Source organism: Podarcis pityusensis (genome assembly GCF_964106645.2).
Source record: "Podarcis pityusensis genome assembly, chromosome: 12".
NCBI classification, from domain to species: domain Eukaryota; kingdom Metazoa; phylum Chordata; class Lepidosauria; order Squamata; family Lacertidae; genus Podarcis; species Podarcis pityusensis.
In genome coordinates, this window is record NC_138037.1 from 26,462,413 (window position 1) to 26,584,308 (window position 121,896).

General features: G+C 41.1%; 5 protein-coding genes across 20 annotated transcripts; 4 read left to right on the plus strand and 1 right to left on the minus strand.

The window, feature by feature from the left end:
- The first annotated feature begins 7,830 nt into the window (after positions 1 to 7,830).
- Positions 7,831 to 25,146, plus strand: STEAP1 (STEAP family member 1). Of its 8 annotated transcripts, none has more exons than XM_080975207.1 (6): positions 13,829 to 14,179; positions 16,800 to 17,012; positions 17,250 to 17,356; positions 19,312 to 19,818; positions 21,383 to 21,547; positions 23,253 to 25,146. In XM_080975207.1, the coding sequence occupies exons 3-6, from the start codon at positions 17,294 to 17,296 to the stop codon at positions 23,508 to 23,510; spliced, it is 993 nt and encodes a 330-aa protein (XP_080831333.1). In that variant the 5' UTR covers positions 13,829 to 14,179; positions 16,800 to 17,012; positions 17,250 to 17,293; the 3' UTR covers positions 23,511 to 25,146. The 8 variants fall into 8 exon arrangements, with proteins under 8 accessions (XP_080831336.1, XP_080831338.1, XP_080831333.1 ...); XM_080975208.1 differs by having other exon boundaries at positions 16,868 to 17,012; XM_080975210.1 differs by lacking the exons at positions 13,829 to 14,179; positions 16,800 to 17,012 and adding an exon at positions 7,831 to 7,852.
- Positions 25,147 to 30,053: 4,907 nt separating this feature from the next.
- On the plus strand, positions 30,054 to 55,081 carry STEAP2 (STEAP2 metalloreductase). 5 transcript variants are annotated; one of them, XM_080975199.1, is made up of 8 exons: positions 30,064 to 30,166; positions 30,210 to 30,830; positions 39,280 to 39,343; positions 41,661 to 41,733; positions 42,598 to 43,121; positions 44,066 to 44,593; positions 45,576 to 45,740; positions 48,911 to 55,081. In XM_080975199.1, the coding sequence occupies exons 5-8, from the start codon at positions 42,630 to 42,632 to the stop codon at positions 49,193 to 49,195; spliced, it is 1,470 nt and encodes a 489-aa protein (XP_080831325.1). In that variant the 5' UTR covers positions 30,064 to 30,166; positions 30,210 to 30,830; positions 39,280 to 39,343; positions 41,661 to 41,733; positions 42,598 to 42,629; the 3' UTR covers positions 49,196 to 55,081. The 5 variants fall into 5 exon arrangements, with proteins under 5 accessions (XP_080831324.1, XP_080831325.1, XP_080831327.1 ...); XM_080975198.1 differs by having other exon boundaries at positions 30,054 to 30,830; XM_080975197.1 differs by lacking the exons at positions 30,064 to 30,166; positions 30,210 to 30,830 and adding an exon at positions 31,084 to 31,384.
- A 1,397-nt stretch (positions 55,082 to 56,478) lies between these two features.
- On the plus strand, positions 56,479 to 112,344 carry LOC308460123 (cilia- and flagella-associated protein 69-like). Its single transcript, XM_080976110.1, has 33 exons — positions 56,479 to 57,170; positions 60,205 to 60,267; positions 60,709 to 60,771; positions 62,285 to 62,394; positions 64,096 to 64,172; positions 65,119 to 65,217; positions 67,084 to 67,233; positions 67,343 to 67,520; positions 68,449 to 68,572; positions 69,273 to 69,321; positions 69,412 to 69,533; positions 70,048 to 70,264; positions 71,671 to 71,835; positions 72,520 to 72,632; positions 73,202 to 73,320; positions 74,364 to 74,445; positions 76,713 to 76,905; positions 79,946 to 80,083; positions 80,453 to 80,529; positions 80,830 to 81,027; positions 81,351 to 81,437; positions 81,945 to 82,049; positions 83,259 to 83,432; positions 97,429 to 97,761; positions 98,939 to 99,132; positions 99,218 to 99,309; positions 100,177 to 100,321; positions 105,454 to 105,527; positions 106,057 to 106,109; positions 108,555 to 108,662; positions 109,405 to 109,482; positions 111,113 to 111,236; positions 111,859 to 112,344. Exons 1-33 carry the CDS (start codon positions 57,033 to 57,035, stop codon positions 112,059 to 112,061), a joined length of 4,245 nt encoding a protein of 1,414 aa, XP_080832236.1. The 5' UTR covers positions 56,479 to 57,032; the 3' UTR covers positions 112,062 to 112,344.
- FAM237B (family with sequence similarity 237 member B) lies at positions 85,897 to 94,146 on the minus strand. Of its 4 annotated transcripts, none has more exons than XM_080975218.1 (4): positions 93,309 to 94,146; positions 87,982 to 88,378; positions 87,468 to 87,537; positions 85,897 to 87,056 (listed from the first exon to the last, which is right to left on the minus strand). In XM_080975218.1, the coding sequence occupies exons 2-4, from the start codon at positions 88,361 to 88,363 to the stop codon at positions 87,035 to 87,037; spliced, it is 474 nt and encodes a 157-aa protein (XP_080831344.1). In that variant the 5' UTR covers positions 88,364 to 88,378; positions 93,309 to 94,146; the 3' UTR covers positions 85,897 to 87,034. The 4 variants fall into 4 exon arrangements, with proteins under 4 accessions (XP_080831344.1, XP_080831346.1, XP_080831345.1 ...); XM_080975220.1 differs by lacking the exon at positions 93,309 to 94,146 and adding an exon at positions 92,710 to 92,752; XM_080975219.1 differs by lacking the exon at positions 93,309 to 94,146 and adding an exon at positions 91,913 to 92,215.
- Positions 112,345 to 113,802: 1,458 nt separating the features above from the next.
- Positions 113,803 to 121,507, plus strand: CLDN12 (claudin 12). 2 transcript variants are annotated; one of them, XR_013978264.1, is made up of 4 exons: positions 113,803 to 113,968; positions 116,023 to 116,089; positions 117,352 to 118,168; positions 120,477 to 121,507. XR_013978264.1 is itself a non-coding variant. In XM_080975216.1 (3 exons), the coding sequence occupies exon 3, from the start codon at positions 117,373 to 117,375 to the stop codon at positions 118,108 to 118,110; it is 738 nt and encodes a 245-aa protein (XP_080831342.1). In that variant the 5' UTR covers positions 113,804 to 113,968; positions 116,023 to 116,089; positions 117,352 to 117,372; the 3' UTR covers positions 118,111 to 121,507. The 2 variants fall into 2 exon arrangements, 1 of the variants encoding a protein (XP_080831342.1); XM_080975216.1 differs by having other exon boundaries at positions 113,804 to 113,968; positions 117,352 to 121,507.
- The last annotated feature ends 389 nt before the right edge of the window (positions 121,508 to 121,896 follow it).

Below are 121,896 nucleotides of genomic sequence, written 5' to 3' on the forward strand. Positions count from 1 at the left end.
TATGAATTTATACACTGCCCTTCCTCACGAAAGGAGCCCAGTAAAGCTAACAAATACAACGTAATAGGAATAGAATTCAGTAATAACAGAAAAGCTGGCTTTAAAAACATACAGAACAAGCAGAATAAAACAGCAGTAAGGACAAAGGACAAATTCTACGCTCCACAGGAGTGGCGAAAGGAGGAAGTTTTCACAATGAGCTACAAAGTATCCAGTGTGGAGGGCAACTGAATGGATATTGGGAGGACGTTCCATAGTCTAGACCAGGCACCCCCAAACTCGGCCCTCCAGATGTTTTAGTCCTGTTAGCTAGGGATGATGGGAGTTGTAGCCCCAAAACATCTGGAGGGCCGAGTTTGGGGGTGCCTGGTGTAGGAGCGGCCACTGAGAATGCCCTGTCACCTGTCAGCACCTGACTAGTCAAAGCCACTGATGGCATCAGCCAGGGAAGGCATCCCTGGCTGATCTTAATACTGTAGTCAGGTAGGGTAATACGTATTGGATAACGTTATGTTTTCATAGCATTGAGATGGGGACACCCAGTGGCTAGTCATTATCACAACAGAGGGCTGCATAAATACCATATATTTAAAGAACATGTCTTCCAAAGAATCCTGGGAACTGTGGTTTAAGGGTACTGGGAACTGTAGCTCTGAGAGGTGTAAACTACAGTTCCCAGAACTCTTTGGGTAAGATATATGCTTCAAACGTCTGGTATATACTTTGGCCTCTCGCACCACCAACACAAATAAGTTATATATTTATGGGATGCTGAAACTCCACTCACCTACTATGTAAAATAATTAAAGCTTACTATCTCTCCCCCAAGGAACGCGGGTGGCGCTGTGGGTTAAACCACAGAGCCTAGGACTTGCCGATCAGAAAGTCGGCAGTTCGAATCCCCGCAACGAGGTGAGCTCCCATTGCTCGGTTCCTGCTCCTGCCAACCTAGGAGTTCGAAAGCACGTCAAAGTGCAAGTAGATAAATAGGTACCGCCCGGGTGGGAAGGTAAATGGCGTTTCCATGTGTCGCTCTGGTTTGCCAGAAGCGGCTTAGTCATCCTGGCCACATGAACCGGAAGCTGTACGCCGGTTCCCTCGGCCAATAAAGCGAGATGAGCGCCGCAACCCCAGAGTCGGTCACAACTGGACCTAATGATCAGGAGTGCCTTTACCCTTTACCTTTTATCTCTCCCCCATCTTCCCCCCACCTCTCTCCCCATATCTCTATCCCCCAACCCTATGCTGCCTACAACAGTAATATCTCACGCTGAATACAGCTGACCTGTATGAAGGAATCTGTGATTTAAAAACAGAGACGCTGGTGCTGTATGTACTTTTGTTATCCAAGAAAATATTTTAATAATGAAGCATGTATGCAGCCATATTTGATTCCATGTAAATTACCAGGTACAAACCGTTCAACTATCTGGCCATATCGATGGAATAAAACATCTCCCCGTGCTTTGTTGTGTTCTTCATGATAGAACTATGAAGCAGTGAGAAGGTATAACGAAATGCAGGTTTAATACTGGGGGCAAATTCCTAAAGAGGAATATATTTTCATGGTGGAGGGACTTCCCTAAGGGAAGCCTTGGTTCAAAACATATTCCAGCTCCTGTTGGTTTGACTTTCACCCCAATTCAGGAGTTTAGGCCTCGCAACATCAGCAGACCTTCTGCATTCTGCTCTGTCTGCATCTCATCTGTTCAGATTCAAATAAGCTTGTAGCAATAACAAGAAACAGCAGCTCCTTCCAGCACTGGCTGCACCCTTTTCTGCTGCCAAAGAACTGGGCATCCCACATTAGAAACTCTGATTTAGCCCAGGGATAACCATTCCTAAATAAGGCTGCTAGCAATTTACTGTGTACGCTTCTGTGCCTTTAACGTGCTTGATGCACAAATTTGGCAAGTGAAGTTTTTTCCAATTATGTCCCCTGATTATTGGTTATGTGTCAGGCGCTGCAGATATTTATTTATTGCATTTGTTGTCTACCTTTCCTCCATGGAGTTCAAGGGGGCATATGTGGGTTCTCTTCCTCCCTGTTTCATCCTCACAACAACCCGGTCAGGTAGGTTCAGCTGAGAGACAGTGACTGGCCCAAGGTCACCCAGCAACTGAGTTTCATGACTGAGCAGGGATTTGAATCTGGTCTCCCAGGCACTAGAGTCCAGTATTCTAACCCCTACACCGCACCGGCTCTCCTAGCAATATATCCCACTTTAATATAAAATAAAGGAGGGAAGCTACCCGGAGGTGGCTCAGTTGGTTAGAGTGTGGTGCTGGTGATGCCAAGGTCATGGGTTCGATCTCTGTATGGGCCAGCTGCATAGTCCTGCATCACAGGGGGTTGGACTAGATGATCCTCTGCTTCCCTCCCAACTCTACAATTCTACGATTCTAAGCAATCCTACTGAAAAGAGCTGGTTAATGGGAGGGACACATTGCCCTGAAACGGAGCGAGAAACCCATTTACAGTATAATTCCACTGTAATATTGGTGAAGCGGTTCACCTGAGGCAAAGGAATTCATGCTACAATGGCTTTCATTTGCAGGAAGCTTTGCATTCCGTACTTTCACTTTTTCTTTTGGTTCCTTTTAATGACACCCAAGGCTCTCTTGCTGGTTAATTGGCTATGATTGCATAAACATTCTCTTACCTACAAACCCTCATTCCAGAATAATGAGTTAGTTAGAAAACACAGATCCTTTCATCTTCTTTCTATAGTATCCTACTTGGCAACATGTTTTTGAATATACTACATCTTTGATTGGAATAAGCATGGCATTTTTGATGGGGGGTCAATGGATATGTGCCTGCATACACAGTACAGAGAGAGTGACCATATAGAAAAGGTTACATTCCGTTATGCATGTGCAAATCCCACAGCCTAGGCAGATAGATATGGGTTTTCTGTGTCTCTTGACTGCCACCTACTGGTTAATTTCTGGGGGAAAGAATTCACACTACGGACCAATGCAAAAGTGCAATAAGATACAGCAGCAGCTTTGCAGAACTGGACTTCCACAAAGTGGATGTTTTTTAAAAGTGCAAAAGAAAGAGAACATTCAAGAAAATTATTCTGCTTTCCTTTGTTTTAAATGTTCCATTGGTTAAAAAGGGTTGCATCTGAGGTTCCTAATAAATAATAACGAAATACCTAATGCTTTGAAATCTTTTTGAAATCCATTACCTTTAATATAGGCAGTATGGATATTTTCCAGCTATTTTTTAAAAAATGTGTATCATAAATAAACATGTGGAAGGAGATCCCAACTAAAAAAGCAAGGAAGTACATAGGAGGGACTCTAATTTTACAATTGTGAGTCTTTCAGCATGGAAATGTTTTATAATATCATAGAATCATACAGTTGTAAGGGATCACAAGAGTCATCTAGTCCAGCCCCCTGCAATACAGGAATATTTTGCCCAACATGGGGCTAAACCCGCAACTGAGATTAAGAGTTTCATACTCTACCGACTGAGCTATCCCAGCAGATGCCTTTACAGGGTCCCCCACTCTCTCAACAGGAGGAAGTTCCAAAATCAACCTTTACATTAAGTTGAGTGCAAAGCTCCTGGTCAAACTTACTCTGCGATGAAGTGGGAGGGGAGATCCAGACTAGGACCATAGCATGGGGCAGCATGTGCTTTAAAGCAGCTTTCCAGCTCTTCATTCCCCAATGCATCTCAATCACTCCCTTCTGTTGAGATCATAGCTAAGTGGGCCACAGGTCTGTCATGCTCAGCTAGCCTGCTGCCCTTGGGTCCACTGAAGGGCACTATCCCATTGCCAGCATTGAAATAAGATGCCACTGCCAGTCCAGTTAAGCTGCTGTAAATGCAATGAGAGGAGGTGCCATCTTGTCATTTGCTTTAGGCAGCAAAATGTCTTGGGCCCCTGGGCCAGCCCTGCTTCTCACCAAGCAGAAAAGGACAGTGCACTGAGGGCAGAAGGGTAGTAGAGCTGACAGAAAGAAAAGCATCCTGCTTCACAACAAAGAATAAGGCTGTATCAACACTATCAGGAATCTGACAGAAAAATTCTTCATTGCTAAGCCAACATAGACATCTGCTGGCCTGACATGTAAATTTTTAATAAATGCACTATTGCGAAATAATTTTAAGATATCATAAATAGATGTTAGATAGATAGATATTCTTCGTTTGCTTCACACAATAGTTCAGAAGGGGAGAAAAGAGAGACTGTCGGATGACTTAACTATGAGATATTTCATTACAGTAACTGTTGCTACTGAATTGCAGTGATTTTTGAACATTGTGGTGACAGCTTTGAAGCTGGTAGAGTCTCTATGAAAAAAAGCTTGACCATAAGAAACTGATAGCTGTTTGTCCACTGTAGGGCTTCTTCAGGTCATTCAGTCACATGACAAAAACATAATATAGGAAGAATTTATACCTGTGTTTGGAGAAGTTGGAAGGGGGAGGTAATTCCACACAGCAGAAAATGGACAATTGACCAAGCTCAGAAATAAAACTGATCCCAAAGCACGGAAATGTTCCTGCAAAATGCTAATCTACAGATTTCCTTGACACAACAACTTACTGAAATGCAGCCTAGGAGCCTGCAATCAAGAGCAAAAGAGCCATTATGGAAGGCTATCATTTAGGTCAGGCATGTCCAAAGTCCAGCCTGGAGGCCACTTGCTGCCCCTGGGCTGGTTTCAAATGACAATTTTGAAAAAGCCATCTCTTGCGGCCCCCGAGCACCTGCCCACCAAAGCCATTTCCTTTTCAATGCTTCTAGGCTTATAGAGTGGCACACAGATTACGGACACAGGGACCGGGGTGGTACAAGTGGGAGCAGTTCTTGAGGTATTGGGTCCTGAACCACATAAGACTTTAAAAGTAAAAAACCAGCACTTTGAATTGAACCCAGAAGCCAGCTGGTAGTCTGTGCAGTCATGCCAGAATTTGTGCTAGAATTGTAGAGTTGGAAGGGACTGCAAGAGTTATTTTGTCCAATCCCCTGCAATGCAGGGACCTTTCAGCCAACATGGGGCTCAAACCCACGATCCTGAGATTAGGAGTCTCATACTCTACTGTCTGAGCTATCTCTCTGACCTGCTCTGTGTTATATGTTTGGACCGTGTTGCCCCAGTAAGCAATCTGGCCACTGAATTCTGCACCTTCTGCAGTTTCCAAATCATCTTCAGAGGCAGCCCCGTGTATAAGACATTGCAGTAATCCAACCTAGAGGTTAGCAGAATGCAAACAGCCTGGCCCTGAGTGGTAGATGTGGCATTCTAATGAAAAATAAAAGGAAATCTGGCATGCATGAAGTCTGTTCATCCATGGCTAAAAGCTAACCTAGAGAGAGAAATATTAGAAATGAAAATTAAGATTATTATTATTATTAAATGCCAAGTGAGATGATTTTAGAGGCTGCAGGGTCTTAGCTTTCTGTTTATTTTATCTGTTTCCATTTTGCTGTTCTTCTCTGGCAAATCACCTAATCATATGGTGTCAGTTCTATCCCTGCTTTGCATTTCTGGAACTTTACAAGTAGGAGGAATAATAAATAGCAAATACGGAATAATCAGCTTCAGACATGCTATTCTAGACAATCATTTGTTCAACAGATCATGAAAATTCCTAGGAGCTTCAAACGTTTTTGCAAAACAATGTTTTCCTAAACAATGAATAATATACCAATTTCCTTGCTCCTAGAAACAAACAGCAAATTAAGTGGTTGGGTTGTTTTAGCATTTAGCCTGTTTTGGTTACTATAATTGTTTCCTTGCAGAAGAATTACAAGTGATTAAAATGTCAGCCACTACGTGCAAGTAATAATGTCATTACTAGTCATCCATAATAAATGTTATCACTGTAAGCATTATGTAGTCCAATGAAATATATAATAGAACTAATCTGAAGGCAGATGACTCGGAAGCATATACTTCATCAAGCCAACCAAAATTACCACACTGTTCTATAATGCTTTTATTTAATCTTACAATTTGATATTTTTTTTAAAAAAAATTAAAGATGCCTGAGTGTGGTAAAAAGAGAGTTGTGGAGAATTTGCACATTTTCCACACAGAAGCCACAACCTCTCACATGCCCTTGATTTGATCCTGGAATGTCCCGCTTTTCTTTAGGGTGTCCCTCTTTTCATCAAAGAAATGTTGGAGGGTATGAAGTTATGCAATCCCTACGCCAAGGAGATAAGTAACTATACATCCTTAGAAGACATCTGAAGGCAGCCCTGTTAATGTTTATTTTTTTAAATACATTGCAAGCCACCCAGAGTGGCTAGGGCAACCCAGTCAGATGGGAGGGGTATAAATGTTGTTGCTGCTGCTGCTGCTGCTGCTGATGTTGCTGCTGGATAAGGTGTCCCTATTTTCATCGGAGTAATGTTGTAGGGTATGGTGTCCACTGGGACAGAGCTGCAACGCAAGCCTCATGGTAGCTGCAAAGCTTAGAAGGGTGAGGTGGTAGGGGAGGTCAGGGATGTACGGGTCCACCAGCAAAGTCAAGCCAGCATTCCCTGTGGCACATCTGTGCAGTCCTGACCACCCCACTGCCTGACTCCTACCCCCCTCCCTTCTGATAAGCAGGAGTGGCTCCACCACTGGAAGTCTAGCATTGCTGCTCTGCCCTGTAAGTGAGCGGAGAGGACTGAAAGGGAATACAGTGGTACCTCGGGTTACAAACACCTCGGGTTACAAACACTTCAGGTTACAGACTCCACTAACCCGGAAGTAGTACCTCGGGTTAAGAACTTTACCTTCGGATGAGAACAGAAATCGCATGGCGGCAGCGGGAGGCCCCATTAGCTAAAGTGGTACCTCAGGTTAAGAACAGTTTCAGGTTAAGAACGGACCTCCAGAAGTTCATAACCAGAGGTACCACTGTATATATTTGGCAATCTTCTTAGTCTGTTCTCGTAAGCCTCTGGCACATGAAGAAGGCCACTGGGAAAATCAGGCCATGGAAATGCCATCTGTGGAAAGCCAACCATGTGAATGCTGCATGCTAAGCAACTCAGACTGGCTCTTGGCGGTGGCACCAGATGGGAAAATTGCATTTGCAACTAAAGGTCCAGTTAGGCCATCTACATGCTGTCCAGCTTAAAACACAGCTAAGTCCTTCTTTTTCTCAAATCCAACAGAAGCTGGTTTGGTAGGAAACCCATCGAAACATAGTATGTCATAAGAAACAACAGGATAAAAAATATTTTAAGTATTGAAATGGAATTAGGAAATTGATGTGACATTGAGCAGCAAACAAGGGAGGAAAGAGAAACATCAACGTTGTGGGGTGGGAAGTCAACTTTTAAATTTGTATTAAATTTGAATTAATTTGATGTTAATTTATTAGAATTTTTGAAAAGCAATAAAAATTAATTAGAAAAGAAATAAACAGCAGGATAAACATGGGTTGTGGGTGGCTAATCGTGTGTGTACACCGCTTCCCTAACCAGCAGGGGGCATATACTAGATGCAGAGTAAACAGGAGTGTGTACACCATGGGTAGGCAAACTAAGGCCCAAGGGCTGGATCCAGCCCAATCACCTTCTAAATCCAGCCTGCGGGCAGTCCAGGAATCAGTGTGTTTTTACATGATTAGAAAGTGTCCTTTTATTTAAAATGCATCTCTGGGTTATTTGTGGGGCCTGCCTGGTGTTTTTACATGAGTAGAATTTGTGCTTTTATTTAAAATGCATATCTGGGTTATTTATGAGGCATAGGAATTTGTTCATATTTTTTTTCAAAATATAGTCCGGCCCCACACAAGGTCTGAGGGACAGCGGACCGGCCCCCTGCTGAAAAAGTTCGCTGACCCCTGGTGTACACAGCCTTAGTCCATTACGATACTGAGGTAGCTTGTTTTACATTTTTGACTTGTTTATTTATATTATCTTCCGGTAATTTTAAAAAGATTTGTTGAAGTTTTCCCCCCTTTTCATACTATATACAAGCCGTATGCGATCCCTTTGATTTCTCTGTGCTTTAATATATAAGACACTTCTCCATCAGCATTCAAAAGTCATGAAAATATTGCAGCTTGCAGCATCGGCAGATAAGATGTGACAGCTAGGATATACAGGGAGAAACATGTTATTAACCCCTCTTCCTGCCCCATCCCCATTTACAGCAAAAGTGGAATAACAAGGCTGTAAATCAGTGCTGAGCAAAACAAAGGAAAGGGAAAGGAAATAAACATAAATCAAAATAAATACAGACCCACATACATCTATAATATATATTCTAGACCCCACAGTATCAGTTTTAAACATCTGAGATAAAGATGGAAGATGTATGGGAGAGAGGGAAGCACTTCAGATTTGACAGGGCCATTAATTTGTTTGTAGCTATAGGAAGCCCTTGTAACAAAAATCCACACCCACCCACTCTGAAAAACTCCATATTTCTGCCCAAATAATTCTCCATCCCTAAGTTTCTGTATTAGCCCTCACACAGACAGAATGATGTGTTTCTTATCACACAGAGTGTCTCAGAGGGAAGAAAGAAGCCTCTTACACCTTTTAAAGTCCTAAAACCTCCTGCCAAAAATAAAAGTGATGTTTACAACTTCTCTGACAAGGAACCAAAGGTTTTTAAGTGTTATTCATCTCATCTTCCTCCATACACCCTTTTAGTGCTTTTGTTTAGAGAACTCTTCACCGTCTATCTCAATTTAAAGAATGAGGTACGATGCTATTTTTTTCTAGAAAAAGAGGTGCCAGAACTCACCATGAACGCCTTCCTTGTTCTCTTATAACCTGAGAGGTGCCGGTACTCAGTTCTAGGGATTTCCGGCTTTAAAAAAGCCCTGGGTACACATTGCTTCGAATCCACATTGTAAAGTCCCATGTTGATGCACCTATAGATTGTAAAATGAGCTGCATGGACATGACAGGGTAAAGTCTAGGTGGCAGTGTCTGGTTAGTAGACTTTGGGAATATACTTTCCTGCTCACAAGAGCCCATAATTTCAAGCGTCCTCAGCTTCAAAGCTAGGCAGAACCTAAGAGGGTGGTAGCGGCCGGTATTACAGAGGCCTGGCTCCCCTAAGCGCCTGGCCTGGCCATTACATCCTTCCAGATGCTTTCAAATTTGCCAGCAGTTTTTCCCTTCTGTGCAAAGATGGTTTGCCTGCGCATCATTCCACTCTGAGCATTTCTTCATCCGGGTGACTGAATTCAGTAAGGCGTACTCCCCAGGTAAGCTTGCACAGGGATTTCAGTTTTGTTGCCTTTTAATTGTTTTATCAGAATAATCTGTCTACTACACAGTGGATGGAGTGGTGAGTTGACCCAATATACACCTGAGGCAGAGGTCACCAACACGGTGCCTTTGGGGCGCCACAAAAGATCTCAGGAAATGTCCCCTCAAAAATCCACAAGAGCCCGTTCTTCCTGATCACTTCCTGTTTGCACTGGCTCAGCCTCTTCCACATTGAACACACATCCTTAAACATGCCCACATTTCATTGGTTTGGACACCAACCCTTCCTTCTGAATAGAGGCATAAACGACTGCTCTCTGTGAATGCAGTGGTGGCTGATTTGGGTGCCTTCTTTCCATTTATGATGTGGGGGTGGGGTGGAGCACACCAGCACCCTTTTGTGTTCCAGTCGCCTTTTTCAATCCTTGTAGTTGTGGCGGTCATTTTGTGCTGTGCCACACCCCACAGCCGCCTTTTTGTGACTGGAGACCATTGCAGTTTGCCACTGGTTTAAAATAGATTGGCGACCCTGAGGACAAACTGACATGTGATCCAAAACACAAGAGAGGGCAACTCCTTTTAAGGTGCCTTTTGGCACCTTAAAGATTAATGGCTTTACTTCACTCACAGGTTTGTGGGTTAGAGCCTCTTCTCTCTCTCTGAATTCAGTTGCTTCAGCAAATATGATTCCCTGGCCAGTCTTCATTTTTCTTGTATTGAGGTGGAGATGTATTTTATTCATATTTTGAACTGCCCTTTGACTAAGCTCCACCAACAGACAAACAAATATCAACTCACTATATTTATCTACACGCAACTAGAAAGTCTCAAATTCTTTTAAGTCTTCAAACACAAAAGAACAACAACAAACAACAATACTTGATCAAGCAAGATAGGCATTAATTTTGTTGTGGAAAATTTTGTCACCCTGGCTCCCTGCAAGGATGACTAGTAGATAAATAACCCAATCTGCTTATTTTTATTTTTCAAAGTAATGCTAAGTCAGCAGGTCGTGGCACAGATGGTAGGAAGAGCAGACCTGTGGAAGGGCGGAGTCATCTGTCTCCACAGAATTACCCATTCTTTCCAACTTCCACAACAGGCCTAGTGAACAGGAAGCCTGGGATAGTTCAGCTGATAGAGCATGAGACTCTTAATCCCCTGGTTGTGGGCTTGAGCCCCACATTGGGCAAAAGATTCCTGCATTGCATAGGGTTAGACTAGATGACCCTCGTGGTCCCTTCCAACTCTACAATTCTATGATTCGTTGCTCCACAATGTCCCATTGCTGCTGTGGGCATCACCCTCCCTTTGGCCATGCCTTTATTGTATTGGTTTTTCTTTTCCCCAACCCCCCCCCCCGAAAGTCCACATGGGGCTGAAAAGAGTTCTGATTCTATAGTATTCTAGCTCACTATTTGGGTCCACAAGACTCAAATCTTCATTGTTGTTTCCTGGAGGTTTTGCCTCTTTTCAGAGTTGGTGTTTGTTTTTATTTTCATTCTGCAAACCTCACAAGTAAGTAGGTATTTCCCTTGTGTTTATTTGTTGGCGTCATTCTCCAAGAAGCTAGTGGTGGAATACATGGCTCTCCCTCTCTCATTTAATCCCAACAACAACCCTGTAAGGTAGGGTATGTTGAGGCAGTGGCTGGCCCAAAGTCAGCCAGTGAGCTTCACAGCCCAGTGACGATTTGAAGCCTAGTCTCCCAGGTCTAACTACTACACCACACTGGATCTTGTTCCCCAGAGGCCCTGCTTTGCTGGCCCCATTTATCAGCATCTGGGGTCACACATACCCCATATGTATATATGTGTGTGTGTGTGTGTGTGTGTGTGGTGTGAACGCTCCCCGTGCTCCTCCTGTGGCTGGAAAAGGGTTAGTTCAACCTCCGGTTTGCTAGTAAAACTAAATTACTGTGTCATGAAATGACACATGTCTAAAAAGCATGTCACCATGAAAAGTTTGGTATACGTGGTTTCCCACAGAATCCTAGGAATTGTAGTTTACCCCTCACTAAACTACAATTCCCAGCAGCCTTAAACTACAGTTCCCAAGATACTGTGGGAGTAAACCATACTGTGTTGTGTGCTGGTAATCCACTCACTGTTTTTTTTTGTTTTTTTTAAAATGATATTTATTGAAAAAAAAATTAGAATTACAAAAGAAAACAAAGTAGAAAAAGAGAAAGAAAAAACAAACCACATCAAACAATACAAATTAATAAAAATCAAAATCAAAAAATATACCACAAACATTTAAAAACAAATCCAATATTCTCAAATCCTTAACTGTCATTACCTTCTTTCTTTGACCTCCTCCTCCTCCCTTTTTTTGTATCCTAGTTGTTAATTGTCGCAGCAAATCCTTTCCATATTTCATAATATTCTGTCATTACATTACCTTAATCTATTTTAATCTTATCTTACTATAAAAAAACCTTAAAACTTAAATCTTATTTTTACCAATTTCTCATAACCATAATATTCTTACATAATTCTTTAAATATTTTTGCTAAAGCCAAATAATTTCATTCCAACATTTTTCTAACATTCATCAATTTTATAAAAGAATCCTAATGAAAAAAATAAAAAAAAAATCCAATCTTCATCCAGCGTCTCTTCCTCCTGGTCCCGGGTTTTGTCAGTCCTCTCTATCCCATCAGTCTAGCGCATTAACCTGGTAATCTTATATCCGAGGCCCTTAAGTCCCTTCCATGTCCCTTCCGCGGCTCTTCTTCATATTTATAGCTGTATTTTCCTTTGTCTCCTGCTCCTTTCACTCGTGGGAACTCCAGCTTAACAATGTCTTTGACCCTTCTCGACAAATCAGCCCCTTTTCCATAGTCCACACTAAACTCCATGTGGTATTTAAGAACATGTTTCAAAGTCCCTCCAAATTTAAGAGCCCCCACTACCCCAAACATCTCACGGCCCATTACCAGACTTGAAAAGTCCAAACATCCCTGCGTAGGGGGGTCTATCCAAACCCCCATTTCCAAACCAAGCCAAACTTTATCTTTCCAAATCTGGCTTTTTCCAAGTTCATTTGTCAAATCCAAGAACTCATGTTCCTGCTGGGCCGCAGCTCCCTCCATCTCTGGCGCCCGAGGTTCAGCAACATCCTCTTCCCTCATCTGTTCTGTCAGGGCACACTCCTGATTTGATTCCTGGGTGGGCTCCATATAATTTCCCACTGCCTGTTCAAAATTTCTGATCGCATCAGTCATCAAGTCCGTCTTCTCATGTAGCTGTTCCAGTAGGGCACTTGTTTTACAGAGAGCACACAGCAGAGCTTCTGAATACATTGTCCTGCAAGGTCAGAAGTCTATTCCCACGATCGTAATCTGTAGCAGCTGCAAGCTCCCCGATTCAGAATTGGTTACAGTTTCACAGGCTCCCTCTAGGGGGAAAACTTCTATTTGTTCTTTTCTTTTAAAGACAGATCTAACAACAAAGTTTCCTTTTCGGATATTTTGTCAATATTTGTTCCTTTAAATGCGAAAGGGAGCAATGGAATCACTATGTTTCTCTTCTTTTAGCTATCTGTCAAAAACGTTTGTCTCTGGTCAATGAGCTTCAAAAAAGTCAGTCCTGACACCCCGCTCCAGGATCAAGACGGTGGAAAGTTACTTTGCTTTACACTCACTTCTGCAGGTTTAAACAGTCCGAAAAAAATCCCCCCTCTTCTCCTGCTTCCGAAGGGGGTTCAACAATTTTAAATGGTGAAAGTTAATCCTTTACAAGCGATTTTCTGAACTCTAGTTTGCCATGTCTTTGCTTTAATCTATCTACAAAGAAACGGAAGGCTGACTTCCTGTTTAGACCTTCCCGTTTCAGTACCAAATTGAAATAAACTTTTAAGTCCAATTTTCCTTTCTGCTTGCAATTCCTTATTTAGAGTCCAATTGTCCGAAATTTAAGTACTCACGGTGATTGTTTTAAAAGCCAAATTGTCCCAGGAAAAAGGCAGCGCTCTCCGGCAACAGCTGTGTGGCTTCGCTCCACGGAAGAAGCAGTTGACTCTCAGCACCGCGCCACTTCCCCCTCTTCACTTCGGAGCCCGTTAGTGGGTTCCTTTGCGGGTTGGGAGGGCGCTAAAGGTGCCCGCCGAGTCCCATGGTCACAGGCTTCATCCGCCTGTGATTTTTGAAAGGGTCCCCGCTTCGCCGTAGCGGAAAAGACCGGTTTCCTGTGGAGCTGGTCCCTCCAGATCAGAGGGAATCCGCCATTACTGATGGCGCCACCCCGGAAGTCCCACTCACTGGTGATCCTATATGCTGACTAGTCTAGGAAAGTGTAGGCTACAAACATGTGTCCACATTGTGAAGCTGGAAGGGACCACATATATCACCTAGTGTTCTAGTCCAACCCCCTGTAATGCAGGCTTTTTTTTGCCCGAGGTGGGGCTTGAAAACTACGACCCTGCGATTAGTACAGACTTCTTGCGCCTACGTGCAGCACGCCGCGCGACAGCAGCAGCGCGATCCTATGAGTAACTACCTAGAAATAAACCCATTCTGCTGCATGGGACTCACTCCCAGCAAAATGAGCAAATGCGACTGCAGCCTAAAGTCTGTTCATACTATTTCACAGTAGGACGGGGGGCGGGTTGCAAGTGCTTGGAGTCGTGTGCCGGGGCGCGGCTTACGGACACTTGGCAGCCAAATGCAGACGGTGAGGGCGCCGACATCTTTACGCCAAGCGCAACAGTTTACAAGAGTGATTCGCCCCCCCCCCCACCCCTTTAAGCAAACAACACAACTTTGGCCGGCGACTCCCTGCAAGATCCGCCGGCTCCTGAGGCGAAGGAAAGGCGGAGCCGACCAGGCAGGGAGAGATGCCGAAGGCGGGGCTGCCAAGGGCGGGGTAGGCGGCTGCATGTCGAGCGGGCTCCGCAGAGGAGCCGCTAGTCTGGGTCTCTCCGCGTGCTAGTTCGGGATCGCGTCGCCCCGGGCCCCGAGACGGAGAAAAGTTGTTGTAAGTAGCGCCGAGAAGTCCCCGAGCTTTCGGAACAACCCCTCCTTCTCCGGGGGAGGGCGGGATGTCAGTGGGAGGCGGGCCGGCTAGCCAAATATTTGCGGAGCCCGGGAAGGCGCCGTGAGATTCCGAGCCCCTCTCTCCGGACAGCGAGCTCCGCTTTCCAAGCACGGCCGGCTCTCGCCTCCTCCAGCAGCCTTCCCTTCTTTTCCGCTCGTTTCCCCGCCACCCCGCGGTGCAAACGAGATTCCATTAATGCCTTAATAAATAAACGAAACCGTGACGGCAACAAGGGGCGATAGGTGGGCAGTGACGGGCTTCTTCTGTACGTCATAAGGTACAGCATATCCTCGAAAGGGGGTTGGGGGAGAGGTGTTTGCTTTTGTACACGTCTACGAGAAGCACGCGCCTCCTGGCCAAAACTTTATTGGGCTTTGCAGGGCAGGCTTTAAATCAGGCTTCTACAGGGTTTGCCAAGAAAGCAAAAGTAATTGTGCTCAACGGGACCTGCCACGAAACGTCATAGTTCGGAGTGAGTGAGTGAATGAATGAATGACTCTTTATTTGCGTCAGCTATCGGCAATAGCAATAAAACAACAATACGATATACAAAGAATAGAAATAAAAAGTCAATTATATAAAATACATTTTAGAGTTTTGAATCAATAGTCAAATAGTGGATCTTATTCTGATTGCCCCAGCTAAAAACCTTGGTGGTTTGGAGTGCTTTTGATCAGGGTGCCAGCCAACTAGCTATATACCCTTTTCGAGGACACTCCATTCCAGCCCATCTTTGTCATGATTTCTGCTCCAAGCTCCCAACAGACGCTCAGATGTTCTCTAGCCACTGAACACAAAAAATCCTCAACAACTGTTTTGGTTACCCCCACTTCTTAAAAGTACCCCCATTTATTGCAACCCTTGGGGTGTCTTGAAGTCTACCACGGTGTACCTCCATTTTGTGCTTGGATGTGTCTTTCCGACTACATAAGAATCAGTGCTTGGAGCTTGCTATGAGCACATAGAAGAGAAGAAGAGTTTGGATTTGATATCCCACTTTATCACTACCCGAAGGAGTCTCAAAGCGGCTAACATTTTCCTTTCCCTTCCTCCCCCACAACAAACACTCTGGGGCTGAGAGACTTCAGAGAAGTGTGACTAGCCCAAGGTCACCCAGCAGCTGCATGTGGAGGAGTGGAGACACGAACCCAGTTCCCCAGATTATGAGTCTACTGCTCTTAACCACTACACCACACTGGCTCTCCACATAGATATTTATGTTACAACATCACTCTTGGCATATGAGCAAAGCCAGGCTTATTGCTAGACAAGTCTTGGTGGTTGCCTAGAGCAGTCCTTTTGCTGCATCAGCAGGAGGAGAGGAAGGAATAGCTTCTACTGTTGAGGAATAGTAGAGAGGAAGGAAACAGCCAAGGGGCGAGAGGAGATACAGTTAAAGGCAGCATGAGAAAAAGCATATTGGAAAATAGTATGTCTGCTGCTTGTTGAATAGTGGGGATGGACAGACCTCCTTTGGCAGGGCATTCCCGTGTCTTGTGGCACCATTGCCCCAAAGGCCTTGTGTAATATGCTCACCTGCAGTACTTCAAATAACCATGGTACATAGAGCAGGGCACCTATAGACAGTCTGGACTTTTGGACAGACTTGTACAGGTAGATGCAGTTCTTAAGATACTCTGGTCCTGGGCCATAAGGCAGGGGCAGAGGATCCTCCCCCCCCCCACCTGGCAGGAGCCATGTTTACTTGTGGGCAGACAGGTGGTGGGAAAGGTTAGAGGGGAAAGTAGGCATGGCCAAAGGCAAATGTGGGCAGGGCAGATGATATACCATAGCTTGAAAAAGGTAAGAATCTCATTTGGGAAAGTCAGAGGTTTCTAGCCCTGTACATGTTCACTTCCTGATCAAGGGTGCTGGGACAGAGGCGGAGCTAGCTGCTCCGGCACCCGCACCCAGAGGGCGGCGCCCACGCAGCGAGCGTCCCTGGTGGGGGCGGCACTGCAATGTCAACCCCCCTCAGGGATGACAACCCGGGGGTGCACCCCCCTTCCTCTGCCACTGTCCAGGGGCTGTGTAAAACAACTGTGACACCAAGGAAGTGTGCTTTAACCTCACTGCAGATTCTTGTTTTGGTCATTTTCTATAGTGAACAGAGTTTCTTTAATTGCTTTACTCAACAGCCTTAAACAGCTACCAAGAGAGTTTTTGAAACTGAATTTATCCCTAGCAACATTTTTTTGCCTGTTAACATCTGCGTAGAGTGAGGCAAGATCATGATGTCGACACTTCTGTAAAGTGTCTGGTACACCAGTCTGAAGATACCGCTTGCTTAAGCTGTCTGGGTTTGTTTTACAAAACATAGACCCTGGCATCATGCCTCTTGGTCTTTTATGATAGCTGTAATCTGGGATACACAGAAATCTGTCTCTCTCCCCCCCCCCCTTTTTTTTTTAATCATGCCCATGTGAGGAAGATAGGCCAAGACTAACAGATACCTTCGAGTGGAGATTCTATTTCATTCCTTTGTTTCTCTTGTCACCTTGGTAAAGTCTGCTCCCTTCAAGTACAATAGAAGCAAGAAATATTTTCTTTTATTTTCAAGCCTTTATTCTCTCTTCTGGAGTTGTGGGAAAATAAGAGGATTCCATCAGCTCATGCTCATTTGTTTAGCCCTGCCATATGTGATTCATGCAGAAAATTAAACCCAAGTAGAACAATAAGAAGTAGATTGAAGATGTTAAGAACCCTACAGCTTTTGGAGCCGCAGTTTGGGTGTTTGTGAAGGGGGCTGTTTATGAAACAGCTTAAAGATCATGTGGGTCATTGTTGGGTCTCAAAAATACTTGTGTAGAATTCAGATCATTTCACTTATAAAACCTGTGTACTTTTAATTCTCAGATTTGTGTGACAAGACAAAATCTATAAAAGTCCCCAGGTTCATCAAGGCTAACTCAAGACAGTGCATTTGATTGCTTATGTGTATTTCTAAAGTACCAACTGCATATGCATAGCATGATACAAATAAATGGACCATGTGAAAATTGTCTTGCAGAGATCCTCTTGCCTTAGGGCACAGGACAGTCATTGGTCAAGAACATGGAACAGAATGAAGATCAGAAAATGAATCCTGAAAGAACTTGGGAGAATTTCAACAATTTGGTAATCTTTATTGTGTGTGTGTTTATTTACCGTATTTTTCGCCCTATAGGACACACTTTTCCCCCTCCAAAAATGAAGGGGAAATGTGTGTGTGTCCTATGGGGCGAATGCAGGCTTTCGCTGAAGCCTGGAGAGCGAGAGGCGTCGGTGCGCACCGACCCCTCTCGCTCTCCAGGCTTCAGGAAGCTATCCGCAAGCCTTGCGCGCCCGGCGGGAGGTCCCACCGGGCGCGCAAGGCTTGCAGGCAGCAGCCTGCAGCCCGAAGCACGGGGCGAGCTGCGGAGCCCGCCCCGTGCTTCGGCCCCCCCAAAAAACTAGGTGCGTCCCATGGGGCGGTACGTCCTATGGGGCGAAAAATACGGTATGTTACACATGCTAGGTTGGCCTTAGGCAAGGGGACATAATGACCCACTTAATCCTTCTGGTGCTCTGGCCTGCCAGATTCAAAGAGCTTTTACTCCCCAGGCTCTTTATCTGCAGCCTCCCCAGAAAATAAAGTCTATGGGAAAGTATTTCAGGCCCTTGCAAATAGTGCAACTTTATTTACAGACCATAAGCAGTGTAGGGTTATCAGGACAACCACAGCAAAACAAAATGAGACATGGAGACAAATGGTACCTTTTTAAAATGGGAGCATAACAGCGCAATCCAATTCATGCCTACTCAAAAGTAAATCCTATGGAATTTAAAGGGTTACGATTGCAGCCTCAATCTGTAAACAATTAAAATTGCTAAAATTAAAATTGCTAAAAATACAGAAATTTCAACTCAAAACATGTGACATTTAATAATTGCGATCTAGTTTTGATGACTACAGCAAGGAACTTGGCTATATCTTCTGTTACCTTAGAGTTGGAATCTGACCTTACTTGTCATTCATCTGAATTTCCCAAGTGTAGGGAAAGTGCTAGGAAAATGAAATGGGGACATATAGTCATATAAGCTTCAAGAGAACAGCTTTAGCAAGGACAAACACTTAGGTGCCAAGGCAGCCCAGTAAATTGCCCTTCCTAATGCTGAGTAGTTGGTAATGTGTAAACAACATTTCACATGACTCTAAACTGTAATAGAATTGTCACAAGTTCTACTCTCAACATTTATATATATCTAGAGAGAGAGAGATCTTCTTGTCCCTCGGTGTGTGTATGCCACACTTTGCAACTGAATTTCCCACTTGGTGTACCTCATGAACTGTGCTCTAGCAACAGAGGTTTATGCCATAATCAAATTTGCTAGCCTTTAGGGTGCCCCAAGGCTCTCTCCTTTGTTTTTGCTACGGCAAACTAACATGGCTGCTGCTTTGAAAATTGGTAATGGAAAGAACTATCTCTATCATCATGTAAAAGAGCGAATTTGAGCAGGCACAGCTTTTTCTCATGATTTCAGTTATACCTTGACGGAAGCAGCACCTGCTGTGAAATACATCCCGGTATGGAAGCCCTGCCTGTATAGATACAGCAACCCTACTCCTCTCTTTTTGCTGATATGTCCACCTCCAAACCACAGATCAAGGGATCTGCAATGGTCCAGGAGATGAAAACGACATTACTGTGCCTTTTTGTATTTCACACAAGAATAAATGTGTTGTAAAGACTAGAGATTACATTCCGTTCCCATTTACATGTTTTGAATTGCATTTCCTTCCCACCTCTTCACAAAGGGTTGATGAAGAAATGTAATCTGTGGAGGTGGCTCCCTTCTGGGAATAAACCTTGGTGCCTAAAAATCATCAGTGAAAATCATGGCTCTGCAATGGAACCAGCCTTAAGTTGCTTCAGTTCATTATTGATATTTTAGTTACATTTTGCATCCTAAAACCTCGTGCACAATTAGAACAGTTTCAGATAAGAGTATATATGAGTCCACAAAGGTCAGCAATGCAAGGAATCTACCAATACGGATAAAGTACTCTTAAATACCTCTTAGGTTTATGTATCGTATCTTCTCCTTTTCAGGTGATGGATTTACAAGTGGTTGGCACACCAGATGCTCTCCCCCATGTTCATAAAAGAATCTGTATTGATGAGTTTGACTGTCCTCCCAGTAAGCACTGCGAACACGACCTTTTCCCTAAATGGCATTTGCCGGTGAAGACAGCATTGGTACTGTCCTTGCTAACCTTTATCTACACTTTCCTAAGGGACGTCATCCATCCCCTTGTAACTAATCAAGGAAACACATTTTATAAAATCCCAATCCTGGTCATAAACAAAGTCTTACCAGTGGTTTCAATTACCCTGCTGGCTCTGGTTTATTTACCAGGAGTACTGGCTGCAGGTTTCCAGTTCCACTATGGAACCAAGTATAGACGTTTTCCACAATGGTTGGACAGATGGATGCTATCAAGGAAACAGTTTGGACTTCTTAGCTTCTTCTTTGCCTCGTTACATGCCTGCTATAGCTTGTGCTATCCAATGAGGAGATCCTACAGATACAAACTCTTGAACTGGGCATATCAACAGGTACGCCATTTTGTTTTGTCATAATGCCATTAAATCGGTTTAAGCTGATGGTGTGCTGGCATCTGGAATGCTGTGTGGGTCTCCCAGTCCCATAATGAATATTGTAGAATGATGGCCTTATACAAAAGTGTAACAGACTGCAATTCTATACAGAATTAAGTCCCGTTGAGTTCAATGGGGATTAATCCTAGGTAAGTCGGTATAGGATTGCACCTTTAAATGATTAGAAATTGTGAGTTGGAAACACCAAGGTGAGGGCTGACATAGTTAAAGTTTATAAACTTACAAATAAAGCGGAGAGAACAAATACAAAGATTTATATCCCAAAACATTTGTACCCAGGTTCATTCAATGGAACTAATTATCAGATGGTCCAGAAGAAGAAGAAATACAATTCCCCACAGCATGAATAATGTCTGGAAATCATTAACACAGGATGTTTTGATAGCTACTGCTTGCCTGACTTTTTATTTTAAGTCCTCATTATTATTTTTTAAAATCACAGATCTCTGATTTATCCATGTCTATAGCCAAAAATAATAAAATGGTAGGGATATCCAATGTGGTGCCTTCCAGATGTTGGCTCCTTAATTCCCTTTAGCCCCAGCCAGCATGGTCAGGGATTGGGAGAGCTGCAGCCTGACAACATCTGTAGAGCACTGCATTGGCTTCTCCTCATATAAATTATGCCTTCCAGAGAATTTTGGCAGATGCAGTTGTCAAGGTGAGAGAACCTGTGCCTGCTGTTGAAAGTTTCCAGATCCCAGACCTCCTTTGCACCTCAACACAGTTCTAACTGTAAATACCGAAATCACGGCAGCTCATTTCTGTATATAGGCCAATTATGCAGGTTATTTGAAAACATCTAGACTCCTTGGCTGCTCTGGCAGAGCGAAAAAACTTGCCAAGTAAGCCTACTGATTAGCTGCTTAAAATACTGCTTCTTGGTGTTGCTTACCTCTTCTTACAGTTTGCCAAAGGTTGTGTTTAGCTTTTAGATGGAATTCTGTTTGTCAGCAAATAATGCAGTCCTGCTGGGAAAAACAAGTTAAAAAGGAATTGGAACAAGTCTCCTTGGGGGTCAAAACTTTGCTGAAGTAAATACTTCTCCATCTAATTGACTTTCCTATGGTTAGGGCTGATGGCACTTTTTGGGGGGACATCAGTATAAACAATGCTGCAGTTAAAGATCTGAAATGGGACTATGCTCTAATTTGTAGCATGCACAGGTGAACAGAAAATATCAACAGAATCCCAACGTATCCTGTTTTGTGCAGCATTTTAGTTAGCTGACAATGATCTATACAAGATACAGGCTGGTTCACACACCTGGATACTTTCATCCCATCCGTGAAATGCATACAGGCTTGGATGGGGGAACTTTAGTGCCAACTGGGGTAGTTTTATTTATTTTTTAATCCCACTGTTATTCCCATGATAGCTGCAATTGCAAAAATTTTTAAAAAAATCTCTATACAGTTTGGTTCTTACTGGAGTTTCACCATGGAATCTTAAGTGTACTTGTCATTCTAACACTTCTTAAAGTGTAGTGTTCTGTCCACAGGTGAAGCAGAAAAAGGAAGATGCCTGGATTGAACACGATGTCTGGAGAATGGAGATTTATGTGTCTCTAGGAATTTTGGGGCTTGCTCTGCTGGCTGTATTGGCAGTAACGTCAATTCCATCTGTCAGCCTCTCGCTGACCTGGAGAGAGTTTCATTATATCCAGGTACACATAAACAAAACGGCATAGATTGTTCATGGCTCAGTGGTAAAACACATACTCTTTGTGATAGATTTGAGGTTCACTCTCTGGTATTGCCAATTGAGAAGATCTGAAAAACGGGGGGGGGGAGGGGACACTTCCTCCCCCCTTCTGTGATCCGACACTGGACATTTACAAATAGCTGCTGATGCGATCATATTCCCATACCACCAGATGGAAATTGATTAGAGCCAAAGATGGATCCTTGCATGAAAGAGTTTGTGTGACCAGATATTGCTGGACTACTACCCTCACCATCCCTGGCCATTGGCCATGTTGAATAGGGCTGATGGGTGTTGGGGATTCAACAATAACTGGAGTGCCACAGATTCTTGCCCATGCGGCATGTGGAGCCTTCTCCATATGTAAATCAGCTTATAAGGATGCACTTCAAGCTGTTGTTCGATGCAGCAAACTGGGACACTTGCAAGTAATTTCCCTGCTCCCATTTTGTATATGCAAAGAGCAGTGCTGAACCCACCAGGGCCAGTAGAAGGAAATTTGGCACAGCTTGCATTGGAAACAAAGGGAGAGCTAGTCAAGATACAGACCAAAGATCTCAACTCTTCCGCTATAGAATGCGGGTGGCACGAATCTCTTATCTATTAAATTCAGGCACCACACAAGAGACTTCCCCTATAACCAGGCCTTTTAGAAGTGGGTGGAATGTTTTTAATGTATTTCTTTTTCCTCTTTATTCTTATGTATCTATAGAGGGGTGTTGTCTGTCTGTTCATTTGTAAGTCGCTTTGAGTTGCTCTGGACAAGATAAAGCGACTAACAAATTGAATAAATAATAATAATGATGATGATAGTAAGAGTTTAGAAAATATAAAATCACTCTACCAGATTTCAAGTTGGCTGTGGTAGAGTTCCATTTGTCTTATGCAGACCTAAGTCTTAGAACATGGGTAGGCAAACTAAGGCCCGGGGGCCAGATCCGGCCCAATCACCTTCTAAATCCGCCCCAAGGACAGTCCGGGAATCAGCGTGTTTTTACATGAGTAGAATGTGTCCTTTTATTTAAAATGCATCTTTGGGTTATTTGTGGGGCATAGGAATTAGTTCAATTTCCCCCCCCCCCCCAAAATATAGTCCAGCCCCTCACAAGGCCTGAGAGACAGTGGACCAGCCCCCTGCTGAAAAAGTTTGCTGACCCCTGTCTTAGAAGCTCAGTGTTCTAAGCACATGAGGCAACCACCTTGCTGAAGCTAAGCAGGTTTGGTCCTGGTCAGATTCTGGATGGGTGACTGCCTGGAAACCACTTGTTTCCTTGAGTTGCATGAGCAAAGAAAGGTGGGGATATAAATATAAGGTAGATAATGTTTTGGCATAGGACTGAATATGCAGCTAAAACAACAAGGAGCATTCTTCAACAATTGCACAGAATCTTAGTTAAGCCTTCGGTGTTTTAAAATAACAAGGATTGTCGCCTTTTGAACTAATTCTTGTGCTGTAACAACTGCTTTTATCTGCAGCAATCAGCAGATGACATTTATTTCCATGCCTGCATATTATGTGCATGGAAAGCTGTTGATAAATGCACACAGGCAGATGCCCCCCCACCTGTTTGATGGAAACCCTGAATATGCAGCAGTGTGTATTATAGTTTGTTTTAATTTCCTTTCATTTTTAAAGGTTAACCTATTCTTTCTTTCTTTCTTTCTAGAGCAAGATGGGACATTTAGCTTTGCTGCTGTGCACCATTCATGCATTAGTGTTTGCATGGAATAAGTGGATTGACATAGGCCAGTTTTTATGGTATACTCCCCCTACTTTTATGATGGCAGTCATTCTTCCAATTGTGGTTCTGACTTGTAAAGGTATACTGCTTTTGCCATGCCTTAGGAAGAGACTAGAGAAGATCAGATCTGGCTATGATGCTAATGCTCTGGCAAGTAGTACACAGATAACTTCCAGACTGTAGATTTTAAATGTGCATGTACTTTGCTGGCAATATTCAGTTTTTTTTTAAAAAAAAGACCATAAGGAAACAGTCATCTTTATTTTTACATAGAGTAATCTGCACTGAGTTCAGTGAGGCTTACTTCTGGGGTGCATCGGTTAAAAGTTTTTTGGTTGTTGTTTTTCTACTGATAGGTTTTAAAATATCTTACTTCCCTATAGGTAGTTTTCTGAAAATTTACTTAACATTACAAGTTTACGTAAGCTTAGGCTAAAGTATGCATGTGGAAATTAAAATCTCAGGTGCCCCATATGTGAACTTCACTTTAAAAATACCGAAGATTTTTCAATACAAGTACAGCAATGACAACCTTCTCTTCAGGGAAACTGTGGAATAATAACACAACTATTATCACAACCGTGTTTATATTCACATCAGATCTTTAAAAAAATGCAATATAATAAATAATTCCTAACACTTTAAAATGCAAACACAGAGCTGCCTTGCCAGAAACAGCTTCTCAGTTCATTTCAGTGGCTGGAGTAGATCAGTATGTACATGCTTTTGTGCCCAGAGATCATATCTTTATTATTAACCTAATGAGATCTCCTGTGCTTAACGAGATCCAAATGCATATCTAGATAATGGGATGCACCCAGATTACTTAATAATTTAAACACCACAGAACCTTTGTAGCAAACCAAGCTCAGCCTTAAGAACATAAGGAGGCCTTGCTGGGTTTAGACCAGGATCCATGCAGTCTTGCATACTGCTCTGCAACATGCAGGATAACCTTCCCCAACATCTGGTCTTAAGGGTATATTGCTTCAATCCAAGGAGAGTTGTGTTTAGCTATCATTTCTGACAGCTGATGAAAGAGAGTTCCATGGATTTTTAGAATCCGTCTTTTAAATTCACCTGAGCTACTTGCAATCACCACATTTTTTTGCCAGTAAATTCCATAAGTTAAATACTAGGGGCTGGATACTGGGCTTCTTCCATTCCCAGGAGGGATTCCTATGCAGTGGAAATTCCTGTTGTTAGAAGGGGTGCCATTTTTGCTGTTTTTCTGCTGCAGTCTCCTGCATCACTTCCCTTGCTGTTTCAGGAGGTTCCTAACCCTCTGGAGCAGCTGTTTTCAGGCTGATGGTGAAGGAGGATTTGGCAGAAATTCCTCTTCCACTGGCAAGGGAATTCCTTGAATTGGACCCCACTCATGGGAAGGCTGATTCCCACCCGTGTCCTTTTTTTGGTCCTGGACTTCTGTGACTCAACTTTCTTGGGTGAATGCAGATTACAGTGTTGAGAGAGAGCTGATTAACCACATAAATTGTTTTATTTCACTTCTATAAAAACCAACATGTGTATTAAAGAGTATTTGACATGGTCTGGAATATGTTTTGCAATTTGATTTTTTTAGAAGACATTTTTCCATAGTGAGGTGGGGATTGAGCCCTTCGCCAACAGTAATTTGGATTCCAAAGAATTGTTTCACTTTGAGACTCTTGCCTCTATTCTGCATTTCTTAAAATTATGTTGTAAATTGAGTACTGTAAATAATAATTCAGCTATACTTGTAGAAAATGTGTGTTTTTTCACATTTACTGTATTTAAAACAATAAAACTTCTATACTCCAGCAGTTTTATATAAAACAAAGATTTGTCTGTCTTTTTAGATTGTTGTTGTTTTTTAATTGGCAGAGGCCAATAAATAGTTGACTGAAGACAGTGAGTCAGTAACAAACAAGATAAATTTACCATAGTAGACTTTCATATGTGGAAGTGATGAGAAGCGCCATGTGCACACTTTCATGAAAGATACACAATTCAGCCAGTGCTATGGAATTAACCCTGAGATGAGTTCTCTCATCCAGTCAGATCAAGCAAAGAAGAAACAACCTTCGTCACATTATGGGTTGTGTCCAATAGTCTTCACCCACCAATGCAAGTCCATTTGATCCAGTGAAGGCTTCCATTAGCAGACTGGGGAGGGAGACTATTTTTAATTATTTCCCTCTGCAGTCTTCCAAACAGTCTCTGGAATGTTGAGTGACCCATTGACGCAGCAAGAAAGGTGTCATGAACGAGTCCCCTCCATTCTCCTGATGAAAGGCCCTCTGACCCAAAAGAGAGTTCCATCAGAATAACACCACCATTGGACACAATCCAATTCCCTTACGGGATTGGGAACCTATTGTGCAGAAAAGATTTGCATCCAGATAGATGAGCAGTTCAAGTTCATCTAACACGGTGTGGCCCATTCATTTGCAGACCATGAGTGGAGATGCACTTTCTTTATCCATCTTAACAATATAACATCCCAGCTGCATGTGCCTTGATCATGGTTAAACTGGGCTTTGAAATTACAACGCAGGAATTAGTTATTAGTAAAGTGCTTAAAGTTTAATAGTCTGTGCTCTCAGGCTAACAACCTGATAGACACAAAACAGAAAGGGAAAGGAGAAGGAACAGGAAACACATGCTGGTGCTAGTCCTTTGTAAAGTTATATATATTTGTAGTGATCTGCTGGAGTCACTAATGTGGGAGACAGGTCAGTCTCGCCTCTCCATCTGCTGACCCAGGTAGATCAGCTGTTTATAGTAGAAGGCATATCTGAGATAGGAGGAGCCACTAAGACCTATAATAAAAAATGCTGATTCATGGTCACGCGACTCCAACAAGCTAGATGGTGATTACTGTTATAAAACAATTCCATTTCCTGCAAACAGTCTCTGAGCACTTAATGCTGTAGCACAGCTGAAGGTAAGCAAGGAAGGATCTGGTCAAGATTGCCAAAAGCAGGACACAAGTATATTGTACACGGCCTGGGGGTCCTGGATCCATTGCCATCACTTTAGGCTCAGGTGGCCTTGGTAGCACAGAGTGCCTTTCATAAGCTTCAGCGGGTAGCACCTTCATCTGGGCAGGGGTAACCAAACTTATGCCATCTGCTCCGGTAACATGTTCTATGTGAGGCTGCCTCTAAGGATGGTTTGGAAACTTCAGCAGCCAGGTTGCTCACTGGGGCAAGATGGTTTGAGCATATTACACCAATCCTGGCCATAGCTGTCAACTTACAGATTTGAAAATAAGGGACCAGCAGCCTCGAAAATAAGGGAAGCCTCAAGCCTCAAGGAAAACCACCGTCACCTCTCCGCTGGGAAGCGCTGAGCAAAGGCGAGTCCCCAGCCAACGCAGCCGATTTGATCAGCACAAGGCATGCAAGCTCCACCCCCCAGTTATTAGACTTCTTATTGGGTGAGCAACGCAGCCAAGCAACACAGTTGGAGCCTCCCTTCTCCCTGGCCGGCAGGGAGGGAGGGAGAGGAGCTGCTTCCTTTGAAACCTGGGAAATTTAAGGGACATCATCAATAAGGGACAACAGCGGGACATGGCGCTGGGATAAGGGACTGTCCTGCCAAATAAGGGACGCTTGACAGCTATGATCCTGGCCCAACTTAACTGGCTACCAGTTAGTTTCCAGGCCCAATTCAAAGTGCTGTTTTCAACCTATAAAGCCTTAAATTGGCTCAGTACTGCAGTAGCTGAAAGACCACCTTTTCATCTGAACCTACCTGAAGCCTGTGATCATCATCTGAGGCCCTTCTTTGTGTGTCTCATCCATGAGAGATCCAGATGGTGGCAACACGAGAAAGGGCCTTTTCTGCAGTGACTCGCCATTTATGAAACGCTTTCCCCATGAAGGCTCGCCTTGCACCTTCATTATACATCTTTAGTTGCCAGGCAAAAACATTTTACCTCTTCTAAACCTTCAGATAATTAATCTATGGCCTTTAAAACTCTGGAGGATATTATTTTTGTTATTATGGTATGTATTTCTCTGTTTTTGTAAATAAACAGACTAAGCCAAAAAAAAAAATATTTCCAAACATCTTTTTTTATATAAATAAGCCAAATCTGTGCAGTCCTTAATATAGAAGGACTTGTTTTTGTTTAGACTTTGTGTTTGCAAAAGTCCAAGTCCTTCCCCTGGGCAAACTACTTGATTTTTTTCATAGCAAGCATTGCAATCAAAACCTGTTTTAGCTTCCTGTCTGATAAGTTTGTGACTCAACCAAGCACTGTGACACAGAAAACTGAAGTCTGACCTTTTGTTGTTGAAAAGTGATGAAGGTTTCAGGACACTACAATTCTCTATGTCAGTAAAAGAACAAAAATGAAACTAAAAATGTGCAGGATGCAATTGCTTAGGAAAACATTGGAGAACTATGGCTGTAACCAGGCCTGTGCATGGGGGGGGGGGGTGGCAGCTGGGTCCACTTGCCCCAGGCTTTGGAGGGCTATGGTAGGGTTGCCATACGTTTGGCCAACCCCCCCCCCCCAACTTTTCTGTCCGGATTTTCACCATTTGAAATATGGCAACCCTAGCTAAGCTGGCTGGGGGCCCCACCAGGGACTGGCTTTTTTGTTTGAGCTTATAACTTTATTCTAAGAAGACTCCCGCCCCGGGCCTCAGACAAGCTCTGCACAGGCAAAGGAACAATATTTAATACTGGTTAGATTAATCCGCGGGTGAGGAACCTTAGGCCTCAGGGCCAAACATAGTACTCCAAGCCTCTCCATCTGCCCATTGGGACTCTCCTCAGCCACACCCTTCACTATTATGGCTTACCACCCTTCCTTAGGTGTTTTTTGTCTGGCTAAAATGTGTCCTTGACCTCTGGTAATGTTGCTTGTCTGAGTAGAGGATAGAGGGGAGTTTGTGTAGAAATTAGCTTGCTGTATAAAGGTAAAGTTTACATTTCCTGTTCTATCCACTTTTGCCTCTGCACCTGCCCACTCCTTGAAAGGTTGCCCAGGAGAGAATGTGGCCCTCAGACCACAAAAAGGGTTCTGCACCTGTAAATTAATCAATTTAAAATGTTAAAATGGCATCCTGCTAATCGAGTAGCACATTTTGCAAAAATGGTGTCAATGTTCCTTCTATAGTAAATTTTTTCATACTGTGTTTTATGTTGTGTAAGCCACTTAGAGAGGGCTACGCCTTAAAAGGCAGCCTTTAAATTATGTTTATGAATAAAGGTTGTGAATGTGCCACAAAGCCGTCTCTTGTGTTTGCTTTTTATTTTATGATCACTGATAGTTTACTAGCAGCAGAATCCACATCCATGTTGACTCAAGTCCTGCCTTTTTTAATGGGTCTTTCTCGAAAATTATTGAGTATAAGACTGCAGCATAGGTATATTTAACTTTAAAAAAAAATTTTACTGGGTCAAACCAGATAACATATAGTGAGAAAGAGAATACATGACATCAAAAGTGGACATAAAAGAGAAAAGCGTAAAGGTTAATAGTTCAAGGCCTACGAGAGATAAAATGGCAGAAGGTGAAGGGTAATGGGGCCCACTTTTGTTTTGCTTGTTAATAAATGACCCTGTAAATGTAATCTCAAAACCTTTTATTGCTGACAAGCTAAAAATTAAATGAGCGCTATAAACAAATCCAGCTCATCCATGCACACTTTATCATAGGGGGAATTTGTGTTCTCATTTTGGGGACCTTTCAACATTTAGACATGTGTTTTTAAACTGATCTGAGAAAAGAGCTTAGCATGTATTTATGGAAGAAAAATGCTGAAAAGCTCAGGATCAGAACCCGTTCCTAACGTGGCCTGCTGATCTAATAACTTTGTAGTTTGTCATCGTAGAATGGCATACGTATAAAATCACTATCCACAGCTTCATGGCTTTAGACCGCACCGCCAATCTCAGGGTCAGCCAGCCCCTATCTGCCTGCCTTCTCCCTTGCATTCAGCCTGGGGAGTGGCCCTGGCTGTCAGCTTCCTCCTCCTCAGTTTCAGCATTTCCCTTGTGTAACTCAATAGGGAGGAGGATAGGGACAATGCAAGAATTAGTTGGCTGCATCTGGCATTGGCTTTTGGCCTGTTTTCCTTCTGCACTGCCAGTCCCAATGAACACCAACCACCGCCATTGCATAAACTGCAATTAGTGATTCCTTTCAAATGTGCACTGTTAGGATCACACCAGCAGCCACAGACTCTGGATCAATAGAATGCAAAAGAACATAGAATTGTATAGTTGGAAGGGACCGCAAGGATCATCTAGTCCAACCACCAGCTATCAAGAAATCTTTCACCTAGTGCAAGGCTCAAACCCGCAATCCTGAGATTAACAGTCTCATGCTTTACTGACTGAGCTATTCCCTCAGAGGTTCCTATAAATATCATTTGTCTTGGAAGAATTCTGATGGATTTGATGGGGACTGTCAAGACAGGAACATGTTTTCATATAATCTAAGATAGGTTACCTGAACCACAGACCCTTAGGACTCCCTCAGAAATATGCGTCAGAGAAACGTGGCTATTTGCCAGAGCAAGGCATCTGAAACTGATCTGTGGACCACCAGTGGTCTGCCAGCTTCAGGTGGTTTGTAGCACGTTTGATTTAAATGTTCATATTTATTTTCAATTGTATTTTTTTAATATTGTGTTTTATTTTATTGTTTTACAGCCTGAATTTTAGGGAATGCAACTTGTAATGCAATAACATACAGTACAGGAAATTATAGAAATTGACGAAGTTGCCTCCCATCAATCCACAGAAAACCCGATCGATATTTGTTCCAATTCAGTAAACGGGTTTTCCCAAGGAAAGCGGTGGAACAAAAGAACAAAAATCATGGGACAAACCAAAGTGTGGATGAGGCCTTAGGCATGACTTTGCTCATTTTTGGCATAGGTTCAGTTGCCTCTTGAGATATTGTGGGCCAAACTTGGCATTAGGATTCTCCGGGGAGTGAGCAGTGTTAGTCAAAGTTTGGATGCCTGGCACCTTTTTGATTCAAGGTGGTGGAGCAAAACATCACTTTGGCATGACTTCATCTGATTTTTGGCGCAATGGGTCCAAACTCACAAATTTCACTATCCACTTAAAAATCCACAGTATTTAGAGCCTGCTAGTTCAGGCTGCTGGCCCATCTAGTCCAGCATCCTGTTCTGGCCAACCAGGTGCCTGTGGCAAACCCGCAAGCGGGATTCCAGCGCAAGTGTGCTCTCTAGCCTGTGGTTTCCAGCCCCTGGTCTTGAGCACAGTTGCTGCCCCCAGCTACATACTATAGGATTGCACTGCCCATGTAAAAAAAAAAAAAAAGTTTATTATTATATGCAAATTCTCTTTACTGCATTACTTTTCTTTCTGTTTTCATCCCGTATTTGCTATCTGCAAAGAATGCTGAAAATAATAAGGAAAAATGCTAATACAGAGCGAACACGTGACGGCCCGCGGATTGTTTGCTCTGAAATTTGGATCTGCTGTCTTCCGTCTCCAGATTTATTGTTTGTATAGCGGGTTGGTTTTGCGGTGTGTGTGTTTATTCATTTATTTTGAACGATGTTAGTTGCCTTGAGGTTTTCTGCGGGGGGGGGGGGGCGAGTTAGGATCGGAAAGCCGGGATTTAAAAAGAAAGAGATCCCCTTAATAATAAACAGGCCTTCGGGGCCTTGCGCGGTTATCCATCAACCCACCCCCACCCACCCTTGGGTGACAGGAGCAGCGGGACGCCGGCCTCTTTCCACCTCGCCGCGCGCACGGAGAAGGCGGCGGCGGCTCCCGCCTCGCTCCCCGTGACTCCGCCGCCGCCGCCGCTTCCCCCGCCTCTCGGTGCCTTGCGAAAGGACGAGGAAGACGCGGCTCGGCCGGCCTGCGCGACCCACTTGCTGGCAGCACCAAAATCCCGAGGAAGGCCGGGCCGAGGCGAGGGAGGGACGGAAGAAACGCTTCTCCTCCTCCTCCTCCTCTCGCCCCGCTCCCTGCCCGCCCGCCCGCCCGCCTCTCTGCCGGGAGCTTCAGGCAGGCTGGAGCGCGGGAGGCGAGAGGGAGGGAGATCCGCCGAGGCGACTCCGGCGCTGCAAGAGGTGAGCTGCGCGGGACGGGGCGGAGGGCACCAATAGGCGCCTTGGCTCCTGCCCTTGCAACCCCGGAAGGACGGGAAGGGGGCTGCGCTTCTTGTTGTTTTTAACACGGCGCCCCCGCGTGAGAACCAGGCGGGAGGACGGGGAAGCCCTGGCCGAGCAAAGTGCGGGTGGCGTGGGAACGGGCCGCGCGGCGAAGCGCAGAGCGCGCGCGCTTTCGCGCCGGTTTGTACTCGACGCCCGGCCCTTATAAACGCGTAATAGCGCGGTTTCCAGTCCCATTGCAAACCATCCCTGCAGATTCCCAGATTCCTACCCCACCCGTAACCCAATTTCATTTTATATATTAAGAAGAATAACATAGCTGGAGCTTTCGTGTTGTCTAACATCCATCGTCTTCCGGGCCAGTAAAGGGCAAAGCAGCACAGCGCTATCGGAACGGGACACAGGGCATGCGCGATCAAAGCGGAATTATTATAGGATCTGGTTGCTGTGGGTTACAGGTTGATAGAAGGCCTTTGGTCGCTTGTCCTTTCCTTTCCGTTTTCTTTACAATGTGCAGTTGACAAACTGATTAGCCCAAGAGCAGTGTTCGAAACCCCCATTGTTCTAGGCACATTTTGCGAGCAGTTTCTGAGCTCTGGGCACAGTAGTGTGCCTAAGATTTCAGATTAAAACTGCAGAGTGCAAGGAAAAGAGGACCTTTTTCTGCCTCCCCACTTCCAAGTACTCTCTGAAGTCTGGATAAGAGACCCCTTAAGAATATTGGGGGGTGGACTAGAGCATGTGAAAATGAACATAGTATTTTAGCTGCAGTTCATTCATTTTCAGCTTTGTACAGTGGTGAAGGTAAAGGGACCCCTGACCATTAGGTCCAGTCGTGACCAACTCTGGGGTTGCGGCGCTCATCTCGCTTTACTGGCTGAGGGAGCCGGCGTACAGCTTCCGGGTCATGTGGCCAGCATGACTAAGCCGCTTCTGGCGAACCAGAGCAGCGCACGGAAATGCTGTTTACCTTCCCGCAGGAGCGGTGCCTATTTATCTACTTTCATTTTGACGTGCTTTTGAACTGCTAGGTTGGCAGGAGCAGGGACCGAGCAACGGGAGCTCACCCCGTCACAGGGATTCGAACCGCCAACCTTCTGATCGGTAAGTCCTAGGCTCTGTGGTTTAACCCACAGCGCCACCCACGTCCCTTGTACAGTGATACCTTAGGTTAAGTACTTAATTCGTTCTGGAGGTCTGTTCTTAACCTGAAACTGTTCTTAACCTGAAGCACCACTTTAGCTAATGGGGCCTCCCACTGCCGCCACGCCGCCAGAGCACAATTTCTGTTCTCATCCTGAAGCAAAGTTCTTAACCTGAGGTAATATTTCTGGGTTAGCGGAATCTGTAACCTGAAGTGTATGTAACCTGAAGCGTATGTAACCCGAGGTACCACTGTATTCTTGTTATAAAAAGCATGCCTAGACATTCCATTGTTGCGCCCATAACCTAGGATTAAGGTGCCATTTAGCTCCTAGCTTTCATATCTCAGTTTCTAACACAGCCCAAGAGGTAGGTGTGTGTTTAACCACAGAGGTCAAGGGATGTGTCCCTAGGTTGCACAGTGTCTGAAGTGAAAGGGAGATGAAATTAATAGGATGGCTGCAAGAGGTCATGAGCAGGGCTCCATATTGTTAACACTGAGTGACAGCAGCTTTCAGACAGACATTCCCAGGCCTACTAGATACTGGGGACTGAAGGGGACTTTCTACATGCAAAGCAGATGCTATAGCACTGAGCTACAGCCCTTCACTAAAGGTAGTAGAAAAAGCTGCTTGGACTGAATACAGAGGGTACTCTCCCACTCATGCACAGTGGTACCTCGGGTTACAGACACTTCAGGTTAGAGACACTTCAGGTTACAGACTCCACTAACCCAGAAATAGTGCCTCGGGTTAAGAACTTTACCTCAGGATGAGAACAGCCCCATTAGCTAAAGTGGTTCCTCAGGTTAAGAACAGTTTCAGGTTAAGAATGGACCTCCAGAACGAATTACGTTCTTAACCAGAGGTACCACTGTACCTTAAAGATGGATTTTGTGGTTGCCTTCTGAATAAAGCCACTTGCAGAATTGATCACTTGGGTGGAATGGGTGCCCAGACTCAAAGCTTGTTGCTTCTCAGTTAGACAAAGGCATTTATATTTTGCTTCTATAGGTGGTGGTTGGATAAAGACAAGACTAATCACTTACAAAGTGGTAACTTAACCTCTGTGTGCACATAACCACATAGTCAACTGATTGCCAGAACATGAACAAATAATCAGTGCATCATACAATCATAAAGGGAGGTGTCGCAGGGTAGGTTGGTACTTATTTGCTAAGTGAGAGGTGGGGATGTTTCTGAGCTATGGGGCTGATGGGAGCTGGATTCAGCAACACTTGGAGGTTCACAGGCTCCTCATCTTTCTGCTGCATTTTAACAAGGAGGCCTTTACTCCAAAGCAGAAATGTGGTAAAATGTTAAACTGTGATCTGTGCGGATTCTCCCAGCTCAGTAACTTTTCTGAAAGATGAATTAATATTTTTTATTAGCTGCTTATAAAGCACAATCAGTATAAATGGCACCTTGTAATGTAACATTTTAAACATTAGTAAAAATTGGCTCCAAAGTTTGCTATCTGCCATGTTTTGTTATGTGTGTTTTTCCTATTGAAACAATGTACTTGTTTTAATTATGAGGTTCCTTGGGGAAAGGTGATCTTAAAGATGGTATGTAAATACTTAAAATAAATAGTAAAGTACAGAGAACAGATAGGAGCCTGCCTCCGTGGAGTTTGCAGTCTAAAACAGACATTGAGGGAAACAAGGAAGGATAATCAGTGCATCATTCACGGGAAGGATAAGGCTTCCCAGTGTGGTGTAGTGGTTAAGAGCGGTAGACTCGTAATCTGGTGACCCGGGTTCGCGTCTCCGCTCCTCCACATGCAGCTGCTGGGTGACCTTGGGCTAGTCACACTTCTTTGAAGTCTCTCAGCCCCACTCACCCCACAGAGTGTTTGTTGTGGGGGAGGAAGGGAAAGGAGATTGTTAGCCGCTTTGAGACGCCTTCGGGTAGTGATAAAGTTGGATATCAAATCCAAACTCTTCCTCTTCTCATCTTCTTATATCTCAGGTTCTGCAAGCGCTAGAAACTTAACGTACTCAAGCAAACAGACATATAAAGCTGGGGGTCAAGATTAAGGTTTATCCGGGGATGCCCCCTGTGCCCTGCCTTGTAGACGTCCATGGAGGGAAACAAGGGAAGGAGAGTCAAAGGGAGAGAATGAAGAATTCAGGCAAACATGTTTGCACATAATTAAAGCCTGCTTGTGGTTAAGAATGAGGATTAACACGATGAGTCTAGGCCTTGTAGGTGAGCTTTGACAAGGGATTTGAAGGAAACAAAGAGAGGTAACATCATACAGTATATGTTTTCAGGTTGGGAGTTGCACACATAGGGAGCAGCAAGGAACAATGAGGTGGTGCTGGAGTCATTGAAGGGAACAGGAGACCGTTAGTCCATGGAGAGGGAGATATATGGAGGAGTGGGTATTACTTGTTTGTGCTGTTGACGTGGATGGTGTTTTAGAGAGAGTGGAAGAGGACTGCTCCCTGTCTCGAGGAGATAACGACTCTTATGTTTTCACACAGGCAAAGCAACAGTGAAACAGGGAGGTAGGCAGGGACAAAATGAGAAACAAGGATCATAGGCGAAAAAGGTGGCCAAAGAGTGTTGGGTTGGGCAGACGCCACTTGGATGTCAGTAGATAATATAGCCTGGTTTCAATAGCACAGTCTTCTTATCATGTGGTAAGCGTGCACATCACAGTGATAAGTAGTGTGTCCCTGATGGTTGATAAACACAGGCCCAGGGCCCTCCAAGCCTCCCTGTCTGGCCCTGAGGACTCTCCCCACAACAACCCCCAGCCACACACAGTCTCTCAATGTCATGCCCCTCTCTGGCTCTGGTTCACAGTCACCTTGAGTAGGGTTGTTGTTTTTTGCTGGAATGTGTCCTTGAACTCTGAAAATGATTCTTGTTTGCTCGGGTGAAGGATAGAGGCTGGTTTGTGTATAAACTAGCCTACTGTACAAAGGTAAAATTTACACTTGTTGCTAGGCTCACTTTTGCCACTGTCCGTTCTCACCACTGACTGGCATGTGGCCCCAGAAGGTTGTCCAGAAATGAATAGGGCCCTCAGTCTGGAAAAAGGTTCTCCATCCTTGGCCTAGAAGCTCAGTGGTCATGTCTAGGGTATCTGCTTGCAGGGTGTGGCACTCATGCGAACCTTGGTAACCCACCTGTCCAACTGTCTAATTAGCTCAACTCCCTCTTTTTGCAGCGGTCTTTTCTGCACTTTCCAGCTATAATAGGATTGTATGCAGTTTAGCCACTCACTTAATTGTACCATTAATATTCTGAGCTCCTGTAAAGTTGCTAAGCAAGCAGAAGTAAACATGTCACTTTTTTGTTTGCTTTAACCCTTCACCTAATTAGTTAAGACAACTTTACTGTGCTTAGCATTTTTTTAATAAATCAGACATTACTCATCCACACCAGATGTCCTGTCCCTAACCACAAGACTGCTAAAAGGCAGCGTGTTCCAGTTAACACAACTCACCACTCCTGAGCTCTAGCTCCCTGATTTCTCAATTTTATGGGACAGAACAGGACTGCTGAGGGAAGCAACTTAGCAAATAGCCTGGTCAAGCATGCTTTATTATGTACACTTTTACTACTTCCTCTGCTCATATGTGTTTGGACATTAGTCTTCGGCCAGTAGGTCACAGCATAAGCCATAGAACTATACAAATATATGGTTACAAAAAGTAGATGTCCCTGAATCCATGCTAATTATTTATTTTTTTGTATTTCACAAGATGTATATATCTCTTGACTGTAATAAAACCTTGGTTAAATATGAGTCATGGTTCACTATGAGACCACAGATTTTATAGATGGACTTGGGGCTCCATCCCTGCCAGCCAACCCTGCCTACAACTCTGTCCCACTGCACCCCTCAGAAACCCCCCACAAGACCTTGCCAACCCCCCACCCACCCACCCATTAGACCAGAGCTGGACAATCTTTTATGGTTTCCACCCCAGGGGCCAACTTAGGTGGGAAGGGCAACCTGCATGTCAATCACATGACATAATTGTGATGCCACACGATTGGCAGGTGGTCTGTTCCACTCACTTGCCTAAATTCCAGCATCAGAAGTTGAAGAGGGACGGGTGAGAAAGCCTACGCTGCACTAATCCTTTCAGCCTTTTGCAGCTCTCCCCCTGCTTTTCCTTTGCTCTTTACCCAATGTTGGAGGTCCAAAGGAATACCACCTCCATCTGCCCCCACCTCACCAAAGCCCCCAATGCCTTCTAGACCTTGCCCAACCAACTTCCCCCACTGACCTAGGGCTTGCCATGTCTCCCACCCACCCCCATCCCCTTAGACCTTCTTGCACAAGGAGGAGGGAAGGGTGGCAGGTGGTCCAGGGGTGCCATGGAGGAACAGTCATGACAGGCCAGGATGGCTCCATCCTGCTCACCCACTGCTTCCTTCCTCTGTGCCTTCTGCTGCTGCTGAGGTTGAAACAGCATCATTGGTGAGGGGGGCAGCAGCTATAGGGCGATTGCTGAGGAACTGACACAGGCTGTTGTGACTTCCTCCACAGCTTCTCCAGTGCTACTGCAAAGGCCACAGCAGCTCTCAAAGAGCTATTGTCATGCTGTCATTCTCAGTGTCATCTATCAGACAGTGACCAAGATGCATGATGACAACCTTAGGCAAATATATACAGTGGTACCTCGGGTTAAGTACTTAATTCGTTCCAGAGGTCCATTCGTAACCTGAAACTGTTCTTAACATGAAGCACCACTTTAGCTAATGGGGCCTCCCACTGCCACTGCGCCGCCGGAGCACGATTTCTGTTCTCATCCTGAAGCAAAGTTCTTAACCCAGGGTACTATTTCTGGGTTAGCAGAGTCTGTAACCTGAAGCGTCTATAACTTGAAGCTTCTGTAACCCGAGGTACCACTGTAGTAGGAGATAGACTTGAATTTTACTGAAAGATCTTTGAATTATTAGTTGCACATAGCAACAGTACAGATAAATTTTACTTTTCCAGCTTCCTTTTGTCCAGACCATCATTTTTTATGTTCTTTTCCCCCCACCTTATCATTTCTGTTACTTCAGTTTGTTTCCCCTTTCTGCTTCACTGCCATCCCTGGTTCCATATTGTTCTAGTGGAAGAAGAAAAGGTGGAAAATTAGGACATTGTTGGATTAATATCAGTTCTGACTAAAATTATGTAATCTAAATTTATAGCCAAATGCACTGCTGAACAAATGCATTAGCAACAGGAAGAACATCTCTTCTTCTGAATAGTTCAGTTACCTGATGTTCCTTTTGAAGTGTTTATCTGGATTTTTAAAAAATCTATGCATTCTCAGATGAATATCACGGTATCACTGTGGGGCAATTGGAAAAGAGTCATTGTTCCTGGAATTTTAATCCTGTTGTAGTCCATTTTCAACCCCAAGCTCAAAACTTTGAAAAGTATACTCTGAAAAGTATACAGCTTTTCAATGACTTGAAATGTTCATAGATTTGTAAAGGATAGCCAGGTCAAATCATGCATAAAAATTGAGGCAGGATTTTTTCTAGGTTAAATACTTTTAAGGTTGCAGGTTTTTTCAAAAAATGGGAGAAGTGTTTCAAGTTTCTAGAGTGCTTTATAGCTTTTGACAGTTTTGTTTATGACTAGAGTGGGCAGGGAGTAGATTTAATTTACTGGTAGACCCGATTACTCAGAATAGATCATCAAGAGTTTCCCAGTTGTGGAACAATAGAAACAGCAAAAAGCTACCACCCAAACTGAAAACACTGATCTGTAGTAACTCAGATGTTGGCTTATATAATATCATGTCATGCAGTTAATATTTGGCCGCCAAATTGTCTTTTGCATCTGACTCTATCCCTCCAAGCCACTTCCCGTATTTTTCCCCTATAGGACGCACTTTTTCCCCTCCAAAAATGAAGGGGTAATGTGGGTGCGTCCTATGGGGCGAATACAGGCTTTCGCTGAAGCCTGGAGAGCAAGAGGCTCTTGTTCTCCAGGCTTCAGGAAGCTCTGCGCAACCCTCCGGAGCCCGGCGCCAAGTCGCGCCGGCCTCCGGAGGGTCGCGGAGAGCTGCCTGCCCTCCCGGGCTCCGTGCAGCTCTGCGCATCGCTCCGGAGCCCAGCGCCAAGCCGCGCCGGCCTCCGGAGGGCCGCGCAGAGCTGCCTGCCCTCCCGGGGTCCGTGTAGCTCTGCGCGACCCTCCGGAGCCTGGTGCCAAGCTGCTCCGGGCCCCGGAGGGTTGCGCAGAGCTGCCTGCATTACGAAGCCTCAGCGCGCCCGGGCTTCGCACAGCTGTCCGCAAGCCTGGGTAGACCGGCGCGGCTCCCTAGGCTTGCGGATAGCAGGCTCTTCTGGGGGCTGGGGTCGGGGGAAGCTCAGGCTTCCCCTGCACCAGCCCCGTGCCGGGGGGGGGGAATAATTTTTTTTTCTTTATTCCCCCCCCCCAAAAAAACTAGGTGCGTCCTATAGGGCGGTGCATCCTATGGGGCGAAAAATACGGTACTTAGCACGTGGCTCTGCACAAGGTTTGTGGAGCTAGCATGAAAACTTAGGGGAAATGATTTCTGGTTCATTCCAGGTTCTCCTGCAATTCTAGACTTCTAAGAAAACCATCCTGTCCCATTGGGAGTCAGATGCAAGATCATTAGAAGAAAATAAATCATCAGAAATTTGGACTTCTACCATTAAAGCCTTGCTGTACACAACATGCAAGGAACGAGCCTTTTAAGACCCTCTTTTTATTCTTCACAGGCTACGCTCTGATCTCTGCCGGCATCAGAAACCGGGAGCTGATTTGCATATGTGATCCAACAAGGTAATTTTTCAAAAGCATCTGTTCATAGCTCACAGGGCCAACTCCAGGTTTGAGGAGGCTTTCAGCAGTACTGGTCCTCTCCTTACAACCGTGGGTCTCACCCAGCCACAGGCTACCCACCCACCAGCAGCAGCAATAAGCTACAACCATCGTTTTAAAGTTCCCACTGTTTCCACTGGGAGAAAATCTAGAATTAGTTGGCTCTGTGGTTCTGGTTCCACTCACCATTGGCCTCCCTTGCTTCCACCCTATCATTCTCAATGGGCACCAATCCGCCGCTGCTCAGACCATTATCCAGTTCTGATGGGAATCCCAACAACAACATCAATATGGAAGGCTACAATGTCCTGCCCGTGTTGTACTATGGTAGCAGTTTATACAGTCATACTAAGCATCCAGTGAGCAGCATCTTAGGTACATCAACACATCCCCCCCACACCCACCCACCCAATGGCCTCATTGCTTTCCCAAGCATAGCAGTATTTGACCACCCTTCCCTTATTTTATTGAACTTAAAAAGTGGCATGTCAAATACTGAAGACAGTGCAATTTTTTCTACTGTTGATGTTCTGGCAGCTGGCAAAAGGATTAAGATTTCAGTATTTAAAAGAGAAATTTGAAATTGGGATTCTTGTTTCAGAGTTATGATATAAAGCCTTTGGCAACTAAGGTTTGGAAATGTTGGCCTTATTTCTGAGCAGTGTATTTGGGATCTGAGTATAAGCCCTATGGTAAACAGTGGAAATTTTAAGTTTCTGTTTAGGTTTCTTTACTAGTTCAAAGAGCATGAAAAATGAAGTGAATGCTCAATATTCAATTCCCTGGCCTCTTTTAATGTTAAAAGTAGCCCATTTCTCGTAAAAGAAATGTTACCAAATAGCTGGGGTGTTTCACAATGTACCTTTTGAGATTTAAATACAAAAAAATAGGATGCAATCTCGTCATTTGCTTGAGTGAATCACATTTCCAGGACACACAAATCTTTTTTCCTCAGTTTGCTTTGGCTAAAATAGTTGTTGACCAATTCCTGCTGGATTTGCAACTCACATTTAAGAGTGAATCATTTCCTCAGAATTAGTAAAGCACAACAACTGCTAGCAAGTTATTTCAGTAATAAAATGACTTTTTAAAAATATAGATTTTCAGAGTTAAGAAATCGTGGGTTTTTCCCTTATCACAATCCTACATGCCATTTGGCACTTGGATTAAGGTTTTGTTGCCTTTGACTTTGCAGTTTCCCTTAACATTTTATTCGTTTATTTTTATATATGCTTCCTTCTACATTTTATTTTCCTAGACAAATGAATATATAAATTCCTGGAGGAAATAGAATGGCATACAAAATTCCTTTAATGTACGGCTGTAACATTTAGTCAATTAATCAGTTAGATTTTGATTGACTAACACACTGATGCTTTACTCAGTTTATTTATACGCTGCTGATTTTTTAAATATAGTAATAGTATTTCTGCGCAATGTTACTATATTGTTTTATTGATTACTCTGGGAGTGCCTTGGGAGGATTACCAAGCATAAAAAGCAGTTTAGAAACATGTTAAATAAAATTAATAACCTTCTCCTCATTAATAGGGCAGCACATTTTAAAAAAATTTACAACAATTGATTGCATGGAGTGTATTAGAGAAGGGGTAATGCCTCTTCTAAGATAATGTCTGATGGGTGTGTACCATCTATGTTTTTTTCTTTAGAGCTACTGCTTTTTTCTCATGCAGTTTTAGGCAGACTATCAATTCAATTCTATGAAAGTTTATTTGGAAGTAAATCCCACTAAATTCAACAGGATTTGTTCCCATGTAAATTTATGTACCGGTAGGTCCGCAACTTAAATCTTGTAGAATTAATCAACTTGAATTAGGTGGTTGCCCTACTTTGGTAGCCATGGAATATCAGTAAACATAAAGAAGGTCTGAAATAGTACCAACTTTCAGTTTATCACATTATTTATTCATACATTATTATAGTATATGCTATGCTTTGGTTCAGATGCACCAGTACACAATGTGTGTCTTGTTCTATATATACACTGTTCTGTGTTAGCATGGGCTACGCCAGTATCTTCAGTGCGGAATAATGCTGTGGGTCTGATTCAGCATCAGAATGGCACACTGCCTTAGGCTGCAATCCTAAGTGCAGATTGTTTCCATTGTTAACAATGGAAAAGCACAAGGTGTCATCCTGCAACACAGCAAGCATATTTATGAGGGGGAATGTCCTGCCAGGCTTTATAACGGCTACACAATGTTTGTATTGGTGTGCTGTTGTGGTTGCTTGGATGGTTGTCGTTCTTGTGTTACAGGAAATGAAGATGAGAGGTAGTGACTGAATTCTTCGCCAGCTGTGGTAGACAAAGATTCACACAATTTGCAACGGTGGGTGACACTTTGGCAGACAAATGTGTGCCTGCAGAATCTCAGCTTTCCAATGAAGACATAAATTTGTTCAAGCTCAAGAATTCTGTAGGGAATGTTCTATTGGGTCATATATTTCAGATCTTTTATGGATTCTGCCAAGCATCTTTGAAAGATGTGTTTTCTCCCTTATTGATGTCTACTGAATTCTTTTGCTATTTATGGAGGTGGTTTTCTCTGTGTAGACCTGGATTGGGGAAACTCAGGCCAAGGGGCAGCCATCCAGGCCCTCAGAACTCCTCCATGGGCCATACCCCCAATCTGGCCTTGTTTCTCAAGCCAAGTGTTTCTGCCTGGCTGGAATGTGGAATATGTCCTTGAACCTTGATGATGCCTCTTGCTTGTCAGGATGAAGGATGGAGAGGGGTGAGTGAATGTGTGTAGAGCTAGTCTACTGCACTTTTGATTATGGCCATGTTCAGCACAGGCATACAGCCTAAATTAGGTTCCCCGACCCTATAAACATAGGGGTTGTGGAGGGGAGGTGGCTTCTGCTTGTACCTGCTTACATGGGAGGGAGAATTCCATTGTGTTCTAGAAGGTTCTGCTGGAGTGAATCATCAGGGGATGTGGGGAGGTCTTAGTGGGAAGAGTTAGATGGGAAAACCCAATTCCATAAACAAATCTATTTATGGCTTAGAATCCAAGCCATCATATGTACAGTAATCGGTTTTTTTGTTTTTTGTTTTTATTTCATCTGGTGCTAGAACACAATTGCCTGGCTTGTAGAGGAATGTGTGAAAGTAGGGGGAGGAATATTTCACGATGCAGGATGTGTTAATGGGTTCATATTAATTACGTTGTTTCCTCTCTGTTTTCTTTTAGAAAATTGCCCTCTAATCTCATCCTGTTGAGTTATGGAATCAATTTCTATGATGGGAAGTCCCAAATCTTTAAATGAAACTTTCTTGCCAAATGGTGTAAACGGTATCAAGGACACCAGCAAGGTCACAATAGGCATAATTGGAAGTGGAGATTTTGCAAAATCACTGACCATTAGGCTTATTAGGTGTGGGTACCATGTGGTCATAGGAAGCAGAAACCCTAAGTTTGCTGCTGAGTTCTTTCCACATGTGGTTGATGTCACTCATCACGAAGATGCTGTAGCAAAAGCAAATTTGATTTTTGTTGCTATACACAGAGAACACTATGCTGCTTTGTGGGACCTCAAACACCTGCTTGTTGGTAAAATCCTTGTAGATGTCAGCAATAACATGAGAGTTAACCAGTATCCAGAATCTAATGCAGAATACTTGCAGTCACTTTTCCAAGATTCTTTTGTTGTCAAAGGATTCAACGTTATCTCAGCCTGGGCACTGCAGTTAGGACCCAAAGATGCTAGCAGACAGGTAAGCTATGCATTTATGTCTTTTTAAAAAGCAGAATGAAAATAGTGGTTGGAATAGTTGTGACTGTCTTGCCAATCTCAATATTTGTTCCAGCACTGAGAGTAAACATTGCTCAGTATGCTAGCTTGTAAACAGTCATCAGTGCTGCTGAGCTTGAATTGAGGAAGAACATCACACAAGGATGCCAAAGCGTCATCATCATTACTGTTACTGCTGCAGTACTGACCATCCAACAACAGAGTTTTCTGGGTGGCTCACAGAGCTAAAATTATTATTATTATTATTATTATTATTATTATTATTATTATTGAATCCCTTCACTTGAGGCATCCCAAACTATTTACACTATAATAAAACCATATGTAAAATGGTATGTAAAACATACCATTTAATTTTTTTCTAAAGGAAAAAGCTTGGGGAAATGGAATATCTGGTTCTGAAATAATTTGTTTTGTCAACTATCACAGAATAATTCCATCAGTGCTCTAAACAACATTTGACCAGAAGCAGCTGGCTGCAGAGAATGCTTTAGTTTTCCATACAATGCTTTCTAGAAAACAAAATGAGAGAACTCCCTAGTTTCATCATTATAACATTCAGTTATGTCACTGGAAACATAAGTAAGGTGAAAAACATGACCTTGCTGACAACAATGAATGAAAACAAATTAAACATATAAAATCATTTATGTATTTAAAGTGGTCTGGGCACTTTTTATCTGCTTGTAGCATCTACTGCAGTTTGACCATTACGTTCAGGAGTAGCCAGTGGGGTGTCTGCCAGATGTTGTTGAACTCCCATTTTTGCCATTCTGGCTGGGACTGATGGGCATTGTGGTACAGCCACATCTGGAGGACATGAATTTAGTCCATTGCAGATGTTGAATTCATCTTTATATTGGTACATCATAATAATGTTTGTGTGTGTGTGGTGTTTTTTTAAAGGTCTACATATGTAGTAATAATTTTCAAGCTCGACATCAAGTTATGGAACTTGCCCGTCAACTCAGCTTCATTCCTCTTGATTTGGGCGCTTTATCATCTGCAAGGGAGATTGAAAATTTGCCTCTTCGGTTGTTCACGCTGTGGAAAGGACCAGTAATAGTGGCTGTCAGCCTGGCCACCTTCTTCTTCATCTATTCATTCATCCGCGATGTAATTCATCCTTACGTGAGGAACCAGCAGAGTGATTTCTACAAAATTCCTATTGAGATCGTGAATAAGACATTGCCAGTTGTTGCTATCACTTTATTGTCTCTAGTGTATTTATCAGGGCTGCTGGCAGCTGCTTATCAACTTTATTCTGGCACTAAGTACAGGCGATTTCCACCTTGGTTAGAGAGCTGGTTGCAGTGTAGGAAACAGCTTGGACTGCTTAGCTTTTTCTTTGCAACGGTGCACGTGGTTTACAGCCTCTGCTTGCCCATGAGGAGGTCCGAACGGTACTTGTTCCTGAATATGGCTTATCAGCAGGTAAGGAAAAGAACTTGGAGACGGTGATTCCTATTATTATTATTATTATTATTATTATTATTATAACATATCATTTTCAACAGTAATTAAACATACTTTTACATCTTATTCAAATTTTTGACTTCCATCAATCCTGTCTGAAAATTTTCCAATCTAATCTCTCAGTATGCATTTCTTATCTTCCCTATTGCATTTCAAACTCATAACCAATATCTCTATCTTTTTCTACTTTGTAACACTTCGTATATTTCTCCTTACAAAACTTCTTGTAGTCCTACTAGCATAATTTGTTGATTACAGTTGCTCTTCAAATAATTCATATACTTCTTCCAATCTTCTGTAAATCTCTGGTCCCGCAGGTTTCGAATACTTCCTGTCATTTTGTCCAATTCTGCATAGTCCATTAATTTCGTCTGCCATTCTTCTTTTGTCGGAGTTTCTTCTTGTTTCCATTTCTGGGCTAACAACACTCTTGTCACAGTTGTTGCATATAAAAACAATTTAGCATCTTGCCTATTAATGTCCTGACCTATAATACCAAGTAAAAATGCTTCAAGGGGAGACACCTTGGTCATTGAGACGGTGATTCTCAATGGGGTTCCCAGTGGTCTTCTGTTCAGGTTACTGATCAAGTCTAGGTCTGCTTAGCTTCAGTGCAGCATCTGTTCCAAGAGATTGTTAACTAAGCCCCTAAGCACTGAATTCTGAGATCTGCATAAATTACTCAGATTTGCATCTGTTTTCCATTTTGCATAGTTTATTCTCCTCCTCCTAGTTGTAGGAAGGGACAGCCCTATTAAGGGCATGAATGCCTCCTCACAGTCACTGGAAATCCTGACCAGCTTCCCCCCACCCCTTCCTCCCTGCTTCCGGACAGTCCACCAGGCACACTTAGAAACCCATCAAGTCTCCGGAATGAATGAAAACTCCTCTTACACAAATTTGTTCCGTGTTCTAAAAATTTCTCGCCCTCTTTCTTCAGGTCCATGCGGATGTTGAAAATACATGGAATGAGGAAGAAGTCTGGCGGATTGAAATGTATGTCTCCTTTGGAATAATGAGCCTGGGGCTGCTTTCTCTGTTGGCTGTAACTTCTATTCCTTCAGTAAACAGGTCGTTAAACTGGAGGGAATTCAGTTTTATCCAGGTGTGTATTGTAGCAAAACCCGATATTAGAAGCTAATCTATCAGAAGGCATTTCAATGTTGATATCTAACAGGATTGCTCCAGAAATGTCAACAAGTTCCTAAATGCTAATACTTAGCAAAAGCAGCCCTGGAATGTTTCCTTCCAAGTAGCTACGTATAAGAGTACACTGTAAGGCAGTGTTCTTTATTTTTTCATTCTGGTAAATTGACTTGACAAGAATTCCAAGTCTAAGAAATGTTTGGTCAAAGGACATTTCCTTGAATTTTTTTCCACCCAAAATGTGTTTGAGATAAGCAGTTGAGGCTTTAAGCAGTTCTTTTCAGGACTTACACAGTTTTAGAATATTATCCACAATTCTACTGCATCTCACTGATATGACAAACCAACACATCTCCGCTGAGGACACTAAGCACCAGCAAATCCCAGGAAGGGCTGGAAGCTGTGATGTGCAGCATTAAAGATATCTGGCAGTATCTTTTTGATACTGCTTTTTGTCACCTTTTTCTATGCAACCATACCTGCTGATTCAAGTGAGTACCCTCTTTCATCCCTTTTCTCCCAGGCTCGTTATCAGTCCAGCAAATCTCACACAGTCTGCTCATCCAGCAAAAGGTTTCTGCCCCTAGAGACCTTCGAAAATGCCAGTGGAGCATTCTGGATGCTTTTTTTTTTATATAAAATATTTATTGAAATTTTCAAAGTGTTACAACATAAAATAAAAGCAGAAGAAAATACAAAATAAAAAATAGTTAACAAAGTAGAAAAGGGGGGGGGAACCCTTCCAACCATACGAATACAAATTCAAAAATAAGAAAAAAAAGACACACACACACACAAAAATACAATTTAAGAACATTTAAAAACAAATTCATTATTCTCGAATTCTCAACTGTCATTACCTTCTTTCTTTGACCTCCTCCTCCTCCCCTTCCCTGTATCCCAGTTATTAATCATCCCAGCAAATCCCTTCCATATTTCATAATATTCTGTCATTACATTACCCTAAACAGTTTTAATCTTATCTTTCTATAAAAAAAAAACCTTAAAGCTTAAAACTTAAATCTTATCCTTACCAACTTCTCATAACCATAATATTCTTTCATAATTCTTTAAACATCTTTACTAAAGCCAAGTAATTTCATTCCAACATTTTTCTGACATTCATCAATTTTATAAAACAGTTCTAATGGTAGAAAAAGAAATACAAACAGATCCAATCTTCATCCAACATCCCTTCCTCCTGATTCCGGGTTTTGTCAGTCCTTATTATCCCATCGATCTGGCCCATTAACCTGGCAACCTTATATCCGAGGCCCTCAAGTCTCTTCCATGTCCCTTTCGCAGCTCTTCTTCATATTTGTAACTGTATTTTCCCTTGTCTCCTGCTCGTGGTAACTCCAGCTTGGCAATATTTTTAACCCTTCTCAACAGATCAGCCCCTTTTCCATATTCAGCACTGAATTCCATATGGTATTTAAAAGCATGTTTCAAAGACCCTCCAAAATTAAGAGCCCCCACCATCCCAAACATCTCACGGCCCATTGCCAGATTTGAAAAGTCCAAACATCCCAGCATAGGGGGGTCAATCCAGCCCCCCATTTCTAAGCCAAACCAAACTTTTTCTTTCCAAATCTGGCTTTTTCCAAGTTCATTTGTCAAATCCGAAAACTCATATTCCTGTTGGGCCTGTTCTGTCAGAACACACTCCTGATTTAATTCCTGGGTGGGCTCCACATATTTTCCCACTGTCTGTTCAAAATTTCCCACTGCCTGTTCAAAATTTCTAGTCGAAGTCGTCATCAAATTCACCTTCTCATGTAACTGTTCCAGTAGGGCATTTGTTTTGTAGAAAGCACACAACAAAGCTTCTGAATACATTGTCCTACAAGGTCAAATGCCTATTCCCATGATTGTAATCTGTAAACAGCTGCCGGCTCCCTGGAGTTGGTTACAGTTTCACAGTCTCCCTCTAGGGGGAAAACTTCTATTTGATCTTGCAACAAAGTTTCCCTTTTTGAGATACTTTGTCAATATTTGTTCCTTTGAAATGCGAAGGGAAACAGTGGAATCACTATGTTTCTCTTCTTTTAGCTATCTGTCAAAAACGTTTGTCTCTGGTCAATGAACTTCAAACGTCAGTCCTGACACCCCGCTCCAGGATCAGGACGGAGGAAAGTTGCTTTACTTTAAACTCACTTTAAACAGTCCAAAAAAGATCCCCCTTCTTCTCCTGCTGTCGAAGGGGGGTTCCACAATTTTAAATGATGAAATCCAATCCTTTAAAAGCGATTTTCTGAGCTCTAGTTTACGTTGTCTTTGCTTTATTCTGTCTACAGAAGAACGGAAGGCTGACTTCCTGTTTAGACCTTCCCGTTCCGTACCAAATTGAAATAGATTTTTAAGATCCAATTCCTTTCTGCTCGCAAGTCCCCATCTAATGTCCAGTTGTTCAAAGTCTAAGTACTCACGGGTGCTTATTTTAGAGTCCAAATTGTCCCAGGAAAAAGGCAGCGCTCTCTGGCAACGGCTATGCGGCTTCGCTCCACGGAAATAGCAGTTGACTCACAGCACCGCGCCACTTCCCCCTCTTCACTTCGGAGCCCGTTAGTGGGTTCCTTAGCGAGTTGGGGGGGCGCTAAAGGTGCCCGCCGAGTCCCATGGTCACAGGCTTCATCCGCCTGTGATTTTTGAAAGGGTCCCCGCTTCGCTGTAGCGGAGAAGACCCGTTTCCCGCAGAGCTAGTCCCTCCAGTTCAGAGGGAGTCCGCCATTGCCGATGGCGCCACCCCGGAAGTCCCTGGCTGCGTCTTTTCATATTCCAAGCTGCTTTTTCAGTTTTCCTCTGCAGAACTTAATTTGAAAAATCAGAATACATATTGGGCCATCACAATAAAATAAAAACGAGGAGCGACCTTTTTATTAAACCAGCAGAGTTCAGAATCCTGAAAGGAGCTCGTTGTATTTTTTAATACCCATGTCCTGAACTGACCCTTGTTCAACCTTTTTGAAGGCCAGGCAGATAAAATGTACTTGCAACGTGTGCTGATTTTAACTCAGTCTTTTTTCAGAAATTTTAAATAGTTTAAATTACCTGTGTCTGTAAATTAGGTTTCCAGAATGTTAATTTGTATCTGTTTCCTTTCTCTCCCCCCTCCCCATATCTTCAAAGTCTACTCTTGGATACGTCGCTCTGCTCATAAGTACTTTCCATGTGTTAATTTATGGGTGGAAAAGAGCCTTTGAGGAACAATACTACAGATTTTACACACCACCAAATTTTGTTCTTGCACTTGTCTTGCCATGCACAGTAATTCTGGGTAAGGTATTTTTGCTCCTGCCGTGCATAAGCAGGAAATTGAGGCGGATAAGAAGAGGATGGGAAAGAAGACAATTTATGGAAGATGGAAGTGGAACTGGTTCACATCCCTCGCCAGAAAGGGTTACTATCATGTGAGTCTACAATGACGCTATTGCCTTTGTCAGCATTGTCCTTTCAAAGTGATGTAGTTCATAGAAGCTTTACTGTAGACTTAAACCTGTGGGAAACAAGTGATGATATGCTGTAAACTATTAGGAAGTGGGCAGTGTTGGTCAATGCAGACATAACATTTTTAATGTGGTGTAAATGTCTTTGAGCACATCCCTGCATTCTGAAGATTTGCTGTCTGGGCAGAGAAAGTGCGTTCTCAAACCTCTTCTGCCACACTTAGGTTTATTAAGCATGTTGACCAGAGGATAAATACCATTGAACTCCATGGGGTTTATATGTGAGTGAAGATTCTTAGCATTGCACCATTCATAATGTTACAGCTGTCTTCCCTTAGGCTGCCAGATTCAGCACTGGAGAACAGTCATTTTCCTTTAGATCTATTAATGTTACAAAAGATAAGTCCTGCCCTTTCCTTCCCTGGCCCAGCTATCTACCTTCCTTCCTGCTTGCTATATGCCATGCCTGGAGCCTTGATCCATTATGGTAGGTTGGAGGTGTGGTGTAAGCACCTGCCCCAAGAATCACTGCTGAATTTGGCTCCCCTGAAACAAATTCCTGTTTCTACACTCTGAGGAGCACCAAGCAGGTGGATCTTGCCAACCTTTTACTGCACATCCCATAATGCACAAGTTAGCATTGCTCTGGGGCATTGTGGAAGACTTAACTGGTGGCCAAATGGGGGAAAGGCTGCAGGAGAGAGCTTTCTTCAACCTCACCCATATTTGCAAAAAATTGCTCCATTGTTTCCAGTGGGACTTGGACACCATTGGGAGCACTGCCATCACAGCTAATAAATTCACACTGACAGAGGAAGGGGCCCACTTCTCCCAGTACACTTTTCACCCAGAGCCAGCTATGACATGGTGAATAAGGGGACCAGAGAAGCTGCAGCTGCCCTATTTCCTGCTGCATAGGGATATTTTGAAGTATATGGTTGTTTTCCAGCTTTCAATAAGGCTACCGTAGTCTTTACCCTTTGTTTACATGTTCAGTAGTGTTTTGAAATTTCAAGATCAAACCTTACAAAGTTAGCTATTTATAACTATGCTCAAATCCACAGTCTTAAAAGACTGCTGGTTTCTGCTAGGTAGATTACTACCTAAGTTAGCACAAGGACTTGTGGACAATGAAATGAAAGTAAGGGGCGTTAATAGACCAAACTAGACATTATGGCAGCAGACTGATTTGCTAAACCCAGATCTTGTTCAATTCCATAAATTTTGGGGAGGGAAAGGGGTCTTGTTTTTTGTGTTTGTTTTTTAAGGAAAGAAAATATGGGGGCTGGTAGAGCTTTCTCTGCCCATGACTTACTTGCATTTGCTTCTCATTCCCGGCACATTTCTTCTGCACTGAGCCTCCAGTACTGGACGTGAGCTCAGCTGGGAGAAGAGCAATTGGGTGAAAGGCACTAGTGGGAGAGTTCCGTTGCCCTTACCCACATCCATAATCCATGGGACTCAGCTGGGAATTTCAGTTTCCATTCCAGTGGGACGTGGGCAGCTTCAACTTCTGCTGGACTGTATCCCGTATGCATTTTGCACAATTTATCACAAAACCAAACTTCAGTCCATCTTTTGCAGACATCTTTGATGTCAGCAAGAATATCACAGTTTGTCTAATGCTATAGCCTGCCTTCCAGCACACTGCTTATTTTATTAAAGCCAATGCTTATATTTATTTGGCTCAAAATTAAGAATAATAGGTATTTCACAGTCTCGCTTAACACACTTGCAGTAAGGGTGCTATGAATGTGGGATACCTGTTTCACATGCATAACGGCAGGCCGGAGGCTGCTAAAAAGAGACAAAAAGAGACAGTTTGTAAGCCTTCCATGCACTTAAGGTGTCACAATGTCTCTGTGTATGACTAACCAGTAGAGATGTGGGTGCAGAGCCACTGAATCATAGATGCATCTGACTAGGACTCTGCAGCACCCTTAAATAAGAAGGATGCAGACCCATGAACACTGACAGTACTACTGCAAGTGCTTGCTCTATGCTCACAGTAGTCATATGCCAGAGATAGAGAACATGGTGCCTTCCAGATGTTGTTGGAATCCACTTCCCATAACCCGCAGCCAGGATGGCCAATGGTCAGGGGAGGTGCAAGGCACAGTCTGAAGGGCACCACATTGGCCAGCTCCGTCATGTACAATGCCTTCTTGATTCCACCTATCTCTGGATTGAGGCCTTTGGAACAATAAGCTCAGAAAGATTATCATCTTTTAACATGTTCAGCATAATTGGGGGGGGGATAACTATTTTTGTGTGACTATGGGGGGGGAGTCCACCGATTATTCATAATTTGTTAGGGACTAAATATCTTTTTTAAATGCTTTACATCGCACAAAGGATATATTGTTTGTGTGTGAAAAACAAAATCATCTTCTGCAATGAATGTGCTAAAATGAAATCTTCATAGTTTTAACACCTTGTTAATAATTATGATACTTTACACCTGAAGTTCCACTCTGAAACTTTAGTCCTAGGTTCCTAAAATTTTGGAATTACACTTAGGTAGGAATTCATTGTAGTGCTATGGCAATTGTTCTGTCAGCACACACACAACCCAGAGCCATGGGGGGGGGCCCATGGGGTGAAGGGGGGGGACTCTGTTGCACTATCAGACGTCCACTAGGGGGACTACTTAGTTGAATTTATCCACGAGGATTTTGTTTACTATTTTGCTAAACTTCAAGTAGCTTCACTAGTTTGTTTCTGCTATTACCAATTGAAGCCAGCATAAATGGTCAAATAAATGTCCAAAACAAAAATTCCCATCACTTGTTAATTTTTCTCTAGGGCCCCAAACAAAGAATGCAAGGTAGATGTCTGTGTTTTTATGAGACACTGTTTGTGCAAATATTTGTTTTTCGTGAGAGTCTAGTTAGATTATAGTAAACGAAAGTATTGAGGGCTAAACTAATTATAGCACTGAACATAACACTGGAGAGTATTATAGAGCTCTTGTTTAATAGCAGACAGGGAGGGGGTTTTGAATGGAGCACAGCACATGGAGGTTTAACCCTTTGCTTCCCAGCCACAATCCCTCTTAAAATCTTGCCTCCCCTTCCATCTGTTAGCATTGGGGATAAAGACTTCCATTGACACCAGTTTTCATCAGGATTGATTTTCTACTTGCAGTGTTTAAATCCACAATAATTCATTGCAACCATTGTTACTTCACAGGTGGTACTAATTCCTTTGCCACTTTTATTCAAATATTTAAAATAAATTGAAAAGTAGAACTTGTTGCTTAGCATGGGGGGGCAGGAAGTGCCTAGCAACCTGATCTTTAAATGCTGTGCAAATATAAGATGTGCTACACCAAATTAAATGGGACCATCGACTAACAGTGGAACAATTTAAGGCAAGGTTAGGGAACATGTGGCCCTTCAAATGTCCCAACTCCCATAATCCCTCGCCATTGGCCATGCTTGCTAAGGCTGATGGGAGTTTCTGTTCAGCAGCATCAGAAGGGCAAAGGTTTCTTACCCTGACATAGAGAATGAATCCGTGCTGCCCTGTTTCTGGCCAAGATGCACTTACAATAGCACCTGAGCAGAAATGCACCTATGGTAACCACAGACACCAGACTGCCATATCCAGCTCAAGGGCAGACCTGGGGTTTGTTGGTTCCGTTGCTTGCACTTACTGAAGAGTCGTCACCACAATGGAGCACTTTTATGGACCCTGTAATTTAATTCTTCCCATTGAAACCAATGGATGTACTAATTCTAGTTTTTTTGTCAAGGGCTGCACTCTCTCTGGGGTAAGTTGTAGGGGCTATATGCCGTATGGGCAGGAACAGAGCCAAAACTGGGTTGACACCCCTTTTTTTCTAATACTTCTCTTGCAGAAGTATATACTAATGACTCGTAGAGGGCTTTTGAAGTTTGTCCAAGGGCCACGTGCATACATTCTTACATCAGTCACATCCACATGCTTCTTGTAAAGAAACCTGTAACTGTAGTTTGTTAAGGGTGCTGGGAACTGTAGTTCTGTGAGGGGTGAGCTCCAGTTCCCAGGATCCTCTGGGGAAAGCCATGTGTTGAACGTATGGTGTGGATGTAATCATATGCTTATTCCCATATATGCAGGGGATTCCCATTCTCTGCTTGTGAGTGGTGCTCTTAGTATGTGCCATATTCTGTACGTGTGCATATACCCTTATGCATGAAGTATCCCCCTTAAACATGATAACACCACTGCAAGTTCAGAGCTCTGGATCCCAAATGGTATTTAGCATGTGGGTGTAAAATCTTTAATGGCAGCGTTAGGTCATATTCAATTCGGGCCACAAAAATGTCTTAAGGAAAATGCTATCTTGAATTATTTTTCAAAAAGTTTTATATAACAGCATAGATATTATTTTATTTTAAAATTTATTTAAGATAGGTATATTAATAAAATTGTATTTTTGGATAAAATCAAAGAAGAGTACTATTAAAATATTTATGCTGCATATAGGGTTTTGACACATTAATTGATCTGACCATTCACGGAGCAATTTTCAACCCACTTGAATGCATGCAGGTCCTTTTCATGCAAATAAGCCTTACAAGCATGCATTTAAGATGCAGAATTGCACTCCATTTTATTAAATTCACTGTGGCTCAGATCCTGCAATCTACAGTAATTATAAAATAGTGTTATGCACACAACCACAATCCAATATTTTCAATGTTTCTTGGCCCAAGCCAGCTTGTGCTGTATAAATGCTACTACTTGCTGAAATACTCAGCAGATCAAGCTTTTCTCCAGATATTCATATTTTGTTGTCTATGTGTGTAAGTCTTGGCCATACACAGATCTTGGAAAACATTGGTCCAATTCTGATGTTAACAATTTCATTCCAAATAAATAATTGTTTAATGCACTGAAAACAATAATTGTGTCTCCATGGTTTCTTCTTCTCCTTCCTTCTTTGCTTCTCTCATATGCCTCAGTGGGAATTTCCAAAGCTTGTTAAACTATTTCACCACTACATCTGAACTAGGAAGCTACAGTTAAATCTCTGGCTGCAAACCAATATGCCTTCCTGGTTTGTAATCAGATATTAAACCACAGCTACCTGGTATGGGTGTAATAGGTAAATGGTTTAATAAACCCCAGGTTTCCATTATGATGCACAAGAGAAAGGATGAGAAAACACAGTCACAAGTTACAGCACTCATTCTCAGTACAATAAACTATGGTTTATTTAATCAAGATAATTATTTCTGAACTCGACCATTGTATGAACATCTCTCCCAATGTTTTCAGTGGAGCCTGTGCCGATGTAAGAGGTTTTGGATTGGGGTATAAGCCATATAATAAATTATTTCACAGCCTAAAAATGAATGGCTGATCGATATATTTTTGGTCTATATATATTTTTTGAGAGTTTCAAATATTTATCTTATTAGTTTCTTCTGAAAATTAATATAACTTAATTTATCTCATTACAATGCACTATAATGCTGTACCACTGCTTAATATGGTCCATGTGTGCTTTCAAAATATCATTTACATGCATTTAAAACATTTGAAATGACATTTGTAACATTTGTTTTCCATAATTGTAAGAAACTTTTTTATTGTGCTTAAAATGTGGCAAATGATTTCATTTTTTAATTATTAATTTAAGTGTTACTTGTTAACTGTAGCTGATAGATACATCTGAATGATATTTAAATTTGAATAATACTTAAATTAAATTTGAGGTTCTACTGAATTTTATTGTACGGTTATTGTCTACTTGGCTGTAACAATGTAGACCCAGAGATGGGTGCAAATATTTTGTTGTTGACATTCTTGTACAAACATGTAATGTGTTACACCAGAATAAATATTTCATTTGTGTAACATAGGTTTGTAGGAGTTCAGTGTGCAATTATCTATAAAAGCAGCTGTAATAGAGTTTATGAAAACAGAAACAATTAGAATTGTGTCCATTTTTCTATCCTTATAGATGGGCCTTTGGTTTTCAGTCTGGTTTAACATGGCAACCTGGTACATTCACACAGTACTTTGCACAAATTCTAATTGAACTTTTAAGAACAGGTTGAAAGTCTGCCAAAGGCTGAGATTTTTATATTTAATTTTGGAATTACGGTATATCTTAATTTTGGAAAATACAGAATATCCAAGGCAGGATGGCAGCTCCCCCCTCCCAAACAAATAAATAAAATTATTTAACTAACTAACTGCATTGTACTCAGTTCTGCCCTTCAACATAATGCTTGCCCCCCCAAAATAAATCCTGACTACACCCATGGTCCAAGGCCATACAAAAAGTCCCTGACTGAGCAAATAGTTGAACCTGATCTCATGCATTGATTTCACAAAGTCCTAAACAGAATGGGATATACTAATGGCTACAGCAGCGCAAAGTATTCAAACACAAAATCAATGTGCTTCTCTCAAAGCAACAGTGAAATTTCCCGATTTTACCAATACTGAAGTCTTGTTTCCCTCCCACCAAAGTTGGGAGATGTCAAGGCTTTGCCGGAGTGGCCTAATGCAAAACCTGCCTCTGAAGGCAGCTATCTTTTGGCGCCACCATTTGGTAGCAGTTTAATATGTCTCATCTATTACGTGATGCATGAGTCGGTCCATCAGGAAGACAGTGGAAGGGGGCTGCATTATTAAGGCCTATAGCCGCTTCTGCCACCTTGGCTGGGATTCTGGGAGGTGGCATGGTTGAATGTACATATACTAGAGAAATCCCTCTTGCCTTAGCCGACCAAACTTAGGACAATTTCGCATTCAACCCAGGACACGTGATGAGGGAGAAGGAATGTTCATACACATCAACCCCACTTCTTTCCTTTGTCGTGTGGTTCTATACAGTACTCTATATTCTCCTAGACATGGCGGGTTAAGGGCATTGCGCTAGCCCTGTGATAGCCTCACATCCAGGGCTGACCCAAGACACTTTGCTGCTAATAATAATTCATCTAGCTAGGTTTCCCAGATTTTGCTACCCAAAGCAGAGCAGCAAACAGTACCTGCTGCTACCCACCCAAATCTCAAAGAAGCAGAGCACCCAAGACAGGTTATTTTGGCATCTCAGAAATGACTCACACAGCTCGTTGGTAGTAGAAACACAATTAATAATAAATAGCCAGGGGCTGTCCCATTTCCTGACACCCAAAATCAGCTGCCCTGAGGAAGCAGCTCCCTTTTAGGGGGCCTAAGAAACCTCAAAAAGAGCCTTAGGAAGGGAGAGACTGCATATACCAACTGTAAAAATAAATAAATAAATGATGTTTTATTCTTCCCCGTAAGGGCCCGTGCCGGCTACCCCCGTACATGGCGTGAACGGTACTGCCTCGGCTTTCAGAAAGCCTCAAGGGCAAACGGGCGCACGTCGTGCCGGGGTCGGGCAGGCAGCATTTCTGGCCAAAGCAGCGCCTCAGCTCTGGAAGTTCCGGCGCCATTTCTCCACAGAACCGGGCGAGAGACACGAGACGCAGAGCTCGGCTTTATGAAGGCTCTATGTGAGAATATGAGGGGGAAGGGAGCCTATGGGCGCAGGCCGAAGCCCTTTCCCGAGGAGGCGGCGGCTACAGGCTTGAGCGAAGGGGCTGCCGGCGCCTCGGCCTCACTGCCTAACTTAGGAGCTCAACCTCTCTCCTCCTCCTCCTCCTCCTCCTCCCCTCAGGGCGCCCATAGCTCGCCGGCTTCTCCCGCTCCCATGGCAACCGCGCCCGGCTTGTGTTGTCGTCGGCTCTGGTACCGTCTCGGTGGAAGCTGCGCCCGGCACCTGCCCCTGAGGCTTGAGCTCCGCAGAGCCCGGAGGGGCGTCGTGAGGCGCCATGTCGTCCACAGCCAGGCCCGAGGCTTCTCCGAGCCTCCAAGTCCCTTCCTTCGCCGAGATGGGGAGGTCGCTTTCCTCGTCCTCCAGGCAACTGCGCCCTTCGGAAAGCCAGTTCAGCGGCAGCCTCGGGCAGCAGGTGAGTGAAGGGAGAGCAACCGGGAGGCCGAAGCCCAGCAGCCGGCGCCGTCTTCCCCGCGAAAGTCCCTCAGGGAAGCCGGGGGCTCCGCCGGTGAGCTCGGCCTCCTCCTGCCTCGGAGAGTCATGGATGGAGGGGATTCCGAGGCTCCTCCCCTCTCAGAACCCAGGACATTTTTTATTTTTATTTTTTAATGGCTGCACCCTCGACGTTCATGCGCTTTAAAATCTAAAAGGGCGGGCTTACAGGCTGAAGGGACGACGTCAAGGGCTCTGCCCCTAGGGGCCTGCAATCTAGAATGCGACATCCCAGGGTGTAGGCGGGGCGGAATCGAAGCCGGGGAAGATTACTGTATGCATATATTTTTATTTACTTGCTCAGTGAAGAAGGGCATCTCCTCCAAGCAGCCAGTTAGCTACCCTGGCTTCAAGCCACGGATGGTAAAAAACGGCACTTTCAATTTGGGCTTGGAAGTTGGAACAGATCAGGAACCAATGCAATTGATGGAACACTTATTTATTTTAGGAATTTCCTCCCTCCCCACACCCACTGGCTTTAACTTGTTCTCCTGTTCAGCCTTGTTTGCTCCACCCTCCACTTTCTCTTCTGTATCACCCTTTAGTGCTGTTTCCTTCCCGGTACATGTAGCTTCCCTTGCTCCTGCCAAGAGTGTCATAGAATTGTACACTTGGAAGGAACCCCAAGGGCCATCTAGTCCAACCCCCTCATGCCTGAAACCGGGCTCTTGATTTGTTTGGGAGAGGAATGAGGCCAGTGTGAACTGTGAAGCATTTGGAAATTTGCACTATTAATATTTTGAGCAACCAGGCTTTTATGAATATCTATTAAATTGTCATTCATATGCCTGTTTGGATTAGTGTGACCTTCATCAACAGGAACATGCTTCAGAATGGTGCAAATGACAAAGAGTGTTAATAAATAGTGATGTACCAGAAAGACATTAAAATGTTCCCCCTCCCCCCATTATTAGGCTATGAATCACCTTCAGGGATAGGAATTCAGTGTTCCTAAGGCAAAGGGGCTGACTAACCAAGGCCTCACTGCCATATATCCTAGCACCAGGGTAAGGGGCTAGTAAGAATGGCATTAAATAAGATACGTGACTGAGATGTATTTGCTGCACTTGTTTGTTGAAATATGTTAAAATCGAAATTCTTCATTGAAAAATTATGGGTGTCTGCTTAATTGTATATATGACTTTTCAACCTATTAAAATTTGGCTCAGCTGCTATAAGCATTTTTCATAAGTAGGAAGGATTTAACTGATGTTTCTACTCCAAAGCATTAGAGACTTGGATCGCTCAGTTAGTAGAGCATGGGACTCTTAATCTCAGGGTTGTGGGTTCGAGCCCCACATTGGACAAAATATTCCTGCCCCACCCACCTACCATTGCAAATCCTATTTAGTCCCCATACTTCTGACATTTTCACCAACACATTTATTGTAATGTTCTTTGTTTAACGAGGAGCAGGTCAAAGAATTTGAACAATAATTAGAACTATGTACCCCTGGAGGTTTTGTCTCCTTTAGATACTTTCTAGCCCTGCCTCCTGCTTGGGCCTCACCTCCTAAACTAGATATTGGAAGGACCCTTAAAGGTATTTATCCATACATTTACATTAGAAAGCCAGAGATGCTGCCTAAGGATGCTGAATTTTGCACCCAGGGCTAATTCATTGATTACATTGTACAGGGTGATTCATAATGAAGTATACAGTTTCAACGCACTATAAAAAAGAAGAATGTAATATATCTTATGTTACCTGTAACAGAATTGTAGGGGAATGTTTAAAGCTTTTTTAGAAACAGTCACAGATGTTCTATGTGTGCACCCTTTGTCACACGACACATTAAATTAAATACACATCAAACCGGTAATCCATTTCTGCCCAAATGTGACTCACCCTACAGGTTGATTTTCCCGGGCTTCGTTGAATGGCGGTGCAAACACTATCAATGACTTCTTCCAATACACACAGTTGTCCAGGACTTCTGAGTTTGCACAAGCAGCCTGTAGTTTCAATTTTTTAATGCAAATCGTAGATACATTTTCTGCTTGGAGGTTTTTTTCCGAATCATGATTGAAAATGCCGTCGCACAACAGTTACAGATTCCATTTTGCTCAATTCAAGAACACAAAATGCCTTCTCCACTGCAGATGCAGCCATTTCGCATGACTAGTCATGTGACATGCACACTATCGCCTACACCACTTCCCTCAGCAGCGGAACACAAACTTTATGAGTACAGTGGTGCCCCGCAAGACGAATGCCTCGCAAGACGGAAAACCCGCTAGACGAAAGGGTTTTCCGTTTTGGAGGTGCTTCGCAAAACGAATTTCCTATGGGCTTGCTTCGCAAGACGAAAATGTCTTGCGAGTTCTTGCGGGGTTTTTTTCCTTTCCCCCCCCTTTTTCCCAAGCCGCTAAACCGCTTATCAGCTGATGGCTAAGCCGCTTAACAGCTGATGCTAAGCCGCTTATCAGCTGATCGTTAAGCCGCTTATCAGCTGATCGTTAAGCCGCTTAACAGCTGATGCTAAGCCGCTTATCAGCTTATAGTTAAGCTGCTTATCAGCTTATCGTTAAGCCGCTTATCAGCTGATCGTTAAGCCGCTTATCAGCTTATAGTTAAGCCGCTTATCAGCTGATCCACTAAGCCCGCTAAGCCGCTAATACTGTAGCACTAATCCGCTAATGGGCTTGCTTCGCAAGACGAAAAAACCCGCAAGACGAAGAGACTCGCGGAACGGATTCTTTTCGTCTTGCGAGGCACCACTGTACTTCTACCTCATGGTTCACAGTTGTGGACCTGTTACTGTCTTACAGCATCTGGAAACTGTATATTTCATTATGAATCACCCTGTCTTTGTACAGAATTGTGAAATATATAAAACCATAGCGGGAAGTGAAAGAACAACTAGGAGGTGAGAAGATTGAAAATGGAATGAGACATGTGCCATATGCTTAGCAATTATTAATCATTTAAATATTGATTAAATGAATCTTTTTAGGATAACAACTTGAAATCCATGGATCTTAATCATGTTGTCAAACTGCTTGAAGAAACAGAATTAGTAAGTATGACCAAAGCATTAAATAAATTCTACATTTGAAATAAGCTTACTTGGAATTCCATTTGTTTCAAAATAACTTGAAAGTGCTTAACTTTGGCTGGACTATTCTCTTCCCATTAATTGTGCTTAAAATTGTATAGACCTTGATCCATGCCTTCATTATTTATTTTAGGTTAACTGCATAGTCTCTAGGTGACATATAATAAGGTTCCTAAAAAAAAGTAAATATGAAATCTAAGTTACTTACTTAAAATGCCTGCTGGAATGTAAGTGCTGGATGTTTAACAGAATGGGGTCCTGTATGATTTCACAGAATTGGGCCACCAGTACTGAACACATGACTCCTGGTGGTTCTGTGCTGTGTAGCGTAGAATGTTTGTGCAAAACACTTTAAGCACTGATCACACTCATTTACTGCTCTTTCTCATCCTGTTTTCTAAGAGTAATTTGGAAGATCAGCTTGAAGCACTGAAGAAGGTTGCAAAACGCTATGAATATGGGCTTGTATCTTTTTTGCTGCTTTGTTGGAATAAAAAAGGAAGACAAAAGAATGAAGAAGAAAACACAAAATAATTTTTGTTCCGGTTAAGTTAATTTATATATTTCTTCATGTCAGATAGATGAGCACTTGATTTTACTGCTCTAATAGAAGATTGCATCTCTGTTGCGTACTTTGTGCAGCAAGTGCAAATAAGTCAGGAATAACTGCAGCAGTTTATTTTTTAATATAGTCTATACAGTGGTACCTCTGGTTACGAACTTAATTCGTTCTGGAGGTCCATTCTTAACCTGAAATCGTTCTTAACTTGAGGTACCACTTTAGCTAATGGAGCCTCCCACGGCCGCCGCGCAATTTCTCTTCTCACCTGAGGTAAAGTTCTTAACCCGAGATACTACTTCCGGGTTAGTGGAGTCTGTAACCCGAAGTGTTTGTAACCCAAGGTGTTTGTAACCCGAGGTACCACTGTATTCCATTTGTTTTTGTTTATAAAATGTTATTACATGCCATGTATCTTGGAAGACAGAATAAGTTAAAATCTAGATCAATATTTACTTTCTACAATTTATGACAAAATAATACACAAACAGGCCACTTATATTGATATCAAGAACGTTGGTATAAGTAGGCTGCTATACCTGAATGTGGGATAATATGAATTATGATGTGGATGCAATGGCTTCTGCTGGGCTAGTGCCAAATATGCTGGAATTACTAAACAGGAAAAGATTGGCAAGCAATAGGTAATAATGATTTTATTGCTCTTTCAAGCTAAGCCATTTTGTCACATGATCTGAGAAGGATACTTTACACAGAATATTGGGAAGGATATTTTGCAGTGTTGCAAAGAATGCAACTATCAGATCCCACCATTCTCTGCAAAAGATCGTACACTTCTTCATTAATGCCCCTAAAGTCTTGTTGCTCTAAACCTTTGTTTGGGTCACTTGTACAGCTGACATAATGAATAATTTACAGATAGATCTGTATAGTCAATGTTATATAGAAGAAGATAATCTCATTTTCATGCTTCCATAATGTACGCTATTCAAAGCAAATAAAAACGTACTTTTGTTACCTGAAATAAATACCTGTCAGATCATAAAAGTTAGGTATCTAACTTTACATTCCTGTGATTTCTCTGGGATTTGTAACCCAGAGCCCCACTTGAGTCTAGTCTCCTCATAGCAACAGGAAACCCTGTCGCAGACAGAGACCGCACATGTGTATATAGTTTGGGTGTAAAGAATTTTTTTTAGGGTGGGGTGCCTCATCAGTTAATCTAATTAAGTTTCTAGAAACAGTTTATTCATTTAGAAAGCTGCTCTTAGAACTGTGGAAAATTTAGCTCTGCAGGACTTATGTATCCTCTTCACTGTTAGAAATCTGGCATACTACCTCCTTAAACTTGTATCTAATTTAAGAGCTGACATTTGAAGGCTTACTTATTCATTTTATTATTTAAAGAGGTTATTATACATAATTTTCCAATTTTCCTTGATTCCTGATAATTACAAGATTCTTAATGATTTAACACAAATATCTAAAATTTTAAATCTATGTGCTGAAAGAATTCCACACCACAATGTTTTCCTAGAACCAACATGTGAAATTCTTAAATTATATGGGTATGTATTTCATTCTTTATTTTAATACAGGTTTTTATTTACATGTTTCTACTGGCATTAACAGGTGTTCTTCTGTTCATTTGCCATCTCTGTTCTCTTTTATGTACCAGTTTTTCCAAGTCTTGTTTCTATTGTCACACACATTCTGGGAAAGAAGCTACAATTGCAGCACTAGGAATACATTACATTTATACCTTAAATACAGGGAAACCAGTTTCTGACAGGTCTCCTGTTGCCCACAGGTCATCTTATTGTACAGGGATCATTATCACCAAGAGATGGTACCATTAAGTGTGTTTTACTGTTGGGAAATAACCCTTGGTGATTTTAATATATGTAAGAGATGTAAACATGTGTTTTAAGAGCTATCCTGCACAGAACTAGAAACAAATTTGAGTCACACTAGCCTCAAGCTTCTAGGAACCTGGTTGGCCAGACACTTCAGGTTAAGTAACCTTACTTAACACATTTACAACTGGTTTGCATATAATGTTAAACCATGGTTTAGCATTAGCAAGCAGCATGCTGGGTGTATGCTACTCATTAGTACCCATTTTGCTCCTCTCCAGCTCCTGTCTTTACCCCACCAGGAGGAAACACACCAGAGACTGATTTAGTGTTATGTGCAAACCAGCACTCAAGATAGAAATATTACAAAGTTGGACCATGAGGAGATTCACAAAGCCAGTGGCCTTTTATGAAGAGCTATTATTGAAGTCAATTACAGTACAACCCTATGCATTTTTACGTAGAAGTAGATTCCATTATGTTAATAGGGCTTTCTTTGCAGCCTATATCACTTATGAACAATCCAACCCCACTTTAAACAATCAGACACATTGCTTTTTTCATTATTGTGAGTATTCTGGAGCATGACTGGATCATCTTTACAATAAAGATTATTATTGTGTGAATATTCTAGAACGTAAGCATAATACTTGGAATGGAAATAAGTGTAGCGTCAAGTACGATTAAATTCCTCTTTCATCATGCCTGAGCATGTGATTTGTATTATACTAGATTATTTACTTAAATCATTTTTACCCTGCTCTTTAGCCAGAAATGCTCACAAAACAGCTGACATATAATCAGTAACAAACAAGACAGTCCCTGCCCACAGTTCTACAAACTGAAATGCATAGCATAAAAGGGGAAAGATGGGAATGGGAGAGGAACAAATAAACTCAGACACCAGTATTGAAGTTACAAAGTTATTATAATGACCAGCTTAAATAGAAAAAATTCATGAAGAGGAGGAGCCAAAAGGAGCTGGTCTCTCTGAAGAATGGAAGGCCCTTCTTCATATCTGTCCTACTGTTGTAGCCAGTGAGACCAGCTAACGGCTGCGGAGGGGAGGAGACGAATGCAGCCGGTCTGCTGTGGTGGGCCCTGCTACCTCCTGCTCCATTTCTGCAGCCAGATATTAGTATAATGGCTTCCTCTTGCAGTTTATAGTTTTACTTTTGGATTTTTGTTTTATATCAGCTAGTAACACAAGTATTTTCCTATAATTGCTATAAATATTAAAATAAGATCAGAATAACTATAAATGACAAGCTGATCCTGGGGAAAAACACATTTTGTTCACTTACTCTTCTTATGAAAATTGTTGGTGTACAGAACACATATCAATATCATGAAGAGGAATCACCTTTAGTTTTCCATGGTAATTCAATACTATTGTAATAACTGTCTTTGCAGGTTACCATTTTACAAAAAGAAGTTATCTGATGAAGTAAACTACACCAAAGAAGTTCAAGAATCAATTGCAAATTTGGGTAATTTTAGATTGTACACACACAGACACACCTTTTTAGACATGTCTATGTGGGCCAGAAGTTACCTGATACTCTGTAAGAATGCTTGTGCTATATAGGTTATTCCAAACCTAAGAACCATGAAGAATTTAAACAGCATAAGTTTTATCAGTTACATATTTCCACCATCCTGTAGTTGTAATCTTAAATTTACTTGGTAGTGGAATTTGCATCTGTTTAGGGTTGTTACCTATGTGTTTCCATCAAATTATGTTTGTTTATCTCCTTCAATACAGTCTGCTTAAGCACATAAAGCATTGCCTTGGCTTGTAGGTCAAACTTCAATACATATCTTTTGTATAATATGAAAGATATTTTATTTGGTTTTCTTATATTATTCTCATGTATTTCACACAAATTTATCTCTCTCTCTTTACTGCAGTGTGGGGTGCTGATTTTTGGTAAATGAATTACTTAATGTAGACTTTGGTGTAGGAGGGCTAGGAAAGTAGAGAAACAAAATTAAAAAAAAACCAACGTTTTGAGCAAACCAGATAAACAAAACCATAAACATATACATATATTTTAAAGCCATTATTAAATATTATTAGTAACCAGTTTTTCTTGCTAGATTATATAAAAGGGATCCTGTTTACCTCAAAATTGGCTTCCTTAGTTTTTTTAATATAATTTAGCCACGAGGCAAAATCCCATGTTTTATCTATCTATTCTTTAATAGACTTTGTCATAAGTAATTTCAGTTTTCCTGCATATAACATTTTAGAGGTTGTTACTATTAATGAGACTAGTTCTTTGTGCTCCTGTCTCACTGAATCATTCATGTATTTCACTAAAAGCTGGGTCTAATGGGTTCTCATATCCTAAGACTCTTATTAATTGACTGTTGGTTGTTTTCCAGACCTTGCATTCCCACTACACAATTATCACATTCTCTCCATTTCCCCAGGTTACTTAATGAGAGTGCCATGTTCTCAAGTAAGGATACAGATATGTAAGTGTGTAATTAGCTTTTACCACACTGAACCACCAAAGAAAGAGTATGAAGGTATTCTTTTTATTTTTATATATTTGTATTAACTGCTTAATGATATGTACAGTGCAATCATATGAGTGCTTAATTATAAGTAAGTTCTATTCTATTGAATAGGGCTTCTACGTAAGGGTGCACAGAATTACAGCTTAACAGTGCTATCCTAAGTATAGGAAGCCAGCAAGCCTACACTGGCTTAAACTAGCATAAGTTACTTCTATTCCAAACTGTCTTCAGGAGTGGGACTACTGTCTGTTGAGCCTGGGAGAAGAAAAACAAGCCTTGATAAAGAGTTTGACTTAACATCACCCTTTTTGCCAGTGTAAGTTCTTCTGAGTTGCGTGGTCACATGACTAAGTTGAAGGAGGTTTGGAATAGGTATAAGTCTGTGCTTGCCCTGTCAGAACCCCAGACCGTCCGTGGAACCTCTGCCAACTTAAGTTTCAGCAGTTGAGCCAGCAGAGCCTTGGTTGATCCAAGATGATGGCATTATAGTGGCTGAGCCCAAAAAGCCTGAAAAACTCACTCATCACGGCAGATCTTGGGTTTGGATTGGTATGATAGTCATTTAATTTATCATAGGCCTAGATCAGACAGACAAAAGATGCTCTATCAGTGGAGGAGCGAGCAAAAGCATGGTGGAAGAGTTGCACCTAACTTGTTTTAAGGCACACAGGTTCTCCACTATGATATCTATACATACATAGTGCTGAATCATATCATCCCTCTCCCCCCTTTTAAGGGAGCCACTATTCCTTCAGTAGCTTATGTGGAATACCCTTGCACACATTATGAGTGTGATAAAGGGAGATGCATGTGAAAACATGATCGTCCTGGGCAAAGGTCTAAATTGGCCATATATGCTCTTAGCATATAGCATTATTGCATATAGTAAACGTAAAATGTTTCCAGTATTAGGATTAAGCTTGTTACACCTCTATTCCATTGGCTAATTAAATGCAGCTCCTCTCTAAACTGATGTGTCTTTTCAAGGGTGGATAGATTCACATTGTTTCATTTTAAATGTATCTATTTCCTGATCAAGCATGCATTCCATGTTTGGTTGGTAGATTCATAATATTTTCGAGCTTATTCATATGGTCTCAGTGGGGGATACAGCTGAGATACAGGATTGCATCTCCTGATTCTAGCACCTGCTTAGACTGGAAGCAACTTCAGCAGTTAGATACCCCCCACCCCAGGTTTGCTCTTATTCATTATGAGATTAGTGTACAGTATAGGCTTTATTAGGGACACGGGTGGCGCTGTGGGTTAAACCACAGAGCCTAGGACTTGCCGATCAGAACGTCAGCGGTTTGAATCCCCACGACGGGGTGAGCTCCTGTTGCTCGGTCCCTGCTCCTGCTCCTCCTTACCTCCTGCGTGAAGGTAAACGGCGTTTCCGTGCGCTGCTCTGGTTCACCAGAAGCGGCTTAGTCATACTGGCCACATGACCCAGAAGCTGTACACCGGCTCCCTCGGCCAATAAAGCGAGATGAGCGCCGCAACCCCAGAGTCGGCCACAACTGGACCTAATGGTCAGGGGTCCCTTTACCTATAGGCTTTGTATTAATTTGTATTAATTTTAGGTTTTACTTATGCAGAGACACTTTTTCATTTTGACAATTTCCCAACCATGGTCAAGATAGTTGTAAATTACTGTTGTGTTTCCATGTTCCCTCCTGTTCCAATAGCATTTAATTAAGTGAGGCATCAGTCACAGGATTCTGGCCAGATTTAGCATAATAATATGTTTGGAAAATTATTTAGTTATTAGGAGTAGGGCATTTCTGAATCTTTCCATAACAAAATATTACATGTCCGCATCGTCCTTTGCTTTACATCAATAAGATTTGCATCTTTAAACTATTGTTTCTCCAGCTTACCAACCTGTAAGTGCAAACTATAAAAGGCAGATGGTGGAAGCAGGAGGTTTAGCAGAAACTTTAGTCCTGGCGCTGACATTAGTTGAAAATCAACTTCAAGAGAAATTATGGATAATTAAAACACTGCAACATCTTTCTATTTCTGGTTAGTGTAATTTATCTATTTAAAATATAATCTTTTCTTATTTTGCTTTTCTATTTCATAAAACATTAGCAATATGACGAACCTAAGTATTGATCCTTTTCCATTTCAGAGACAAATTGTAAACTTATGATGAAAGCTGAAGCCCCAAGAAGATTATGTTCTCATCTTAATGATGCTGACCCTTCTGGACAGCTGCTATTCCGGTCCTCAGAAATCCTCTGGAATTTATTAGAAAAAACCTCTAAGGAAGAAATTATTGAGCAGCTCAGTAATTTGGAATGTGTAAAGTTAAGTGCACTCACATAGCATATATCATCTCAGCTACTATTCTAATAATTAGTTCATAAATTGTAAAGTATGTATGATTTTTAGCTTGTATTTCACATATGCTTTAAAAAGAAAGAAGGAACATATTTTCACTAATACCTAGTATGGATAATCTTCCAAAGTGATAATAAATAGGTGAGTGTTGTCGTCCCCATCATCATAATAAAACACCATGTGTATTGTAGACTTGTATGTGACTATGTTGCAATTCATAGTCAACGTAGGGCATTTGCTGCGACAAAATATGATGATGGCCAGTGAATTTAGTGGCTGTAAGAATGGATTGGCTGAATTCATGTGTCTGTTAGTGCTTAATTGCAAAATGGGGGCTAGTATGTCTTTGAATATCAGCTGCTGGGCCTCAGTGCCTGAATAGAACTGTTCTTCCACATGCTCTTTCACTAGGCTTCCTAGAAACATCTAGCTGACCATTGTGAAACAGGTTGTTGGACTAGACTAGATAATTCTTCAGTATTATCTAGCAGGGTTTTTCTTTTCATAGAATTGTCGAGTTGGAAGGGACCCTGAGAGTCATCTAGTCCAACCTCCTGCAATGCAGGAATCTCAACTAAAGCATCCATGACAGATGGCTATCCAATCTCTGCTTAAAAACCTGCAATGAGCATCTTTTATACACTTAATTTTTATCAACAGTCCCATTTACTGCACACTGAGCAAAAATCTGATCCTCTATTTTGCAGTTAATTTAAGAGTTTGGTAATGTAATACGTACTTCAAAATAATTTAAATATTAAGTGTAAATTAAAAGTGAAGGAAAAGCGTGTTTGGAATTTCAGATTTTGATGAGAAGTATATATTTGATTATATATATATATTATTAGAGATAGAGTGCATAAATTAAAATACAGAATATCATCTTTTTATCAGTGCTCTGAAGGAAGCATTTACAAACTTGCTTATACATGGTTCCCGCCATTATGATCGTCAGCTAAGAAATGACATTTTGGTGATCGCCACCCTTGTGGCTCAGAACCCAGGAGCACCAATGATTGTATGTATCCTTTACACAATTTTGAGTTTTATAGGCCCATTTTTTGCTGGTATTTTGAAAACACTTTTAAAGGAAATGATTGTATTATTGTGGTCTGCTAGTGCGTTGGTGTCAGCATGTCAAATATAGAAACAAATCCCCTTCCTTGAAATGTACTGCGTTACTTGGTTGTCTTGCAAAAAGATGTTTCTTAGGATTTTGTCGTTGCCAATGTTCTCTGGGGTGTTTCTTAATATGCCTTGTAGGTTGCTTAGTTATTTCAGGGCTCCTGGGGATATGTCTTTCTCTTCTTCAGTCTTCTGCTTTCTTTGTTAATTGGTCTCTGTCCATAAGGTTGTCTGTAGGAACATAGTCTCTGTTTCTTAAGCGTTCCACAGGTTCCAGGAAATGTAAGATATGTCTTGGGAGTGGAGCCATTTCTCATCTCCTAATCTCATAAGATTTTAAGTCCTGTCTTCTGACATAGGATCTTGGTACTTAACCATTTTCAACTGCCTTTCTATTACTTGGGCAGTTCATAACAAGTCTAGTTATTTGTGAAAAGCTACGCTAAAGCCCCTACCCCATTTAGTATTTTCTAGTAAAGCTAAAAGTAGTCTACCATTTGTTATTTTTATTATTTGTGTGCCCTACTTACATGAATGTAGTAACGCTTACACTGTTCTCCCCACCCCCACTGTAACTTGTGTGTATTTTTTAGGAAACAGGGTTTGCCAAGCTGTTAATATTATTTGCCACTTTTGTTGAAGGTAAGCAGTATAACTTTTTAGTAACTGATACTTCAGTTTATCAGTAAACAGTTAACTATTTTACCAAGAATATTTTTGTTTCATTCACAGTAAAAAGTCACAATCCTTTGGTAAAGAACCTCAGGCTGACTTACTGTTATGAAGATTTTGAGTTGAAAAAGTTACTGCTTAACATGCTTACTGTACTAGCAAAAGATTTATGTATTGTACAGGTAAGATATATGTGATTATTTAGTCATTAATAATTTTAATTATCTGTGCTTACACAGGTTTTTTTTTTACAATCCAGTGGTATATACATTTTATGAAATACATAAATATCATACACCAGCTTGTAGCTTGAAGCTTACTACTGTTTTCTCACTACAATAGAATTTTTATTTGAAATATGCTGTGAGTCTAGCCTATACTAAGAAGAATGTGCACAAGCAATTCTGAAAGTACTGTGGCAATATATGAATCAGACTTCCGAGTTCAGCCTATTTCAGAAACCGAGTGGAGGGTTTTCTGACTTAATTTTTAGATTGCTTTTTAAATGGAACACATTCTTGCCAGGCACTTGCTATGACATAACAATAGGATGACCATTGGTCTTACCAGTGGCACCTCAGAACAGAAACATTAAATACAAGTTCTATAAAAAGTGGAACATTTTGCTTCACTTCTATAGATTTATTTTTTACTTTTTCAGTGACATTTTATATTATATCTCCTTCCTTTGTTTAGCTGCTACAAGAGGGTAAAGTTATACTGGCCTTGTTTCATTATTTAAAACCAAATGAAAAGCCAGGAATGGTTGACATGTCTGCTGCCCAGTATGAAGAGTTACAGCTTCTTGCAATTGCAACCTTAGCTACAATGGCTCCCTTGTTGGTAGATGACTACATGATGTGCCAAGGAAACACTCGCCTTCTCATGTTTCTTGAATGGTGCATGGGCAACGGTGAGTAGGTGGGATAGAACTACTGTACTTAAATCATATCACTGATTATGCTTAATGCCTATACTTAGAGAAGCAAGAAGTTTAGAGAATCCATTTCTTAATTTCACATCTGAAAGCATTGTAAATCCTCACTATTCTATAGGTGAGGAATTGTTTTCAGGATTGCCAAGGACATGGTGACCATGAAGCTCAGTACCAATTAGATGAGGAGTGGGGAAGCTTTTTGATTCCATGAGTCAGATCCATATTGGAATCAGCCTCATGGAACAAATTTGACAGGTGGGCACAGCTGCCCACCTGCAAATCATCTGATGTCACAATGCCATCAGGTGCAAGGTGCTCTGAGGTCTCAGATTTGTAACATCAAGGCATCTTGCAAAGTGTAGCTTTCTCAGTTATTACATAATGCTGGCCTTGTACATGGCATGATGCTTTATAGTCTGTGCAAGATATATTCAGGAGTCATGCTTGTGTCTTTTGGAAACAGTGCAAGATGTATTTGTTCAAGCTAGAATCTTATTATTATACTTAAGCAAAGCCTTTAAACATATTTTTATCTTATATTTTAATTTATTTTCAGTGTTGTGTCTACCACTGGTGCTGAACTACAGTCAACGACCATTTCATGCAGGGTTCCATTCCCAGCCTCCGCTCCACCCTCATGCTGCCTTTTTTGGGACTTTTTTGTCATTTCCAGGTTTGGCACTGTGTGCACATGCGAAATCATACATCTTTCAGATGCATGTTAATCGGTCGTTGCCTGTATTCAGTCACAGAAAACTGAAAATCAATAGCCTTGAACAAATAAATTACAGATTTGACTGTTGCATTGAACCTCAGTTGCATGAACACTGCAGCACTGGGCAGGCTTTAAAACAAGCACAGCTTTTAAAAATGTAATTTTATTTGAATATTTCTCACTCTATTATCAAACACCAGAGGGAGACTTGACACGCCAGGGATCAAGATTAAACCTTATCACAGTTGTAGGAACTGTAGCAAATCAGCTTACAAGTATATACTCAACATGGGTATGAAAGAAACAGGAAACAGTTTGGACTAGTAGATTCTTTATTATGTGAGGGAAAGTGCAGGCATTGCCTTATGCCCTCTGTCACTATGCAGTTGAATTGAGACTCATGTGTAGTACATTCCTTTCTCTCAGTACTGTATTTCTTTTCCCCGCACAATTAACACCAGGGCGCCATGATAATGCCTTTCAGTAAATCTATGATGATCAACCATGAAATGTCTTATGTTGCAGCCACTGGTTGGTTATGTATGTTATGATAACAAAGTACCATGTTAAAGTCTGCAATATTCTTCAAATCATATTTACAAGACCTTGCCATAGCCTAAACACACTGTATTGCAAAAGAAGATGTTTTGTTTTCGTTTGTTTGCAGATCCTTTCTTTGCTCAAGGTAACAGCTTCCATGGTACTGGCGGTCGTGGCACCAAGCTTGCACAGATGCGCTACACCTTGAAAGTACTGAATCCTGTTGTGTCCCTTTGTGATGATGCTGTGAATGTTGATCTTTGTGATCAGGGAGCAATTAATCAACTGTTAGGTGAGGTATATATTAAATAGTCTTGGCTACCTTTGCCTGAATTGATGAACTTCTCTAGCTTTCATTTCTACTCTCTTTTGAAACTTTACTTTTTAATCTCTAATAACCAATCTTCCTTACCCCCACCCTTTCTATACATTATGCAGAATTGCACTGCCCATAGGATTCACATATTGGCTCCATGTCCTGAATAGCAATGCAGATTCATAGCATGAAAATCCGAGCATGTTTTCTTGAGCAGACATTTCATCTGTGTTCTTTCTGTTTTCACTTTAAGAGCACAACCCTGCTGATTGAATTTACATGAAAGGAAAGATCAAATCAATATATTGGATTCAGTACACAGTAATACACTGGGATGCTAATTTAAAATATATATCAAGAACTATAGCTATCCAAAGAATTTGTGTGTGTAACAGGGCTTTTAACCTTTCCTTTCTAAATTATTTCCCTCATACACATTGTGGCAAATAATTTTTGAAATTCATGAAAAAATCAAAAGCAGTTTGTAATTCATTTTAGTAGTAGTGGGCTACTGTTTAGAAAACAACAACACACGAACAATACCATTACACACAAGCCCCTAACGGTACCTAAAGTAACTCTGCGTATTTTGGCCAAACTATGTGAAACATTTTTTCTGGAGGAGTAAATTTGATATTATACATTTATTTATTCTGCTAGGTATCTTAAAGAATACCACAAAGAATTATCCAGAAAGTGCCATTGTGGTAGAAATTCAGACTGATATTTTACTTCTCTTGTCAACTCTTTGTGAAAATAACCTTCATAGAAAGGTTAGTATTTTCTCATTGTTTTTAAAATCTTGGAATCTAATATCAGAATCTAATATTATCATGTATAAGCAAAAGAAGTTAAGTATTTATGGTTTCTGTCTATAGGTCATGTGCTCTTAGCTCCTACTTGTTTAAATCTTAAAATGTTAATTCTCACAAGTAGTTAACCTTCCCTAGCAGTTTGGAGTGGAAGGGACTTTGAAAACCAGTTGCTTGTATGATAACACTGGAAGACCCAAAGGCTTAGCCAACAGCATGGATACATCTTATTCCATTTGGCAATAATTAATCTTGCTGGAACCCTCTGTTCCCTAAGAGGGTAAAAAAAGTGATAAGCCTCTTCAGTCTTCCATTCCTCTGTAGTGTCAGGATGCTTGAGTGAGGATTCTAAACTGGTGGAAGTAGGCTGCTTTTCATATGATAACAGATGGCTTGCCTCTGGGTCTCTCCATCACAGAAAACTACAGAGAATGAATGTAATGGTTATAATAATTATTAAGTGTAGTGTAAATTATTATGAATGTGTACAGTTTTTCTAGATTAAAATGGCTTTGATATATATCAAACAGGAACTCTTTGGATGGGAAGGAGTTGATACACTTATTCCTTTTATGAAGATGGATTCAAAGAAATTCTATAGTGGATTGGGTCATAATCGTCTGCTTTTTACTGCTCTGGACTGCTTATGGTATGTTCAGCTATTTTTACTGTGACCTTCTGTAAAGAGGATTTTCAGCATCACAAATAAATGCACAGTGCCACAAGATTATGTCTCCTTTCTAACTGCACACTTTACATTCTCTGAATATCTTTGGTTTCTATGAGTTGAAGTGCTAATGAATTGGCAATGACTACTACATTTATAAGCATTTTGTTAATTTATTGGATTATTTTTGATTATCAGTCAAGAGTATACTGAAAATGTAAAAAATATATATTCAAGTAAGTTGTATATAAAGGAAGAAATATACTTGAAAATAAAACCGCATAGTACCCCATTGAGGCTGCCTTCAAAATGTAGCAGTAAATTTCTGTGTACTTTTTCATCCATTACATTTGGGGTTGAGGCCCAGTATTTGTACAGTGTGGCAACTGCTTTGGTCACCCTATATGATGACCTCTGTTGGGAGAGAGATGCATGAGTGTGACCCTGTTAATTCTGCCTAAGCTTTCAGCAGCTTTCGGTACCAACAACCATGGGACCACCTTTCCCCACATGAACTTATATGGACGCTGCATTCATCAACTGAGTCTTTCTGAGGGAGGTGTGGAAGGTGGCAACATGAGAATGGATCTTTTCAGTGGTGGCTGGGTGCTCTCCCCAGAGAGATACACATGGCACCATCATTACCCATTTTTAAGTGCCAGACAAAGATGTTTCTGTTCGCCCTAACATTTGGGTGTTAAATGGGGTTATAGGGTATGATTAAACTATGCCCAAGCCTGCATTTGGTGTTGATCTTTAATAGGGTGGGGTAGGAGTTGTCCTTTTTATATTACCACAATATGAACAATTTTGATCAAAGTTTTTTCATCTGTTTTGAAATTTGTATCATATATCCTTTTATAAATGAAAATCATTTGAGACATTCATTACATTCAAATTAATATAATAAAATAGAAGCATCCAAATTTGATATTTTCTCATTTTCAATGTGTTAGCGTAAATCCCATGTGTGTTCTGAGAGTAAGCAAAAGAGATTAAATGAACTGAAATTATTTTCATTTCAGGTGCTGTGTCATGGGCTGTACTATTTTAGAGGATTATTTTATTGAAAGAGAAGGCCTCTTCACTCTCCTGGATTTGCTTGTTGTGAGTACTATTTATTGGAAAACCACCTGTAGTAAAATATTAAATACACATTGTGTAATTGACTCTTGCTGAGGTGTCAGGTTTCAGCTATATGTCCATTGTTGTGCTCCCTCTCAGACTATACTTGATGTGCGTCTGTGATGCTCAAGCAACCACAATCTACACTGCTTTACTAAAGACTCGAAACACACAGACAATTTTTCCATGTGCCAAGTATGCCTCTTTGCTCTGAAAATGTGTTATTCCCACAACAGAGGTGGTGCCTTGCAGTCAGTAGTTACAGATGGAAAATGGGTGCAGTTTTATTTACAAAGAAGCAAAGCGTGAAGAAAGTCTTCACTGTACATGCACAGCAACTAGGAGGTACTGCCTCAGGAAACAGACCTTCTTAGGGAATTGTTGGCATCCGTCTGTCTTGGAAATGACGAATTGCACAACATTAGGGTCTGTTCATACTCTGCACCAAAATAATGCAAATTATGGAAACAGTAAATCTGCTCGAAGAAATACATGCTCTGAAGTGAAGTAAATCAGTAGAACTTCAGATACTCATATTTTGCACAAGCGTTTTCAATTTGCGTACTTTATTCTGAAACACTTACAGTATTTTTCGCCCTATAGGGCGCACCGGCCCATAGGACGCACCTAGTTTTCAGGGGTGGAAATCAAGGAAAAAATATGATTCCCCCCCCCCCCCCAGCTCTGGGAGCAGCGGACAGGCTGCACGCAGCCTGTGCGCTACTCCAAGACCTTCTTCCTGCTTTTGCGGGAGGTGGCGGAATTCCCCCACCTCCCGCAAAAGCCCACAGGAGCCGCGCACGACTCCTGCGGACTTTTCGACCAGGAGGGAGAAGGGACTGAAACGGCCAGTCAGTCCCTTCTCCCTCCTCGGGGAAAAGCCCCCAAGAGCGGCACGCTCTTTAAAGGGGCTGTGTGGCTCCTGCGGGCTTTTCTACGAGGTGGGGGAATTCCCCCACCTCGTAGAAAAGCCAGCAGAAGCCGCGCAGCCCCTTTAAAGAGCACGCGGCTTTTGCCTGCTTTTGCGGGGGGTGGGGGAATTCCCCCATCTCCCGCAAAAGCCCACAGGAGGGAGAAGGGATGGACTCGGCCAGTCAGTCCCTTCTCCCTCCTTGGGGAAAAGCCCCCAAGAGCGTTGCACTCTTTAAAGGCTGCGCGGCTCCTGCGGGCTTTTCTATGAGGTGGGGGAATTCCCCCACCGCCAGCCTCAAAGAGCAGACTCTTCTGGCTTCAGCGAAAGCAACGCAAAGCCTCCGGAGCGCAGGCGTCCTAGGCTTCACGTTGCTATCGCTGAAGCCAAGGAGCCTGCATTCGCCCCATAGGATGCACACACATTTCCCCTTCATTTTTGGAGGGCAAAAAATGTGTCATATAGGGCGAAAAATACAGTACTTAGGTTTGGAAAACATGGTTTTTTGGGGAAAGGAGTGTGTTGGAATTAGGTAAAAGAGATACAAATCAAGGGTACTGTCATCTGTAAAGTATGTACAATGTAGTAGGCACTGTACTTAGATAAAAAAGAAGGACCTGCCTACAGGCTCACACTCTAAAATGCAGGAATACACAGGTGGAACGTGGAGGCCTTAAAGTAGAACAAGTATGAACACAATGTGGAGTACAAATGCAGAGTGTTTGAACAGACCTTTTGTAGTGATTGCATTTTCAAACATATTTCTAAAATGAGAAAAGCAGAAACTTGCATTTCACTTATTTAAACTGGGGACAAAAATTTTCAGGATTTAAAATTCTGCACCTGATAATCAGATTCCATTCAAAATATCACATCCCCAGAACTGGAGAAGACAAAGAGCCTAATAATTTCATACAACTTTTAACAAGTATTCCTCAGACATTTTTCTGTCCATCCTAATACATTGTACACTTCAGCAAAGTCTGCCCTCTAAAATATTTGCTTCATGCATCTACAGGTTTTATAATGGAAAAATAGGTAGTTAGTGTTAACAACTGAGCCCCAGTTCAAAGCTCTGTGGATCTCCTGTACATATGTAACTAAGAGATGCCTGATTCCTTTCACAACCCAGCTTTGCATGAATTCCTATTCATTCAAAGTATTCACTGACATTGAGGTGTGTGGGAGAAATCCATCTGTACATTTGAATGCCTGTGTATTCATTGGGCCACTAGATCAGGGTTTTAATGCTCAAAGTTTTTTATATATATAATAATTGTGAAGGCAAATTTTTTAGGGATTAGATTTGAAATTCTGTCCTTGTTTTTCTTCTGCAAAGTTAAATCAAAAGAATGTTTGCAATCTAATACTTGGGATATTAGTTGAATTTTGTGACAACCCTAAAACTGCTTCTCATATCAATACCTGGCGAGGAAAAAAAGACCAAACAGCAGCCAATTTATTAATAAAGTTATGGAGAGAAGAAGAGATTCAGATGGGAGTGAAACATGACGAAGTTGGGAGAATTGTTGGTAAGTATTAGATTGCCGAGTATTTTATATCATAATAGTTGTAAATTTAAGAGAATTACTGAAGTTTTAAGAAGAGCTGAATTTTTCTAAGCGTGATTATATACAGGAACATGGAGAGCGGGATAAGGGGAGTGCAGCTGTGCCAAACTCAGAGCTGGCAGGGTTTGCAGACTCTGAGCTTTCATTAGAAAAAATAAATAAACCTCTAGTCTTTGTGGAACAAAAACTACGAAGCAAAATGGGCAGGCACTAATTTCCACAGTTACTTGTGGAATTAGTGGCCACAGAACACGCCGCCCAGTAGCTGGCAGCCCAGGGGCACCAAGCAGCACCGCAATTTTTGCGCACACACCCAGCCTGCATCCCCAGCAGGGGCCAGTTTTGCCAACCCCTAGGTACGTCTCTGTGTTTGAGTCTTTCTTGGTGTATGTGTCACTCCATTATTTTTTCTAGATTGGGACAATGAAGAAAGTGTTTTTTTCATTATGATGAAGGGGCTTTCTGGTTCATTCTGAAGTTGGGCTTCTTTTTGTTTTTACTTTTCCTGGTAGAGAAGGGGGTTGTTGCCCAGAGAAAATGATTTTGGAATTCAGGACTTAGCATAGCTATGATAAGACAGAAGCATGTTTACTCAGAAGAAAAAAAAGCAGCAAAGAAATGAGTTAATTTGTATCTTATGTAGAATTTAATGCAAAAAAACCACCCATTGTTTAAAAAATTTGCAAATGCAAATATAAATAAAATTGGTACATCTGCATTACAAGGGGAAGGGGTATTGCTGTTGAGAAAGCATGGGTAACATCAGTCCTGCAAATATCGCTATGCTAATACTGCTGAGTGGTGGTGTGAGACACAATAGTGCATGGCAACCCTGCAGTGTAGTCCAGTGTTGTTATCCAGTCAGGAGGGGGGGGCATTACAACATTGCAGTGTAGCAGCAACATAGAGGTATGGGTGATTAATTGCTTTCTCCTCCCTTTTGTGGTTGGGTGCTACTTCTAGTATAAACACTTAAACGGGTATACTTATGTCAAGATGCACATCCTATTTTCTCAAAAGGACAGGTGTTTGGCCTGTGCTAATTGCTGTAGATATTATGAGGTTGAAATAAATAAATACAGTGGTCACACAGTAGGAGAAACAGAGCCCCAGTTCAGTCATGACTCGAAATACTTTATTCTGTTACTAGTTTTACCACTAGATGGCATTTGTCCCTTCAGCTGCAAAGAGCATCTATTATTAGTTTGATTGATTGATTGAGGTAGCTTTGCTTGGTAAATCTGTTTCACTCAATACCACTCTTTATGCATCTTATTTAAAAACTAAATTCATTGTTCCTAAACATAATCAGTTTCTTAGAAAATAACATTTGGTATAAGTAAAAGTGAAACAATGTAATAAAGTCAGTACAGAGTATAGTAAACATTGTTTCCTAACCAATGTTTTGTTCTCATTCTGCAACCAAATTAATGATGCTAGATTTGAAGCCCAGTATTCATCTCAGAAAGCCCTCAATATAATTCATAAATTAAAACAAACACCATTGCCAAGTTTTGACTCATAGAAATATACATAAACACCCTCGTCATAATAGGGATGGAGTAGTCTGAAAACCAGTTATTACAAACAATTGTTGCTTTTGGGCTGATGTGGAGAGTTGTAAGAATTTCTTCAATAAATTTTGTATTTTTAAAAATTCTTGGCTCAGTCAAGTCAAGCAGACCAGGAGGTAATAATGCTGAGGAATAGAGGCTCTTATATATGAAATATTTTGTTGTTTGTCTGTGGTATTTATATATCACTTAAGCGTTCACATTTCTAAACAGCATACATAAAAATAAACCATACAGAGGATAAAATAATAAAAATTCACCATAAAACTGAACATAAACTCAAACAATAGCCTAAAATGTATATTGGCATAAGAAAGACATTGTCATGCACCTGAAGTTTGATATTGTTGTACGCTACCCCTGTATCTGAGCTGTGAGAGACTCCAGGGGTTTCCAGCACTTACCCAGGGTTTGGTTTCCTTGGAATGAAGGTCAGTGGAGACTGTTATATATATACTCATTTAAAAAAATTGAATGTCTCTATACATTTTAATAGATAATACCTAAATGACATATAACAGAGTACCGTATTTTTTCATGTTTAACATGCCCCCATGTATAAGACTCCCCCTATTAAGAATTAAGAAAATAGGGGGAGATTGCCAGGAGTTGTTGAGCTTCTTTTGTGGGGGGGATTGCAAAAAATCACTCACCTGCCGCACCGACGATGGCAATCACGCACGCCAACAGCAGCTGCCAATTGGGCAGCAACAGCCAATCAACAACAGCCCTTGCCATCAGCCACCAATCAACAACAGCCCTTGCCACAGCCACCAATCACCTGCCCAAGTGCCACAGAAAATCTGCTCACGGCAGCAACCAATCCCCCATCCCACCTCTGCACTATCCGTGTATAAGACGACCCTGTTGGGCAGTCGCCGGGAGGCTGGACATGCCTCCAGGCAAACAACATATACATGCCAGCCTGTCTCTCCCTTCTGCGTGCCGCTTGGGAGATCCATCAATCTTCTTCCCCTACGTGATTCATGTCTTGGGACGTGAGCACACATTGACTTAGCAGAGTCAACAACAGCAGAGCTAGGCTCGAGGTGTGAGTACTTAGCTACTTTATTATATAAAAATCAGGAGAAAGGAAAAACATGGCTCCTCTCTCTCTCTTTTTCCTTGGAGAGAAGGGAAAACAAAAATACAACGGAACGGAACAGTGTAAAAATAACTTCTGCTCCCATGACTTCCAACAGAGTTGGAATGTAAATACAGACATGTGATGAAGCAATCCCACATATCTGCAGTGTGGGGGAATGAAATGTCAACAGACACCCACCCCCCCATTTTTCACATTATTTCATAAGAAAAAATCTCGTCTTATACACGGAAAAATACGGTACACTCTTTCAGTGAAAGTATTATAATTACTGAATATCTGATGATGAGTGGAATCTAAAACTGAAAATTTCCCTCTGCAGATACAAAGAAGCCATTGGCTGGCAAGTTCCAAAGAAAGCAAGAAGTTACTCCAATGCCTGCCAGTTGTCCCACTATTGCTGTTATGGATGTTGCTGAAAACATGCGAGCAAAGATTTATTGTGTAATATGTAAATTAGGTAAAGGCCATGAACCTATTTCCTGCATTTTACATATACTTTAATTTTTAAGAAGGTGGATATAAAACAGTAAAATAATTTATGTTATTTAACCAAAGACAGCGTGCATAAACAGAAGAATGAATAATCAGAGTTACACACAAGTTTGGCAAGTTCATCTGCGTCTGCAACTGCAGAACGAGGAAAAGAAAAATCCTGTATCTCCTTGTCAACCAGCTATTATGGCTATCTAAGCCAGGAGCTTCCAATATTCTTGGCAGGATCACATAGTTTTGCTAATGTGTCCACTTTGAAATTGCCTTGTGACAGTGTAAATCTCAATACAGAAATAAGATTTCTCTAAAAGTAATTATTAATGCTTTACTTTAGGCTTTGAAAATTTGCCTGGCCTCTCTGCCAAGGATTTTGTTACACTTGCTATCATACGTAGATATCTTGACTTCAAGGTAAGCATTGTTTAATATGTGATTTGTTATTTATGGTTTTGTTTGTTAGAGCTAGTATAATTAAGAATCTGAAGCACTACATATTTACTCCTTTGCAGCCACAATGCAAGACACATTGTTAGAATTTAAAATGCCAGACTTTTGCCTGTGATTACACTTGGCTTCCTTTTTAAACTTAATGAATAAAAATAGATACTTGAACAGAGAGTCAAAAGTGGCTCTTTCTGGGTCTTTGCCCGAAAAGAGTTAGCTGTCCTTGGTATTGATAACTTTCTAAAAGTGCCACTTTTGTTAATAAAGGTAGGTGAAATCTGGAGTGAGATATATGCAGAACTTAAAAAAGAAAACATCAAACCCGTAACTCCTGACCATGAAGCACTGCAGGTTATTACGGAAGCATTTGAAAACGTTGGAAAGATGGTTATCTCTCTCCAGACTGAAATGCTGGAAAGCCAACAATACCAGGAACTTCGAGAAGAAGAAAAAAGTTATGCCAAGGTAAGCAAAGAAGCAGCATGTGAGAGGGAACCATTTTTTAAAAGAAATAAACTCCCTTTCTTATAACACATACTTATAAGAAGCGCTTTTTCTTTAAAAACTAAGAAGTTATTGTCTCTCCTACAGAGTCTATACTCGGAATACCATCTCCACTTTGGGGGAGGGGGCTAATTGCAAACAAACTGTAGGGTGTAGTGATATTGGTGCCTACAGTGCAACCAGAGCTCTGCTCTGAACTACTTTCATAACAGAACTGTGCCACTAAAGACACTTTTGAAGAATAAGAGGTTTTAATTTCCTCCTTAATCTCTTTCACGCTCTAGATTCAATCCCTCCATAAGCAAAAGGAAATGGTCAGTAAGTCCTGGGAAAGTTTCTTGGCCCGGACATCAAATTATGAGACTTTAAAGGTAAGGATATTGTGAATACTGCCATTGGGATGATTTTAGCTCCAATTAATATTTATTTTAAGCTATTAAATAGATATTTATTGTGGATCCTCTTTTCTATTTTGTATAATTTATATTTTCATGATAAATAGATTAGACTTGAAAATTAAGAATAGGAAGGCTTGTACAAGCAGGAGATGTGCCAAACTGATGTCTTAAATATGTTCAAAGTAATTCCTTCAGTTTCTCTTTGGACAGTGTGAGGTTGTTCAGTCACTTGTAAGGAAGGGGCATTTATGTACAATGTACGGTACTTGTTTGTATACTTAGTTAATTGCTAGTTCTTCATATTACTTTTACTCAGGGTGGATTGCATCACCATACTTGGAAAGATACACAGTCTGAAACACCTCTATTTGTATAGTAAGCCTATTAATGTGTTAATGCTAAAAATTCAAAAGACAGTAAAAAGAGATATTTGACTTTGCCATGTCATTTATCCCTCACCCCTTTTTGAATTTTTTATAGAAAGCGAAAAGGATTCAGGAAAAATCCATAGAAAATTCTAGAACAAAGGTAAAACCTTACAATGCAACATTCCATCCAACTGACATTAAAGGCCTAAATACAACTGTAAGTGGATCCTTACAAATCTTAAATATGAATTTCAAAAAATATAAAATGTTACACAAGTATTATCTAAGGTTGAAAATTCTAAGAATGCATAATGTTTGTTTGTTTTCTTTACAGCAGAGCAAGTATTCCACTATATTTGATATGAGTCGGGGTGGGGAAGTAGGCTGTATGCAAGATCCTTCTAACCCCTGGATCCAGAAAGTGTTAAAAATATAAGCCAGGCTATCTTCCTGTGTTGAGGTGACAGCCTGAGTGATGGGCCTTTAAGGAAAACAAAAGAAAGGGGTTCTGTGTGAGACAGCAAATGGGTGGGTGGGGACCCTCCCTCAATTCATAGATAGTTATAAGGTCAAAACCTGAATTTAGAGTTGAATTGCACTGATGTGACCTAGAAGTAAAGCAGCAATCTGGAAAGGGGGTCAGAGAAATGTTTGAGAGCAACGTTCAATTTCTGTTGACTCCAAGGCTGTGTGGCTATGGGGGAAGCAAGGCGCTTTGGTGGTGTTGATGCTGTGAACCCCTCCATCGTAGGCTCAGGTTGTATATATGTGTAAGTAAACCGTTTTTCATAAAGACACCACAGTCTCTGCTGTGCGTCATTCCCAAAGGAGAAACAAACCCTGGGTAAGCAACTGGAACCCCTGAAATCTCACACCGCTCGGAGATTGGGAGTGGCGTGCAATAATATTCATCCTTCATATTGAAACACTTTTTCAAACAAAACATCAGTTCACCACCATAGTTAATCTATGGCTCTATCATTCTGATGGAGATGTAAGTGTAAGCTCTGTGGTATAAAGCAGCCTCTTCAATAATTTATGTGTTAGAGGAAAGAGCATCTAAAATATTTTTATTTGTTAGAGATCAGCAGTAATAAGGGGTTAAGGAAGAAGTATGACAGAAAGCATAGATAGCAGAAATAAGATTTGAATTTATGATCAATCTCCTTCAAACACACACACACACACACACTTCAAACCTAAGGCATGAGCTTCTGGTGTATGTTTCAGAATGCATTCTTGAAAAATCATAAAAGCATGAATGAGAAAAGTCAATTACAAGTCAACTAATAGTTTTTACATTTCCTTTCAAAATATGCTTTAAAAGAAGAGAATTTCAGAATGTCTCCTTTCCAAGGAATTGTTGTAAAACAGAACTCTTGTTTCATTTTGTCAGAATACTGAGCAGTGTGTTTTGTTTTTCCAGGTTGCATCTGGTCGCTTAGTAACTGTTGAAAGTACACCTGCTGAATTGACTGGAGGGCCACTAGCTGATACAGATCTTGCAGCCAAAAAGCTCTCCATTCGTGGTGGAGCCTTAAAGAGGATCAAAACAGTTAAAGTTGTGGATCCATTCAAGAAAGATTCAGTATCTGTAAAATAAACCTTGTCTAGAGCTGTTCTAGGCAGCTCCCTGTTTTTTGTTGTTGTTAATTTATATACAAATTTTAATCACATATTTGTATCACACTGGTTAAGTGCACAGTTATTTTTAGATATATATTGCTTTAGAAATAATGTGGAGATCATGATGCTAACAAATAAATTCAGTATGTTACAAATATAGATTACCGGTATGTCTAATCATTGCCGAGTTGATTTAATTTGCTTTTTGCTGTCCTTTTGCACTAACAAAATGCATATAGCCATGTGTGTTATCATGACGTTTACACACACAAGGATTTGAAGCACAAGGGGAAGAGAACAGCCACTCAGGATATAAAGTGAATGTGGCATTAGCAATCACTGTCATAATCCAGTAATTGCATCAAAATGAGGTGAATAGGGGAAGCGGGGACCCTTTCAAAAATCACAGGCAGATGAAGCCTGTGACCATGGGACTCGGCGGGCACCTTTAGCGCCCCCCCAACCCGCAAAAGAACCCACTAAAGGGCTCCGGAGCGAAGAGGGGGAAGTGGCGCGGTGCTGAGAGTCAACTGTTTCTTCCGTGGAGCGAAGCCGCACAGCCGTTGCCAGAGAGCGCTGCCTTTTTCCTGGGACAATTTGGCTTCTAAAATAATCACCCGTGAGTACTTAAATTTCGGACAATTGGACTTTAAATAAGGACTTGCGAGCAGAAAGGAAAATTGGACTTAAAAGTTTACCTCAATTTGGCACTGAAACGGGAAGGTCTAAACAGGAAGTCAGCCTTCCGTTTCTTTGTAGATAGATTAAAGCAGAGATATGGCAAACTAGAGCTCAGAAAATCGCTTGTAAAAGATTAACTTTCATCATTTAAAATTGTTGAACCCCCCTTCGGAAGCAGGAGAAGAGGGGGGATTTTTTCGGACTGTTTAAACCTGCAGAAGTGAGTGTAAAGTAAAGTAACTTTCCACCGTCCTGATCCTGGAGTGGGGTGTCAGGACTGACGTTTTTTGAAGCTCATTGACCAGAGACAAACGTTTTTGACAGATAGCTATAAGAAGAGAAACATTGATTCCATTGTTCCCCTTCGCATTTTAAAGGAACAAATATTGACAAAATATCTGAAAAAGGAAACTTTGTTGTTAGACTTGTCTTTAAAAGAAAGAACAAATAGAAGTTTTCCCCCTAGAGGGAGACTGTGAAACTGTAACCAACTCCGGGGAGCTTGCAGCTGTTACAGATTACAATCGTGGGAATAGACTTCTGACCTTGCAGGACAATGTATTCAGAAGCTCTGTTGCGTGCTTTCTGTAAAACAAATGCCCTACTGGAACAGCTACATGAGAAGACGGATTTGATGACTGACGCGATCAGAAATTTTGAACAGGCAGTGGGAAATTATACGGAGCCCACCCAGGAATTAAATCAGGAGTGTGCCCTGACAGAACAGATGAGGGAAGAGGATATTGCTGAATCTTGAGCGCCAGAGATTGTGGCCCAGCAGGAACATGAGATTTTGGACTTGACAAATGAACTTGGAAAAAGCCAGATTTGGAAAGATAAAGTTTGGTTTGGTTTGGAAATGGGGGGTTGGATAGACCCCCCTATGCAGGGATGTTTGGACCTTTCAAGTCTGGCAATAGGCCGTGAGATGTTTGGGGTTGTGGGGGCTTTTAATTTGGAGGGATTTTGAAACATGTTCTTAAATACCACATGGAGTTTCGTGTGGACTATGGAAAAGGGGCTGATTTGTCGAGAAGGGTCAAAAACATTGTTAAGCTGGAGTTCCCACGAGTGAAAGGAGCAAAAACAAAGGAAAATACAGTTATAAATATGAAGAAGAGCTGCGGAAGGGACATGGAAGAGACTTAAGGGCCTCGGATACAAGGTTACCAGGTTAATGCGCTAGATCGATGGGATAATAAGGACTGACAAAACCCGGGACCAGGAGGAAGGGACGCTGGATGAAGACTGGATTGTTTTTATTTCTTTTTTTTTACTACTAGGATTGTTTTATAAAATTGATGAATGTTAGAAAAATGTTGGAACGAAATTACTTGGCTTTAGCAAAAATGTTTAAAGAATTATGTAAGAATATTATGGTTATGAGAAGTTGGTAAAAATAAGATTTAAGTTTTAAGCCTTAAGGTTCTCTATAGTAAGATAAGATTAAAATAGATTAAGGTAATGTAATGACAGAATATTATGAAATATGGAAAGGATTTGCTGCGACAATTAACAACTAGGATACAAAAAAAGGGAGGAGGAGGAGGTCAAAGAAAGAAGGTAATGACAGTTGAGGATTTGAGAATGATGGATTTGTTTTTGAGTGTTTGTGGTGTATTTTTGCTTTTTGAATTTGTATTGTTTGACGTGGTTTGTTTTTTCTTTTCTTTTTCTTTTTTTCTGCTTTGTTCTCTTTTGTAATTCTAAAAATTTTCAATAAATATCATTTAAAAATAAATAAATGAGGTGAATAGGGGAAATCCTGGAATACTGACGTATTATCGGCAAATACTTTAAACCTTAAATAAACAGGCAGAGACTGATTCATATATTACGTGCATCTTAGTTCCCTGCCAGATACATACAGTATTTTGGAACGAAAATCAACAAGAGTAATTTGGAGAAAGCGATGGCAAAAATCACCCAAAGCACTGCAAATAGCACCACGTTTTCAATAGGCTCCTGTCAATGCAATATTTCGGAGAAAAGGCCCATCTCCATGGTGGACTTGAACATGCTCCCAAATGTCTTTTGGGAAACAAAAGTGGAAAGAAGGGGAATGGGATAGAGTATCATTGAAGGAGGCCTGACTGGAACACTGAACATTCCACGCTGCAAGGTTTTGTTACGGGTCCCACTTCTAATACATTGTTTTATAATGCAGAGTATTGCCACCAAGTGACTCCGAACGCTGAATGTGAAGAATATGCAGGAGCTTCCCTGTTCTTTTCCATGAGCAGGAGAAAGTTCAGTGGACACAAGAGAAGCACTAGAGATTGAGAAGACTGTATTGTGGCATATTAGGGAGATTATTACAAGTCTGAAGGATATTGAATTGAGTAAGAGCACCATTTCAATAGTCTACACAGCATAGAAAAGATATTTTATGATAACCAACATAAGTGACCAAATCCAGTGTTTAAGAGATTGCACAGAAAATTACATCAAGCATAATTTCTTTGGGTTTACATCCCCCCCTTGTATTTCTTTAAAATGAAATTATCATTTATAAGATGCTGTATAAAATATGCTTGTTGCTGCAGCACCATGTTTCATTAGCATATAAAAATATATTTGGTTTTCATTGCATTCTGAACTTTTAAAAATGAGAGAAACCTTTTTCCCAAAAAAGGACATGTGTGCTAGTATTAAACACATAGATTTACCTGAGAGAGCACAGGAAATTATTCAAAATACATACAGCATTTGCATTGGAGAAAAGACCATGTTGTCAATGATTGGAATGTGCTTATCAAATCAGAACAAAGAAAAAGGTCGCAAAAAAAAGAAGAGTTCTCAGAAATATCTACAGTAAAATATGTGCTTTTTGAAAGCTTCATTCAGTGTGGAATCATCTGGATGAGGTGTCTTCTGTAGATTTGCCTCTTTGCTCTACAGTTGAGGTTTGTGAAGCCTGCAGAGAAGGAAAGAGCCAATTAGAAGTACAGATAGTCCTTGTTGCCATTTTTTCTTTCTTGTTTTTTCCTAATAAAAAAATCCTTCCAGTAGCACCTTTAAGACCAACTAAGTTAGTTCTTGGTATGAGCTTTCGTGTGCAAGCACACTTCTTCAGATACACTGAAGAAGTTTTTTTTTTTCCTGGATTGTTTTTTCCTGGTTGTCATCTGTGAAATATGCGGTTCTATTTCTATGAAAATTGGAGAATTGCAGAGTAGGACATGGAGGAGGTAGGCTGATGTAACACAGAGAGCCAGTGTTGTGTAATGGTTATAGTGTTTGACTATGACCTTGGGAGACTCGGGTTCATAGCCATGAAACCCACTTGGTGACCATGAGCCAGTCACCATTTCTCAGCCTTACCTACCTCACAGGGTTGTTGTGAAGATAAAACAGGAAGCGGAGAACCTTGAGCGCATTGGAGGAAAAGGTAGTATCTAAATGTAAAAAATAAATGACATATTTAAATGCTTAGTAGTTGAAAGAAATGGAGGCAAAACATATAAGTGATGATTTCATGAGAGAGCAATCCAGTTCATGTTTACTCAGAAGTAAGTCCTACTGTGTTCAATGGGGCATATTCCGAGGAAAGAGTGCACAGCCTTAGAGCACAATCCTACATGTGTCTATACTCAAAATTCATTCCCATTGAATTCAGTAGGACATACACTTAGGAAACCTGGGATATCGGATTATAGCCTTAATCTAGAAATAGCAGCCTTTCAGTATTAACAGCACAGACTCCTCTGGCACCTTAAAGATGTAACAAATTTATTTTGGTGCAATAATTCATGGACTACAGCCTACGCCATCAGTTGCATGGCAGGTATAACACTTCACGCAACTAGTGTTTTATTAACAGGTAAGTATAACAAAATTACCTTCTGATGCTTTCTGTCCATATGTAAAAGTATTCTCTGCGGATACTAATTGTCTCCTGCCCATTCCATGAGAGCTTGAGAGAACACAGTCTACATACATATCCCAGAAGTTCTGAGCTAAACTGTTGAAGATGTCATTATGCTTGGGTTTAGACGACCCTTTCAGGAACATCATGAATTCCCAGAGAGCAGTAACTGTGCTTGATACCCTGAGTTTCTTCACTTCCACCAGCCTACGAGAGGAGATTTCCCAACAATGATGATCAATCTCTCCCAGGCCGGCAAAGGCTTCTTTTTGATATTCCAGGTTGCCAAAAACTAAATTCACCATCAAGAGACAACCCATTTGGAGAAGCCACTTTCTGCTGCGTACAAATTCCATGCCGCACAGAGGTATCTGAAAACAATACAAACAATTATGACTTCACTCCCTCTACAGTCTTTAACTTTACAACTTTGAAACATACTGTACTGTCACAAAAAAGGATGTTAGTTCTGACTTCGTCCAACTGGCCTGCGGCTCCAACAGGCGCAAGAACACAAGTATGTCCTGTCACATGTGAGGTGGGGCCAATAACTAGTTAAAATATATTGCTATTGCAGATAAAAAGAAAAGAAAAGGCCAGCATCAGTAGCCCCAGTCAGGTGCTCTTTGATTGTGTGTTGAACAACATGAGATCAAGGAGTTGGGCTACACTGAGTGTTGTAGCCCATAATATCACACAGTTCTCTCCTACATATAAAGCATGTGCTCTACCACTGAATCACAGCCTGAAGAGCTTTGTAAGGAGGAGACCTTCATATGACATCAACATGAATGTTGGAGAAGACACAATGTAAAGGCTCTGCCCATTTGCTCCCGTACTATTCAACAGGGTAGCAACGAATGGCTAAGACACACTTGCCTGACTGGAGAGAGACCTGTTGGAATGTAATGTAAAAGTGCTGTCTAAAATGCATAAAATATTATTGGAATGGGAGACAAAGGATGAGCAAGTAAAATCTTCAGTTATACAGTGGGCAATAGATATTGGTCATAATATAGACATGGAAGCATGGGAACGGGTGTGGAATATGGATATAGAATTCGCAGTATGTTATGGTCTAAGAGAAAATTAAATGAAAATGATATATTGATAGTATCTAACACTGAGTAAATTGGCAAAAATATATATATCTAAATCAAATAAGTGTTGTAAATGTAAAGAGAAAGAAGGTTTTTTTTAGCATATGTGGTAGTCTTGTAGTAAGGTTAACGCTTACTGGGAAATGATATATAATGAAATGAAAATGATGTTTAAAATAACCATGGGGGGACGGACGGACCAGAAGCTTTTCTTTGGGGAATTATAGGGACAGAACTACCTAAACTGTATAGAAACTTATTTATATATGCTACTACAGCGGCAAGAATGTTACTTGCCCCAAAATGGAAAGAAGCAAAAGTCCCAGCAAAGGAAGAATGGATACAAAAACTTAAGGAATATGCAGAAATGATGAAACTTACCTGAAGAATAAGAAATCAAAATAATAAACTTTTTATAAAAGAATAGAAATGGTTTATTGAAGAATTACAGATAAATTGTAAACAGACAAGAACATTGGCAGGATTATTGTAATAACCTGCAGTTTCATAAGAGTATATATTTAAAGAAGATGAATAAATGAGCAAATTAAGTTAATTTGGATATGCAGAAGATATTAAAAATTAATTTAAGGAACCGCAGAAAGAGGGGGAAGGAAGTCAAGTTTTGAAATGTCAAAATGATTGTAAAATTAGTGAAATGTATAAACTTCAAAAGTATAAATAATTTATTTATTTTTCAAAGACACATGTGCCCTGAGGAAAGGCAGAAGGCAAAGAACCAAGCCAGGGAGTACAGGTCATGGAGCACACTTATCAATAGCTCCTCACAGAAGCACCTATGACCTGAGACATAAGTGCCGGCTTTTTGCATCCGCGACTGAGGAGGCTGACAGCGTGACATTCTGTGTGTGACTTTGCTGTTGGATATTGAGGGGCTCAGCCCCCTCCTTAAAAACCTGGGGGGGGGGGGCAAAGTGCCTCCATCCCCAAGAGCCAGCGCTGCTGGCCTGAGAGAAATGTTGGGGCAGCTCCTACCCACCTTCCCTGGAACAGCTGAAGGCCTGTTTCCCCTGAGGGAAGGCAGAGGCAAGGGAGGCCAAGCCAGGGAGCATGTATACCATCAAGCTCCCCGTTGGCATGAGAGGACTCTGTCAGTCTTTGTTTAAAATAATGCATTTGTTTTACTGTTTGAATCACATTGTAAACTGCCTTGGGTGACTTGGGGGTATATAAACCCAAGAAAAAGTAAATAAATTAAATAAATAACTGAAAGAACCTTCAAATACAGCTAGCAAAGGCTCCCGTCTGAGACGTTGGAGGGCTGCTGCCATTCAATAATGAGCGGCACGAACAAATTGTGCCGCTCGTTATAAGGCAACTTCCTATGCGACTGCCTCTCAGAAGTCGGTTGAACACATCTTTTTTTAGGTTAAAGTACTGGAACACTGTGTTATTTAAATACACTCTGCTGCAAAACAATTAAATTGCACTCGAACCACCTGGTTTTGTTCCGATCAACATCATGAGTAAGAGTGACTTCAGTTGTAGCCACACGGCCTCAGCCTGTGTTTTCAGAAGTCCCACTGTTTATATAGTGTCATAGATTTAGGGCTCCAGAGTCTGTTAGTGAATGGTGTAAATTAATAAATGCTAGTATTTAGATAATATTTGGGGGCGTGAAGGGAAATACAAGCTGCAGAACTGTGCCAGGCAGGAAATTTCTGCGTTAGCTAAGTGCAGAACCATGAAGGAACAATGGCACTGAGCCATTAAGGTCCATTAGCAATGCAAAAGAACAGTCCTCCCCCCACCCCCACTCTCTGAGGAGTGGACAGAGAGACGGGAGAACTGGCAGGTTGCCAAGGTGATGGGGGCACATGATGTCATAGGAAAAATTGTCCTTTTTGAAATCTGGAGGCGTTCTGGGAAAGAAGAGAACAAAGGCAGAACCATCTTGGTGCAGGCTGGAGGAGGCTGCCCCAAAAGCCATGACTGACTTATGCTTTGGACCCAAGCTTGCTGTAGCTGTGAGAGGGACAGTGAGAGACAGTGTCCGCTCAGCCCAGACACTGAGGTCCTCCTCCGAGGGTTGTCTGCAGGTTCCTTCACTGTAAGAAGCAGTTACAGGGAACTGGGCAGAGGGCCTTTTCAGTGGCGGCACCCTCCCTGTGGAACACCTTCCCTTCAGATGTCAAGGAGATAAAGAATCACACAGCTGTTAGAAGGCAGCCCTGTTTCAAAAGGTTTTTATCGCTTGATGTTTTATGTTTTTAGATATGCTGTAAGCAGCTCAGAGTGGCTGGGGAAACCTAGTCAGATGGGCGGACTATAATTATTATTATTATTATTATTATTATTATTATTATTATTATTACTCTTGGGGTATAATGCTCTGCACCTCCTTCATTGAAGATTCCAGGTGTAAATATGTGCACGGTAAGCCATATGTATTAAATAGACTAGCCTCCGCTGTGCCTCAATTTGCACCCTGGGTGAGCGCCTGGAATCTTGCTACCACTTGGCAGAGATTGGGAATGGCGAGCAACCTTCGTAACAATGGGATTGCATCCAGGCAGGCATGGGGGGGGGGCAGAGAGAGGCAGCTCCCCCACCCAAATCAATCAAATTCAATAAAAATACATAGCTTACTGAGGTTCTGCCGCCCCCAACAGAAATCCTGGCTACGCCCATGGAGGCAGGCCCATTCTGTGGTTAGTTAAGATGGCTGCCGCTACATAATTTTTTTGTGCACTTGACTTGGGACAAAAGAACCTGGCTCCTAATGCCCACTCCCACCCCGTCAAGAAATGCATTGGGTGACATCGGAACAGTCACCTAACCTACCGCACAAGGCTGCTGTGGGAATAAAATGACTGGAGAAAAGAACTATATATGCTACTCTTGAGTTCGTTGAGATCGGTATGATTTAAGTCAGGGGTTCCCAAAGCGTTGTTCATGGACCACCAGTGGTGTTGTGAGTCTGCAAAGTGGCATAACTACATGTGTATGAAGAAAAGGGTGTGTGAGAGGAATGGCAGGCACAATGGCTGCTGTTTCGTTCTTAGAACCTGGCAGTCTGCCTGGAAGGTGAACAAGATGGAGTTAGTGATGGCAGGCAGAAGTTCTGCCTTCCTCAGGGGAATAAAGCGATGGCTGGTCCTAAGCAATTACCACTTCTAAACAACAGGAAGAAAAATCATTAAGTGGTCTTGGGCAGGGAGAGCTTGGGAACAGTTGGTATAATGGTTAGCATAAAGGGCTAAGACTGGGAAGATCAGGGTTCAAGCCCCCACTCAGTCATGATGCACACTGAGTAAACTTGGGTCAGGCACTTTTTCCTCAGACCAGCAGACTACCTCACAAAGTTGTTGTGAAGACAGAAGAGGTTGAGAGAACCTAAAGGATAGCCCAAAGACAGCATATAAGTGTTAATAATTAAAACCTTAAATAAATAAAATGCTTAGGATTCTAGGCACCCAACCAACCATGACAGGAGGGAATTATTTAAAAGCAGCCAGAAGTTTATAGAAAATATTCAGCTCATACTCTTAACCACAACATTACACTGGCTCCAATATACAGTTTGTGGACAAGTAAAAAGGTCAGGAATTTAAAACTTTTGGAATGTAAAACTTTCTTACATTGTAGATAGCACCTGTAGAAAGTGACACACAGGAGAAAGTAAAAAACTATCACTGATCTACATGATCAATAAATACAGTAATGCATTTCACACAGCAGCATTATAGATTTTACTGATCGGTTTTTCTTTTCTCTGGAACTTAGAAGCACAATAAAGTTTTTTTCCTGATTATTCCTACTCCTCAGGGAATATTGATTACTGTGATCAATATATTGGAAACATATATCTTCCTTCCCCTCTTGTAATTCAGTTACTACAAAAGCACTTGCAATAATAACATGAAAATTACAACCAGTCTTTTTTGTAGCTGCTGTCATTGGCTATCAAACAGCAAAAGCAACTAACACACAGCAATTCTATGACACATGTACACAGAAGTGAGTAGTGCTGAATTCAAAGGGGAATACTCCCAGGCAGGCAGGATCAGCATTGCAGCCTTTACAAGGAAGCAACCTCCAATGAACACAGTGGGTCTTACTTCTGAGTAAGTGTGTATAGCCTTGGGCTAGAAGTTTTGGAATCTGGCTTCTCCCTGTTCAGTTAATGAGACTTTTTCAACATTTGTTTTTAAGGAGCAAAGTGAAAAATCATACTTACTGAAATATAGCCTTCTTGAGTGCAAATATTCAGTGACAGAAAGCAGTCTGTGTTGACCGACCACTTGGACACAGAGGGGTGGAGGGGATTCCCAAAGACCAGAAGTCTGAAACTGCTTTCTGTTGCTAGCGAGATAATGGTTGCTGCTTATTGGGATTATATAGCAGAGACAGACACTGGCAGTATCATCCACTCCATTAAGTGAAAAAGGAGAGGAGAGGGGCTATAAATCACATAACCCCGCCTCCGTCCACATCATCTGCTCTGAGTCAATCAGCTACACAATCTGCTGCAATCTGCATCTTTGTTCCCTTATCTTATCAATACATCCCTATTCCTGTGTACATCCTTGTCCAATAACAGCTGGGGTAATTGTCCTAGGAAGAGATTTGCAGATAAAGCCTCTTGATGTTTACTCAGAAGTAAGTCCCACTTAGTTCAATGGGGCTCACCTCCTTGCAAAGTGGGTTTAGGATTGCAGCTTTAGACCCCCAATCCTATGGGTGATTATTGGACATGAAGTTCAACTGGGCCCAGTAGTGGAGCTCACTCCCAGGTTAAGTGTGCAGAGAACTGCAGCCTAAAAGTGCTTCTCCTAGAAGCCAGCTGATTACATCTTGATTAAAACTAACAAACATTGAAGTCACAAATTTGTTAGAGAACATTCATTTCCCTAGAATACGGAAGACACTTTATTTAAAAGATGCCAAATGACGTTGCTTAACGAAAATATAATGAACAGCGATAGAATCACTGCTAAAAATACAACTGTTTAAATACAAACAGCAACAGACAGGACATTTTAAAAATACTTGTTTCTGTTTATTTAGTCAGTGAATAATAACAAGACTCTGTGGGCGCGGTACAATTTTTTAAAAATAAAACAGTAATTATATATATATATATATATATATATATATAATGATAAAAACAATAAAATAAACATCTTTTTCTTCTCTGGCGATCACTTGTAGCCAAGTAAGATTGTCTTCCATAAACACGGTTTTAACAATGAGTCCGTAAGTGACTGTGGAGGCCAATTCTGGATCCACACGTCCTTCCAAAGCGGGGACATTGGTTTCCGGGAGGGTGCTGATCACGGTGTGGATTTGCCAAGCGTGCCTTCCTCTAGCACGTTTCTCCCTTGCGTCCTGAGTTCGAGTGTCTTCAAAGCCCACGACACCTTTGGTAAAGGCTGTTCTGCAACTGGAGTGCTCGCAGGTCAGTGTTTCCCAGTTGTCAGTGTTTATACTACATTTTTTTAGATTTGCCTTAAGACAGTCTTTAAACCTCTTGAGGTTGACCACCAGCATCACGCTTTCCATTTTTAAGTTTGGAATAGAGTAGTTGCTTTGGAAGACGATCATCAGGCATAAACATAAGATAACAGGAACAATAAAAAGTAATAAATACAGAGTCAGAGAAGCTCAGAAGCCACTAAGATCATTCAAAGCCAACAAAACACTAGACAAAACAAATGACAAAATGTGCTGAAATACCTGGTTGTTTTAATTCACTTGGTGCCAAAAGATGGCACCAGGTTAACTTCCCTGGAGAGAGCATTCCATACTCAAGGCATCATGACTGAAAATGTCCTCTTTCTGATCACCACCCATATAAGTAAAGATGGCAGGGGTACCCTGGGAAGGACTCATGTACAGGGCCAGTCCAGGCTATCTTCCCGTCTGAAGTGGGTAAGAGGGCACCTTTCTCCCCACCACCAATCTTGCAGTCTTGGAGCTTCACAAAGAACAAATATTGGATATTATTTTCTACTCACTACAGAGTAAAGTCACTACTCTTGCTTATATCTCCTATAGGCAAGTGACAATACTCCGATTCATTTCCTCGATGGTGTGGTATGAATGTGAGCAGTGCTTTTTTTTCTTTAAAAATGTTTAGGGGTATTATCATTTTGACTCAAGAAAATCATCATTTTATAGTTCAAATTGGGATAAATAAATACAGTAAATGGAAAAAAGTACAAAGATTCACAAAATGTTTTTGTGTACCCCCAAAAAAGAAGCACGTACCCCCAGAAAAATAGCACTGAATGTGAGTATGGTGGGGTTTTTTAGAGCACTATTTTGTTGTTTTATACCCAAAGGAATGGTCAGGAATTAGAAGCACTTGCTAACCATTTCTGAAGCAAAATTTGATTTCTGTTTGGTGGGGAGCATTTTTGAACACCAGTACTGCATTTGGTTCAGTATGTACATTGTAGTCATTAATTGACTCTTCTAGTGAAATTAAGAGAACCAACCATTGCCTTTTCCTCAGCAGATGGAGAAAGGTGTGCTGGGGGCAACAAACTTTGCACTGGCTTTTCATGTATGATAGTCAAGATTGTTTGCTTGAGTGCCCACATTGCATCTTAACAAGAAACCACATATCTGTTTCTAAAGTCATTATAACAGAATCATTGTTGTAGAAGCGGAGGGGGCTAGGGCAGGAAATTGGCATCCTTATGGTGAACAAAAAAAATGTCACTGAGCACAACTCAAAGTGGGCTAATCATGTAAAGAGCTTCCAGCATATACCAAACAACTTCCCCTTCCTCGGTGCCTCCAGATGGAAAGAATGATTCAATTTCATTGATTTAGATACTTATAAAACCTATCTCCTAGCTATCTAAGCAAACAGGCTTTAAAAAACTCATTTCCTTCTCTTTTTCCCATTTCCTGTTACACCATCTCTGTGATTCAGGACAAATCTATATTTCAGTTTACCTTTAGTTTAGTTTATACCTCTGTGATGCTAATTCATATGCTGGTTCATATACGTTCTCAACTACTTCATCCCTGACTACTGTCCATGTTGGCTAGGGCTGACAGGAACTGACTACACTGTTACAGAAAGGCAAAGGTAAAGGACCCCTGGTTAAGTCCAGTCAAAAGCAACTATGGGGTATGGCGCTTATCACGCTTCAGGCCCAGGGAGCCAGCATTTCTCCACAGACAGCTTTCTGGGTCATGTGGCCAGCATGACTAAACCGCTTCAGGCGCAACAGAATACCATGATGGAAGCCAGAGCACACGGAAATGCCATTTACCTTCCCATTGCAGTGGTACCTATTTATCTACTTGGACTGGTATGCTTTTGAACTGTTAGGTTGGCAGAAGCTGGGGCATAAGCCCACTCCGTTGCATGGATTCGAACTGCTGACCTTCTGCTGACCTGTTGGATCAGTTTCAGCTAGTAAGGCTCAAGGATGCAGACAAAGTGAAGGTGAGGGCGACCACTTGTGCTCTAGAGCCTTGCCCTTCTTGGCTGATAAAAACTAGCAGGGAGGGGACAGCTGGCTGGACCACGGAGGTGATGACTGTCTCCTTGTGAGAGGGGGTGGTCGATCTCTGCCTGCTTAAAGGAGACAGTGGTAAGACCACCCTTAAGAAGCCATGACGGGATTTCGAAAATTTAAATAATTACTGGCCTGTGCCAATCTTCCCTCTTTGATCCAGATATTTGAGCATATGGCCGCAGACCAGATCCAGGCACTCTTGTAGTAAATCCATTCCAATTGAGGTTTAGTCCTGGTTTTGGCTCAGAAACTGCTTTAGTCGACCTGTATCCTCAGGAGACAAGACATGGAAAACGTGTCCCTGACTTTTGATACCATCAACCATGATAACTTTCATGAGCGCAGCCAGGATTTTTGGGGGTTTTTTGGGGGGGAGACCAACATGATTGGTCAGTTAGTTATGTATTTCTATTGTTTTACTTGATGGGATGGAGCTACCCATGGAGCGGCTCTGCTTTGCGGTGGTTCAGGTCTTACTTCCCAGGATGAAGATTATATGTAAAGGAAAGCCAGCTAATTTATTTTGTGTTCCCCACCCCGCCAAATCAATTTTTTTTAAAAAAAAAATATATATTATTATTATTTTTGCAATTCTATGTGTGCAAGGTCCGTCCGCCACATTATGACGTTTAGGATTCATTCCTACAGAGAGGGGTACGGAATGTGCCTCGGTCCAGCTTCCGCCGCGCTCTCGATACGCTCCTACACTGTTTTCCTTCCCCGCTCCCCGAACCCGCATGCACGGAATGCACGTGTGCAGACGCAAGAATTTCACTTCGCGTTATCTGAAGAAGCGGATTCTAGCCCTCGAAATAAACGTGCCAAGCCTCTTTAAGAGGCAACCCTTTTGGAGCGAGGCACAAAATGTTCCGCAGCGCCCTCGTCGCCATTTGCAGCAGCAGCAGCAGCAGCTCAGGCGCTTCCAGGAAAGCTCTGCTCCAGCGCCCCGCGTGGACCTTCTCTCTCTGGCCTTTCGCGGTCCAGCCTTCCCCGCCCGCCCCGCCTCCGAGCAGGCGGGCCCGTCGCGGGTCGGCGTCACTCTCCTGCGCTTCTTCCCTGGCTTTGCATGCGCCCAAGCCTCCGCTGAAGGAAGCGCCTTTGCGCCCGCTGGTCACCAGCATGGGGCGGCTCAGCCGAGCCCTTCTGAGGGAGGTTAGTGCGCAGCCAAAGCAGCTCTTTCCCCTCAGCCTTATGGGGCGCCGTTTCCGCGGGGCGGGGGGCGACTTAGGAGGTGCCCCGTGCACCTCTGAATACAGTATTTGGCTGCAGGGAGGTGGGTCCAGTGACAAAAACTTCCCTTATCTCGATAATAAATCTTCAGTACAAAAGAAGGAAGCTCTTCAGCCCTTCTTGGATGAAATACTTGGTGGTTATTATTGCTATTATCAAACTTTACATAATGGCAAATTTAAAAATCTACAGCCCTGTGTCCATCTTGCATATCTTTGCACCAAATTGTCACAGACAGTTTCCTTTTGGACTTCACTGTTTACAGGGGTTTTTTTATTTGTGCATGTCTTAGGATGGGACTATTCAGATCAGTTCTGTCTTAATTATCAGTGACACTAAGGACAGGAAGCAGGTTTAGACACCATCCCTCTATTTCAGGGATCTGGAACTTTTTGCCCTCCAGAACTTGTTGAACTACAACTCCAATCAGCCCTAGCATGCATGGCCAATGCCTAGGGGTGATGGGAGTTGTAGTTCAGCAACATCTGGAGAGCCAGAGATTTCCCTGCACCTGCTGTAAAAGGTAAAGGTAAAGGACCCCTGACAGTTAAGTCCAGTCATAGACGACTCTGGGGTTGCGGCACTCATCTCACTTTACAGGCCGAGGAAGCCGGCGTTTGTCCGCAGGCAGTTTTTCTGGGTCATGTGGTCAGCATGACTAAGCCGCTTCTGGCTCAACGGAACACCAAAACCAGAGCAGCGCATGAAAACGCCGTTTACCTTCCCGCTGGAGCGGTACCTATTTATCTACTTGCACTTTTTGGCGTGCTTTCGAACTGCTAGGTTGGCAGGAGCTGGGACTGAGCAACGGAAGCTCACCCCATCGTGGGGATTCAAACCGCCGACCTTCTGATCGGCAAGGCCAAGAGGCTCATTGGTTTAGACCACAGCGCCACCTGCGTCCCTGCGTCTGCTGTACTTGTTCTTATATAACCTCATGGTTGTCATTTATCACTATGGGGAAAGTAAAGTACTGCATTTTGGTCTCATTCATAGTAGCCTCACAGGGGGTTGCATCCCCTACTTTTCATAATGATTAACAAATTGCTAGTAAATATGAAATGGCAGTGTTTTAATACTTTATTTATTTTTTTTGCAGTATGGCAGGTTTATGGATGACCTTAGGATCTACGTGAAAGGAGGAACTGGCGGAATGGGCCATCCTCGATTAGGTGGGGAAGGTGGGAAAGGCGGTGACGTCTGGTTGGTAGCTCAAAAGAAAATGACATTGAAGAGACTTAAAGATCGATTTCCAAGCAAACGGTTTGTAGCAGGAGCAGGAGCCAACAGTAGGTGAGTATGTTTCATTGATTGAGAATTTGTGTGGTCCAGTTTACAGCAATCTTGTAATATATATATATTTTTCGCTCTCCACAAGTCTTGCTACGCTGAAAGGTACTAAGGGAAAAGATTGTGAAGTGAAAGTGCCTCAAGGAATATCTGTCACAAGGGATGATGGGAAAGTGATTGGTAAGGATGTTTTGGTTCTTCACTTTTTGTTACTGTAAAGGATCAGAAAACATATCAACTGTGCATCTGGCAAGGATTTAGTACAATAGGCCCTCATACGGGAAAGTTCTCACATTATTTTCAACATTATATGTGAGATTCTTTTACATGAACCTCCCTTTCAACACACCCAAAATATATTGAAGACTGTACCTCAGATGTATTATTATCTGAGAGAACAAATCATGGCTTACATTGCAGTCCTAACCTTGTCTACTTGGAATAAAATATCATTGAATTCAAATTGGTTTACTCCCAGGTAGTTGGGAATAAGCTGCAATTGAGTTTAATTGGACTTACTTCTGAAGAGACATGGTTAGGATTGCACTGTTAGTTGCTGTTTACTTTCTACTGAGTCTGTGCAACAGCACAAACCTATAATTTGGCTCACACTTCAATAAACATTTGGCTGGCATGTGCAGGTGCTAAAAGCATAGATGCACTGGTAGACATCCAGGAACAGTTAATTGATAACTCTCAGAAGCAGCTTAATAGATTTTGATTAAGGTAGTATATTTGCTTTGATTTATATGTGTTCACTTACAGAACTCTGTAATTTTTTTGGAAGTAAAAAGTGAAGGTAGCGTAGCCATATTGATCATAAAAAAGTCCATAGCTGGGCGAGACCTTTTTCAGGACTCACCACAAAGTCTCAAAAACATTTGCCACATTTTCTGACCATTTAACCTGGAGGTAGGCTCCACTGTGTCCAGTGGTGCTTTGTCTCAGATGAGTGCTAAAATGTAAATGGCAAGTTGAAAGAAATGTCTGTGTCATTGGGAACAAATAGAACATTTGCAAAAAGTGCTTCTGTATCTTTATTTTTAGGTGAACTTGACAGAGCAGAAGACAGATTGTTGGTGGCACGAGGAGGTGTTGGTGGATGCATGGCGACAAATTTCTTGCCCTCCAGAGGTCAAAGGCTCATGATTCACCTTGATCTCAAACTTATAGCAGATGTTGGCTTAGTAGGGTAAGTCTTTGATCTTGAAAATTGCACTCTGGAGTCATGCTCATATTTATATATTGAAGTGAATGCCCTTGTACTAGCAATATCCATGTCTGTACTATATCCACATTAAGACATATTTAAGTTTAGGGAATGTTATTCATACAGTCAGTTATCCTGCCTCCAGATTATCCTACTGTTACTTTATTGTCATAAGGCATCAGTGCTATTTTTCTAGAAAAAGAAGTACCAGAACTCACCATGAACACCTCCGCCATTCTCTTAGAATGGCAATGGCAGAAGAAACTGAGAGCAAAACCAAAGTCACAGGAGATTCTGAAAGAGATAAAGCTATACCAGGTACAATATGTGAAGCTGATGAATCAGGAAATAGAATGGAAGATTAAACAGATGAGGCAAAAGACATTTGAATCGGCAAATAAATGTGGGAAATTGTTGGCCTGGCAAATGAAAAAAAGACAAAAACTCAATACTATCACGAACTTGGAAGTGGAAGGAAAAAATATACAGAACCCAGTGGAGATTAGGAAGTGTTTCTAGAGGTATTTCAAACAACTCTATACACAGGAGAAGCAGAAAGAAATGGACATTGATCGATTCTTGAAAATAAATGGACTACATAAAATCTCACAGGAAAAACAACTAATGTTGAACTACAAAATAACGGACCAGGAGGTGGAAGGGGCTATCCAGAACATGCAATTAGGTAAATCTCCAGGACCAGATGGTTTGACTTCAAGATATTACAGATCTTTGAAAGACTGGTTAATACAACCATTGAAGGAAGTCTGTAATGAAATATTGGAAGGAAGAAAGGCACCAGAGTCGTGGAAGGAAGCTTACATTACACTTATACCGAAAACAGAGACTGAAAAGACAGCTCAAAAACTACCGCCCCATATCGTTGCTAAATGTGGATTATAAAATTTTTGCAGACATTTTGGCCAAAAGATTAAAAAAGGTGTTAGTAGAAGAAATTCATAAAGATCAAGCGGGCTTTCTCCCGGGCAGACATTTGTCTGACAAAATGAGGAATATAATTAATATTTTAGAAAAACTTCAAGTGAATATTAATACCAAGGCTGTCTTGATATTTGTGGACGCGAAGAAAGCCTTTGACAACATTTCTTGGAGTTTTATGAAGAAGAATCTACAGGGGATGGGGGTAGGCCAAGGTTTTGAAAATGGTATAGGTGCAATTTATTCAGAACAAAAGGCAAAATTAATTGTGAATAATGTAGTGACAGAAGAGTTTAAGATTGAGAAAGGGACACGACAAGGTTGCCCAATTTCTCCACTGCTTTTTATATCGGTCCTTGAGGTGTTGTTAAACATGATAAGAAAGGACCAAGAGGTCAAAGGTATACAAGTGGGAGTTAAACAGTATAAACTGAAAGCATTTGCTGATGATTTAGTATTGACCCTACAGGAACCAGAATCTAGTACAAAAAGGGTATTGGAACTGATTCAAGAATTTGGGCAAGTAGCAGGTTTTAAGCTGAATAAGATGAAAACTAAGGTTTTAGAGAAAAAATTAACTGTAAATGAGAGAGAGAAATTTCAGAAAGAGACAGGACTAACATTGGTTAAGAAAGTGAAATATTTAGGGGTTAATATGACTGCTAAAAATGTAAATCTATTTAAGGATAATTATGAAAAATGTTGGATTGAAGTGAAAAAGGACTTAGAAATATGGTCAAATCTGAAGTTATCATTGTTAGGCCGAATTGCTGTGATAAAAATGAATGTGCTGCCAAGGATGTTGTTCTTGTTTCAAACATTACAAATTTTGGATAAGATGGATTGTTTCAAGAAGTGGCAGAAAGATATTTCCAGATTTGTTTGGCAGGGCAAGAAGCCTCAAATAAAATTTAAGATATTAACTGATGCTAAAGAAAGAGGTGGATTTGCCCTGCCAGACCTAAAACTCTATTATGAATCAGCTGCTTTTTGTTGGCTGAGAGAATGGCTGCTACTTGAAAACACTGATGTGTTGGACCTAGAAGGTTTTAATAATGTATTTGGTTGGCATGCATATTTGTGGTACGATAAGGTAAAAGCACATAAAGCGTTTAAAAATCATATTGTCAGAAAAGCATTGTTTAATGTATGGATAAGATATAAAGATTTGTTAGAAAAGAAAACCCCAAGATGGTTGTCACCAATGGAAGCGAAGGCACAGAAAAAACTCAATATGGAGGCCAAATGGCCGAAATATTGGGAAATTCTGGAACAAGAGGGCGACAGACTAAAATTGCAGAGCTTTGAAAAATTGAAAAATAAAGTGCGAGATTGGCTCCATTATTATCAAATAATGGAGGCATATAATTTGGACAAAAAAGTTGGTTTCCAGGTGGAAAAATCAAAATTGGAAACAGAATTGCTAGATTCCAAAATTAAGAATTTGTCAAAAATGTATAACTTGCTGTTGAAATGGAACACTCAGGATGAAACGGTGAAATCAGCTATGATTAAATGGGCACAAGATGTTGGATATAATATAATGGTGGCTGACTGGGAACAGTTATGGACCACAGGTATGAAATTTACGGCATGTAATGCCCTAAGAGAAAACTTAATGAAAATGATTTATAGGTGGTACATGACACCAGTCAAGCTTGCAAAAATTTACCATTTGCCTGAAAATAAATGTTGGAAATGTAATGAGACTGAAGGCACATTCTTTCACCTTTGGTGGACGTGCCCAAGGATTAAGACATTCTGGGAGATGATTTATAATGAAATGAAAAAGGTATTTAAATATACCTTCTTGAAGAAACCAGAGGCCTTTCTCCTGGGCATGGTCGGCCAATTGGTGCCAAAGAAGGATAGAACGTTTTTTATGTACGCAACAACAGCAGCAAGAATACTCATTGCGAAGTACTGGAAGACACAAGATTTGCCCACCCAGGAAGAATGGCAGATGAAGTTGATGGACTACATGGAACTGGCGGAAATGACTGGCAGAATCCGAGACTAGGGAGGGGAGTTGGTGGAAGAAGATTGGAAAAAGTTTAAAGACTATTGTGATGGGACGATGAGCTGCTTGTGTGTAAAATCCAAGTCCCTCAGAGTTTGGTCAAGTTTGCAAACCTCTGTCTGTAACGGAGCCCCTTAAACATGGCTCCGTCAGTCGCTGGCAGATTCCGACAGTGGTTGCTTTCGGAATCGCTTCCAACATAAAAGCTCCTTAACGGAAACACGTCTTCTGGACTCTCTGCGTGACAGTTTCCGGCGAGGAGTGGGTGTCCCTACAGGAGGTCCTGAAACCTCCCCACTGTTTTCGCTGGAAGTGTCTCTGAGCCATCCCTCCAGCTCACTTTCCCTCAGCTCACCTCCTCTCCCCCTACTGGTTCCCTCTTCAGCTGCTGAGTCTCTCCCAACCTGTGTGAGCCCTTTCACCTCCCTTCCTTCCGATGGCAGTTCCCTGACAACTATCTACAGAAATATTGTAAAATTAATGAATGTTAGAAAAATGTTGAAATGAAGTTATATGGCTTTAGTAGAAATATTATAAGGAATTAAGTACAGAAAGGTTAATAGAGTATTAAAGGAAAAAAATAAGGTTAGAATGAGTTAAGATAATTACAGGATAGAAAACAGAGGAAGATGGAAAGGAATTGCTGAAATAATTAACAGAAGTGGAATACAAAAAGGGAGGTGTGAGGAGGTCGTGGAAATAAGTGAATGAAAGATGGGATAATGAAATTGTTTGATTTATTTTAGTGTCTTTGTCTTGTTTTGTTAATTTGATGTGTTGTATTGTTTTTCTTTTCTTTTTTTCTTCTTTTTTTAGTGTTTTTGGAAAATATAATAAATATTATTTTAAAAAAAATAGAATGGCAATGGCACCCACCAGAGAGGTGCCGGAACTGAGTTCCTGTGAGTTCCCCCTGAGAAAAAAAAGCCCTGCAGTGCATGATGTAACTACAGTTGCAGCTCTTGCCTCACTTCTTTCTGGTTTAATGTGTGAAGTTGAACTTTTATTCAGGCTTTGCCCAACAGCAAATGGAAGCTTTATAAGGAACTGGTGGGTGCTCAAAACAGTGCCACATAAATACTATTGCCTTTGTGATATATCTGTATACCTCTCCCACCCACCACCTAATTCTACTTCAAATTTCAGGGTGGTTTGTTCTCTCTCCCCCCCCCCCCTTTCTAGATGAGGGAAGGAAAGAATAATTTCAAACACCTTTGGTTTATTTCACTCAGTTGTTGAGTGAGTCTCTGAAAGCTTGTTCTTTTGATCTCAGTCTGAGTTTGGTTTTTTTAATATTTCAGTATGTACATAAGTGCTTTATCATTAGATCACAGACATGGAAAAAGATTTGAGAAACATTAGGCTGAGATACACTGAAAGTCAGACAGCATCCCTGTATACATTTCAAAGAGAGTACAGCTACTTCTGATCTAATAAAATCATTCCTGAAGAAGTATGATAACTTTTGAAATGGCTCTTGAGGCATTGCCATTACTCCAATAGTATCTTGAAAGAGCACTCTCCCCCTATCTCATTAGTCCAATGTAAGGTATCAAAGTATTTATTCTATTACTGGTTTTTGTTTTCTGGTTATAATCATTAAGAATGTGATAGCGGAGCAATTGTTCTTTCATAAATGCATATTTGCAAAATGGTGCTTAAAAGCTTAAACAGTTGCACAATGTGGAGTGTACTTATTTTGAGACTTACTTAAAAAGAAAAAGGAACCAGATTTTTGGAAGGTGGGGGGAGAATAGCAAAGCAATTTTTTCTTGCTCCATCCCCCCCAACAATCCTGTCAACTCAGTCTTCCCTGTAATATAAGGTGGGTTCTTCCCATTGTGAGTATAGAGCATATAGTTCTGTTAGGGACTTATAGGAACATTGGCTAAATGCATATTTGGGGCACACACTGATTCGCTTTATAAGGGGGGAAATTAGCATTTAAAGGCAGCTTTTGTGCTTGGTGCTTTTTCTAGTATGTATGGAATCTATTCCACCCTCAGAGTAGCCCACTTCTAAGAAGTTTTCTCTTCATTTTAAACAAAATTCACTTGAGTAAAATGCATTTTAAAACTTGAAAGTGGTTTTATTCTTCTGTCAACTACATACTGATATGAACACTAAATAGATTTTTTTTCATCCCCCACCCCAGGTTTCCAAATGCAGGAAAATCCTCTTTGCTAACCAAGATTTCTCATGCTACACCTCAGATAGCAGATTATGCCTGTAAGTAATTTTCCATGTATTAGTGTTTGCACCCTGCTCTTAAATGCAATGCTTGCAATAGAAACACTTTGACTCTAGGAGCCATCTTCCCCCTCTCTCTGACAACAGTCTCTTGCAATGCCCTGGGGACAGGTGTGTGTGTGTATGTGTGTGAGAGAGATCTTGAGTATGGGCAGAGGCTGTCTGTAGATGAACTGCCCCTCCTGAATGAGAGCTCAGTCTTTCAGCTACCAAGTTTTCAGAGTATAATTGCAGCGAGCTATGATACCGTCCCTCAAGTGTTTTCCAGTATTTAATAAGAATTTCTCTGCATTGAGTTTTCTATGTATCTTCTGATGTGAGCAACTTTAAATGTTTGGGAAGGACTTCTGCTATCACTGCCTGTCTAGCATTCAAGAGATTGCTTCTGAGAAAGCAAGAGTGTTCCATCTTTTGACTGAGAGTAAACAAGTGTGTTGGGCATATGAGCCAGGGGTAAAATTCCAAAGTACATCACAAAACAGGGCTCATTTTTCCTTACTTTTCGCAGTTACGACGATAAAACCTGAACTTGGAACAGTCAAGTATGCTGATTTTAAACAGGTTGGTTTCCAAAAGTAAGATCTGCATTAAATGTGTGGTTGTGGAGAAATGGTATTTTGGTTACGTTATGAGACCCCAATTTTCTTAACTTACAAACTGACACCAATACTTCAAGGAGAGCAGGCTGTTGACTTGTTTTCTAAGAAACGGTGGTATCCTGAGATAGGTCTGGCATCTGTGCTCCTTCAGTTTCAATATATTTCCTTCAGATGGCTGTGTCTGTCTTAAGCAATATCTGTATCCAGATAAACAACCCTTTCGAGCCAAATTTACCTAATTTTTAGGACATTGAGAGAGGCCGGACACCAAGTGTGACCCATTAGACCACTCCGTGCTTTACAATACTAAATACTGTAACATGATGCATTACCTAAAATAATGCTCCATGCGGCATTATTTATTGCTGTTCAGCAGCTGAGAGTGATCTACTGTAGAGTACTAAACATAAGCCTGTTAAAATAATTTTAAAAATTGCCTGTGTTTGTTCAGAAAGATTATTTTTTCCAAATATGAGGTCCGTTATCCATGCTACTAAGTTTTGATGAAGAATTAAGGACCATGTTCATTCATGAGTCTTCCAAACTTTTGATTGCACACAACCTAATTTTGACTTTGATGTGTAGAACTCTAGCTGGCACATGAGAGCAATCAAAGACATAAGATGAAAGCATTTTATCATTTTGGAGTTCACAGATGCAAAATGAGTAAAATTGCTTTTTCTCCTTCCTGGAACCAGGGTGTAGAGGGCTTGTCTGACGATGCTTTAATCTTTCTCTAAATAAAGTGTATTACATGGATAAGAATCGCAGCATTACTGCTAAAGATTATATTTTCCCCCTGTACTTTAAAAGAACTTCAAAATAACATTAAGCATCTGTACAAGACTCTTAAAAATTGCTTGGAGATTTGTTTGTTTTTTTACAATCAAGCAGTGTATAAATTTTATGAAACGAATATATAAACAAGCATTGTAGTTCCTAGCTGTCCTTTTTTACCATAGCAGGCGTAAAATTAGAATTGATGGGAAATAATTTTGATCCTTATCCCCCACCACCCAAAATGTAATATATGTTAAGTTTTGAGTCTTGCAAATTAGTTGATAATTGCTTGATTCTTCAAAGTGTGGGAAACTCTTCAGTTCTCAGAATACAGCATGCAAAAATATTCCCTTGACTTCTGAATATCTTAGAAGATCAAGCGTGGTGTTTTCTATTGTAAGGTTACCAGATGTCCCTGTTTCCCCGGGACAGTCCCCGGATTTGCAAATCAGTCCCCATACAGAATCTATTGAAGATGAAAAGTGTCCCCGGATTCATTGAAAAAAAAATCTGGTAACCTTATTAAGCACCCAAATGAGCATGCTATGTTTATACAAGTAACGGTTCAAGCCCGAAGCATAGTTTGGTTACTAATGAATTGCATGCTTGCATGTTCCCTCTTCTCCTGTATGGGTCTTCCCTCTCTCTATTTAACCATAACCAAAATAGAATGTGTTGTCTCAATTGGTAAACTATGCAGTAGTGGCCTGTGCACAGCCGTCCCCCAGTTCTGACATCACTGCAACTTACCTGGATGGGACTTGTGGGTGGCGTTGGAGGCAGAGCTGCAGTGAAGTCAGGGTTACCACCCCCTGCCCTGTTCCAGCCCTTTCCAGGTAAGCTGCAGAGATTGCAGGGTCAGGATGATGGCTGTGCACCACCACATGGGCTACTGCTGAAACTATGGCTAGAGTTTTCCCTCACAACCAGAATCAGAAAATATGTGTGGAAGTGGCAAACTATGGGTGGCGCTAAACAGGAGAAGGAAAAGCTGCACACAAGAGGAGAGAGGGAACATGCATGCCATGCGTCATTCACAGCCTTCCAAAACATACCTTTCAGTGTGCGAGGAGAAGCTTACTTTTAAATCAGATAATTCTAATGGAAACTTAGTGTTAAGGTTGGAGAAAACATTTTCAAAGGGGAAAATTTTGATCCTGCAGCAAGAATACAAAACTCACTTACTGTGGTCACGTTAGTCTGTTTTTTTCTGGGTGGGGTCAAGAATTAATTGACTTGCAATTACTAGTTCCTGCAAAACTGTGGGTCATTCCCAACCTTACATTTATGTGACTGATTAGAACTTGTATCCTGCTCATGACTGCAATACTTCATTTTGTCGTTCCCCCCACCCAAAAAAAGAAAGGCTAGTTGAAGACTTATGAAGGGGGGAGTTCTGCTCCATAATGTAGCTTGGGACTAGATATATGAGGGAGTATTCAGGTAGTTTTTTCAATGGTTCAGCCAGATAACGTGCCACTTTCAGTCTCTTCTAGTAGTTAAGGCTTTTTGCCTAATTCAAGGCATTGGTCTCTAATGGAGATGCTGTAACCATTTTTTAAAAATCGATGTGACCCAAATGATGATGGGATCTTTTGTGAAAGTCTAATCTTTCTTTCCCTCCTAGATCACAGTTGCTGATCTTCCAGGACTGATTGAAGGTGCACATGCAAATAAAGGAAGAGGACACAAGTTTCTAAAGCATGTGGAAAGAACCAAACAGCTCCTCTTTGTTGTAAGAACATGGTGTAGCTTAGCTTTTTATTTGACATCTTTAAAGTCTGCTTTTAATTTAGGCTTTGTTTTGCCGAAGAAGTAACCTGGGGGGTGCCTGTTCATTACATCATGCCATAGCTTTGCTAATATTATAAATGAAAATTTAACATATAACATGGATAGCTGCATAGCTCAGTTGGTTAGTGTGTGGTGCTGACATCACCAAGGTTGCAGGTTCAGTTCCCATAAGGGACAGCTGCATAGTCCTGCCTGGACACAAGTCTGGGAAGTGTTTGTGGAGGTCCTTGGGTGTCCAGATGACAAGACCCTACCTCTCTCAGCCATGCTGGTGTGTTCCAAAGGAAAACATAGCAATATGTTTGGCACCAGCTTGACTGTGGGAGTTGCCAGAAGGAAGCACATAAGATGCCACCTAAATGTCTTAGGGACTCCACTCCTAATTTGTGTAGGGTTTATTCCTTAGCCTTTTCTTCTCCCGAAGATATCCCGCAAGGCAGCGGAGGAGAGACAGTAACAGAACACTTAAAACTAAGCAAACAGATTGTTTCTGTGAATTGGAAACTGTTCAGATATAGCAGAAAGGATGCTATTTTGGGGGCAGAAATGTTTTGTGTATAACAGCCACCTCACTGCCATCACTCCCACGCTGCCTGTCATCTTCATGGTCTCTTGGAAAGTGAAGGATAATCATGTGAGAAAGCATTTGATTGTCTGATTAAAAAAAAATGTCAATCTTTCAGGTTGATGTAGCTGGGTTTCAGCTTTCTCCTACAAGCCCATTCAGAACAGCCTTTGAAACTGTAATACTACTTGCAAAGGTAAGTGTACTGATTCTTTTATATACCGGCATGATTTGTGCATATTGCAACACGCATGTTCTGACATGAGAGACCTAATTAAGATTTTCTTTGAAATGTTTACTTGAATGGCACACCTATTAAAGCTACAAACTTGCTAACTGTATCCAAGATGTTTGAGATTTGGAAGTTTCCCATTACTTCTAGGGAGAGCTGCTAACATAGTGTTTGTCACTTTGTTTTTCACTAACTCCATTTTCATCTGTATGGTGGAAATTTCTCCGGTTCAGAAGGCAGTGAGAAGTCAAGCAGTTTAGTCTTCAAGATTGCTTCCTGTTTTCAAATAGAAAACACGTAGCTAACAAAATTTGTGATGCAGATTAACAGTTGTGAATTCCAATTGTACTGTCTCTTAGGAATTTATACCTGAGAGGCTCATGTGCTCCCAAGTGTATGCTGTCACATTTATATTGGCTTCATGTGCTTATTCCGCATGAGAATATTCACCGGACAGCTATGGTTTGATTTATTATATTTCTATGCTGCTTTTCATTCAAAGGAATCCCAAAGCGGCTTAGAAACAACGTATAATAACGTGATAGAACTTAATAAAACATCACAAATACAACATAAATAATGCAAAATAATTAACAAATAATCAGTGAAACAATTACAACCTATAAAGCTCCGTTAACAAAACAACTAAAAAAAAAGTTAAACATCTAAAAGCACGTTATATGATTAATAACTCACTGCAGCATTTATAATCTAGAAAACAATATTAACAACATCAACAAAATAGGTCAAAAATAAACTAAGCACTGTTAAGTTCATACACACACTACACACACCCATGACTCATAATTTTTTCACTCTATTCAGCTCATTAAAACTACGTGTACACATAATGCCCATGGCAACAACTCCCTTCTGAAGGTTCCTCAGTGGCTCCCGCCTTGTGGAACACCCTCCCATTAGATGTCAAAGAGATAAACAACTATCTGACGTTTAGAAGACAGGCAGCCCTGTTTAGGGAAGTTTTTAATGACTGATGTTTTAATGTATTTTTAATCTTTGTTGGAAGCTGCCCAAAGTGGCTGGGGAAACCCAGCCTGATGGGCGGGGTATGTATGTATGTATGTATGTATAAATAATAATAATTATTATTATTATTTATTATTATTATTATTCCTCGGGCTGGAGGTAGGGCAGCACAGATGAAACCAACTACCCCCTGATGGCAAGCAGAGTCTTTCTCCTCTCACAGTTCTTCCTCTGGAAACAGCTCCATTATGAAGGCATCTAGGACTGGAGCATGGGGCAAGACAGGAGGGAGAAGCCAGTCATGTGATGCAGTCATGTTTTCTATTTAAATGGTGGTTGTGTATTATTATTGTGTACACATGGTAGACAGTAGTAATCAGTAATGTGTGACAGGTTAAACGTACCTTCATGCTCCCCTTGATTTTGCCTCTGGGCCTGCTCACACCTGTCATGTGGTCTTGAGAGGTTGTTTAAAAGGGAATGTGGCCCTCCCTGCTCTGGTTTGCATATGTATTGTGTAGTAATTAAGAGTTAAATGAAAAGGCTTGTATAAAGCCAAATACTTTCAACGACAATATTTTACAAATGGAAACGACTTATGTCGCAGGAGCTGGAACTATATAAAGAAGAACTTCGAACTAAATCTGCACTTCTGGCTGTTAATAAAATGGATTTGCCTAATGCGCGAGAAAAATTGAATGAATTAATGGAACAACTGCGGAGTCCTCAAGGTGAGATACTTACTGTACAGCTCCTTTTTTAAGATAACATATTCGCATATCTTTGATATACAGCAAGTAGTGAGTTTTCATTACTGCAAAAGAAGAAACATTTTTTAGTATATTGATTGTATTTTAAAGTAAAATACCGTATAACCAAACTATGTTGTCTTTCATACTAACCTAGAACTGTAATGATGCTAAAATGCTAGTGTCATAGAATTGTAAAGAAACTGTGAGAGTCAATCTAGTCCAGCCCCCTGCAATGCAGGAATATTTCACCCAACGTGGGGCTTGACCCCATAACCCTGAGGTTAAGAGACTCATGCTCTACCAACTGGGCTATCCAGCAGATAAGAACCTTAGAAGAAGAATGGAATGCAAGCCAGTCATCTCTTCTGTCAGTAAATGCAGTTAGGAAGTCTTCTGGGCCAACAGCCACATCTATTGTCGTCTCCTAACATCTTGGCAGTCCAAAAACCAATTACCCTGACTTCCTTGGAATGGAATATCTTCAAACAACTCTGCTACTGCTGTTACATCAGGCATCTATTTAACTGAAATCCATCCATAGCAAATTTTATACTGGCTTTATACTATGTGTAGTAACTCTAATTATATATATATATTTCAGATTATATGCACACTCTTCCAAAAAATATGATTCCAGAAGTCATTGTCAACTTCAAAGAGATCATCCCTATATCTGCACACTCTGGCGAAGGAATTGAAGAACTGATCATGTGTTTAAGAAAAGTACTAGATGAAGAATCTGAGAAGAAGATTGAAGATCATCAGAACCAGCAGCTTCGTGCACTGAGGAGCTCAGAAATTTAGCAATTTCTTAACACACACAAACTATTATATAATATTAAGACGTGAATCTTTGCAGGCCTCTGAACACAACTGAGTTTGTGGCAAGCCTGTATTTACACACACTTTCAGGTCAACCATTTCAAAAAGAAAAGAGAGTATGTTATTTTCCAGTTTCTGTAAAATACAGAAAAGTGTATCATGATCTTTTACAACAAGTCTTCAAGTTGCACAACCCTCTCAATTAAGTTGTAGAATATATTTCAAAAGATGTAAATAAACATGTAATTTTATATAAAGATAATAAGGTATTCTTTTTGTTATCGTTTACTAAAGATTTCAAGAGTGGCATCCTTCAATCAGTGCAGGAGAAGTACATATAAAACTACATGTGTTCATTTTCCTGAAATATTTTGGGCAGAAATATTTAAAATCACTAATATTGTAAAATGATTTATCAGCAGCAGTGCTAAGTTGAAGCATGGCAATGACATAGTCTCTATCCTGGATGCACCAAAGATAAACAGAGGAAAAGGGAAGAGATAAAAGAGTTAGACAACCGTGGCAAAAATTGGGTCTGGAAATTAACATAGTGGCTGGCAAAGAATGCCTTTTAGTGGAACAGACATGTAAATGGTGAATGTTTGTCACTTCTACAGCCATAGATAATCGAAGATAAACAAAACTCAAATTTTGCACTACGGAATTACACATTCTTGATCAGAATAAATTATGTCTGCCTAAATTAGACTGAACTCGCCTCTTTTGAGCAGGGACACTAAAAATGGTTGATTAGAGATGGCTGCAACTGAATTGGAAAGGAAGCAAAGGCCACTAATTCTTCCCACATAATCAGATCAGCTTTGGGATGGCTTCCTAATATGGTCCTGAATAATCTGCTGCAACGATGCCCCAGGAATAAGTAGCACTTATTCCCCCAGCTTCCTTGCTACTACCAACCTTCTCATTAAAAATAAACAGATCACAGGAAAATGAGGCTTTTAAAGCGACAATGATGAAACCATGTTTGGAATGCTGTGGTGTATAATACACATGCAAGCTAGCAGCTGGGTTCCAAAGGATTACATCAGAAGTGAAATTCTACTTGTGTGGGTGTAAGATTGTACTGTAGGGTGGGAATTATTAGTAGTAATAATAAGTTTATTACTTATACGGGGTTGCTCCAGCTACTCTGGGTGGATCCAACATATCCTCTGTCTCCTCTCTCTCCACCCCTGTCAAGTTGTATCAGAAACAGTCTGGAAGGGGGATTCTGACGAGAATAATAACCCCAGTCCCTTTGAACGTGCTTAGCTGGTTATGTCGTGTCATGGAATTTGGCTGCTATTTTGCTGCTTCAGATTTGAGTTTCCAGGTCAGACTCACAGGTGGATAGTGATAGCCAGGTCTTAAAAGCTGCCTTCTGGAAATGCTGTAGCTGAGACTTTTTAAGAAAACAGTGTTTTGAGTTCAGGCATCCATTATTATGCTTTAGGGGAAAGTTGGACACGCAATTCTTAAAAAGAGAGGCAGAGAATATATAGATTGCGCAGCAGCTGGCATAGTCAAAAGGGTAAGAGAAAACTGATAACCAAGAAGCCTCTGAAGAGATGCAGAGTGTCCTATTCCAGCATCAGTTCCTTTCCAGTAACGCGAGATGGAGCTGGAGAAAACAACTTGAAATACAATCAGAAAGAGGAAGCACCCGGAACAATAGAGTAGGAAGAGTGATCTCTGGGAATTGTAGTCTTTAGAGAGGAAGGTGAAACGAAGAGCATTGCAGGCGGAGACTACAATCCCAGAAGCCTTTGGGCACACCTGGAAAAGGCAGCCGCTTCCTGAAAAGCCGAGAGTGGGAATCCTTAGCGTCAACAAGAGGGGGAAGAGAAATTGGATGCTTGAAAATTAAGTCCCTCGAGCGTGGGAAGGGGGTGAGTACGGTGGAGATAATCTCTCCTTCTGCATTTATTTATATGTGAGCCATTGCTCCTTCCAGAGAGGCTGGATTTCATTAGAATCATACGTCACTACGGACCGATAAGGTGTAATTTCCATTGAAATAGATGGGATTTACTTCGGCGTAGATGTATTTTAACAGCACAGTCCTATGCATATCTGCTCAAAAAGAAGTCTCAGTGAGTTCAATGGGGCTTACTCCCAGATAAGTATTAGAATACACCCTAAAGATTGATGGCATGAACATATAAACACCTGGCGTGAAATATTGCCTTTAAAAATAAATGAATGAATTGGTCCTTCTCTGATACTCTGGTTTGGGGTGAACACTCGAACATGGGGCGATCAATAGGAGATTCCGGGCAGCGCAAAGGAAGTGGTTCTTCAAACAACCCATAATTATTTTGTGGGATCTGCTGCAGCCTGCTTGATACGGCGGTGGCTTCTATCTCAGATTGTTTTAAAAGGGGATCAGAAATATTCATGGAAGAAAAAATTACCAGTGGCTGCTATTCATGATGGCTATATGCAGCCTTCAGGTTTTTGAGTCAGTACGCCTCACCAGTTGCTGGGAATCACAAAAGGGGAGAGTTCTCGTGTCCTGCTTGTGCGATTCATGTGCTTGATCACTGTGGACACTCAATTGAACAGACCTTTGTTCTGATCCAGGTCTTCTTACGTTCTTCTCTTTGTGTTTGTATTTCAAATGGTTTGATACTTATTATGCCCTGAGTCACAGTTTAGCCCACACACTGGGGCTTGCTTGTGAGTTGTTCCATCTCTTTAGTCATCATTAGTAATGCAAGCAAAGTGACTGTCTTTTTATAGTTTCTGTACAGTGTTTTTGAAGGTTTCAAAACGGTGATTACAATCGGCTTCTCACCTTCCTTGAGTGCGATAACCCATAATTGAAGGTGAAACAGTTCCGATGCTGGCCACAGTATAACCAGTATAAACATCACGTTATGTTCAAATACACTTATCACAAGTGTTGACCCAGTTATTAGCACATAAATGAATCAATGCAAGTCATATGTGGTTCCCTCTACATTCTCAAATTGATCTTGCATCCTTCTAATTATGAACTATGGTGATTAAACCCAAGCTCAGCTTGTAAAGCCTTCCCCAGCTTTGAAGGGATGGAAAAAACTTAACCTGTTGAATTTCTTCTTGTGTAACTGTTAGAGATGCATGATCCTTGCCAGATAAAGATTGGCAACTGTACTATGTTTTTACAAGTTAATATTAAGCACTGACTTTTCATATTTAAGGTTAGATCTTATATGTAGAGGGTAGCAGGTGGTACCAAATGCACAATTAAGTACACATCTGCGGTGCATATATACAACACTCCACGCAGTCAGGAATGCTGAAGAAATACGGTTTCTGATCACCTGGAGTGTTGCCTACACGTGTATGATAAGCACAACATAGATGTGAATTTGAGCACCTCAGGTGAAGTCTGCAGCCTCCCTTTGTACATAAATGACTTGCACATGCAGAAGATCCGAGCCAGGCTTGTATCTCATAAAAAAAGTATTACTCATCTGTACAACACTTTTGGGTGCAGAGTGTTCTGCAATACTGTCATGTGCCCTTAGGATAGGTATTGAGGAGCAAAGGTAGAAAAATAGCAAAACTTTTCTCTTTTGATGACTCATAGGAAGAAATGTAACACTGTCATAGTTTGGGAAGAGTTGAGTATGAAGATGTGTTGATGGAACTCCTTCCTACAGGCTTAGCACTTTTGGAGGTCAACTATTACTGAATATTCCCCTGTGTAAAAAACTGGTATTGTGCAATAAGGGGAGCTTTGGATCTTGGGAAGCTGGCTCCATACATGTTAACGCTGAAGAATTCATCTTGGCCCCTGTTCCTTTTGTCCAATCTCTATAGCAGTGATTCACTCCTACATGTTAATTGTGACGATAACAAAGGGTTTTGAAGTGCTTTATATAAGTGAAGACTAGTTTGTTATATCTATTGTAGTTGTATTTTCTCCAGAATTAATTTGTTGTTCCCCCCCTAGATCTATTAGAATTGTTCTACTACTTGCAAGAGTTCTGCTGTTATTCTGGATTTGGTTAAATCTCTTGGTAAGTTTGTTCTTCTAACCCTTTAGAACAGGGGTTCCCAAACTGGTCTGAGTTTATTTTTTAAAAAAAACATTTTTATTTGATTTTTCCAATACAAAATTAAAAAAATAAAAATCCAACTACATATCCATATACAGAGATTTCTCTGAATCTCAGGACTTCCCCCAGCCCCTTCCCTGTAGCTCTGATTTAAATATTTAAAACTGCATCTTCTTCCAAACTCTAACTTTTATATCAATCCATATTGTCCATGGTAACTGTTACACCACAAGTGAAATCTGGTCTGAGTTTCAGTCATGTGGTCTGTGGCCGTCTGTGGATTTCTGACTGAAGATGGGAGATGACATATCAATCCCCTTAAATATTTGTGGTGATTTTTATTTGTATTGCTTCTTTTACGTTGTATTTTATTTTTATTACAAGTTGAATTCTGTGGAATGCAATAAAATACAAAATATAAAAAAGAAGCAGATACAAATACAATTAAAAATCATACAGCATCTAGCACAATGGCTACACCAGGCAGAAAAATAATTGTCACCCACCAATACCCTCAGCAAATTTCAAATGGTCCATGAGTGGAAAATGTTTGGGAAATGCTGCTTTAGAAAAGAGCTTCTCCCAACATGCAACTGAAGGCATATTAAGACATTAATCTCTGATCATACATAATAAGTGCTGGTGTCTGTAAAGACTTATTCTCAGCTTAGATCTTTATCAACTTAATTTGATCCTTATCAGCATGCAAAAGACTCAGTATTATGGTTGCAGGGTCCCTCCCCTCTTCACACACATTATTAAATAAGCATGAAACCTAGCTATAACCTAACTATAGCTGGATAGTTTGGTGAAAGGCCTAGGTACACCGGATCCCCTTTGCTATACCAGCTACGCCTGCTGTTTTTTAATTACCCACAAGTAGCTTCTGATTCTGAAAAAAAGTATTATTTAATAAGAGTGGCCCATTGGAGCAGAGCCTCCTGCACAACCCAAGTGCCAATGTGCCTTCTTCAGAATTCAGTTTAATTTATATTTCAAGACTGTCAGTCATTTCTCCCTCATTATGGTTAAAAAAAGGGGTCGATCAGAAAATTTCTTTATTATTTCTTTATCTCATACAATTTATAGACTCATTTATTATGATTTTTTTTTAAAAAAATGATCACAGCGGTTTACGAACAGAGTAAAACAGTAAAATTATCGTAAAAACAGCTATTCAGATAATAAATCTTGATGATTTAGTAAAGTTTTTTACCCCCCAGGAGGCATTTTTGTTGGCTAAGATGGGTTGCCGTGATGTCCATGCTGCGACAGTCCTCGCCTTCCTTTCTGGTACAGCTGCCTTATCTGGACTTATCGCCGCGGCTCTGCTGCCTAACTGGAGACAGATGCGACTCTTCACCTATAACAAGAATGAGAAGAATGTCACCGTGTACACTGGGCTCTGGATTAAGTGTGTTCGCTTTGATGGCAGCAAAGACTGCGTCATCTACGATACCGAGTGGTACACAGCAGTTGACCAGCTGGACTTACGCGTCCTCCAGTTTGCTCTCCCCATCAGCATGTTAACCACTGTCTTGGCTCTGTTTCTCTGTTTGATCGGCATGTGTAATACCGCCTTCATAACCACAGTGCCCAACATCAAGCAGGCCAGATGTCTCATAAACAGTGCGGGCTGCCATCTTGTGGCCGGCCTCTTCTTTCTTCTTGCATGTGTCATTTGCCTGACGCCATCTATCTGGGTCATCTTTCATAACCAAGAACTGAACAAGAAATACGAACCAGTTTTTTCCTTTGACATCTCCGTGTTTATTGCCATTGCCAGTGCAGGAGGCTTAATGTTTACAGCCATCCTCTTATTCCTTTGGTATTGTGCATGCAAAACGCTTCCTTCCCCTTTCTGGCAGCCTCTGTATCCTCATGCACCCAGTGTGCATAGTTACGCCTCCCAACCTTACTCTGCACGGTCACGCCACTCTGCCATTGAAATTGACATTCCGGTTGTTACACACGCTTCCTAAATGATAAGCTGGAGAAGCCAAGCACCTGCTCGTTCTCTCCTTCGCCAAGGCACTGCAGGTGAAGTGTTTTCCCCATTCCCTCAGAGACATCTAAAAATGTTTTACAAGGCTAGGTGGGAAAAAATTGCTATTGTAACTTGATAGCTTTTCCAATTTCTCTATCTAGGAATACTGCGGAGATAGGAATGTAGTTACGTAAGCGAGCCATAATATTAGAATTCTACTTGTTTTGATATTGAAGCTGTTCACAAGTTTCTAGTTCTCATTAAAACTGGTGGCGTGTGAATTCATAGGTAAATTAAAGACTGGGACCTTTTTGCTTTTTATATTTTGAACTAGTTTCTTCCATGAATTGTACTACTGAAAAAAACATGCCTGCTGGTGTTTATAACCCAGTGCATGAAACTTTCATATTTAAGTACTTATTGTCAGTCCAAATTTTTACCTAATTCAAAAATGCCTGGGCTGTAACAATGTTTACCGATAGCTGTTTTGTTTTGGTTTTTTTGCTTATTTAGAAACATTTGTTTTGTTTAATTATTAAAAGAATCACCTTTAAATAAAAGGAAATATGTATATAAGCAGCATTATTCAATATAATAATGAAAGCAAAAAGTGAACATCAGTGATATTTGTGACTTTCCAGAAAATTACACCTAATCTAAAACAACCAGATTTTAATAAAATCATTCAAAGATAGCCATTTTGTACTTTTTGAAAATGATAAACTTAGGGATGTTGATGATTCATTGTAATAATTCCCCCCCCATTGCAATAGCATAGCCTGCATTTGCTTTTAGGTTTAGGTGATATTTCTTAAAGGCTACATCTTTCTCTTTTTAAACATAAGATGTGACCAGAATCCATTTACAATTAAATTTTACATAGTACAATACCGATAATTCAAATAGTCTTCGAATTATCTAAAGTTCACCAATACTAGAAATCTATATTAATAGGTCCCCTCTGCACTAGACATTTAAAGCAGGATCGGGGCTCCTAACAACTCTCAGCACCCTTAACAAACTACAGTTCCCTTCAGGAGGAAGCCATGACTCTTTAAACTGGAGTGATACCTCTTTAAATGGGGCCATAGAATGCTATTATATTTTGATATATAGTTATATTGGGCTTTCTGGGTTATTTATTTATAACAAGGATTTTTGGATAACCAAAATTCCTGTTGCTGTAACTTTAAAAAAAATCAGAATTATTTTAAACACCTTAGAAGTTCGAATGAAATCTGCTGCACTGTATTCATTGTTTGCTTAGCAATGCCCTTTGAGCTTTAGACTGTGTTACTAAATTAGGGTTATTTTTATGGTTTGCTGTATTGAAAATGGGCCTCTGAATTAATAGTAACACTAGTGATTTCACAGTATTTTTATATAAATAATTCTGAAGATGAGATTATTGTTAGAGGCAGTGTTTGACTTGACTTTTTTTAGAGGACTTCTGGTGCTGTAGCTTTTCATGTAGGTCAGATTTCTACATCTCTGACCTTGGTCTTTTCCCCTATTCATTAGGAATCAGGTATTTGGCTTGTGTTCAGGTATTTTTTCCCCATTTGGTGGTATTTATGCCTTTTGAATAATGAAAAAAAAATACTAGCAGGTATCAGCTATCAAGGTTTATTTTAAGTATTCAGAAATATGGAGCATATAGTTTGAACTATTCCTTTTTTTTTAAATCCACAAATGGTTCTGAACATACTCTGGAAACCAAGCCTTTACTCATTTGTTTTAGCTGAAGGAAAACCTGGTTTTCTTAGTTTGTTAGGGCTATATATTCTTAAATAGTTAGGCAAGTGTAAAAATATGATCAAATCAAAGCACTTATCAACATTCCATTTATAGAGAGAATTTTTCATCTTTCAAACTGGGTGCCTGCAAAAATTCTCTTTTTCTTTAAGCAGCAGAAGCTTAAGCTGAAGAAAACTCAGGATCTTGTTTTACAATTTGCATTCCTCTAAACCCAATTTCTGCGATGTGTTCCATACTGATGCTTACTGTGATTAAAATTTTAGGTAGATCTATCCCGAGTCACAGGAGAGTTTTTGTTTTGATTCAAAAATTCACTGAAACATGGCTACTTTGAAGTCTATGGGGATTAGGAACAGCAGCGTCCTATTGATTTGTTTACAGGTGAAAATTGAAAGCTTTGATAAGTGCTTTGCAGTTGCACTATGTAAAAATTCACCACATGTGGTGAATTCAGTTTGCTTCAGACATTCACCGCTCATGTGATTGATGAATTCCCAAAGTATGAGGCAGGCCTTAACTTTTATGTACAGTTGTTGACAGAGGTATAATATGAATGATGCTAGAAAATGAAATAATTGCATTCCCTTTTCCTTCTCTTTTCAGAGGTTATATATCCACTTGCTTGTTTTGTTGAAGATCCTGTGATTCTTTCATAGGCATTCTGAAACTTAAAAATGTGCTGTGCAGCTTTCTTTTTCTTCCCTTCCTTCCGATGTTACCAGTTCTTGATTTAACATTGATTTTTGTCCAATGATGTGTAAGTGGAAGGCATCTTGAAGAACGAAACTTCCTTCCACGGAAGCCCCCTAGACTCTTAAAAAGCCTCTCCAGATGATCAGCATGGGTTGTGCCACCCAGAACGGCAGTGTGAAGGGCAAATTACCTAAAATCAGACACAGGAATCTTGCTCCAGTAGAGCTCCACTGAGTGCAAGATTTCTCTGTCTGATTTCATAAGATTCCTGCTTTCTACTTTCTGCTGCAGTTCTGTGAGATGCACCCAAAATCAACACCTTATGCTATATATGAAGTTTCAGTCAGCAAAGGAAGGGTGGCAGCCTCCACACTGCATGAATGATGCTGAGAGCTTCAAACGATAGTACCACATGGTTCAGTCATAATTCTATATGTGGTCCTTTTCTTTTAAAGCCATCTGCTACAGGAACTTAGTCTAGATGTTTGTATTTTCAAACTTGGTAACTTCTTCTTTTAGTTTTCTGTTGTGTGCTTGCCTTAACATTTTCTTTTAGACTGGTACTATTGGTGCTACAAGCCAAATGTATTAGCTGTTGTACATTATCCTTTAAAGACAAGGTTACCCCAAAATGCATACCTATTAAAAATTCTGAACCTGCTTCTGTATGCAAAAGCCAGTGGATTTTAATTTAATTGTAAGCTGTCTCTTGAACTTTGATCTTGTTTAGCTTGTACCAAGAGAAAAATGTGAATTTCAATATTTGTTACAGAAAACAAATTTTCCATCTCTGTTCTTGTGTTCTGCATGAATATGTATCCATTTCTTCAGGGTTGCCTAATATAGAATTCTCCTTTTGGCATTTAGTTATGCTTCATTATGGTTTACATTTTTTTTGTAAAAGAAAGTATGTATTTTTAATTATAAATGGTATTGTGCAACTGTGGCTTATTTCTATAGCTAGTTTTGAATATTGATCAGTTCAGAGAGCATAAAAGCTCAGGGCTCTCTAGTACAATGGCTGCTTGATTACCCTCTAAGCAAACTTCAGTAACTAACTGTAACCCTATACACATCTACTGGGAAGTAAGCCTAAATAAGATGAATGGGACACATCCAGTTAAATGAGTGCAGATTTGTACTACTGTAATGAACATATTTAAAGTGAGGACAGACATTATAAATGAGGTGGCAGTATTCTGAACCCACATCTGCAGTCTCAAAGAGATATCCTAGGAACTGAAATGTGTAGTCAAACCAAATCCAGCATGTTTGCTTAGATGTCTCCTTCCATTACTTATGGGGGTAAAAATGGGTGGGAGTAGAAGGA

Bases quoted from the DNA above. Each gene is read 5' to 3' on its own strand.
- STEAP2 (XM_080975198.1), top strand. From the start codon at position 42,630: ATGGAATCAATTTCTATGATGGGAAGTCCCAAATCTTTAAATGAAACT. The intron at 44,594-45,575 runs GTAAGGAAAAGA...CTCTTTCTTCAG, and splicing joins TGAATATGGCTTATCAGCAG to GTCCATGCGGATGTTGAAAA. The intron at 45,741-48,910 runs GTGTGTATTGTA...ATATCTTCAAAG, and splicing joins GGGAATTCAGTTTTATCCAG to TCTACTCTTGGATACGTCGC.
- STEAP1 (XM_080975210.1), top strand. From the start codon at position 17,294: ATGGAACAGAATGAAGATCAGAAAATGAATCCTGAAAGAACTTGGGAG. The intron at 17,357-19,311 runs GTAATCTTTATT...TCTCCTTTTCAG, and splicing joins GGGAGAATTTCAACAATTTG to GTGATGGATTTACAAGTGGT. The intron at 21,548-23,252 runs GTACACATAAAC...CTTTCTTTCTAG, and splicing joins GAGAGTTTCATTATATCCAG to AGCAAGATGGGACATTTAGC.
- FAM237B (XM_080975217.1), bottom strand. From the start codon at position 91,759: ATGGGCGTAGCCAGGATTTCTGTTGGGGGCGGCAGAACCTCA. The intron at 87,538-87,981 runs GTAATTTTGTTA...TTTTACATTTAG, and splicing joins TGGACAGAAAGCATCAGAAG to ATACTACCTTTTCCTCCAAT. The intron at 87,057-87,467 runs GTAGGTAAGGCT...CCTTCTCTGCAG, and splicing joins CTTCACAACAACCCTGTGAG to GCTTCACAAACCTCAACTGT.
- LOC308460123 (XM_080976110.1), top strand. From the start codon at position 57,033: ATGTCGTCCACAGCCAGGCCCGAGGCTTCTCCGAGCCTCCAAGTCCCT. The intron at 72,633-73,201 runs GTTAGTATTTTC...TATATCAAACAG, and splicing joins AAAATAACCTTCATAGAAAG to GAACTCTTTGGATGGGAAGG. The intron at 83,433-97,428 runs TAAACCTTGTCT...TCGAAATAAACG, and splicing joins AAGATTCAGTATCTGTAAAA to TGCCAAGCCTCTTTAAGAGG.
- CLDN12 (XM_080975216.1), top strand. From the start codon at position 117,373: ATGGGTTGCCGTGATGTCCATGCTGCGACAGTCCTCGCCTTCCTTTCT.